The following is a 144,179-nucleotide window of genomic DNA, read 5'->3' as shown; positions in this document are numbered from 1 at the left end:
ATAGCATCGTGCCTGGACGTCCACCTCAATCTTCCAGCCTCGATGAAGGCCTGACTGAGTGGAATGATGAGGAGGATGATTTATAAGCCTACAATCCTGCCAAAAAAAGTGGTGGTCGATAAGTCTAAAGATTTACTGGACCGTGTGCGATATTGCTCGACCCACACATTATCTACAGCTCTGCAGGATTTATCGTTCAGCTCATGAGCAATTTTCCAACTTGATCCGTATCCGAATTCTTAACACTGACTAGGAGGAATGGAACAGTGGTCAGTTCTTACATGAAGACCATTGTTGCAACAACAGGGCGTCTCAGAAACCTACAGTACTTGGGCGGCACACAGCAAGAAGATCCTGGGTTTGATTCCCCTCGTGTCTGCCTGGGTTTCCTCCAGGTTCTCCGGCTTCCTCCCACAGTCCAAAGACACGCAAGTGAGGTGAATTGGAGATACGAAATTACCATGACTGTGTGTGTTTGACATTAAACTTGAACTGATTAATCTTGTGTAACCAGTAACTACCTGTCCTGTCATGAATAGAAACACAATGTGTAAAACATGACGTTAAAATCCTAATAAATAAATAAAGTACACATGAGCCAAAACATTAGGACCACCCGCCTAATAGGCTGTCAAATCAGCTCTGGTCTGTCCTAAACCAACTCCCAACACATCTTATGGAGTCCTGTGGTATCTGGTAGCAGGAATCTTGAAGAACGTGACCTTCACCCTTGGACCTTCACCCAGTTGATCTTGTTGCTTTGACACCTAGATGACCATTGGTTGTGCATTCAGTGGTGGACATAACGTATACTGGACGTTGACTGGAATGTGACTTTGCAGCTCCAAATACAGAAGGGTTTGATCCTTCTCACTCTTGTTGGTCCGTACCAATCAATTTGTTTTATTTTACTGTAATAATTAGGTTAAATAAAAGAAATACGACCTAATAGAGGTTTCAAAATTAAATCCAGACCTACTCATTCAGTTCGGAGACTCCCTATGCCAGCAGATGGCAATATATGCCCACTTTTAGTCACCTACACCTTCTGTTGGTTTCCTCTGAGCTCAAACACCTCAAGGCACCATCTAGTATTTTGGAAAGTTCACATAAATGGAGCAGAAATATAAAACAATTAGGTCTCAGTGTCTCCTGTGAGGACTGAGAATGTCAACTTTTCCTGAAGGATCTCCAGCCGTTTTTAAATCCAGTGGATGTTTTAATCCTCACATGGACCTTTAGTCTATCATGAAGTCTCCTTTCAGTGGGTCATGCTTGAAACTCTTTAGGGACGCCCTCACCTCCTGACACAGTTTCATTCAAAGGAACAGTGGCTCTACTCCAGATGTCCAAATCTCTGCTGGTTTGTCAAGTTTATCCTCTAACAAAGAGGTAAGTCCAGCCACCAGGCAGAGGAATCTAATTCATGATGCTTGCAGTGGAAATGTCAGTATTATTTCAGCCAGGACTCGCAGCTCTTGTCTGTGGGTAAGACTGTGTGTGGGTTGATGATAAATAATCAGTTTCGTCCAAAATTTAAGCTCCTGTGTCACTACAGAACAGTACAGCGACCACAAACGTGTTCCATGAACAACTAAAAACCAAAAAAATTTTTGTACTTCTTTGTACTTTGAGACCTTGTCATGGTATAGGGGCTGGTGCGCTTTGATAAACCTCAAAGCTCATCGCAGGCATAATGCGCCCAATTGGAAAGAGGTCAGACAACAAACGATCCCCCGGGCCCCTTAAGAGGAAGAACGAACAAAGCGCATTCTACACAGATTAGAGTTATCAGGATCCAACCCAGTGCTCCAGGGAACAAATGAACCAAAATGTGTTGCTGTAGGAGTTAAACGTTCATAGGGGTTAAACACACGTCTGAATGTCGTTCTGTCCCTATGCAGCGCTCTGTCATGTAATCTGTTTGGTACATCCTGTACTTTCTACTCCCTGTATCAGTACATACATCTAAATAATGTGATTTTTGCTATCTGTGGTAAATAAAACGTCCAAGAAGGAGCCATTTGACATATTACGGTCTTCCTTTAATGTCTTTAAGTGGTCAAGCCTGTGGAGGTTCAGCTAGATGTTTATGATCAAATTCATTTAATCTTAAGGACCGTTAACAATAAAAGATAAGAGAAAAGTGGGCATCCTTATAGAAAACAAAACTGAAAAAGCTAAATAAGCAAATAGGAAATCATAATCTACAACCTTCAAACCTAGATAACAATGAAATTAATGTTAAAACAAGTTAAATGCTTGTAGCGTGGAGTAGAGATCTCCAACAATGCTCAGGATCGAACCTGGAAATCTGGAGCTGTATGGCATAGACGTCCTACATCCATATATCAATTTGTATCCTGGTCAGGGTCACTGCAGGTCAAGTTCTAATGGAAAACACTGACCAGAGGGCAGAAACACCGTGGCTTCAGACACCCCCTGTTAGACATAGCCAATAGTGTCTGTGTAGATGCCTGGCCGGCCAATAGCACAGCTGGGATTTGAAGCCGGATGTCAGTGGTTAGCTAGCGTTATAGATCCCAAGCACCGTTAATCACATTTTGTACACGTTAATACAAGAAAGATTACAAAAGATGAATAAAAAAATTGGATTATTAGCAAAAACTCTGATGATTTGAGAACTATATACGATAGAAACCCAAATCTGGGTGCCCAGGTGGCGCAGTGGGATATTCTGCTAGCACGGCATTGCCACCGGTCAGCTGGGCGCCATCTCGTGGGCATAATTGGCGGTGCCTGCAGCAGACACAGTTCTGCTAGGGCGGGATGACCGGACTATGTGGGTGGGGTCTTCAAATGCTGTGTAAGGACCCTGAAGGCACCTGTGCAGAATGCATGGGTGGAAAAGCGTTTCGCAAAGGGCTGCACGCGGGTCTGAGGGGGCGTGAGCAGCAATATACCCACCTCGACTGCGATCAGGGATCCCTCAGCAGCGGAAGACAGATTGACTACACTAAATCGGGAGAAAATGCATCAATAAAATATATATATATAAAAAAGAAACCCAAATCTGAACTCCTCCACCAATAAAACTCCATTAGAATAAAACCATAAAATATAAGAACAGTATTTAAATAAATTGGCATATATAATGTAGCAATAGTCATTGTTAGAGTAGCCAGGATTTGTTTACACTTTTCTTTTCTCTATGATTATATTGTCAGGAAATTAAAATGCATCACTGATAGGAAAATCAAACCCTAAAACTCGTGATGAACAGCGACGCATTTTGCATTTCTGCAGGGCTGCACGTTAAATAATGGGACGGTTTGAAAAATCGCTGACTTGTAGTGCAACAAAACGGCGGTTTGTATTAAATGCAGCCACCCCGTCCGCCCGGTGGCATTACGCCGTGATGACGCTTCAATCAAAAACGAGGGCCGAACACCAGGCGAGAGCTTCTCACCAATGGAAGACGGTAATCAGGTCTGGATCGTTGCTCCTGCTGGCTAAGTGCTTATTTTGATGGGTTTTGCATTCGGTGTTTTGGGTCCATTGGTCCCGAGGTTCTGAGTGACTGGGTCTTCTCGCCAAGGCTGATGGGGCATTATGACACGAATCTGCTACAGTAAAAATGTCCCGAATTGGATCCACAGCTTCAGACTGAACAGAAAATACAAAATATATATAAATATAAAAAAGAACATAGCATCACCTCTGTTTCTTTATTTTTATTACATTTACAGAATCTAAAAATGTTTATGATTAATGTATTTGCAGCTAACTGGCTACCTAACTACTTATACATTAAATTAATGACCCTTTATTACAGATACAAACAAATTTGCATCATCATCATCATCATCATATTTATTGTCATTTTTTAGTAACAGCAAAATTTGTGTAGAGCTACATTTATGCTAATTAGCAAATGTGCTGTTATTCAGAGCTAAGTGCAAATACATCCAAACAGCTGCCACTTTTGCCATAGCACTTTACTAAATACTATATTAAATTAGTACTTTTTTAATTATGTCATTATTATTTAGACGCACCAGGTAACACACAGCACGCGGTTGCAAATAAAGTCTTTTGTTGAGACTAGCTTGATCGAATTTCCAGACGTCATATGAATTCAAAAAGTCTGGAAATTCTAAAATACAGTATGTGGCCAGGGCGGCACGGTGGCTCGGTGGGTAGCACTGTCGCCTCACAGCAAGAAGGTCCTGGGTTCGATCCCCAGACGGGGCGGTCTGGGTCCTTTCTGTGCGGAGTTTGCATGTTCTCCCCGTGTCTGTGTGGGTTTCCTCCGGGAGCTCCGGTTTCCTCCCACAGTCCGAAAATATGCAGTCAGGTTAATTGGAGACACTGAATTGCCCTATAGGTGAATGTGTGTGTGTGTCTGCCCTGCGATGGACTGTTACTGTGTGCCTTGCGTCCATTGAAAAACTGGAATAGGCTCCAGGTTAAGCAGTTAAGAAAGTGAGTAAGTGAGTATATGGCCAAAAGTATTTGGACACCTGACCATCAACTTGTTTGACGTCCCATTTCAAAAACAAGTGTGTGATCTTTTTAGCTGTAACAACATCTGCTACAATACTTTGAAGTATGTCTGTGGTCATTTGTACCCATTCAGTTGGTCCAGATGTAGGTCAAGAAAGCCTCAGTTGATGTTCCGATTCATTCCAGAGCTCTTGAATGGGGCTGAGGTCAGGGCTCTGTGCAGACCACTGGAGATTCTTGGTTCTTGTAGGGTCAGTGTAGTGTAGTGGTTAAGGTACTGGACTAGTAATCAAAAGGTTGCTGATTTAAGCCCCACCACTGCCAGGTTGCCACTGTTGGGCCCTCGAGCAAGGCCCTTAATGCTCACTTGTTTAGACTGTATACTGTCACAGTTCTGTAAGTCGCTTTGGATAAAAGTGTCCGCTAAATGCCGAAAATATAAATGTAAATATAAAATGTAAATGGTTTTAAATCGAGCTTTTCTTCATGTGAAGAGGGACACAGTCATTCTGTAACAGGACAGGGCCTTCCCTAAACTCTTACTGCAAAGCTGAACATAAAGAAAAGCTCGGTTTAAAGAACCTCCAGTAGAACTTCCTGCAGGCCGTATATTTACAGACAGCGTGTGTTCACATCCTGTCAGTGATCACAGTTGTTGATGCGCTGTAATGGAATGAGTGTGTTTTCTGTGGTGAAGCCACACAAATAACGTTCCCATGAGCCAATGCTTCATCCTTTAATTATTTAGAATTTCCTGTTTTTTTTAAAGGCAGTTTTACCGCTGCACGCTAATGCACTGGTTCTTATTCAGGGGGCAACTGAGCCTAGAGGGGCTTTCATTGCAATAAATTGGGGAAATCAACAGGCTATCGAAATACGAGAGATTTCTTGAGGTGTTGTATAGATCTATTTTAAACCCCCTATAGCCTACGCTGGGTCTTGGAGAGTGGACGCATATTTGATTTGTCCGCTACAAAAGTCAAAGGTCAACAGACGGTGATTATGAAAGATTCAGTTTTTGATGCAGATCACAACACCTTTTGTCCTTCTCGCTAAAGGACAGTTGTAGCCAAGCGGTTAAGATGCTGGACTAGTAATCAAAAGGTTACTGATTCAAGCCCCACCACTGCCAGGTTGTCACTGTTGGGCCCTTGAGCAAGGCCCTTCACCCTCAATTGCTCAGACAGTATAGTGTCACAGTACTGTTTTTCTGTTAACATAAGGGAGTATAAAGCGCATTTGTGCCGGCTGTGCTGTTGTTTCCTATGAAGTGTGGCGGTGCTGCTTAGCTTGCCGATGCACTTCCCTAAGTGATTTGCGCTTGCTGCGGTGCTCAAAGTTCACCTGATTGAGCTCCTCCAATGAGACGAACTGTTTGATATGACACAATAAAAGTGACTCCGAAAGCCGTACGAACAAAACTTAACGTGACTTATTGTGGTAAAACAGCGAGTGAGGAATGTGATTAGTGGAGGAACTTATGAGCAGTAATAATGAAGAGAAGTTTAGTGCTCCTGTCTCCTTCTTTTACTACATTAAACCACGTTAAGCTTTATTTTCAACCAGAAACTTTTTAGACTCTGTGGAGAAGCTGATTCTGATTCTTACAATTTTTAGAAGCTCGAGCTGTAACACAAGTTTAAATGTGAAACAGTGAGGAGAATCCAGATAAACACAGATACACGTGGAGCTGTAACCCTAGATCTGATGCAAAGCTCTCACGGTTTTGCTGCTTCTCATGTGAATGCACCCTAAGATCAGAAAGGTTGAGGAACCGCTGCACTATTTGGCTTTAAAAACAGAACAAACAGTACAACAGACATGTACATTATTGTTTAATCACTTGCCACATTCATCACTGGACACACAAACACCAGCAGTCGTTAAGAGTGTTGAACAGATTGATGCTTTTCTAATTAAGTTTTTGGCTGTAACTGGTTTAAAAACCCCATTTTTTGTGCTTTTATTTTGGTCATTAGTTTTTAAATCGTGTGCAAATGTGCAAAGAGGAACAGCCAGCTAATAAAAGGAATTACACATTTCCATAATCTAGTTCTCTCATGTTCTGTAAAAATGTGTGTTTTATAATTCCTCCCTGCAGTGTTCATGCCGTTATTTTATTGTTCAATTTTCTTTTACATTATAAGCAGTCCTCCCACCTTTCAACAACACGCAGAAGGTTAATTAGCTCATCTAAATTCCCCCCAGGTTTAAGAAAACCAGTGTAACTGAGTGAGAAACAGGGTGAGAGAGAGGGAGTGAGTGAGTGGGTGAGAATGAGTGAGTGTGTAACTAAGTGTGTATGAGTGAGTGTGTGGGTGAGTAAGAGTCTATGAGTAAGTGTATGAGTGGGACTGAGAATGAGTTGGTGAATATGTGTGTGAGTGAGTGAATAAGTGTGTGAGTGTGTTTGTGTGAGTTTGTTTGAGAGTGTGAGTAAATGAGTGAGTGAATATGTGAGTGAGTGAGGGAGAGAATATATGTGAATATTTGAGTGAGTGAATATGTGAGTGAGGAAATATAGGAGTGAGTGAGTGAATATATGAGTGAGTGAGGGATTGAGTGATTGAGCGAGTGATTGAGTGATTGAATATATGAGTGAGTAAATTAGTGAATATATAAGTGAGTGTTAGTGAGTGATTGAGTGAGTGATTGAATATATGAGTGAGTGAGAGAATATATGAGTGAATATATGAGTGAGAGAGTGAATATATGAGTGAATATATGAGTGAGTGAGTGAATATATGAGTGAATATATGAGTGAGTGAGTGAATATATGAGTGAGTGAATATATGAGTGAATATATGAGTGAGTGAATATATGAGTGAATATATGAGTGAGTGAATATATGAGTGAATATATGAGTGAGTGAATATATGAGTGAATATATGAGTGAGTGAATATATGAGTGAGTGAATATATGAGTGAATATATGAGTGAGTGAATATATGAGTGAGTGAATATATGAGTGAATATATGAGTGAGTGAATATATGAGTGAATATATGAGTGAGTGAATATATGAGTATGTGAGTGAGTAAATAAGTGAATATATAAGTGAGTGAGTGAGTGAGTGATTGAATATATGAGTGAGTGAGAGAGGGAATATATGAGTGAGTGAGTGATTGAATATATGAGTGAGTGAGTGATTGAATATGAGTGAGTGAGTGATTGAATATATGAGTGAGTGAGTGATTGAATATATGAGTGAGTGAGTGAGTGAGTGAATATATGAGTGAGTGAGAGAATATGTGAGTGAGTAAATAAGTGAATATATAAGTGAGTGAGTGAGTGAGTGATTGAATATATGAGTGAGTGAGTGAGTGAATATATGAGTGAGTGAGTGATTGAATATATGAGTGAGTGAGTGATTGAATATATGAGTGAGTGAGTGAGTGAGTGAATATATGAGTGAGTGAGAGAATATGTGAGTGAGTAAATAAGTGAATATATAAGTGAGTGAGTGAGTGAGTGATTGAATATATGAGTGAGTGAGTGAGTGAATATATGAGTGAGTGAGTGATTAAATATATGAGTGAGTGAGTGAATATATCAGTAAGTGATTGAGTAAGTATATGAGTGAGTGAATATTTAAGTGATTGAGAGAATAAATGAGTGTGTGAATGAGTGAACGTGTGATGCCCTGTCAGGATGAATGAATGAGTGAGTGAGTGAATATTTAAGTGATTGAGAAAATATATGAGTGAATGAGTAAATATATGAAATATTTGAGTGAGTGAACATGTGTTGCCCTGTGATGGATCCAACAGGATGAATGAATGAGTGAGTGAGTGAATATTTAAGTGATTGAGAAAATATATGAGTGAATGAGTAAATATATGAAATATTTGAGTGAGTGAACATGTGTTGCCCTGTGATGGATCCAACAGGATGAATGAATGAGTGAGTGAGTGAGTGAATATATTAATATAAGAGTGAGTGAGTAAATATATGAGTGAGTAAATGAGTGAACATGTGTTGCCCTGTGATGGATCCATCAAGATGAATGAATGAATGAATGAATGGAGCTCAGTTCTGTTTGGAGCCTTCTGTAAGACTCTGGGTCGCCGGTCCAGCCGCCACATTAGCTGCATTAGCATGTCAGCGTCAGGACAGCGTGCCAGTGATGCGCTAATTAGCGCAGTGCTAACATAATAACACGACACTGCAGTTCAAATCCCAACTCCTGCAGCAAAATGATGATGATGATGATTATGATTATGATCATTGTCGTCGTCATCAACCTCATCAGCATTTACTGGCACCAGGTAACGTTTAACACACCATCACACACTCGCCTAGATTTTCTCTCCACTTCTTACACTGGAGTGACCCGGAGCGTGAGCCGTCCGCCGGATTACGGTACATCACGGGTGCGTGTTTATGTGGGACGCGCTTACGTTGGTGTCCAGGCCGATATTCAAACATGGCGAGCGAACAGAACATCTCGCTGTTTGCTACAAACCTCTAAACAGGTAGCAAAGAGTCGCGGTCTGTTTCAGACGTGTGAATAAACAGAGCTGTGAGGATAAACACTCACAGGGCGGTGACAAGCGGTTTCGGGAGGACAGGCGGCTATTGTGGACTGTGAGACCGTCTGAGAGGGTCAGATGAGGACACAGCAGATGGACCGTGGTCACTACGGGGTTCAGACGCCAGTGTTGACGGTGGTACTCAGTGGTTGAGGGACTGGACTACCTGCAGACGCCTTATCCAAAGTGACTTACAGTACTGTGACAGTATACAGTCTAAGCAATTGAGGGTTAAGGGCCTTGCTCAATGGCCCAACAGTAGCAACCTGGCAGTGGTGGGGCTTGAACCAACGGGCGTCCGTATGGACATGATTGGTAAGTGTCGAAGGCGTGAGGGGGGGCGGGGTTGGTTCAAGACCCACCACCACCACCACCAAGTGGGCACTATTGGGCTCCTGAGCAAGGCCCTCGACCCTCAGTTGCTTGCACTGTAATCGGTCAGAATTGTTAGTCGCTTTAATTGATAGGGCAGTTGAGGCCTAGTGGTGAAGGTACTGGACCAGAAATCAGAAGGTTGCCGGTTCAAGTCCCACCACTGCCAGGTTGCCACACTGTTGGGCCCTTAACCCTCAATTGCTTAGATTGTACACTGTCACAGTACTGTAAGTCGCTTTGGATAAAAGCGTCTGCTAAATGCTGAAAATGTAAATGAAACGGATGTAATCGCAGTCGTGTATATTTTTGTATGTAATTCCTGGAAGGTCTGCCAGGGGGCAGTAGTGGCTTTCTCACGACCTCTCAACACTCCTCCATCTCAGTGACGGCATCCTCCTGACTTTCTGATTCTAAAGCTGCATCTCAGCAGCTCAAAGCTCCAATTAAGATGGTACCAGATGATAGGAGAATTAGCATCGCGATGCTGGAGCTGGTCGAAATGTTTTAATTCTGTTCTGCTGATTAAACGCTTTGCGATCGAATGATCTTCCGCCGGTTTAGATGCGTAAATAAATGGAGGATAAACAAGAGGCGCAGGATCAGATCACGGTCCTGGTCTGGTCTGTTTTAATCTTGAAGAACGTCCCATCATTTATGGATTGACACAGAAACCCAGGCTGGATTTCTATTAACGTTTTATAATGCGGGTTTGTTTTTAAGCTTCTTGCTAATGAGATCTGTCACATAGAGGCATTATCAGACCGTCAGCACCACACCTACATGGGCTGCTGGACACAACACTGGCTGTAGGGGTGATGGACAATGGTCCAGAAAGATCCATCTCAGCTGCAGTTGTGGACACTTGGCTGGATGAGGCGGCTGCACAAGAAATGGTTGATGGATGGCCTAGCAGAAGCCAAAAGCACACTTACACTGGACTCTGGAGCAGTAAATGAGGATTTTTGGTTGCTTCCCCTTCTGGAAGTCTCCTAATCCAGGGTTTTTCAAACCTGAGCCAAAATAAATGGGACACAGAGAAAAATAATAATCATTAAATCAACATGAAATGAACTCGTACACGAACGCCCTCTTGTGGAGGCTTGACGTTACATCTTGTAAACCACAGTGGAACCAGATTGCCATTTTCATTAATAAAGTATATGGACACATCATGGGACGTGTTCTAACTTATCTGAGTTGACAGAGGGCAAAAAAAGAACATCTTTATTTTGTAGCAGGTCAGAAGGAAAAGTGGTTGTTAGAAGTTTAAAGTATTGGGTTCTTATGGCCAGGCGGCTGCACACAAGCCTAAGATTACCACGAGCACACTGCAGTTGGACTCTGGAGGGGTGGAAACGTGCTTTCTGGAACTTCACACTGTTTGGAAGCATGTTAGACTAAACTGGGAGAACATTACATGAATCTGAAATGCTCTAATGGATGGATCTGGGTTTTCTAGTGATGGGAAATCAGAATTGGGTATCGATGAATCTTGACCATCCAACACCTTTGAACTCCTGACCATGAGCTTGTTGGACATCCCATTCCCAAACTATGGGCAATGGTATAACGTCCAGCACCTGTCCTGGTGGGCAATGGTAAAAAGTCCAGCATCTGTCTTGTAGGGCAATGGTAAAAAGTCCAGCACTTTTCAGGTGGGCAGTGGTATAAATGGAAGTAAATTCCTGCAGTCTGGTCCCAAAATCTTGAGTACAGTACTGTGAGAGCATCAAAGTGAAGTTCAGGTGTCCACATACTTTTGGCCTTCTCCACCTGTGTTCTCAGGTACCTGTAAAATTCCCACAGTGCATCAGAGGTTCTGCCAGCTTGGCCAGATATTAAAAGGCGGCTGATGGAGGAGGGGTTAACGTTGACTCAGCTGTGTTTCCCGTGGGCAGACGTGTGTTTATTCACGCCTCGACTCCACGCTTGTGCCCGTGTCCTCAGATCCTCGGTGTCGTACAGCTCGGCGTGTTTTCGCTAACAGCATGCTGCTACCTCGACAGCAGCGCTGATTAAATTTCACTCCTGAATGAGTAATTAACGGCGTTTTTGCTGGAGGTGAACGCTCTGCAAATATTATCCCGGAGCCGCCGAGGGCCTGGGGACGGAGGCAGGGCCGCTGCACGCCCGTGGCCACCGTATTGACTTGATTAGTTGCTAATTAAGCAGCTGACCGGCCGTGGGAGATGACTTTATTAGCGGGGTTTCGCCGAGCGTAATTTTTCCCTGCTCCTGTACTCATCTGCTTGGCAGCAGGCGAATGTGAGGAGAATGGTTTCTTCTGGAAGGAGCGAGTGACCGAACACGTCCACGGACGATCCGCGTCACGCCACGTCTGCTAATGCAAGATTTGTGTGAACTGTGCATCATTAGTGGAAGATCTGAGACAGCGTAAAGTCCAGCACCATCTCAAGTGTGAGAGTGGGCAATGGTATAAAGTCAGCATCTGTCCTGGAGGGCATTGGTATAAAGTCCAGCGTCTGTCAGATGGTCAATGGTATAAAGTCCAGCACCAGTCAGGTGTGCAATGGTATAAAGTCCAGCACTGGTCAGGTGGGCAATGGTATAAAGTCCAGCATCTGTCAGGTGAGCAGTGGTAAAGTCCAGCACCAGAGATAGTCAAGCTCAGTAGGTATTTGAACTCCTGACCATGAGCTTGTCGGGCATCCCATTTCCAAACTATGGGCAGTGGTATAAAGTCCAGCACCTGTCAGATGGCCAATAGTATAAAGTCCAGCATCTGTCTTGGTGGGCAGTGTTATAAAGTCCAGCACCTTTCAGGTGGGCACTAGATATAGTCAAGCCCCACAGGTATTTGAACTCTTGACCATGAGCTTGTTGGACATCCCATTCCCAAACTGTTGGCAATGGTCTAAAGTCCAGCACCTTTCAGGTGGGCAATGGTATAAAGTCCAGCATTGGTCAGGTGGGCAATGGTATAAAGTCCAGCACCTTTCAGGTGGTCAGTGGTATAAAGTCCAGCATCTGTCAGGTGTGCAGTGGTATAAAGTCCAGCACCTTTCAGGTGGTCAGTGGTATAATGTCCAGCACCTTTCAGGTGGGCAATGATATAAAGTCCAACACCGGTCTGCTGGGCAATGGTATAAAGTCCAGCACCCGACACAGTCAAGCTTAGCAGGTATTTGAGCTTCTGACCATGAGCTCGTCAGTCATCCAATTTCCAAACTATGGGCAGTGGTATAAAGTCCAGCACTGGTCACTGGCTCATGGCTCATTTGCCAAACTGAGTTGATGAGCTCCTTTTTGAACCAAATAAATAATAACAATATTTACTGTGTAGAAAAGCAGAAGAATGGAACCTCGGTCCTCATCCAGTGAGCTCGAACATTTCCTCCCCATCAAACCCAATAATTCTGCGCTGTTCCTCATTCAGACTTATCTCAGCACGTCCTCCACGCTTTCACAGCTCAGAGTTAAACTCCGAGCTCCAGCAGTCGGTCGGTGGGTTTGTTATCAGTTGGCAGCAGGAGGTCGTCGTTCCCGCCGCTGCGCCGGCTGCGGATCTCCGCATCTCCGGGGATCAGCTATTGAACCTGCCAGCTTCCTAGACGTTTGTCACGGAGCCTGCGCGCCGGAGCCCAGTCTGTTGTCGCTAAAGAGTTTTCAGAAATGAAAAGGAGCTTAAACGTTAGCTGCGGGCGCGTGGCGTTCGGGCGCCCGATCTCGGCTGAATTCTGCTGATTGTTGCAGCCGTGCTCGGCGGCTCCGGGGGAAAACGGAAGGGGTTGGGTCTAATCCCCCCCTCACCGAACACGTGGAATTGCGCTCACGCTCGTCTGGTCTGCTGATCACATTTGCCAGCTGTGTAATTCCTGAGTGTGTAAATAAAAAATCTGAGTAAAAACAAACACTGAGGAACAACAAAGCAGAACTTAAAACATGGAAGATTTATGTGGTATATATTTGGATATACCCAATTCCTCTGCGTACTTTGGTGACCTCTGGCACTTGCACCACACCCACGCTGGCAAAGAATCTCCAAATATACTGATGTAAAAATATAAATAAACATATTCCACTCAGTGGGTAGCACTGTCGCCTCACAGCAAGAAGGTCCTGGGTTCGATTCCCAGGTGGAGCGATCAGAATCCTTTCTGTGTGGAGTTTGCATGTTCTCCCCATGTCTGCACCGGTTTCCTCCTTATGTACAAAGACGTACAAGGAACGGGAGTTCAGAAATAAGCAAGAAGGCATCATCGGTCAGTGGCTAGTATTGCTGCCGATTATTATTGCCACTGGTTCAGTGGGTAGCACTGTCACCTCACAGCAAGAAGGTCCTCGGTTTGATTCCCTTTTGGAGCCATCAGGGTCCTTTCTGTGTGGATCTTGCATGTTCTCCCTGTGTCTGCATGGGTTTCCTCTGGGTGCTCCGATTTCCTCCTACTGTACAAAGACATACAAGGAAGGGGGGTTCAGATTTAAACAGGAAGGCATCATTGGTCAGTGGCTAGTAAGAAGCAAGAAGGTCCTGGGTTTGATTCTTAAGTAGAGCGATCCCATGTGGAGTTTGCATGTTCTCCCTGTGTCTGCATGGGTTTCCTCCAGGTGCTCTGGTTTCCTCCCACAGTCAGATACTAAAATTGCCCCAAGTGTGAGAGTGTGTGTGTTTCCCTGTGATGATTTGGCAACCTTTCTCCCGGTGAAATGTACCCACCTCGACCCTGACCAGGATAAAACGGTGGTAAAACAAGCATTGAATGAGTGTTCCCATCAGTTGAAAACGGAGCTCCCGGAGGGAACCCACACGGATACAGGGAGAACATGCAAACTCCGGAAGGACAGAAAGGACTCGGACTGCTTCACCTGGTAATCGAACCCAGGACCTTCTTGCAGGTGACATTGCTACCCACTAAACCAGTGGCAATAATATTCAGCGGGATCAAACCCAGGTTGGTGGAGCTGTGCAGGAAGCACCGATCTGAACTCCCGTTCCTCAAACTGACAGCATGTTCCTCCTCCAGCACTATTTCCTTACTTAAGGACTCCATAAAACATTCATGACGTTCGTGATCCAGCCATAAATCGGACGCGAGTCACAGACGCCAGACGTTCATTTTCATAAACGCGCCCATAAAGGTCGGCACGTGACTGACAAGCGGGTCCGCCGGGTCCTAAATGTTTGATGACGTCCCTAAAGCGGCTCCCACTGTAACCCATTTCTCAGCGCTGTAATGGGAACTAAACGACCCGGGTGGATTCATCTCAATCAGCGGCTCGTCTATTCCTGTACCGCCGGGCCGCGTCGGGGCCGCGCTTTAGAACCGGCGTGCGCCCGGGCGAGGGCGGCCATGCTCATCAAGACCACCTGCTTCCCGCAGCTGCGGCGAGCGCTGGCGAAGCGGCGGGCAATTACAGGCGGCGCAGGTGACGCGCAACAGATTGGACACGCGCTTATTGTGGGATATTAGCTGAACAATATGGCGTTCGCTTCAGGTGGCCGTTACGCTGTGGCGTCGGTGGGCAGAGTTGGAACGTCGTGCCCTCGGATTGGTGAAAATCGACGGTCCTGTTGTCTGACTGCAGTTTATTAAAAAAAGAAAAAGACAAAACAAAAGATAAACCTACACTATGTGGTCAAAAGTATTTGGACACCTGAGCATGAGCTTGTCGGACATCCCAAACAATATTGTAACAGAGCGACCTCTATGTGATCTCTTAGCTAGAACAGCCACCGTTATGAGAAGGCTTCTCGCAAAGACTTTGTACTGTGTCTGTGAGGATTGCCGAGGTGCCCATTCAATTTGTCTTTATAGAGCTTGAAGATCCTGCTCCCTTTTTAGTCCCGTCTTTTCCCACCCAGCAGACTTTAGTGGCTGCACTGTGTGCACTGGCACTCATCCCCTCTAGGGGGCGCCCAGCTGAACGGTAGCTGAACTGATGTTGGCTGATGTGTCAAATATTCAAGGTTGTCTATCTATCTATCTATCTATCTATCTATCTATCTATCTATCTATCTATCTATCTATATGTCTATATGTCTGTCTGTCTGTCTGTCTGTCTGTCTGTCTGTCTGTCTGTCAGTGAGGCAGTCTGTCTATCTATGTATCTATCTATCTGTCTGTTTACCTACCTACCGATCTATCTGTCTGTCTGTCTGTCTGTCTGTCTGTCTGTCTGTCTGTCTGTCTGTCTGTCTGTCAGGCAGGCAGGCACGCAGGGAGGCAGTCTATCTATCTATCTATCTATCTATCTATCTATCTATTTGTTGGTTTGCCTACCTGTCTTTCTGTCTGTGTCTGTCTGTCTGTCTGTCTGTCTGTCTATTTAATCTATTTATCTCTTAGTTAGAAGAGCCACCCTTCTGAGAAGGCTACCCGCAAGACTTTGAACTATGTCTGTGAGGATTTGTGACCATTCAGTTTGTCTTTATAGGGCTTGCTTTGTGCTACAACCGGAAAATGCCTTCCCTAAACTGTTGCTGGACACTTGGAAGCATTTCCTTTATATCGCTTTATATACTTGATTTATTACGTCTGTCAGCAATTGTTGAATTGGGGAGTGGCAGCTCAGCGGTTAAGGTATTTGACTAGCAACCAGAAGGTTGCTGGTTCAAGCCCCACCACCACCTAGTTGCGACTGTTGGGCCCCTGGGCAAGGCTCTCAATCCTTAATTGCTCATATTGTATTTAAGTCGCTTTGGATAAGAGCGGTGGCTAAATGCAGAGTATGTAAATGTTGTGGTTGAAAGACATGAATTAAAATTAGAAGGGTGTCCCAATACTTTTGCCCATTTGTGTTGTCCTGATCGCCCTCTGTTGGATTTCTCAACCGATTCTTGAAGCTGTAATCGGAGTGTGGTAGCATTCTAAACTGCAGGGTTGGGATGGGGAGGGTGGATCCAGATGTTGTGGCCTGTGATGGACGTGTGTGTGTATAACGATCACAGCTGTAATTGCTCTCCGAAACTAAACGAAGTACAGACGAGCCGCCATGCTTACATCACTTTCATTTCACTGCTCTCCACACATCGTTCAGTCCCCCGACTGCCCTTGACGTGGAACGTATCCTCGGGCGTGTGCTGAGAGAAAGGCCGATCGTGTTCGTGTTCGCAGCGTGGGTTTGGTTCTAGACTCCGACTGCTGTGTCACCCGGCTCTGTCGCTGGCACCCATTTTCCAATATATGTTTATATTTTTGCTTTTTTATTTATGCTTTTTCTCCCGATTTTTGCATACTCAGTCTTCCGCTGCTGGGGACCCCGATTGCGTCTGGGGAGGCGTCTGGGGAGGGTATCCTCGCCTAGCACACGCTCCACCGAGCCCTTCCCCAAATAAGCCCATACTGGGCTGGATTCGTGTGTGAGGCCGGTCTTGCACATGGAGAGTCACGCACTGATCTCCACGTTCCTTCACTCCTGTACATGTGCTTCAGGTTACTAACCAGGGTCCTTACACAGCCTCGAAGACCCCACCCACTTTTTAGTCCCATCTTTTCCCACCCAGCAGACTTTAGTGGCCGCAATGTGTGCACTGGCAATTGTGCCCTCTAGGGGGTGCATAGCCGACCGGTAGCACAGCTATCTGTCTGTCTGTCTGTCTGTCTGTCTGTCTGTCTGTCTGTCTATCTATCTATCTATCTATCTATCTATCTATCTATGTTTTTTTTTTCTCCCGTGTCCTTGTAGGTTTCCTCCGGGTGCTCCGGTCTCCCCCCTAAGTCTAAACATGTGAATGTGAGTGTGTGTGTGTGTGTGTGTGTGTGTGTGTGTTTGTGCCCTGTGATGGACTGGTGACAGATGTAATGGTGTAATGAAACAGACCCACCTTGACCCTGACCAGGATAAGACAGTGGTAAAGTAAATGACAGTGAATGAACAGTTGAGGTTTAACGGTGCTGTCTGACAGAACTGGGATTTGAAGCCACATTGGAGGATCATCTTGAAAGACCAGAGCCTCGATCACTAACCCACAGCTGCACTGAGGAACAGTTATGATCTCCTGAAGCTCCTAACCCTGAGCGGTAGGGCTCCCCGGACTGCGTCGTCGTCTCTTTGCCGAGCATCAGTGGGTTTCTGGGTTGTGATGGAGTGGCTCCAGATGCGGTGTCGGCGTGTGAATAATGGCTCCGAGCTCGCCGGGGTGACTGAACGGAATGAGAACATTTGTGAGGACGTGTTTTATAGGACCGGAGCTCATCGGCGCCGTGATGAGGGTTAATTGCGAGCGCGCAGATAAAGTGCCATAAATCCCGACGTGTAACGGGGGATCGGCGGACGAGTCCGACCCCTCATTCATCTCCGGCTGCTCAGAGAGACTCGCCCAGCCGACTCAGTTTTTAGAGAGACGCCGGTCTGTGGCTTCACGTCTGTAATTTAGTTCCACCTGAGAACGTCTGTATGTCCAATAAAGAGGGACTAGATCTAACACACTACGTATATGGACAGTTGCTAACAGGTGTAATAAATCAATTATATAAAGGGAATGACATGCTTCCAGCTTTGCAGCAACAGTTTAGGGAAGGTCCTTGCCTGTTCCAGCACAAAGCATGAAGAAACTCCGACCTCAGCCCTGGAACATCAACTGAGGCTTTTTTGATTGACGTCACCTGTCACCTTTTGACTAAATGGGCACAAATTCCCACAGACATGCTTCAAAGTCAGACTCATTTATCCAACGCGACTTACAGTACTGTGACAATATACTGTCTAAGCAATTGAGGGTTAAGGGCCTTGCTCAAGGGCCCAACAGTAGCAACCTGGCAGTAGTGGGGCTTGAACCAGTGACCTTTTGATTACTAATTTAGTTTTTTAACCACTAGGCTACAACTCTTAGCTCATGGTCAGGTGTCTAAATACTTTTACTTGTGGCCATTTTGTGTATTTAATACCTGAATATACTGTGGAGTCCCCCAAGGCTGTATTCGCGGTCACATAATTTTGATCTACATGCTTCCTCTCTGGCATATTTAACAAACATGCCAGTTTTGCTGAGAGGCGACAGTGCTACCCACCTATGCCGATTGCACCATGCCGATTGCAAACTATTTACTAGCAAACCTCTTGGAGAACATTTGGAGCGGCATGTTTTGGACCCCGTTCCGTCTCCACCCGCATCACCGAAACACTCATTTTAAAAGAAAGACGTGATGGTCCATCGTCCAGGACAGTTCCAGGTCCGTGCTGACCATCAACTAAAAGCTAACATTGGGTTTTCCTTTAATCTGTCACATGTCTGTGTATCGTTCTGGTTCTCTTTGCTTTTTGAAGCGAGATCTTACCACACAAGTACGAACACATCTGTGGCACCTACCCCACCCTGGCAGGCACCTTTCTAACTGCCCCGTGTGCCAACCTCTCCCCCAACGCATCACATTTTCCACTTAACCCACAGCTCACGCTTCACATGGGTAAACTGGCACAGTCTGCGTCCGGCGGGGATTTACGTGAGCCGTTAGAACATGGAAAATGCATTTCCGCGCTCGGTTTTGGGACGTTTCAGCATCGCTTCGTGATTCCAGAGGGAGACGCTCGGACTGACGAGATGCAGCGTGTACGGGAAAAGAGGACGGCGGCTCAGGCTGGCATCGCCAGTGCCCACACCGGGGAATGAATAACTGATGACTGGCAGTAACTGGAAATCGAAATGTGGCTTGGTGAAATGTAACTTAGTGGTTTTATTGAAAAAAATGTAGATTTTTAATCAGTAGGGCGCTTGGGTGGCACAGCGGTACGCTGGCCCACTTCTGCTGAGATCTGCGGGTCTAGGGTTCGAATCCCAGAGGTGCTATGTATTCTTATGTTATGTTTATAAAGTGTAGCTCAGAATACTACAACAAATAAAAACTAATACTGTGCATTTCTCATTAAAATTATTTTTAATTATAGTGTTGATTATAGGGCGGCACGGTGGCTCGGTGGGTAGCACTGTCGCCTCACAGCAAGAAGGTCCTGGGTTTGATCTGTGTGGAGTTTGCATGTTCTCCCCGTGGTAGGTGTGTGTGTGTGTGTGTGTCTGCCCTGCAATGGACTGATGCCCCGTCCAGGGTGTTACTGTGTGCCTTGTGCCCATTGAAAAGCTGTGATAGGCTCCAGGACCCCCTGCAACCCTGATTGGATAAGCGGTTAAGAAAGTGAGTGAGTCTTGATTATGAGGTTTTTTGGACCTGATGGGCACAAATTCCCCCAGACACTATCCAAAATCTTCAAGAAAGACATTGCAGATCAGTGGAGGCTGTTATAGCTACAAAGAGGGTTCGAATCTCAGAGGTGCTATGAGCTAACTGCATGGGCATAAATGGCTAATGCCTAGGAAGAGGGGGCAGCTTTTTGGGGAGGCACCTCGCTCTGGCAGGCACCTTTATAACCGCTCTATGTGCCAACCTCTCCCCTAACACATCACATTTTCCACCTAACCCCTTAGCTCACGCTTCACATGGGTAAAGTGGCACGGTCTGCGCTCGACGGGGCACAAATTCCCCCAGACACTATCCAAAATCTTCAAGAAAGACATCAAGAAAGAGTGCACTGTTAGTGCAGGTCACAAGCCCGGGTAGATATAGGAGGGCTTGCATCAGGAAACGGCTGTAGTGACCTCTAAATAAAACAGTTGTATTTCAATCACTACGGTAGTGTTGGTGTCACACAGCTTCAGAAAGCCAGGTTCAAGCCTAAGCTCCCATCATTATCAGGGGAAAATGTGTGGTCAGGCTCCACGCAGGCTACACTTGTACTGGTGCTGCTCTCAATACGACTGACGTTTCCCATAAGCCCCTGCGCTTCGTTCATGACATCTGCACAAGCCTTTAATCGTCTGCCTCCTTCTTCACTTCTTCAGTAGCGCAGAATATCTGATCCAGCTCAGATCTGAGAGCGTCTCTACACCTTCCGCTTCTCCCTAATTCCGATCTTAACGCTGCCCCTCGGGATCCCGGCACCTTTGAAATCTTTTACCCCATCGCCCCACTCTTCACCACGTCATCCTTTTATGTTCCTTTCACAGGCACCTTTTCGTCTGGGGTGGATTGTTTTTTTTGGTAAGCACGCTTTTAAGAAGCTAACCTGCCTGAAACGAGCTGCTTTTATCCTGATCTCATCTGATTTACTGCGACTGATGCAAGATGGAAGCAAAAGATCCGGCCGTGTGTCCTGCGTGCTGACCGCTACTGTGTCCACGTCATCATGTTTCAGCTCTTTTTACTCTGGATGATGTGGATGAGACGACAAATAAAAATATTTCGACGCCTGACAGTGAGCTGGTTGGACGTTATTTTAGCTAGAATATAGCCGCTCTTTTGAGAAGGCTTCTCACAAGACTTTGAAGCATGTCTGTTGGAATTTGTACCAATTCTGTCAAAATATGACAGCATTTGTATGGCTGGGCACTGATGTTCATTCCAAAACTGATTAGTTTCTGTAAAGTGAGCTTTTCTACATGTCTTAACACACACACACACACACACACACATATATATATATATGTGGACCCCCACAGGACCACCACAGAGCAGGTATTATTTAGGTGGTGGATCATTCTCAGCTGGTATGGTGCTGGTATGACTGGATCAGACACAGCAGCGCTGCTGGAGTTTTTAAACACCTCACTGTCACTGCTGGACTGAGAATAGTCCACCAACCACAAACATCCAGCCAACAGCGCCCCGTGGGCAGCGTCCTGTGACCACTGATGAAGGTCTAGAAGATGACCGACTCAAACAGCAGCAATAGATGAGCGATCGTCTCTGACTTTACATCTACAAGGTGGATCAACTAGGTAGGAGTGTCTAATCGAGTGGACAGTGAGTGGACACGGTATTTAAAAACTCCAGCAGCGCTGCTGTGTCTGATCCACTCATACCAGCACAACACACTCTAACATACCACCACCATGTCAGTGTCACTGCAGTGCTGAGAATGATCCACCACCTAAATAATACCTACTCTGTGGGGGTCCTGACCATTGAAGAACAGAGTAAAAGGAGATTAAAAAAGTATGCAGAGAAACAGATGGACTACAGTCAGTAATTGTAGAACTACAAAGTGCTTCTATATGGTAAGTGGAGCTGATAAAATGGACAGAAGTGTAGAAACAAGGAGGTGGTTTTAATGTTATGGCTGATCGATGTACTGTATATTATATATATATATATATATATATATATACACACACACACACAAATTTTAATATTAATTGTGTTAATTGGTGCATCCTTACTAATTTTATAAAATCAGAGCTGAGACTCTATCTCAGTGTCAGGGCGTTATGATATCAGACCGGGCGATGCCACGTTTGCCATGTTGATAAATGGCTGAATGAGGTGGGCGGTTTCTCGTCTCGTCTCTTGAGGCGTCGCCGTGTTTGTGCCGGACTGCTCAGCCTTATTTGTATTGTCGGTCACGGACTGTGCTGTTGTGGAGTTGTGCCGGGAGCGGTCCTGACCCCGGCCGCTCTTCCTCTCGTCTGTTATTGTTTTATCTCTCTGTACACGCTCTGCCCGCGGAGCCGGTGGCGCGAGGGCGCGGCTGAAGCACCTCCGGCTGTGTGCGGACGCCGCTCGGCTTTGAGGGATTGTGAATTTTATCTTTATTGTGGTGTGAAACAACAGAAACATTCTGTTATCTTTTTTTTGTTTTATTTTATACACAAGCGGTGAATATTGTCCGTCCTCTTGGTGTCTTCAGCAATAAAAGAGCTCTAACAATCTATCAGTGTTAAACGAATAGGCCTGGCTCACAGTAGACATTCCAATTCATCCCAAAGGTGTTTAAACACATTAACTCAAAAGTGGCGGGGGGTCTTTTCAGAACACTGAAGACTGTTATAGCCACAAAGGGGCCAATTTCAAATATTCAAATATTAATGCTCATGATGAGAAGGCCAGGCTCACAGTGCACATTCCAATTCATCCCAAAGGTGTACAATGGTTTTAAGGCCACAAGTGCCTTCACATCAGACTGGTCAAGCTGTGTCTTAATGAGTCTTGCTTTGTATGTTACACTAGCCCAACTGCTTAGATCTGGGTTTAAATCTCAGCATAGCTATCAGCCAGCCAGGCATCTACACAGACATGATCGGGAGGGGGTCTGTGTGGGTTTCCTTCAGGTAGTCTGGTTTCTTCTTACCCAACACATGCAAAAGGTCACCTGGCTTTAAATTTGTTCCTTCTGTATTCAACGTGTGCAGTAGCTGACCGCTTCTTTTTACCAACATGAGTGAGGTTCATATGGAGATCTGTATTGCGCACAGTCAGGCACCGATCTCCATTATCCCCCGTCTCACTGTGCATCACCATCGATCAGCCAGCAGAGGTCAGAATTGCAGCAGTTATGAGGAATCCATACGGCAATCCCACCCGACCCGACTAACCAATCATTGTCTGTATAGGCACCTAGTGTATTTTGCACTAAATCACCTCCGCCTTTGCGGTGGCATCCCGACACACTCCGTACCCCCCTCTCAGACGCCTGTTCAAACTTCCAACCCTCTTATTTAACACCCTCCATCATCAGCGCTTGCAAACCCCCCAGCCGCCCCGCACCCCGCATTTTACTCCAGACACCGAACTTCAAAGAATGATGAGACGTCAGTACTTCAAAGCTGTCATCATTAAAACATCAGATCTCCTGTTTGATTTCGTTAATTTTACATACTGCAGTGGAGTGGCGTGATGGTTTGGGAGCGCCGCGTCTACGTCGTGTCTACGTCGTGTCTACGCCGCGTCTACGCCGCGTCCCGGGTGTAACAGGTCGGATAAATACAGTCGGGACGGTCTGGTGGGCTGCAGACTGAGATGTGAGGAGATGTGAGGTGGATGAAAGCATTTTTTCTTGGTACACACTTCTGGGAGAGGCGGTGCATTAGAGCTGCGTGACATGGCGACAACGCACACACACACACACACACACACACACACACACACACACTTCTGTGCTAACAGGGCCAGAGTACATGAGGAAGCATAATTCATAAATCAAGTATTAAGCATTTGAATCATCAGCAAATGTTTATGTTAATTTTATTCATTTATTTAGTCTGTTTTACTACCTCTTTATCCTGGTCAGGGTCAAGGTGGGTTTGGTTTATTGGGCGAAAGGCAGGAAACCTTCCGGACAGGTCGCCAGTCCATCACAGGGCACACACACACACACACACACACATTCTCACACACTTAGGGATTTTTTAGTAGCTGTTGTTGACCTGAGTGCATGTCTTTGGACTTGTGGGAGGAAACCGGAACACCCGGAGGAAACCCACACTGACACAAGGACCTTCTTGCTGTGAGTCGACAGAGCTACCCACTGTGCCACCGTGCCATCCTCTTGTCATTCATGTCTCAGCTTATCTTCATGCTGATGCTGGTTTACTGTCAGTCTGAATGACCAAAGATTGTTGGGTTTAGTTGTGTGCCATCCTTTATGCCAGTTTATTCCTAGAGCTGAAACACATGGTGGAAAGACGGAGGCATAAATCAGTCCGTGGCACATCTCGACGTGTGTGTTTCTAACTTTACACTGACTAAACATACACGCTGCAGATTACAGGGCAGCAGAGTGAAGGTGAAGGTCGGTGATTTGCGGGCCGCTTTAAAAAAAGCCTGGCGCTCTCTGCCCGCCGGGTATAAAAAGCCTTTTCTGAAGCTCCCGGTGGCACTGAGGAGTCGTGGAGCTTAATTAAGTGGCGTATCGGTGGCTGTTTGGCCTACAGAACGATGTCGGCGCTACGCGGCGTGCACGGTGGGACCAGCTGTGCTTTGTAGCTGCAGGTGATGCAGGTGTGCGCGCCGCTTAACGGCTAATTACGCCGTCGTGCCCCGTCAGTCGCTCGGCTAGAGTCAACGGGCTCAACGAGGCTGTTTGATCCGGGCTTGAAAGATGAAAGGAATAAAGACAGAGGAGGTCTTCAGGGACCACCTACACACAGGTACTGATACGGTCCTGCTCGCTCGCCCTGATTCACACAAACAACCTGGACAAAAGTATTGGGACGCCACTTCTAATTATTAAATTTATCTGGAATTGCAGCAGCAGTTTAGGGAAGGCTCTGTCCTGTTCCAGCATGACTGTGCCCCAGTGCACATGAAGAAAATCTCAGTTTAAAGAAACTCCAGTGTCCTGTACAGATGCCTGACCTCGTTCTTAGCCCAGAAATTTAGATTTATAATTAAATACAGGAATAAATCTTGAATATAAAGTGTATGCACAACAATACATTACTATTTTAATATTCAAAATTAGTATTATTACAATCATTAATTATTATTATATATTATTTTTGGGACAGCCTAGTGAGTAGAGCTTTAGGCTATCAACTAAAACGTTTGAGAGTTCGAATCCAAGCTCTGCTATGCAGCCACTGTTGGGCCCTTGAGCAAGGCCCTTAACTCTGTCTGACCTGCACTCTGACCCCAGGTTCCAAACAAGCTGGGATACACGAAGAAAGAATGTTGTTGTACTGTACACCTGTACATGTATATAAAACAAATAAAGGCGTTCTATTCTATTATTTAATATCTATTTAATTTCTCATTTATACTTTATATTTGAAACTACATCTTCCTGCACATTTATTCATTCATTTAAACATTCATCCATATATTCAACTTCACTTGTGGTGTTGACTTGCTACAGCTATTACAGGTACCCTGAAGGTCCTTATTGTTGTGTATGTTCAGTTTCCGTATCTGTACTGTTATTTTTACTTCGTACACATTTGTACTTATATTTTTAGTACAAATGTGTGTTCTTTCATTGCTGTATAATGTTACTGGGGCTTTCATTTCCTTCGGGATCAATAAAGTATCTGTCTATCTATATTGTTATATATATTTTTGATGTTTTTGCTTCTTTTTTAATAGAATACTGGATAGAAAGACAAGAAGAAATTTATGAGCTGTGATGTCAGTCTTTGTCAGATGTCAGTCAGTTTATTTAGTGATGTTTTTTTAGGTGTTAAATTTAGCAAATAAATAGTGATTTGGTATTACAAATAAGAAAGCGTACCAGTACCAGAGTTTTAGCTTTTAGAGTTATTTTTGTACCTGTTTTCAGTTCTGTTCATTACTTTGATTTGCAGCTGTTTTGTGTTTGTAATTTGCTTGTTTCTCCTTAATTGAACCCTCTTGTGTTTGCAGAGCGGTGTGAGGTATCAGAGCTCTAGACAAGCCTGTATAAGCGTTGTTCCACATTCTTATGCTTTTTTGTGAGCATTTTCTTTGATCCACAGCCTCGTCTACGACGACCTGACCCTGCTTGTTCTCCTTGTTTGCTTGACCACGTCTTTTGGGTTGCGAGTTTGAATTGTTTGCTTGGAAATTTGTCTCAATAAACAAACCTGCTCTTGCATCCTAATTCGCCTCTCATTACAGTCCTCATTACAGGGGCCAAAAATTTACATACGGCTGTGAATACGAAGACAAGATGAAGGTGTACGCATGTAAATAAAGAAGCTTACTTGTTTTTAGTAACGAGCACTTGTCACTGTAGCTTAAGTACAAAAGGACTGTATATGGGTCCTTATGTATTCTGGATTAACGGGTAAACATCACGGCGTTTCACTCAATACAGAACAAATGCCACACCAAATAAAAATGTGAAGACGAATAAATTTCTCACTTTTAATTCCAAAAAATTGAATTAAAAAAAAAAGCAACAACAGAGCAGTAATACAGAAGGCATTTTACACCAGCAGAAAAGGAATTGTATAGTTTTTGGCTTGACGTTGACACACAGAAGGGTCGAGAGATCCTCAAACTGGGGAGAAGCTAAGGCACGTGGGCCGCCTCCTGCCGGAGAGAGCCGGGGATTTTTTCCCGAAAGAACTGTGCAACGTTCCAGCGCCGAGAAAGAAGCGCTTTCTTGAGAACAACCTCCGAGGACGCTGCAGCGTTTTCTCGTTTCGGCGCGGGAGTCTGCGAGCGAACGCTTCTTTAAATTGAACTATATTACAATACTTTAAAAACATCTGATACAAAACTTTACATCATCATTCCTACCAAAATATCTATGGTACATCACACACCGAGTGAGAGTTTTAAACAAGTTCCGTCCCAAACAAAGTGACCGTCGAGTGAAGAGGTAAATCGTGGTCCATCCGTGCGTACGAGCAGAGCCGGACTCTCCGCTCGCTCTTCGTTTAAATATCAAATTCGTCATGAATTCTGTTTTCCAGTCAGGATTCGGGTCATGATGTCCACAATACTGAACGTCACTAGCATACAAAGTGGAAGAATTAAGCCTCACAGCACAAAATCACACACAGTGCTTCACTGTAAATGCAATATCACCGCCCCTTAAATAACACCAGCACACCAACGTCTGCAGGACGACCCACTGCCACTTTCCCACCTGAAAACGGGGTACCATCCGCACCTACATACGGGGTGTCCAAACTTTACTCGTTGGGGGCCAGACCGAGTACAAAAATATGCAACCACGGGGCCACAGAGTCTTCAGCAATAAAACAAATAAAAATATAACAGAGCTCCTGATAACCTTTTAATTCGAGCGACTGATGATCTATCGTCCACAGTGCAGATTTCACTCACCACATAAATTATAATCCTAATGGGAAGATTATTATACTTCTTTAAATTAAATGTACCCACTTCCCTCTGACCTCAGTAAATAAATATTCATTTTTATTCTCAGCGCGCCTGTTTTCTAGTTTTTGTTTCTTTAGATCCGTCACGTTTATATAAAAACCTCAGGAACGTTAATGTAGGTGTGACGTTAATGTTTTGAGTCGGGGGGGAAAAGAAGACGGGAAGAGTTTTAGATTTGCTTTATGTGAGAGCGCCACCCAGAGGTCAAAAATGGTACAGTTTGGACATCCCTGCCCTACATCCAAGTACCTATAACAGTGTAGTACCTGTAAAGGAAGTAATTCAGTGGATGAGTACATGGGATGAAACCTAATCAATCGTCAGGGTTGCACAGGGTCCGGTTTCAATAAGAAACCCTGGCCGCAAGGCAGGAATACCCTGGACGGGGTGCCAATCCAGTGAAGGGCTTGTACCACCCCCTTCTCAGACATTGCCAATCATATCTGTGTAGATTCCTCGCCAGCTGGTAGCACTAGGCTAGCGTAGTGGCACCACGGGGTTCTATTCATTCAAAGTATCCTCCAGGCCACCCGAGGCGGACGGAGGTCCCTGCTGAGTCTGGTTCCTCTCAAGGTTTCGTCCTGGAGTTTTTTTTTGCCACTGTCGCCCTCGGGTCGCTCAACAGGGGGTTTTTGGTCTGTCGGTCCCGGATTCTTTACAGTTGCTTTGAGACGATGTCTACTGCACTATTCGGTCAATGCAGACACATGGGCATTATACAATCTCAGACTAGCCAATACACTCATGTTTATTTCGGACATGTGTGGTGATCTGCAGTATTAATATCAGGTTGCTTGAAGACTGGTTGCAGGTCTAGTTGGACGTGGGGTGATGACGGATTTGGATCTGTACCGACCCCTTCCGCAAACGTGGTGGAAAAGTGGCATTGGCCGGACCTGCTCTTTAGGCGACGCCCATCGACAAGCCCTAATTTCAACGTATATATAGAGACCCATATGTCGGACGCTCCATGTAAAACCATAAAAGAGGTATAAAAAAAGAAAGCTTGGTCCAACGCTAATGTTCAGCAGGGAGTTCGGCCAGCTTGCAATCTTCTCTGCTAAAAATACGCCTCAGACGTAGGCACTGCCCTGTGATTATTATGGTCGTGAATGATCAGTCATCGGAAAATGTTACTCGTGCACCACGTATGAGGGTTTTGGGTTTCATTACAGCTACCGAGTGGTGTGACTCTGGGAACCAATGACGTTATTATGAAACGTTTTTACTCAGGAACATCGGTAACGTCTGGGCCAGCAAATCGGAAATCGAACCGACTGCGTTTTTTCACTGCACAGTTCTGATGATATAAGATGTTCCAAAATCAAGAACAGTACCAAGTTAGAGCATGAAACAGAACACATACAGTTCCAGTATAAGATACTAACCAAAAGTTCCTGTGCCTAAGTTCCTGTACCAGATTCGGTTCCACTGTCACCAGTACCAAGGGTAACAGTTTCAGGTCTAAAGGTTCAGCTTTGATACCAGAGGTCTAAGTGCTGAATATAACTGCTCTGGTACAGCACAAAATACAAAATATACATGTGGCAGTACGACTGGTTCCAGTTCTTGGTCCCAGACAAGGTTCTAGTTCCAGTAAAGAGTTTTTAAAGTTGTTTTTGTACCTACAATTAAAGTACATTTGTCTAAGTTTAAATTTTGTTAATAACATTTTGCCTTTTTGTTGTTGGAAAAGGGTCTGTCTAAAATCCTAGCCATCTCTCTACACAGACGCATTTTACGTCATCCTACACTCCCGAGAAGAGGGCGTGTCTAAATTCTTAGATCCCTTAAAATGCTCCTACTGAGGCTCCTTAATTCTGAGTGATGATCTGACTGAATAACGAGCGTCCGACACCTCCTCAGTGCTGAAGGCATGCCGATTTTGTGACCCATAACATGACTGCAACTTGCATCCCGCCACTAGATGACAGTGTTTCCACATCAGCGTTTAACTGAGGCAGTTTTCCAACAAGTGATGCTGAGAAATATCTACAAATCATCCCAAAATGTACAAGAAGAGTGAAAAGTTTGTGCTTCAAGAAGAGAAACCGGTACGTCTCTTGTGTTATGAGGCCGTGTCTGTGGTACAGGAGTACAATATAAATATAGATATACGTTATAAATATACAGTATAAATTTGTCATTTTGACACCAAACACAGAATTTAGCCTCCAAGAAAAACAACAAATTGTCCAAGACTTAAAAGGCGACTGCAATCACAGCAGGATACGTTACAATCGGCTCTTTGAGGGCCACCATAATGCAGATGTGGCCCTCGGTGAAAATGAGTTTGACACCCCTGGTCTAAATAATCTGCCTTATGAGCTCCATGTCTTATTAGAAACCTCTCTACTGAGGCAGCTGATCAGGTAGGCGCTAAGGTTTCAGACAGACCCACTGTTTATCGTTTTTTGCAGATTGCACTGGTATAAATTGGTAGGAAAATAAAGTACAGCCAGAATCCTGGACTGGGAACCAAGCGGATGTTTAATGTGCAGTGAAAAAACCCTTAAGCAAAGAAATAAACCCAGCTAGGTACCATACAGAAGATCAGACGTTACGCTAAGGTTAATCCCACACCGTGTTTATTTTTAAGGTAGTTCTGTCGGGGCGGTGGCCTTTGTAAATAAAGGCAGCTTGTTTACAAAAGGTATCGATCGAAGCTGCAAAAACAGCATATAGACATTAGTCATTGACTAAAAAAATAGCTATTTCAATTACATTAACATGTGAATAAATAGGTGATTCAGTACCCTCACCTTACACAGTCAATCCTCTGCTCCGGGGGGAAAGAAAGAAGTAAAAATAATAGCATTTTTTATTCTGTTTTTTTTTCTCCCTCTGTGTGCCAGCACAGCTGACACGTTCCATTTCAAGTCAGGCAGCCCGCAGGCAACGGCAAGCTGCAAGGTTCAGAAATCCAGGCAAACCAGACAGACAGACAGACAGACAGATTGACAGACAGACAGACAGACATAGAGACAGCCTGGCAGTTTTACAGAGTCTCACACCCTGCTTTAGGCTCATGGAAAGCGGCCAGTCGGACTTAACCTGCCGATGAACTCGCCACTCGTATAGAAAAGCCCAAGAAAGACTACTGTGGCTGTTGGAAAGTGCCAAAGAGACCGAACGCAAACGGATCAGATCCCAATTCATCCCGTTTCATTTTCCATCCCGTACCATCGCATGAACACATCTGCACCGTGAGACTGATGGAAACCATATTGGCCCAAATATAAACCAGTAACTTCATTTAACGTTTACATTTTCGGCATTTAGGAGACGCTTTTATCCGGAGCAGCTTTCAGCACTGTGGCAGTATATTACCTAAACAATTGAGGGTTAAGGGCCTTGCTCAAGGGCCCAACAGTGGCAACCTGGCAGTGGTGAGGCTTGAACCGGGAACCTTCTGATTACTGGACCAGCACCTTAACCTCTAGGCTACAGCTGCTCTCTTATATTGTCTAACAGGGCTCTTATAATATGGCATCTAGCAGTCGCTGCACAGCAAGAAGGTCCTTGGTTCAATTCCCAGGTGAAGTGGCCCAGTCCATTTGTTGTGGACTAAAATTGCCCTAGATTTGGACTGGTGCCCTGTCCATGGTGTTTCAGTGTGCCCTGCGCCCATTCAGAGCTGGGATAGGCTCCAGCACCTGCTGCGACCCTGATCAGGATAAGCGTCTTTTTCTCAAAGCAACCTTCACTCCTGACTGAATACAAATCGAGCAATTGAGGGGTTAAGTATCCTAATCTGGCAACCTTCTGATTACTAGTCCAGTAACGTAATAGCTCAGCAATTACTGCCCTTAAGACCGGCTCTTTATACAATATCAATGAGAAAAGACCCCAAAAAAGCCTGCTTAAAGGATTACAAGCTTCTCCTACGCCTGGTGCCCACTACACCATCATACAATCCTAATGCCTGGCTCACATTACAGGGTAATCAATTTTACGGCTGCTTCGCCCTTCCCGACAACCTCAAGACGTGCCCCCATATCAGAGCGATCTTGAATGATTTGCTTGTCAAACAGTCCTGGTGTGGTGTCGGTATAATACAATCTCAACCCTCCTGTCTACCAGATTCAAAATCCTATTTCCATCTGTAAAATTCTATTAATATTACAAAATATGTATAGAATTCTATTAATATTGCATAATCGGGGGTGTTATTTTTTCGACTGCACTGTAGAGCATCAAAATTGTATGACTTTTGCTCGGAATACCAGAACAAAACAAAAAAACTGCACAGTGTAGCTCTGTACCACCTCAATATCATCTGGCTTGTGCGTAGAATTTTAACGCGCTACCGAAAAGCCGCAGTGTTGCGACCGCTATCAATATTGCCCTCACTTTTGCAGAACTAAAAAACTGCACCTTGGACCACTGAGCAACTGTATTACTGAGCAACTGGACTACTGGGCAACTGTACTACTGAGCAACTGGACTACTGAGCAACTGTATTACTGTGCAACTGAGCAACTGGACTCCCGAGCAACTGTACTACTGAGCAACTGGACTCCCGAGCAACTGTACTACTGAGCAACTGGACTACTGAGCAACTGTATTACTGTGTAACTGTATTACTCAGCAACTGGACTCCCGAGCAACTGTACTACTGAGCAACTGGACTCCCGAGCAACTGTACTACTGAGCAACTGTACTACTGAGCAACTGGACTCCCGAGCAACTGTACTACTGAGCAACTGGACTACTGAGCAATTGTATTACTGTGTAACTGAACTTCTGAGCAACTGGACTAGTGTCCACGTAGACTACTGTGTAACTGAACTTCTGAGCAACTGGACTACCGAGCAACTGGACTACTGAGCAACTGGACTATTGTGCAACTGGACCACTGTCCAGCTAGACTATTGTGTAACTGAACTTCTGAGAAACTGTATTACTGAGCAACTGGACTGCTGAGCAACTGAACTCCTGAGCAGCTGGACTACCGAGCAACTGGACTACTGAGCAGCTAGACTCTTGAGCAATTATACTACTGAATAACTGGACTTAGGGTCGCAGTCGGTCCTGGTCTAATAGGAAACACTGGGCGAGAGGCAGGAATGCCCTGGAAAGGGCGCCAATACATCGCAGGGCTTCGCCCATCAGATACAGCCGATCATATCTGTGCAGACGCCCGGGTGGCCGATAGCACTGCTGATGTTTTATTAGAATTATCAGGATACGAGCGAACAAACTGACGTAGTTCCTAAACTGGTTTACATTCAGGCCAATATTGTAATAAACTACAGCCTCACTGTGGCTGCGTCCCATTCAGCCCCACTTCCCGTATTCAGGTTCATCTTGTGCTTACAAAGACCCCAAAGCCTGTGCAAAAGGCGTCTTGTTTCAAAGTTCGATCGCGCTTGTTCATTCTCAATCCTAAATAAATAAGAGGAGAAAAGCCGTCCGAGCACAGTCCGAAAATAAAGATCCGATAAAAACGTCTCGGCGCGGCACCCTCTCCGGTCTGCTCGGTAACCTCCGAGCTAAGGTAAAGAAATAAATAAAAATCACGAGAGTAAAACCAGAACGATGCAGCAGGAGACGCAGGGCACGGGCAGCGATCCTGCTACCTGATGGTACCGTTGGCTTTTGTGGAGCCCATCTGAGATTTCGGGTCGGGACTGAGCGAGCTCCAGGACGTCTCCCTGCACGCCTGCAGGACCGGACAGCCGGAGGGCGTCGCCGCGCAAACGTCCGCCGCCGCCCACACCTCCGCCACCAGGCTGTCCACCCAGCGCTCCAGTCGCGCCCCGGTCAGTCCGGCGTTCAGCTTAGCCTCCTCCACTTGACCTAAATGGACCGGGATGTTCAGGATGGGGTTCAGGCCGTGGAAGCTTTGCTCCATGTAGCTGTTTTTGGCTGGTCCGTTGTGCACCTTCAAGGCGTCCTCTGTTTAAAAAAAAGATAGAGTATTTTAATACCAACAGACCAGAAGCTTTTCACTGAATGGGCACAAATTCCCGTTGACTGGCGTCTTACCTTGGCGAATAGGCTGGTGTTTATAGTGCGTGAGCGGCGTGATAAGGAAGCGCGTCTCTGCCATGGGGCTCCAGTGGTGCAGCACTCGTACGGTCCACATGCCCGGCCGCAGCGGCGTGTTCAGCGGGGGTCTGTAGTGGGTGAACTCCGCTCCGGAGTCGATCAGGACGTCGTAGGTGGCGGCGATCACGTTAGTGGGGTCGATCCACACGACAGTCACCGTTACGTTTGCCCCTTTGGCCCACTTCTGCATTCCCACCGGCTCCTCCAGCGGTCCCATCAGGTTTCCGAAGTTCCGGAAGATTCTCTCCTTGGCATCCCAGTCTGTACCGATCTGCAAGATCCAAACCAAACGTAACAATGCACCATTAATGTTGCATAAGCATAAAACAGAGTTCTTCACTGGCCTCCCCAGTAGCCAGATCAAAATCTAACTGAATGCCTATGAGTTGTTTCCAAAACCTTGGGGAATCCATGCTATGGACAGCTGAAGGCAATCCCAGCATTCAGTGCAGCACAACTTATATGGCGAACTAATGCGGAGCAACCAACGGAGTTCTTTTCAAATGTAAATAAATTCTCATAGATTTTTTATCTGTATAAAGGTGCACAAGTGTCGTTTATTTGTAAATTCGGGCTCGTCGGGGACAGTTTAACCGTTTTCGGTACACGGAGGGAGACGTTACAGTTAGCTGGCATGTCCTTAGTAAGCACTGTAATCTCTGACTAAATAGTGCGAATCCTCTCTACTGAGGCAGCTGATCAGGTAGGCAGCAGGCAGCAGGGCAGCTCACTATGTTCACTATTCCATCACCCCGTTCCAAATCCCTAACTTTAATGCGGTCCTACTTCTGCTCTCACGGCAGATAAAGCCGGTGCAGCAAAGCGTGTAGGCATTATTTAATCCCCCTACACTCCTGGCAGACAAATCACTGATTATGCCAAAGGGCAAGATGATAGGTACGGCGCAGACTGACAGCTAAATCAATGAAGGACGTCTGAATTATTGCTCGCTTAACGGAGTATGTCAGGTGCAATGCGCGCCGGACTGAGATTACCAATAATATTCGGAGGTCAATTTCCCATCGCGGTGCACACGCCGTGTGAGCACCCGCTAGAATATATATATATATATATATATATATATATATATATATATATACAGTGTATCACAAAAGTGAGTACACCCCTCACATTTCTGCAGATATTTAAGTATATCTTTTCATGGGACAACACTGACAAAATGACACTTTGACACAATGAACAGTAGTCTGTGTGCAGCTTATATAACAGTGTAAATGTATTCTTCCCTCAAAATAACTCAATATACAGCCATTAATGTCTAAACCACCGGCAACAAAAGTGAGTACACCCCTTAGTGAAAGTTCCTGAAGTGTCAATATTTTGTGTGGCCACCATTATTTCCCAGAACTGCCTTAACTCTCCTGGGCATGGAGTTTACCAGAGCTTCACAGGTTGCCACTGGAATGCTTTTCCACTCCTCCATGACGACATCACGGAGCTGGCGGATATTCGAGACTTTGCGCTCCTCCACCTTCCGCTTGAGGATGCCCCAAAGATGTTCTATTGGGTTTAGGTCTGGAGACATGCTTGGCCAGTCCATCACCTTTACCCTCAGCCTCTTCAATAAAGCAGTGGTCGTCTTAGAGGTGTGTTTGGGGTCATTATCATGCTGGAACACTGCCCTGCGACCCAGTTTCCGGAGGGAGGGGATCATGCTCTGCTTCAGTATTTCACAGTACATATTGGAGTTCATGTGTCCCTCAATGAAATGTAACTCCCCAACACCTGCTGCACTCATGCAGCCCCAGACCATGGCATTCCCACCACCATGCTTGACTGTAGGCATGACACACTTATCTTTGTACTCCTCACCTGATTGCCGCCACACATGCTTGAGACCATCTGAACCAAACAAATTAATCTTGGTCTCATCAGACCATAGGACATGGTTCCAGTAATCCATGTCCTTTGTTGACATGTCTTCAGCAAACTGTTTGCAGGCTTTCTTGTGTAGAGACTTCAGAAGAGGCTTCCTTCTGGGGTGACAGCCATGCAGACCAATTTGATGTAGTGTGCGGCGTATGGTCTGAGCACTGACAGGCTGACCCCCCACCTTTTCAATCTCTGCAGCAATGCTGACAGCACTCCTGCACCTATCTTTCAAAGACAGCAGTTGGATGTGACGCTGAGCACGTGCACTCAGCTTCTTTGGACGACCAACGCGAGGTCTGTTCTGAGTGGACCCTGCTCTTTTAAAACGCTGGATGATCTTGGCCACTGTGCTGCAGCTCAGTTTCAGGGTGTTGGCAATCTTCCTGTAGCCTTGGCCATCTTCATGTAGCGCAACAATTCGTCTTTTAAGATCCTCAGAGAGTTCTTTGCCATGAGGTGCCATGTTGGAACTTTCAGTGACCAGTATGAGAGAGTGTGAGAGCTGTACTACTAAATTGAACACACCTGCTCCCTATGCACACCTGAGACCTAGTAACACTAACAAATCACATGACATTTTGGAGGGAAAATGACAAGCAGTGCTCAATTTATACATTTAGGGGTGTAGTCTCTTAGGGGTGTACTCACTTTTGTTGCCGGTGGTTTAGACATTAATGGCTGTATATTGAGTTATTTTGAGGGAAGAATAAATTTACACTGTTATATAAGCTGCACACAGACTACTTTTCATTGTGTCAAAGTGTCATTTTGTCAGTGTTGTCCCATGAAAAGATATACTTAAATATCTGCAGAAATGTGAGGGGTGTACTCACTTTTGTGATACACTGTATATATATATATATATATATATATATATATACACCCCGCTAGGGCATTTTTACAGCACTGCATGCAAACAAAACCCGCATTTTTTTATTTGTTTTAATCAACTGAAGCGTTTTGTTTACAACAAGCAGAGTTTTATTGTCCAAATGAGCGAACAGCCGCTCAGAAACGTGCGCTTCTGCTGACACTAATGTTGATGTGTGCACACGAACAGCAGCCGCCGATTCAGCACATCAGCGTGCATCACCCAAAATACAATCTGCCGTACGATCTACATTTAATTCTAAATCTCTTATTTACTCTGCAGAACGTGTGTGTTTCGTTTTCTAACCGATGCTCCCGATGAACATTCGGTAGCTCGTCCGCTTACAAAAAATACAGCGATTGCTTCTTCACACCTTCATATGTTCCATCCAACCTTTCAACATTTTTTTTACATACGAAACACTTTAAACGAGATTCGAACATCAGCGCTCTCCTACCTCGGCGTACTGCAGCCGATTGAAGCTGTTCGGTGGGTTGGTGAATTTGAAGAACTTCTTGGGCATCACCCAGGTCTCCAGAGTCTCCAGCTTGCTCGTGGCCAGGTTGGTGGCGTGATGCTTGATCAGGTAGCCCTGGAACTCATCGGACAGGAAGTAGATGTGGACGGATACAGGATGTCCCATAGCGTAGTACCTGCAGAAACACCAGCTCTGATTACATTTCGCTATAGCAATCATGCTGATCCTATAACGAGGGCAGTTGTAACCTAGAGGTTAAGGTACAGGACTAGTAATTAAAAGGTCACTGGTCCAAGCCCCACCACTGCCAGGTTGTCACTGTTGGACTCTTGAGCAAGGCCCTTAATTCTCAATTGCTTAGACTGTATACTGTCACAGTACGACACAGTTAGTCGAACTGGTTGTGTCTAAGGGAGGTAAGGCTGGATGGGGTATCACCGTGTTACCGTGGTCTTCTTGCTAAATGGCATAAACAAGAGTCTGGTGCTAGTCTGAGGTCCGCATCTGCCAGCATGAATGTGTGCATGATGCACAGGTGGACAATGGTCATATGCTGGTCATATTTCGATCCATTTATTCATTCAGCAAGGGTCAACAAGGTCTATTAAGAGTTTTGCTCGTCCTCTTGGTGTCTGGATAGGTTCCTAGCTTTCAAAACATACAGAAGGTGGATTGGCAGCTTTAAATTGCCCCTTTGTTCAGTCAAAAAGTTCATTCCAGTTTTGCACCCAGTTCTCCCTCTTGTGCGTTTTGGAAGGTCTGAGGAACCTGAAGTACCCAGAGGAAACCCGTCCAGACATGGGGAGAAAGGGTTTTTCAGTGGAGGACAGAGTGATGAGACGAAGCAGCAGAGAGACAAACAGAGTGGGATTTTCCAGGATGACCGGTCACCCTGTGCTCATTGTTATTCCAGTCGGTGGACCTCCTGTCCGTCAGGACAAGCGGAACAGCAAACATTTACCGTGGCCGTAAACAGTAACAGAGGCTCTATTCAGCGTCCGGCCTCGCTCTTTCTCCACCGATGTTACAGCAGCATGCCAAAAACAGAGCTGCACCACACTCCACAAACCGCCAACAAGCAGCTCCTTGTAGCCTCCCGCCCCCCTCCGTCCTCCTCCTCCTCCTCCACCCGCCTCTTTGTTTTCCCGCTCTGCACTCCTACCAACGGTGAGTCTGAACGATGAAGGGCTTCGTTTCATTCGTGCAAACTGGACCGGTGTAGTGCGGGATCCTGCGGTCTACACATCACGGATCATCGGGTTGATTTGTCCGTCTGGTCAGTTTGCGTATCGCTGTGTATCGCTGCGTATCGCTGCGTATCGCTTTCATTAGCTCAGGTGTGGATTGGACTGTGGATGCAATATGAATAGGGGGCGCTTTGGTTCGAAGCTCACACAGCTGTATGCTGCAGGCACTGCCAATTGTGCCCGCTAGATGGCGCCCAGCCGACCGGTAGCAGAGCTGAGATTCGAGCCAGGCTGTTGCAATTATGACCTCTGCTGGCTGATCCATGGCACCTGCACAATCAAACCAGGAATAATGGAGTTCGGTGCATGAATGGAGACCTGTGCACGATACGGATCTCCATACAAACCCACCACGTGCAGGTGAAAAGAAGCGGTCGACTACTGCACGCACGTCAGAGGGGGCGTGTGTTGTTTACAGCCCTCAGTCAGGAGTGGAGGTCTGCAGCAGTAGAGGTAAAATACGATCGGGTAACTGGATATGACTAGACAGACTACACAGCAAAATAAATCTGTGGACGCCTGAATATCACGTCCAAAGATTATATCCAGTAATATCGAGTTGTTTTGCTCACATTCCGATCCAGATCATTCCAAGGGCTTTCAGTGGACTTAAGGTCGGCGTTCTGTCCAGGCAAGTCGATTTCTTCCACATCAAACCCGGCCAATCGATTTCTTATTGACCTTGATTTGACAGGTGCCACGAATTTGGAGATACACGATTCTTCAGAATGTCACTGTGTGCTGTAGCATCACCACTTCCCCTGACCGGAACACTTGTGCTTCCTCAGCCCTTGTCAACAAATCAGCACACTCGCCAGCGTGATAACCGGCACTGGCAATCATATAACACCACTAAAGAGCATCGGATGGCGAAACAGGATTCATCACTCCAGAGAATGTGCTCCTAGTGCAGCAGGGGTGTTCTTTACACCAGGGTTTCTCAACTACACCAGTAATTCAGGCTATACCTGCTCCCAAATCTGATTTAGCTTTAAATGCGGTGCCCAGGTGGCGCAGTGGCACCAGCGCTGGGATTCTGAACTCCCCAAGTTCGAATATCACCTCTGTTACCGGTCGGCTGGTCCCCTAGTTGGCACGACTGGCAGTGCAAGCAGCAGACAATATTGGCCTGTAGTCTGCTGGATGGGAAAAGACTGGACTAAAAGGGGGGCAGGGGGGCGAATACACCCTCCTTATATACCCTCCTGATTGGCTATGCTAAATTAAAAGAAAACATTAGCTAAATCAACTGCAGAACTGGACGCTTGATGCTGGACGTGGTCATCTTAAAGCCGTGTGTGGACGCCAGGTCATCAAACCGGGGTTTTAATTTGGTAGCTTCAAGGCGAATCTGTTGTTGCCTTAAAAAGTTTCTACTTTACGACAGCAGAACTTGAAGAGATGAACCGAGAGTCGTTTTATACAGGCGTTATAATCAATATCAGATTACACGACTCTGGTTTTATGGAACCCACTAGTCTAACGGGATGTCCGGATACTTTTGGTTATGTAGTGTATTAATATTAGTCACCCTAACGTTAAATGTGAGTGTAATACAGCAGGACGTGAATAATAGAAGTAATTCGACTACTATTGGACATAATAAATGCATAAAATTAGCGAACAACAAACAAAACATTCTCATAGCAATAAAAAATAGAATTTATTTAGCCAGTAAAATCCGGCTTCCATGACTACAGGATAAAGTTTATTAAGCTAAAGCGTGTAATGGTGTAGGAGAGTAAAAACGACTGAATGTGTGAACGCGAGAGTGTAAACGAGGCCTCGCCGTGTTCCTGCATTAATTTAATTGCCCATGAGGACAAAATGTAATTAATTTTAGACGCGGTTGGGACGACTTCTGTCCCAACGAGGGGTCTGTCTTTGTTTATTTTTCCATTTACACACACACACACACACACACACACACACAAGAGTGCTCTACTGACTACTGCTGGAACTTCCTTTTACCTTATATAGTAAGTTGGCATTGCCCACATGCACTCTTCTCACAGCTTCTAGAACTTTGTTTACATTTTATACAGTGTACTGTCTCCACCCACATGTACTCTTCTAATAGATTCTAGAACTTTCTTTCCTTTTATAGTGTATTAGCAATGCCCACATGCACTCCTCTCACAGCTTCTACAACTTTCCTTACTTTTATAGTGAGTTGGCATTGCCCACATGCATTATTCTTACAGCTTCTAGAACTTTCTCCACTTTTTCCTCATATAGTGCACTGACTCCACCCACATATACTTTTCTAATAGTTTATAGAACTTTCTTTCCTTATATCATGTGTTCGGATTGCCTATATGCACTCTTGCACTCCTCACACAGCTTCTAGAACTTTCTTTCATTATGTGGTGTACTGGCTCCACCCACATACACTTTTCTAATAGTTTCTAGAACTTTCTTTTCTTACATAGTGTATTAACAATTCTTCTTACAGCTTCTAGAACTTTCTCTCCTTCCTTCCTTTGCCCACACGCACTCCTCTCACTGCTTCCAGAACTTATTTAGTGTGTTAACATTGCCCACATGCACTCTACTTACAGCTTCTAGTACTTTCTTTCCTTATATAGTGTGCTAACATTGCCCACATGTAGTGTAGTTTGCTGACTCCACTGAAAAACTGGTCATCATTCCAAACTAACCATAATCACTGTAGCTTCGTACTGACCTGCAGCGGTTGTTGCCGGGATCCCCCTGCAGGGAACTAACCGCCCTTTCCAGGCCCAGGCGGGCGAAGGCGTGGTAGTGGGTCAACAGGGCGTCGCTCAGGCTGTGGACGCCATCAGGTTCATCGTAAACGTTCTCCCAGTAGGCTTTGAGTCCTGGCATACCCTGTGGGTAACCTCCAAACAGGAACGCGTCCAGCTGGTTCACGATCTCCTGGTTCACACTGGCCTCGAACTTCCGGGCGAAGAAAGTGGGACGGGCCGTTTGCTACAGGGGACGGAGGAGGAGAGGAAGAGGACGATTACGATTACGACGATGATGATGATGAAAGACGCGGAAAAAGAACAAAACGTGGAGACAGACAGGAAACATGAGACAACACACTAAAAACAGTAACACGCCATCCAGAGGGATGATAACGGAGGGAAGGAAGAAAGATGAAGCAGAGGAGGAGCGTCGCTCTCCAAGGAGGCTGCTGACCTCACGCCTCACTTCTGCTAACGTCTGTCAACCTCGACTAGCTGGAAAAATCAGATCGGACTCGATAATAAGGATAAAAACAACTTTAAAATCAGAATGAGCGGGTGAGGGCTGAAGCCTTGCTGTCTAGGATACTCCTGCCTCGCGCCCAGTGTTTCCACTGGAACCAGACCTGCAGCAACCCTGACCAGGATAAGAGTATGATAAAATAAAATTAGCTTTTAAATTTTTAGAAATTTGAAGGAGGTAGACCTGTGCTACTTGGTGGAAATTCATTTTATTTGTATTATTTTATTTATCTTTGTACTGTACACCATTTATTTAATTCTACCGCCACCACATTTCATAGCAGGGAAGATTTTTTCTCTATATTTTTTTTCTCCTTGTTTGATTCTGTTTTTATTAACTCTTACTGATCTTTAATGCATTTTTCCCAATTTTACCCCAATTACCCCATCGTATTTCGCCTCTACTGTAGCAGACCTCCACTGTTGACTGAGGAGAGCCATGACTATCACGCCCCCTCTGACACGTGTGTAGTACCGACCTCTTCTTTTAATACAGAAAGTCATGCACTGATCCCCATTATTCCCCGTCTCATTATGCATGATCCATTGATCAGCCAGCAGGGGGCGTAATTGCAGCATGTGAGGATCCCGACATCCCTCCGTTCCTCAGACAAGCCAATCACTGTCCTTAAAGTGCCCGGCCGGCTGATTTTCTTTTTTAATTATTTTGCTTTTTACCTTATTTTCTTGCTCTTATTACACCTCTTGGTTTTTATATTTATATTTCATATTTCTTCTTTTTTCTATTTATGCTTTATAGCATTAATCTTATTGATCTTTAATGCATTTTTCCCAATTTTACCCCAATTACCCCTCATATTTCGCCTCTACTGTAGTGACTATTACACCCCCTCTGACACGTGTGCAGTACTGACCTCTTCTTTTAATACGGGGATCCGTATCACGTACGGAGAGTCACGCACCGATCCCCATTATTCCCCGTCTCATTATGCAGGATCCATCGATCAGCCTGCAGGGGGCGTAACTGCAGCAGTTATGAGTTCCTCCTTCTTAACGTGCCTGGCTGATTTTCTTTTTAATTCTTTTACTTTTTACCTTATTAATACCTTATCTTGGTTTTTACGGTTATATTTGTTTGCTCCTTTGATGCTTTATAGCTTTTTTTGGACGTCTTTCTTCCTTTTTGTTTCTTTGTTTTTGTATTCCTTTAAATATTTTTCATTGTTCCTCATTATTTGCATATTTGCTTTAAATTAAGCCTGAAAGAAACTTGCTTTAGTTGTTTCTTAAACTTACATAATTGCAGAATTCAGTCCTGTTGAACGGCGTATCACGGTTGGCGTGGCAGGATTAATAATTCATCATTTTTCAGGAGTTTTTTTTAGTAGTTTTTTTAATTGAGATTTTACACAAAGCAGCTGCTCAGAACTGGTGTGCCGGGGTGGCGTGGAGGAATAACAGAGGAGACGGAGCGAGGAAGAAACGCTAAAAAGAGAATAATAACGTGATTTAGAGCGTCTGCGTCCAGGAAGCTCTTTGAGCGCCGGCTGAGGACGCCTCGTGAACGGATCGAGCTGCCACGCCACATTTCAGGCTCGCCTCGGCGCTCTTTGTGCCGCTTCTTTCACAGGCTACGGTGAAAGACGTAGCATTGTTGGAGGGTAATTACTCAATCCCGCCACCGCGCTTATGCTCTTAATGGCTTTCAAAAGCACTCGCGCCCTTCCCCCAATTCTCCCAGGATGGAGCGAAATGGTTAACCACAACAAATAATCATCCAGCCTCTTCACACACACACACACGGCTCGGCTACTGATACTGAAGTCTTTCATTTCTAACCACCGTGGAAGAGTGGTCGCTACAGCAGCACCTCAAGTAGTTTTTCAGCCTCCTAAACAATTCTGATATCATCATACTGTCTCTGATTTCTGATGAGACTAAAGTTTAATTCTAAAGGTGTGTGTGTGTGTGTAAAAACTTTACATTTTGAATTCTAAGTGGTGTGTGTGTGTGTGTTGTATAAACTTTACATTTGGATTCTGAGTGGTGTGTCTGTGTGTGTTGTATAAACTTTACATTTGGATTCTGAGTGGTGTGTCTGTGTGTGTTGTATAAACTTTACATTTGGATTCTAAGTGGTGTGTGTGTGTGTGTTGTAAATCTAACAAGACACATTAGAGGGGTAAAATTAGTGCAAGAGTGAAATATGTTGGTGGTAGCATCATTCATTCATCATTTATTCATTCATTTATTTGTTTATTGTTTTACTACCACTTTTATGTCTATTTAGGGTCACAGAGCTCCAATACTAGCTAACTTACATTAAATCAACATTTTTTTATATCCCGACTATAAGAAACCCAGGCGAATAAATACAAATTCCAAGATGCAAAATCAGAGGGAGAAGGGGGGAGAAGGCTGGGGGATGAATGTTATTTGAAGGTACTGCATTCTCCAGTGTGAGATCCTCCTCTTTTCTCAGCTGCTAGGCCAAACGAAACAGCCATTTAGGAAAGGAAACCCTAATTACCCAGAAGCTCCAGCCTAAATATCTCAGCGTGTCATTTTCCCTCAGACTAACGTGAGCGGAACTTTGATTAGCACATACCGGAGCGCTCTCCACGTTTAACTCATTTCGTTTAGACTCCATCGCCCCTCACGTTTCGAGGTAAGGCGATAAGGTTACGGGGTGGGCAGCGTCCCCGCAGGAGGAGGTTTATGATGGAGCGCGTTTCCGAGGTCGCAAGTTAAAATAACGCACATTGAAGGAAACGTGTGGAGCAAAGAAGGTACACCCTCTAGATTAGGGTTCTTGAAACTTTTTTTAAAGCCACCTACAACATGTCCATGATTTTTGCAGCAACCCAGCACACAATTCATCAAAACGAAATATATTTAATTAATAAAAATATTGGCAATCTGGTCCCACTGTGGGCGGCACGACGGCTCGGTGGGTAGCACTGTCGCCTCACAGCAAGAAGGTCCTGGGTTCGATCCCCAGGCAGGGCGAACCGGGTCATTTCTGAGCGGAGTTTGCATGTTCTCCCCGTGTCTGTGTGGGTTTCTTCCGGAAGCTCCGGTTTCCTCCGACAGTCCAAAAACATGCAGTCAGATTAATTGGAGACACTGAATTGCTCTATAGGTGAATGTGTGTGTGTGTGTGTGTGTGTGTGTGTGTGCCCTGCGATGGACTGGCAACCCGTCCAGGGTGTTACTGTATGCCTTGCGCCAGCAAACCCCCCCCCACCCCCCGCGACCCTAATTGGATAAGCGGTTGAGAATGTGACGCATCTACATAGACGCATTTTACGTCATCCTCCATTCCCGAGAAGAAGGCATGTCTAAATTCTTATATACTTTAAAATGCTCCTCCTGAGGCGCCTTAATCCTGAGTGATAATCTGACTGAGCGTCCATAAAATCATTAAAGCAGCAGGTAGAAGCACGATGTTCTCTGATGATCCTCCAGTACAGTCCAGAAACCTAAATGAAAGCTATTTTGGGGGTCACTTTACGTTGTTCTTGGCCAAAATCTGATCTCAAAATCATTTAGTTCTGGTAATAATGCAGACCCAAGCCGCCCGGTTCTCTGAATGACCACAGGCAGTAAAGAAGGACAGCTGTCGAGGTCATTTCACCAGCTCGTTGACCACCACGTCCTGCCATCAGCAGCTGTTTAACGGGAACCCGAGTTATGCATCGATCCGGCCGCGGTTAATTACGCCTCCCCGCGCAGGTTAGCGCGGCTTCTTTTCTCGTTAAGACTCGGGTCCTGCCGGAGGACGCGTCTCGCGCGATTAGCTCTGTGTTGGGGCTAAATTAAAGCGCTGTAAAAAGAGGCTGGTGCGGCGTAACGCTGACTGGTACAGTATTCGGTTCAGGTGAGAGCTGGTGGGATTAGCATTACAATAGGGTCAAGTGAGTGGAGTTAATGAACTGCTCCATCTGCTCCTGTTCATTCTCCTCCTGATCTGAATGTAGAACGCTCAAGATCTCCACTCTTAAGATCTCCACGCTCAACATCTCCACCCTCAAGATCTCCACCCTCAAAATCTTCACCCTCAAAATCTTCACCCTCAAAATGTCCATGCTTTTATCCAAAGCGATTTACAGTACTGTGACTGTACATTGTCTAAGCCATTAAGGGTTAAGGGCCTTGTTTAAGGGCCCAACAGTGGCAACCTGGCACAACTGCCTTTAATAAGCAGATTAAAACCTATATAACATTATATATTACCAGACAAAAACCTATATATCGTATATATTAGCCAATTAAAAACATATATATCCTTTATATTAGCAGATTACAGCAGTTGCTCATTGAGGCAACTGACTAAATTAGTATACTAATACTACGGTATATTAATATATATCTATATAACAATATAATAATAGTTTATATATATATATATATATATATATATATATATATATATATATATATAAGGTCAGCTATTGTTCGGCGCTCCTGGAGCAGAGAGAGTTAGGGGCCTTGCTCTAGGGCCCAACAGTGGCTGCATGGCAGAGCTGGGATTCAAACTCTCAACTTTTCAGTGGACGTGGTAGTCTAGTGGGTAAAGCTTTGGACTCTTAATCAGAGGGTTGTGGGTTTAAATCCTGACTCTGCTATGCAGCCACTGTTGGGCCTCTGAGCAAGGCAGTGTTGCGCTACTCCACTTACATCAGTGCTTTTATTTCTTTATTTTGCTATTTCCTCCCAATTTATTGTACCCAATTAGTCTTCTGCTGCTGGAGACCCCTGGAGGTCGGTCTGTCACGCACTGATGTCCACGTTGCTCCACTTCTGTAAAGGCGTCTTAGGCTACTAACCAGGGTTCATACACAGCGCCGAAGACCCCGCCCACTTTTTAGCTCTGTCCACATAGCAGACTAGTGGCCGGTTGTGCCAGGTAGAAGTGCCTATCACAGCACCTATCACCTGACGTAAACAAATGCCTGACCAAATTAGCAAGACACCAAGCTGCAGGAACAGCCCCGAATTCTGAGAGTAATCAGAGTCCTACCTGGAAGCGCGGCAGGTCGGAAGGTTTGAAGTCGTTGGGCGAACAGCCGCACCAGTCCACGATGTGTTTGTACTGGCACTTGCAGCCCAGCTTCCTGTTCCAGTTGGTGATCCGGAGGTTGTTATCCACCATGCTCTCGCAGTGAGGACTGTTCTCCAGCATCGTGTGAAAGAAGGACTGCGGAGACCGGCAGATAGAGAGAGAGAGAGAGAGAGAGGGAGAACTAATGACATCTGATAAAATAAAGATGGATGGTGAACAAAGCCAACCGACCGGGAGGGCTGATCTCTTAAACGTCTACATCGCTTAAAAGAAAAAAAAAACCCGAATCTGTTGGGTCTTTCTCTGGATACAATCCAATACCTGAGAGGTGAATTACTAGCACCAGACAGGATGAAGAATTACCTCGGTTCTGCTCAGCACTAACATTGTTCTAACTCAAAAACACTCACAGTGAATGTGAAAATGAGGTAGAACTGGGGGCCGTAAATTAACGTGAGGTTATTATTAACCTAAATTGTGGACTATGTGTATCGCGCATGTTCGGACACCCTGCTTATGGTTAAATGATTAGATTATAGGTACGTTTGACGGTTTGGTGAGGAGAACATATGAGTGGAGGCTGTTATGGCTGCAAAAAGGGGGCAAACATTAGTTCTTAAACATGAGAAACAAATCTGATGGGTCAGGGTCGGGCAATCATGTCTGTGTAGGCACCCGGTCAGCCCATAGCACGGCTGACCGGGTGCCCACACGGACATGATTGCCCGACCCTGACCCATCAGAGAGAAATGATAATAAAATAATAATAATAATAATAATGATCCTGCCAGTCTCCTCACCTCCGCCGGCAGAAGCGTGTAGGCGTAGAACCGCTTCATGTTGGTCACCAGGTCGTCCTGCGAGTTGATCACGTACTCCACGAACGCGCGGTTCAGAAGGAACCAATCCGACCCGCCGTCGACGGCGATGCCCTCCGGGATCTTCCTGTCGCCCAGGCGCCACATGTGCGTGTCGCATTCGAAGAAGAGCCGGTCCAGACCCTGTTTCCTGATGAAACTGGACGGGACAAATGCGAAACGTTTACTTACATCCTGCCTGGACGCTGAAGAAAGGTCTGGTGAAAATCTCGTGGAGGAAGATGATCACCACTGAGCGAGTGTACGAGACGGCCAGAACAGAAAGGAGTTACTTAACCATGTTAAGTAACGCAAGGTCCATGACTTTGGGTGTGTGCCACCCACCTAACCACCATGCTGCCCCTACTTTGGACGCTAAAGAAAGGTCTGGTGAAAATCTCGTGGAGGAAGATGATCACCATTGAGCGGATGTACGAGACGGCCAGAACAGAAAGGAGCTACTTAACCATGTTAAGTCCCAAAAGTTATGAGACTTTGGGCATGTGCTACCCACCAAGCCACCATGCTGCCCCCTACTTTGGACGCTGAAGAAAGATCTGCTAAAAATCTCATGGAGGACGTCGATCACCACTGAGCGGATGTACGAGGCGGCCAATACAGAAAAAGAAATACTGAGCCATATTAAGTCCCAAAAGTTACATTACTTTGGGCGTGTGCTACCCACCGAGCCACCGTGCCGCCCCCTACTTTAATAATAATAAACAGAATGCGTATTTTGGCCAGTGGTGCACAAACTTTTGGACATACCGGTCATCACCGAGCTACGAGATGCTGTCTCCTACTTTAATAATAAATACCAGGGGTGCACAAACTTTTGGACATAGCTGTATCCGGTAGATGGATTTGTTATGCTAAGAAGAACATGGTGTGTACGGAGCGTTTACTCACCGAGCGTTATCTCTGCCATGAGACTTGATGAAGTTCATGTTGCGGTACTTGGAGAGGAACGCCACCAGCTGGTCATTGGTCCTGGAAGAGAAAGTGAACCGACGTTAAACAATCGTAGTTTAAAAGTTCGTCCCTTTATTCAGAGCTGAATCGTTCGCTTCGGTGCTGACGCGATCCGTAAAGTCCACGTCGATGCGCCGTTATTGAGCGGCGGGAGACCGAGGCGGATCAATCTGGCTAATGAGAGGCAGTGAAAATGAGTGCAGGGCACAGGGGGATTCTGGGAGATCTCTAGCGGCGTCGCAGTGAACCAGATAAGGCCGGCGTGCCTCGGTGCGGCGCGAGTGCCACAGCGTTCTCATTAAAGCGCTCGCACAGACGGACCGGCGGCCGAGGGCACGGCACCGCGGGGACGCCGGAGCACAGCTCGTTCGGAATGGATGAGGCCTCGAATATACTGATACCTTTATTCAAATCCCACATCTGCCAGGCTGACGTTATTGTGCATTTGAGCAAGACCCTCAACCCTCAATGCTTAGACTGTATTCAGCCACAAATGTAAGCTGATTTCTCTGCTAAAAGCCAAAAATGAACCTAAAATACCACTGTGCACAGTGTTTCTGAACTGGCTCTGGATCCCCTGCAACCCTGATCAGAATAAAGCCCAATAAAGCCTGGTGCAGCACCATCCGCTGTACAAAATCAATTATTCCCACTCTCACTGACACACACATAAACACACACACACACACACACACACACACAGCCATGCTCCTTTAGTCCGCTCAGGTCATTATACACCAGCACGAAGCCACCCCGAATTAGCACAGCGCCCGATTATAGCCTTAAACTAAAGGTTAGTCACCATCCAAACACACACATGAGAAAACCTTTAACGTGTGGTATTCTCCTGCTCACACACACGCCATGCACACACGCACACACACACACACCATGTACACACGCACACAAACACACACGCCATGCACACCAGGCATCGGCTATGAGGACGACTAACCGCTGCACAACCTCAAATCCAGAGACCTGGTCTGTGTGAGCAGAATTTAACCATCATAATTTTGTATATAAATCAATATTTTATTATCACTATTTAATCAAAGTTTTTATGTATTTTTTCTGTTGCATTATTATTTACATAACCTTATTGTGATTGTTTTTATTATATTGTATTTATAATATGTATTTTTTTTCTTGATTATTTTTGTTCATTACCTTTGTAACTGTAAAACACTTATGCAATAAATTCATTTATTTATCTGTTCTTCTTTTTATGTTATAATAAATAAGTTTTTACATTTATTATTATTATTATTAATAATTATTATTATTACCACTATTATTGTAATTTCCATATTTTTATTATAATTATTATTATTACTATTATTATTATTATTATTTCTATATTTATTATTATTATTATTATTAATATTATTGTTAATATTGTTATTTCTATATTTATTATTATTATTATTATTATTATTAATATTATTGTTACTACAGTATTGTTATTTCTATATTTATTATTATTATTTTCATAATTATTATTATTATTATTATTATTAATACTATTATTGTAATTTCTATATTTATTATTATTATTAATATTATTGTTGATATTATTATTATTATTATTACCACCACCACTACTACTACTGCTATTAATAATAATAATAATAATAATAATAATAACAATAATAATAATAATAATAATATACAGTACATGCCAGCTAAATGCCTTGAGAATGCACTGAGAGATGGATGAACAGACAGTACAGACAGTTCACAGTCTGACTCTGTTAGGTCATCACTGACCCTGAGTGACCCCCGGGGGGGAGGAAGAACGTCAGACCCCGCTCTCATCATCCTCCTCCTCCGGCTGAAAAGGCCACCGAAACAGCGGCAGTGACTCCGACAGGGCCAGAAAAACGCCGCCATTCTGCCAGGACAAAGGACTTAAACGAGCATGGGGCTCAGGAACAAAGCGTACCCACAATGCTCTGGGGCTCTCAGAGAGCCCTTTCAGAGGCAACCATGTGCAAGGACATGGGAACGACTAGCAGCGAGAGACGGCGAGCGGCCGTGACCGGGTCAGAGGTCTGCATGGGTGCAGGGCGACGGGGTCCAGCAGGGGGGGCACTGAAGCCTAAATCTACGGACAAAAAGTGTCTGTAATTAAGTTATTATAAACAAATATAAATGTTATATCGATTTTATAATTATGTAAGTGAAAGCTTTACACGCTAGGGCAGACACACATACACACACACACACACACACACACACAGTGCCTCCAATTAACCTGACTGCATGTTTTTGGACTGTGGAAGGAAACCGGAGCTCCTGGAGGAAACCCACACAGACACGAGGAGAACATGCAAACTCCACACAGAAAGGACCCGGACCACCCCGCCTGGGGATCGAACCCAGGACCTTCTTGCTGTGAGGCGACAGTGCTACCCAACGAGCCACCGTGCCGCCTCGTCGCTCGTTCATAGCTTTAAAAAATAAAATACAAATAAGTCTGTCAGGCCGGTTCTAAACCGCGCCCGGGTCCGCTCAAGTCACCGTCTTCAGCTCGAATCCTCCATCGTTTTCTCTCCATCCTCCCTCTGACCGATCGAGCACCGGGATTAACCTTGGAGCGCTACGTTACGGGATGGAAATTTATCGCCCGCCCGTATCGATCCTCCCCCCCCCCTCCGAATTCTGAAGGCCGAGAGAAATGACAGAGCCGCAGGATCAATATTAACTGAGCTGAGAGGCCGACTGAGCCGGCAGCTCGACGTCGCGTCTATTATGAATCACACGTTTTCAACACGCTCGAAAATGAAGCGTGGCTGAGCCGGCCGGATCAGTGCTGCTGGCTTTTACCTAAATTAAGCATAAAGACGCACTGGAACTGGAACAAAACTACTTTCTTTCTGTTCTGCTGTAAACAGGTTTGAGATTTGTGGAAAAAACAGGATTTAGGGGGAAATAATAAATAAATAAATAAATAAATAAATAAACACTTCTGACTAACAAATTGGCCGTATTACAGAAATCTAATGTTGTGCTTTTAAAACAGACAGTCAAACATTAACGCTTACTGTGATATCATTAAACGACACTAAACGCTAGACAACTGGGCAATTTATCCTGATCAGGGTCGGTCATTATTATAATAAGCTCATGGTCAGGTGTCCAAATACTTTCGACTGTACAGTGTATTTTAAATACGTCCAGCACAAGCACAAGATGGTTCGATCCTTCAGCGGCTCTACGAAGCATCACACCTTCTGACACGAGATCACAGAGCGGTGCTCGTAACCTCACTTGATTACCCATAATCCCCCTGAATAGCCCCCGGCGAACTGGTGCCGGTCGGCTGTGAACCCGATGCTTTCTTCAGGTGATCGATAAGCAAAAGAAGCACAACAAACCGCAGCGAGGTTTTGATTAAAGTGCAGCGGAGACGTCGGCCGCTCGACTGCTTCAGTAGCGCTGAAGTTAATAAAGCGAATTACGTGAGGTGGGCGCGGCACGCCCCGGCATTACACCGCCACAAGACCGAGAGGCTGCACCAGCCTTAACAAACGTCCTAACCCAGTTTCGAATCTTGCCTGTGCTATCGACCAACCGGGTTCCCCACACAGGCAGAACTGACTTTCCCTGAAGGAAGTAATTGCCGCTGCAATTGCACCCTCTGCTGGCTGATCAAGTCAGTTGCACAAGATAGTTGGTTGGCATGGCTCTCTGAGCCTAATGCGCTAACCCATTTTCGAATCTCGCCTGTGCTATCAGTGTGCCAGAAGCCCACACAGGCACAATTGGCTATGTCTGACGGAGGTGAAGGGGTTGAATGGGTTCATTGCTGCTGCAAATGCGCCCTCTTATGGCGATGGATGGTTTATTGACACGCCTCTCTGAGCCTAATGTGCTAACCCAGTTTTAAATCTGGCCTGTGCTATCAACCGGCCGGGTGCCCACACAGACACAACTGGCTGTGCCTGATGGGGTAAAGGGTCAAACGGGCTCCTCACTGTCGCTGCAATTGTGCCCTCTACTGGCTGATCAACACGCCTGCACAAGAGATGCTCTGTACGCCATACGGCTCTGTGTGGAACAATGTCTCTGTAGGTAAAAAGAAGTGGTCAGTGACTATGGGGGTGACTCCTAGGTCAGGGTGAAAATTAAAGGATGTTTTTGATATTTACTCTTTTGTTAGGTTAGAGGTATTTATCCACCCTCAAGTGCTCCTGAAGTTGAAGTCCTCGCAATTCCCATGATGGCAGCAGGTGGAGCATCATTTTTTAACACTGTGTTTAATAAATAAATAATTAAATAAATACCTGATGGGGTAGTCGGCGGCACTCAGGTTGATGAAGAAGTCCCACGGCCAGTGGCTCATGGACAGCAGGTCCGTCATGCTCTGTAGATACATGCTGAGCAGACTGGCACCTCCCCAGATGGTCGACATGCGCCAGGGCGTGACGCGAACATTCGGGTAGCGTTTAGCCAGCGCCAACATCTGTCTGTGAAGGTAGTTGGATCGCTGTGGAGAAACAAACAGAAATCAGCGGAGCGGGAACCCAGACCTGGACCAGGATCGATTCTCTGATGGATCATTTGTGTTGTGCGGAGTCAATTCCAGCCAATCAGAGCCTTTGTTTACACACATGGTTCAGTGTACAGGACTAATGATGGAAAACTGTCACCACTGGGCCCCTGAGCAAGGCCCTCGACCCTCACCTATACCTTTAGAACTAAAATACCCCCCCTGTCTTTTTGTCTTTGTTTCTCTCGCCCCCCCCTGTTTGTCCCTCAGGTAGCTTCTGATAGAGGAGAATCACTGCAGGAGACAAACGCCAGCTAAACAGGATCTGTCTCTCATTTCCTCTGTCTCAGCCTAAACACACACACACACACACACACACACACACACACACACACACACACACACACACACACACACACACACACACACACAGAGCAAACCCAAGCATGGACAAAAGCATTCAACACACTGCAAACACAAACACACACATATTCAGACACAACACACACAAGCAATCAAAGACACAACACACACACATGCACACACACAATCATTTAATCATGTACACACAAACATCATTCACAAGTACACACACAAACACACACACACACAGACAGACATTCATTCACTCAAACACACATGCACACACATGCACACAAATAAGCACATACAAGTACACACATTATCACACACATGCACACAAATAAGCACATACAAGTACACACATTATCACACACATGCAAACACATGTACACACATGCATACACACACGAGCAATCACACACACACACACACACACACACACAAAACAAACACAAGCACATGCACATACATAAGCACACACAAGTACACACTTTAACACACACATTATCACACACATATGCATGCACACAAGCACACACACAAAACAAACACAAGCACACACACGCATGTAAACACAAACACACACACTTCAAACAGATGCACATGAATGCATACACACATACACACACAAACACGAGCACACACAGGCGCACACATTATCACACACACAAGCACACACACACACACAGACAGACACACAGGCAAACACAAGTACACACACACAGACACACAATCATTCAAACACATACACACGGACACAACAGATGCACACACATGAATGCATACACAGGCACACACACTATCATTCAAACACACACACACACAAGCATTTAAACACACATGTACAAGCAAACATAAGTACACACACACACAAGCATTTAAACACACATGTACAAGCAAACATAAGTACACACACACACACACACACACACAACATTTACAAATACATAAGCACACACCCAAATAAGGTTGTGCTTTAAACCTTTTGTGTTAAAGAGTCATAAAATCTAATAAAATAACATAAATATAAAATAATATAAAGTGTCTGAAGTGACGGTGGCTAAATTCCCATCCCAATTTTTTAAACATTGATGAGATTTTACAGGTGGAAGCAGCTTCTGAATGATTGATTTGATTTATGACGTTTCATATCAAAACTCTGGAATAAATAAATATGTAAATAATTACAGTGTGCGTGTGTGTGTGTGTGTGTGTGTGTGTGCACGCCTGCTACCTGATCCACGTGGATGTAGTAGAAGTGTGACGTGTGGTAAATGGCCTTGAAGAGCCGCTGCACTTGGCGCGAGGCTCGACCGTGGACCACCAGCACGAAGGCGATCCTCACGGGCACGGCGGGCACCGTCTCCATGGAGTCCTCCTCCCAGTGCACGTTCATACTCGCCTTACCTACACACACACACACACACAAACACATGTTTCCTTAGGAAAGTCCCATGAGAATAAAAGCTCCTTCAGAGGATCATGTTTACCAAACACACGTACACGTGGTGTCTGAAGGGCCCTTTATAGTCCGACCTAGACCTCAGTCGGCATCAGGCATGTGCCAACCGTGTTATTATCCAACCGGTTATTAATATCAACACCCTAAGTTTCTAAGTTTACGCCCTGATGAGGCATGGCACCAGTGTCTGGGAGTCCAAGAGAGCAAAACGGGTGGAGTGTTTCCAGAGGAAAATCTGAAGCATTGAGAGTTCAATGGTTAAAGTACTGGACTAGTGATTAAAAGGCTGCTGGTACCAAGATGCCACTGTTGGGCCCCTGAGCAAGGCCCTCAATTGCTTAGACTGTAAGTCGCTTTGGATAAAAGTGTCTGCTAAATGCTGAAAATGTAAATGCTGGTCCAGGAAGACTCAGTTGATGTTCCGGTTCATTCCAAAGCTGTATATTGGGGCCACTATATTCACAGGGGCACAGTCATGCTGGGACAGGAAAGATCCTTCCCTAAAGTGTTGCTGCAAAGCTGGAAGCATTAAATTTCCTTTATATATAATTTCTCACACCTGAAACAATAATTACTAGTGGTTTTAGGCATGTAAAAGGCATGTAAACACAGTAAAACAATCGTGGTCCAATACTATAGGACTAAAACTAAGACTACGGAAGTGTCCTGGTGTTTGATCCTGCGGAAAATCATATAATCGATCATGATCAAACACCGAGAGCCGAAACATCCGAGGAGCCGTTACGGGGCTGTAATCCCGGCAGGATCTCACGCCGTGTGTGTAAACCCTCCTCGTAGATGAACAGCCGACTGTAGAGCGGCGCAATCGAATTAAGATCGAAACATTAGAGCGTTACTGGGCTGGCCCCTGTGGCCGAGCGCCCTGACCGCAGAGCCGTCGTTCGGACTGGAAGTGTTTCACTGCTACCGATAGATACCATCGCGTCTCTTCATCTGACACTCGCAAATAGCTGAGCCGACCGCAGAGGGCCCGAGCAAGCGCTCATGACCACTTTCTAAAAATGCAGCAGCGTGTAAACACACACACACACACACTCACACACACACACACGGCTGTGACGTTGGAGCTATCATGTACCGCTTCTAAACCCGGCCACGCCGGGTTACTGGGTGGGTGCGTTTCAGACTGGTATAGAGTTACGCTGGAGCAATGCCATGTGGAGCAGTAATGACTATAATCCGAATCTCCAGGGCTGGTCCGTACCCTCCCGCACCTTATAACCCAAACCCCGAGGGGCTACTATTGGCCAGTCCCAGCCCTTTGGCCCCTCTAATCAGGGGCCAGATGTTTCAACCCCTGTGTGTTCTGTATTTAGGGCCCTGGTTCGAATGCAGCACCGACGCCCACTCCATCTACTCAGCCCTTTCATTACTGTGAACACAGTGCTGTCCTCAGTCCATAAAAAACACTGACCGGCTCATACGAGTCCAAAAGTATGTGGACACCTGACCTTAAGCTTTCCTCGTTTGCTTGCTTGGCTGTCGACAGCCTTCACTCCTTTGAAAAGGTCGTCCTTCAAGATTGTAGGAATCAAAGAGCATTTAAAAGGTCAGGTACTGATGTTAGACAACAAGGCCTGGCTCACAGTAAACACCCCAATTCACCCCGGAGGTGTTCAGTGAGCTCTGTACAGGCCACTGCTGTTCCTTCATGACAATCCTGTAGAGTTACGTTTTGATGGACATCGATTTGAGCACAGGGCACAATCATGCTGTAAAAAGATGGATGGCAAGGCCTGGGTAACATTCTGCATTCCAGTTCATCCCAAATTGGACATCCCCATGAACAGTGCAGTTGTAGCCTAGTGGTTAAGGTACTGGACTAGTAATCGAAAGGCCACCGATTCAAGCCCCACCACTGCCAGGTTGCCACTGTTGGGCCCCTAAGCAAGGCCCTTAACCCTCAATTGCTTAGTTAATATGCTGTCACAGTACTGTAAGTCGCTTTGGATAAAAGCATCTGCTAGGTACTGATGTAAATGTGAATATACACAGAAGCGCCAGAGCAGCGGCACCTATGCGTGCCTCCTGTGTGACGTCCCGCATTCATTCTGATGGGTTTGGTCTTTTCCAACAGACGTCTAGAGACGCCAAATTACAGTTAGAGGAACGCTCGTCAGAGTTTAGTCTGAGTCCATGCCCTGTTGTATTTCTGCAGTCCTGCGCTTCAGTGTGGAACCTACCAAGTATCAGACTGGTGTAGCAGTAATGTATTTGGACATCCCCATGAACAGGGCAGTTGTAGCCTAGTGGTTAAGGAACTGGACCCCTGGTACGTCTAGAAACGTCTCTGGTGAAGCTGTGTGCCTCCTTTGTGACGTCCTGCATTCATTCATACGCCAAATTACGGTTAGAGTTCATGCCCTGTCATATTTCTGCAGTCCTACACTCCAGTGGGGAACCTACTGTTGTTGTGGTGCTGGAGCCTATCCCAGCTTTTCAATGGGCGCAAGGCACACAGTAACACCCTGGACGGGGTGCAAGTCCATCGCAGGTCAGACACACATACACACTCATACACACACCCATTCACCTATTGGGCAATTCAGTGTCTACAATTAACCTGACTGCATGTTTTTTGACTGTGGGAGGTAACCGGAGCTCTTGGAGGAAACCCACACAGACACGGGGAGAACATGCAAACCCCACCTGGGGATCGAACCCAGGACCGTCTTGCTGTGAGGCGACAGTGCTACCCATTTAGCCACCGTGCCTCCCTTCAGTGTACACTATATGGTCAAATGTATTTGGATACCTGACAATGAGCTTGGACATATCCTGGAATTATTTTTTAATACATAGAGCTTGCTTTGTACACTGGAGTGAGCCTTCCCTAAACTGTTACTGCAAAGCTGGATGCATATTGTTTCCTTAATACAGTATATAAATGATTTATTACACCTGTTAGCTACTGTTGTGGCTAAAAAATAGAAGAAGTGTTATGGGATCCCAGTAAGAAATCCAGTGGAGCTTCATGGTTGATTCTGCACGGCTTCCTGGAAGACGTTTCTGGCTGCCCCACCCTGGAGTTTTTAGAAAACCTGCTCGTTTTAGAAATTCTTTTTCTGGGCCTTTTCATGGTCTGACTTTCATGTAGGTTGAAGCACGATGGGAGAAAACCGCCGCCTTCAAAGCCTCCATCATCCACATGATCCGATAATTACACGTGGTGTTATTTTTTGTACACACTATACGTCACGTACATGCGGTCCGGTTAGCAAGGATCGGAATCTTCTCGCCCCGTCCGTCCAAGAATCCCAGACAAGCCTGGAAATCGGGGTATTAAATGTGCTGGTGTTTTGTCGATTTGTCCTGCCTTACAGAAATGTCCTACCGTAGCGCAGATTTATAGATATAGTAAATATTTGTACAGGTAGCACATCTGGATAGATCTGTATCTTTTAATAAACTATAGGTAGCACTTCTGGATAGATGTGTATCTTATAAAAGCTACAGGTAGAACATCTGGATAGATGTGTATCTTATAAAAACTACAGGTAGAACATCTGGATAGATCTACTGTATATCTTATAACAAACTATAGGTAGCACATCTGGATAGATGTGTATCTTATAAAAACTACAGGTAGCACATCTGGATAGATCTATATCTTATAACAAACTATAGGTAGCACATCTGGATGGATGTGTATCTTATAAAAGCTACAGGTAGAACATCTGGATAGATGTGTATCTTATAAAAACTACAGGTAGAACATCTGGATAGATGTGTATCTTATAAAAACTACAGGTAGAACATCTGGATAGATGTGTATCTTATAAAAACTACAGGTAGCACATCTGGATAGCTCTATATCTTATAACAAACTATAGGTAGCACATCTGGATAGATGTGTATCTTATAAAAACTACAGGTAGCACATCTGGAAAGATCTATATCTTATAACAAACTACAGGTAGCACATCTGGATAGATCTATATCTTATAACAAACTATAGGTAGCACATCTGGATAGATGTGTATCTTATAAAAACTACAGGTAGCACATCTGGATAGATTTATATCTTATTATAAACTATAGGTAGCACATCTGGATAGCTCTATATCTTATAATAAACTATAGGTAGCACATCTGGATAGATTTATATCTTATTATAAACTATAGGTAGCACATCTGGATAGCTCTATATCTTATAATAAACTATAGGTAGCACATCTGGATAGCTCTATATCTTATAATAAACTATAGGTAGCACATCTGGATAGATGTGTATCTTATAAAAACTATAGGCAGCACATCTGGATAGCTCTATATCTTATAATAAACTATAGGTAGCACATCTGGATAGATGTGTATCTTATAAAAACTATAGGTAGCACATCTGGATAGCTCTATATCTTATAACAAACTATAGGTAGCACATCTGGATAGATGTGTATCTTATAAAAACTATAGGTAGCACATCTGGATAGATCTATATCTTATAACAAACTATAGGCAGCACATCTGGATAGATGTGTATCTTATAAAAACTACAGGTAGCACATCTGGATAGATTTATATCTTATTATAAACTATAGGTAGCACATCTGGATAAATCTATATCTTATTATAAACTATAGGTAGCACATCTGGATAGATCTATTTTTTATTATAAACTATAGGTAGCACATCTGGATAGATGTGCATCTTATAAAAACTATAGGTAGCACATCTGGATAGCTCTATATCTTATAACAAACTATAGGTAGCACATCTGGATAGATGTGTATCTTATAAAAACTATAGGTAGCACATCTGGATAGATGTGTATCTTATAACAAACTATAGGTAGAACATCTGGATAGATCTACATCTTATTATAAACTATAGGTAGCACATCTGGATAGATTTATATCTTATTATAAACTATAGGTAGCACATCTGGATAAATCTATATCTTATTATAAACTATAGGTAGCACATCTGGATAGATCTGTATCTTATAAAAACTAAAGGTAGCACATCTGGATAGATGTGTATCCTGTAATAAACTATAGGTAGAACATTTGGATAAATCTATATCTTATTATAAATGTGATGTGCGCATGCTCTGTAGGACATCTCGATGGGTAGGATAAATGGAGAACACTGAGGCTGCTGGAAACGTCTCGGTTCCGAGGCGCGGATCTGTCACCGCTCTATTTAAACTCCTCCGCCGCCCTGATTTGCATGCCGAGCACAAAAAGCTGCATAATTACAAGAATATGTTTCTCTTGTCAGCTTTAGGAACCAGAGAGAGTTTTTTTTTTTTTTTTTTTAAAGCACGACGCAGAGCGTTGCAATTACAAGCGTCTAAGCCGGCACGGAAATCCAGAATCTCATTTCCAGCCTGTCTGATTGTAATTACAAGCACGCTGACTGTCTGTTGCCCGTCCTGCGACGCTTAATGAAGCCCCTCCATAAACCACCGCTGACAGCACTGCAATTAATTCTGGGGGAAAACTGCCATTATCTTTGCTATTATTTATCCAGCGTTCTAACCGCGCTCCCATAATATTTTTTCCCGTTGGTTGAAAATAGCTTCCTATAATCAGTCATTAGAGGGAGGTTTGGTTTTAGGGAAAAAACAAAATAAGTATTGATCTGCATTACCAGGAACGAACGCCGCAGAATTACAGACACACAGACAGAGAGGGTTCGTTTAGGGACGGTCGGGGAGACAGGCGGACTGACTGGCAGACGCACTCATTGTTAGCGTGAGTATAAAGCCGTACCAACCATGGTATTCTCCCCGGGCTAAAGCTGGCACCGGATTTGCTCGTATCAAGCCGAGCTCAGTGATGTTCAATGGTTCATTACATTAATGGCATTTATCCACAGTACACAATTCAAGCAAAGAATAAGGGCCTTGCTCAGGGGCCCAACAGTGGTTGTCCAAGGAGCTTCTGCTCTACAACAGGATGCTGTCAGTTGTCACATATACATATTCCCAGTGCAATGTACAACCCCTGGAGCCAATAGGGTTAAGAGCCTTGCTTAGGGGCCCCACAGTGGCACCCTGGTCATGATGGGACTTGAACCAGGGAGCTTCTGATTACTAGTCCAGTACTTTAACCACTGATGCTTTTAGATGTCACATATACGTACATATTCACAGTGCAAAATGAAGCAATGAACCCCTGGAGCAGAGAGGGATAAGGGCCTTGCTCAGGGGCCCAACAGTAGTGCCCTGGTTGTCTTAAGGCTTGAACCAGGGAGCTTCTGCCTTTTAACAGGATGCTTAAAGCAATGTGAATCATGAATTCAATTTAAACGTGCAATGTGAACCGTACACGATTCAAGCAAGGAATAAGGGCCTTGCTCAGGGGCCCAACAGTGGTGCCCTGGGAGCTGTGGAGCTTCTGCCCTACAACAGGATGCTTTAAGTTGTCACATATACATATTCACGGTGCAATGTGAACCAACGTACGGCACCCCTGGAGCAGAGAGGGTTAAGGGCCTTGTTCAGGGGCCCAACAGTAGTTTCCTGGTTGTCCGGGGAGCTTCTGCCCTACAACAAGATGCTTTAAAATGTCACATATCAGGGCCGGCGCTAGGGGCCCCCCCAAATTGTGTCTTTGCCCCCCCAGCAGGGGCGTAGCTCCAAATTCTGGGCCTTATGCACAACAAGTGACCGTCGCGTTTGCCACGCCCCCCTCCCCTTGCTGGACCTGCACTCGGTCCCGTATTCCTCCGACACGCCCCCCCTCCCCTTGGTGAACATGCGCTCAGTTGCATGTACCAGGCCGGACTGCCGATCCACATCAGGTGCTCTGTTTCTACGTTTCTTTTCTCATTGCCCTCTGGGGCCCTCCCCCAATTTGGGGCCCTGGTGACTCTATCCCACTTTGACCCCCCACTACGTCGCGCCTGGGTTTTACTGCCCCACCAACGTACGGCACCCCTAAAGCAGAGAGGCTTAGGGGCCTTGTTCAGGGGCCCAACAGTGCCACCTTGGTCATGGTGGGGCTTAAACCAGGGACCTTCCATTTACTAGTCCAGCACCTTAACCACTAAACTAGCTCACTAAGCTACCACTGCAATGTGAACCAACCCCTGGAGCAGAGAGGGTTAAGGGCCTTGTACAGTGGCACCCTGGTCATGATGGGACTTGAACCAGGGAGCTTCCGATTACCGGTCCAATTCTGTAACCAGTGAGCTTTTATTTGTCACTTACATATACATGTCCACAGTACAAACTTAGAGGTTGAAATTAAGGGCCTTGCTCAAGGGCCCAACAGTGGCTGTTTAGCAGAGCCAGGATTCAAACCCACAACCTTTCTTGATTGATAGCCCTGAGCTCCACCCACTGAGCTACCACTGTCAGAGCTACCACTGTTACAAAAGGTTTACAAACCTCAAATCCTTGTCAGTTTTTTTCATTCGATTTTGGAATATGACTGTGGGGATTCACTTTTATTCAACTACAGGCCAATTTGCCCGTTTTGGCACTGATCCCACAGTCAAATTATACCTGAACTCATTAATTAGATGGCATGGTTACATACTTTTGGCCATATAGATAGTGCAGAAGGTCAAAGCGGACTGTACCTACCATCTATGGGGCAGTAGCGGGTGACCTTCTCGGGCATGAGCTGCTTTTCTTTGTGCCGGCAGTAAATCTCGGCGATCTGCTGCCGACACTCCTTGGTTTTGGCTCGGGACAGAGCGCTGATGGCCTCCTTGCCTGTGATCTCACACTTCGGCGGCTGGTCGTATTTAATCTCGGGGACGTGCCCGACCGTCCTCCTGACCTGCGGTTCGTGGTGTTTCGGCGGGTGGGACGTGAGGGCGAGGTCGGGTCTGACCCCCGTCCCCGTTCGGTTCAGGCCGTAGTGGACCAGCTCGTTGGAGCTCTTGGTTTTCTCTTGCTGGCGTTTGTTGGTGGCGTGGCGCTGAGTCTGCAGCCGTCCCGCGAAGTTGCTGTTGTCGACGCTCTCGAAGTCCTTGGGTACAGAGTTCTCATTGTTGCTGTCCACACGAACCTTCTCCTTGGGACGCTGCGAGTAGTAGACGTCCTGCAGACGGAGACAAAACAAAGACAGGATGAGAGATCAGAGGAATGTCAGTGTCACGGCAGAACGACGGCGAGAACAATTCACCCTGATCTAATTATACAACACTGAGTTCCACACCAATACCATCATCATCATCATCATCGTCATCATCATTATTATTATTAATAAAATAAAATAAAAATAAGTCATTTAGACAAAGAATATTCGTCTGTGTCTCAAATGCACTACTATTATATTACTTTACTAATTCCATTCTAAATCAATGTTATTTTTCATGTGTCCAAATACTTTTGGCCACATAGCACAAAAGCGCAGTTCCAGTTTTTCTTGCGAAGCGTCTTTTCATTCTGGTCACAGTGGTGGGCGTGTCGGTCGAACGCTTCACCTGTCCGGTTCTCATCAGCAGCAGACAATAGCGGTACACGGCGGGTACAGACGGATGAATAGAAGCTCAGAGCTCCTCTGAAACCTGAACCTGCTCGACGGTAAAACACTGTTTGTTCTGCTGCTTTAATAATTGAGCAGCTGCATTAGCGCTGAACACCAGAAACAAAACGTCGTGTCTCTTTTTAATGATATATCTGTACCTTCACTGTACTGTACGGACAAAAGTATCGGGACACGCCGTCTAATTATTTAATTTACGTGTTTCAGCCACAGCAAACGCTAACAAGTAAAATAAATCAATCAAATATAAAGGAAATGATATGCTTCCAATGGTGCAGCCACAGTTTAGGGAAGGACCTTCCCTGTTTCAGCATGACTGTGCCCCTGCGTATGAAGAAAAGCTTGATATAAAAAAAAAACTCTTGACCAGGTTGCTGCATGGACATTAGCTAATAAGGTCCATTCAGACCCCGCTGGGTCAAAAGCACCACTGAGATTCGAACCCTGAGTCCCCAGATCTCAGCAATAGGGGGCTAATGAACTTTACCGCTACACCACCCGAAAATCAAGGTTTTAAATCTGTAAAAAGTGAAAATAATGAAAATAATGACCGCTGAAATGTATAAAAAGTAACGAACTGGCATAAAAATTAAACAAAAATTAATTTAAAATAATAGTTTAAATAAAATAAATAAATTATTAATTACAAATAAATCAATAATACATTACAATAAATAAATAAAAAATGCTAAAATGTAAATAAAAATACCTAAATAAAAATTTATAAAAACAAAACAAAAAAAGATTTTAATTAAAATGACTAAATACGAAACTAAAAACCTTTTATTTAAAAAAAATAATTTAAATCTACCAAGAACAAAAAAACAAAACTTTTAATAAATTACTAAAATAAAGCTAATGTCCGAGCATCGAGGTTTTAAATCTGTAAAATTTAAAATAAAAAATAATAAAAATGATGAAAAGTAACAAACTGGCATAAAAATTAAACTAAAATAAATTTTTAAAAATAGTTTGAATAAAATAATAAATAAATAATAATAAATGATTGATTACAAATAAATTAATAATAAATTAAAATAAAAAAAAAATGCTAAAATGTACATAAAAACACAAATAAAAATAAAAACATTTTAATTATGACAATTAACATTGTTAAATATTTAAGTTTAAAAACTTTAATTTAAAAATACTTTTTAAATCTACCAAGAACAAAAAAACTAAACTTTTAATAAATTCCTAAAATAAAGCTTATGTCCAAACATCGACGTTTTAAATCTATAAAATGTATAAAAAAATTTTAATAAAAATGATGAAATCTGAAACTGGCATAAAATTAAACTAAAATAAATTTTTTTTAAATAGTTTGAATAAAATAATAAATGCAAATAAAATATGCTAAAATGTAAAAATAAATACATACATAAAAATGTAAAAAGTGTAAAAAATAAATACATATATAAAAATGATAAAAAAAACAAAAATAAAGACATTTTAATTGACAGCTTTTAGTTTACAATTAAAAAGACTAAATATGAAACTAAAAGTATCTATTTAAAATACTATTTAAATCTACCAAGAACAAAAAAACTAAACTTTTAATAAATTACTAAAATAAAAACATGAAAACTAAAACAAATCTTTAGCACCCAGCCATACAAATGCTGTAATGCTTTGACTGAATGGGCACAAATTCCCACACAGACTTACTTCAAAGTCTTGTGAGAAGCCTACAGGTGTCCAAATACTTTTGGTCACACAGTGTACCACAATATGTTTAGAGAAGTTTTACATTTATGATTCATGAAGAAACCTAAAGAAACCTGGCAGCTCTGTTAGAGTCGTGTAAATAATATAATAAAGTAATAAAATACTTTATAATAAAATAAAGAGTAAATATTATAATTGTGTGGATCTCGGCGCTGAGTGAGTTCGGCGAGAGGATCCATAACGTGAACGCGTCAGGCTGAAAGAGGATCGTAAATCCTACAGCGCTGAGACTTAATGGAAACCCTGTTAGTTGACGATTAGGGGAGTCGTAAATAGTTCAGGGCGGCGGCAACAGCAGTCAATGCATTTTACTTTAGCTGCACCGAGCGTTTTAACTCCCCGCTGTGAGTAACGTGTGTGTGCGCCGGTTACACACACACACACACACACTCATGTACAGTACAGACGCATACGCACGAGGAGCGCGTCCCGCTGCTGCTAGCATATGGATATAGAGGTTAAAGACGCTGCACTGGTGACCTTTCCCAGTAAAACACACACACACACACACACACACACACACACACACACACACACACACACAAACACACACACAGACGGTGTGTAAATGGACAGGATGTTATGATAATACGAGTAAATAAAGCCCCTCCTGAACGACTAAAATTGGAATGAAGTGCAGCTGTTACTGCGATCACTACCAACAAGAGGGAACAGATTCGACCCGCCAAGACGTACGATCGTCTACAAATAAAAGTAAATGCTTCTTTACAGCGTACACTGTAAAATTGTACATATATAAACTACATCTCCCATGATGCATGGCGATTTTGTGACCCGCAAAGTAACGGCATCCTGCATCCCACTAGCTAATTAGGTCCAATCTCGCCACTGAGATTCGAACCCATGGCATATGGCATAAAAACATAGAAACATGACACCAATTTACTTTGATTGCAAGCTAGCCCTTCTTGCCCACATGTTTTCCTAACTCAGTGAGCACAAATTCCCACAGACACAATCCAAATTCTCATGAAAAAACCTTCGGAAAAGAGTAGAGGCTGTTATAGCAGCATAAGAGTGTGAGAAAATAATAATATGCTATATAATAATGATGCTGATATTTTTCTAATGAGATGTTCGACAAGCTCATGGTCAGTTTGGGGCAGTCACGGAGTTATGACGTCACACTGCAAAGGTCTGCAGCGACGTTTGCATGACCCAATGACCCCATGACGCAGGGTCACACCAACCCTATTCCAGGATGACTGTGCGACCCCTGACCCCTCAGCATGGGAGAGAGAGACGGAGGGCAGACGTAGCAGTCTGGCACGATGACTCCGCGCTCCACTCATGCATGGAATGCCAGTCACACGTATACAGCGAAGCATTCTGGGAATGACACGAAGGGCGAACGCTGCCGGGCCTCGCTGACTTTTCCGGCATTCACCACATACACACACACACACACTTCACTAACAGAGCCATGCGCATCGCATACACAACACACACACACACTTTACTGACACTGCTATGTGCATCGCATACACACCACATACACACACACTTCACTAACAGAGCCATGCGCATCGCATACACAACACACACAACACACACACACACACCACTGACAGAGACATGTGCATTGCATATACAACACACACACACACACACTTCACTAACAGAGCCAAGTGCATCACATACACAACACACCACACACACACACACTTCACTAACAGAGCCAAGTGCATCACATACACAACACACACCACACACACACACTTCACTAACAGAGCCATGTGCATGGCATACACACCACACACACACACACACTTCACTTACAGAGCCAAGTGCATCACATACACAACACACACCTCACACACACACACACACACACACACACACTTCACTAACAGAGCCATGTGCATTGCATACAAAACACACACAAACACACTGACACAGCTATGTGCATCGCATACACAACACACACACAGCGCGCCGAGTCCTAAAACCAACAGATATACAAGCACTTGAGTAGAATAAACACGTACGTGCAGTGTCCATTAGTGCGTGCGTTTAGATTTTTCACTCACAGACAGGAGGCGAAGAGGTATACAATGACTAAATGTGAAAGTAAACAGTTGTTATTAGCTGGTTGCTTCATCAGCATGGATGATCTAATCTGTGGAATCATACAAAACCCTCAATACGGTTCAACTCTTAAACGTATTTATAATACAGGATTTAATAGAGTGTATAAGAGGAGCCATGATGGTAACAGTAGTAACAGAGCTTCAGGGGTTCGAATCCCAGATAATATGTGAACCTAGCTATTGGGTTATGTATAACATATGTATGTACATGTATAACATACAGGGGTTGGACAAAATAACTGAAACACCTGGTTTTAGACCACAATAATTTATTAGTATGGTGTAGGGCCTCCTTTTGCGGCCAATACAGCGTCAATTCGTCTTGGAAATGACATATACAAGTCCTGCACAGTGGTCAGAGGGATTTTAAGCCATTCTTCTTGCAGGATAGTGGCCAGGTCACTACGTGATGCTGGTGGAGGAAAACGTTTCCTGACTCGCTTCTCCAAAACACCTCAAAGTGGCTCAATAATATTTAGATCTGGTGACTGTGCAGGCCATGGGAGATGTTCAACTTCACTTTCATGTTCATCAAACCAATCTTTCACCAGTCTTGCTGTGTGTATTGGTGCATTGTCATCCTGATACACGGCACCGCCATTGGATGCACATGGTCCTCCAGAATGGTTCGGTAGTCCTTGGCAGTGACGCGCCCATCTAGCACAAGTATTGGGCCAAGGGAATGCCATGATATGGCAGCCCAAACCATCACTGATCCACCCCCATGCTTCACTCTGGGCATGCAACAGTCTGGGTGGTACGCTTCTTTGGGGCGTCTCCACACCGTAACTCTCCCGGATGTGGGGAAAAGAGTAAAGGTGGACTCATCAGAGAACAATACATGTTTCACATTGTCCACAGCCCAAGATTTGCGCTCCTTGCACCATTGAAACCGACGTTTGGCATTGGCACGAGTGACCAAAGGTGTGGCTATAGCAGCCCGGCCGTGTATATTGACCCTGTGGAGCTCCCGACGGACAGTTCTGGTGGAAACAGGAGAGTTGAGGTGCACATTTAATTCTGCCGTGATTTGGGCAGCCGTGGTTTTATGTTTTTTGGATACAATCCGGGTTAGCACCCGAACATCCCTTTCAGACAGCTTCCTCTTGCGTCCACAGTTAATCCTGTTGGATGTGGTTTGTCCTTCTTGGTGGTATGCTGACATTACCCTGGATACCGTGGCTCTTGATACATCACAAAGACTTGCTGTCTTGGTCACAGATGCGCCAGCAAGACGTGCACCAACAATTTGTCCTCTTTTGAACTCTGGTATGTCACCCATAATGTTGTGTGCATTGCAATATTTTGAGCAAAACTGTGCTCTTACCCTGCTAATTGAACCTTCACACTCTGCTCTTACTGGTGCAATGTGCAATTAATGAAGATTGGCCACCAGACTGGTCCAATTTAGCCATTAAACCTACCACACTAAAATGACAGGTGTTTCAGTTATTTTGTCCAACCCCTGTAGATGTATATGTATAACATAGATGTATATGTATACCATAGATACTGTATATACATGTATGTATTCCATAGATGTATATGTACACCATATATATATGTATAATATAGATGTTTATGTATAACATAGATGCCATGTATGTATATGTATAACATAGATGTATATGTTTAACATAGACGCCATGTATGTATATGTACAACATAGACATCATGTATGTATATGTATAACATGGGCACCATGTATGCACATGTATAACATAGACACCATGTATGTATATGTATGAAACAGACGCCATGTATGTATAACATAGACGCCATGTATGTATATGTATAACATAGACACCATTTATGTATATGTATGAAACAGACGCCATGTATGTATAACATAGACGTCTTGTATGTATATGTATAACATAGATGTATATGTTTAACATAGACACCATGTATGTATATGTATGTATATGTATATGTATGTATATGTACATTTGCGCCATGCACTCAAATAAACGTTATTTTATAAATAATTTCAGCTCTGTAAGGATTGCGTAAGATTTAAAAATCCGGTCCACTGCTTTCCAAGCTTTGATACATCCGGTACAACAAAAGCCGTTCTGTGGAGGCGCATTCCTCACCCCACTGTTACTGCGCAAGAGACTTCAAGGTAGAATGTGTTTGTGTGTGTGTGTGTGTGTGTGTGTAGGAGAGAGAGAAGAAATGATTTCTGCTGTAATACAGATCGTAGTGCTACCTCACTTCCCCTCACACTCTTCACCACTTAAAAAAAACACGTAAACAGATATTTTAATACCAGCTTCAGTTTCCTGTGCGTGTTTCTACCCATCGGCCACCTCATGCACACCACGACTCACAAAACCACCACTTCCCGCCGCCATCGGTTTCTTTCCTCGTCCTGTTTTTTAGCTGTTATTTGTGATATCTGCTCGGCTGCTCTGCTCACACAAAACAACAACAAAAAGTTAAACACGACGATGCATCAATAAAAGAGGAACAGGTTCATCTGGTGGTTTAATGTGAGCAGCACTTGTGTGTGCACCTTTTGTGCACCTAAAGAATTAAAAGCTGTATCCAATACAGAGGCGGAACAGTCCTGTAGCATTTATTACAGAATTATTACACAAAAATAACCCACCATACCAGAGCTGCAAGTTATTACACTTACACTGTGTGCCCATTTAAGGTGGACAGATTTATTATATTTTATGCAAGTAAGAGATGCCAGTAAAAATACTGTAGCGATGGCGAGGAAGAACGAGACATTTCTGCTCTTGTCAAACTGCAGGAGGCAGAAATCTTTATTTAGTCGCTTCTAAATAAATACAGAGCACGAAGCAGAGGCTAGATCTGACCACACAGACCACTCCCGCTACATCTAAACAAGCACAGGACGGGTTCACACCATTAAACGCAACAACTTAACTCGCAAATCTAACACAAAACACACTACTAAGCACATCAACACAAAAAACTGTGTACATACAAGCAAAACGGCATTCTAACCACAAAAGCCACTTTTTATCCCCTAAATATGCTTCGGCCCTGGACGCAGGGCATCACTGGATGCCAGACGCCTACGACCGATGACGCATGCTGGCGCCTATTATAACGGCGAACCGGCCGATCGCCACAATACGATAAAAATCAGTATCAAAAGCAACAATAAAAGCAACAACAGAAATAACATCAATAATAAAGTTAATAAAAGCAATATTGATATTAATAACAAAAATAACTACCGACATTTCTCACTTAACGACCTAATGAAAGGTTTCATTGTTTAATTATTTATGAGCGCTCAGACAGTGGTTGTTCACAACAGTTACAGCAAATGTGCATCAATCCAACGTAAATTAAAAAGTTTGTTTTAATATTCAATCTTTCCCAACGTGCCCCAGTGTGAAGATCAAACTCTGTCCCCAGCTAACCCCCCCACATCTCTCCTCCCGGCAAGGTTGCACTGCAATTTTTATCCTTTTTCTGCTAGGTATATCATTGGTACATACCTCATACCTCATTTGTACATAAATTTCATATATACCGTATACATCTGTTTACCATGTTTTACATATACATTTCTCTATCATGTCCATAGCACCTTAATCTGTATCACTTTAACCTGAATAGCACCTTAATCTTAATCTGCACCTTAATCGGTATATTGTTTTTAGCTGTATATGTTGTTTATAGTACATTCAATAATATATTCAACTTCATAGATCTTGTTCATACCACTGCTATTTACCCACTGTAAATAATGTATATCATAGATACCGTATATCCTGCACGTTCTAGTTATTGCACTTCTGGTTAGATACTAAACTGCATTTCGTTGCCTTGTACTTGTACATGTGTAATGACAATAAAGTTGAATCTAATCTAATCTAAAACCTGGTCTGGATTTGGATCTGTGGACTGATCCGGCTCTTCCAGCTTACAGATGAAGTTTAGGTGTTTTAGCCGAACCACGGTTGAGAACAGCTCTGATCTCGGCGTACCTGTTGTGATGATACCTGATTAGCAGCTTCTTCTTTCTTTCTCTCATCTTTGGGTTTAAAGAGTTTAGGCTAGGGGTTTAAGATCAAGTGGTCAATAGTAATCCGTCAGCATGGACGGTGGTCATTGTTTTAGAAAGCACAGTCTCAGTAGGACTGGACGCACTGTTAAAGAGATGATAATAAACTGTTGTGTTGCTTTAATATGAATTAAAGCTGCATATTAAAGCTGTACATTAATGACTATATAAAACATTCAAGAAAAAATCCGTAATTTCACGTTATATTGCATCAAACACAGAGTTTATTATAACGGATTATATTAAAATAAAAGTTTTTATATAGTAACAGTTTAAACACCCCCTTAATCAGACGTACAACAAAGTCCTACACCTGTGTCTGTGTAGGCGCCCGGCCGGCTGATAGCAGAGCTGAGATTCCAGCTCGACAGCTCGAGATCTCAGCACTGGTGGGCTAGCATGTTTTACTGATGTCCAGCCAAGCAATACTTAATTTTACACACATTTGAAGGTAAAATGACTGTTTATTTGCTTATTTTACCACATTATTTGTCACGTTTAATATTATTTTTCACCTAAAAATCAACAAAACAAAAAACTTTTTTAGACAAGATCCTTAAACTAGAGTATTTTTTTACTTTTAGGTGTCGTGTTTAACAGGTATTGTTGCGTCTTTTAACCAGTGCAGGGCAAATTTTATTATCATTAGGTTTGCTGTGGGTTTGCCACCCTGTTGAGTAAACATTTCCCCGCAGGGCTCAGAATGATGATCTATTAATTCTGCATATTGATGCCTCATTCTGAAATGGTATGTGGTACGAGGTTGTAATCTCATTACGAGATAAGACGCCGGATCTCGTTTCCTCTTTCTCTCTCCGTAGTCCATGTCCGACAACCGAAGGGGGCGGGCTGACAGCGGGCGGGCGTCGGTCGGAGTGTATTAAAATGGAAGGTGCTGCTTTTCCCTGATGTAGTATTAGCAGTGCTGCAGCATGTTCCTTATTTAAACTCCTGTTAGATCAAAACAAACAAGAACCTCCGGTGAGAGAGAGAGAGATGTGAGAGAGATGTGAGAGATGTGAGAGAGATGTGAGAGAGATGCTTGCAGGCAGAGTGTTTAAACTGGCATACAGATGAGCCTGTGCAGCAATTAGCGAGCATTCACCACGGCCCAGCGCTTCTTAATAAAGAAAACTCAGAAACATGGAGCTTAAGGTGGAGTTTAGGGTTCAATCCAGAAATCAAGATCCATGCAGCACCAACACGACCTGGTGCACCACTGATACCGGAACCAAAATACCAGTTCGGGAGTCACCAGGACGGGACGCCACCCCACCCATCTGCTGCACCCCAGCAGTCATTACCACAGTAGATTTTCCCTCCTGCTGATGGTTCCGGCTGAGAGAACATTAAGTTCTAATCTCTAACCCTGGCAGCTGAAACCTGGTCCAGGACCAATCCAGCCACGTAAGCTACAGCTGCAGGTATTTAAAAGGACGTGGAGGGAGCACGGGATGCTAAGTCAGCCTGTAATTTGCGAGCTGCTAAGAACGGAGCAGAAGTGAAGCTCTCGTGGTCCGTGTGGATGGATGGAAACATCACGCCGGCTTCACGGAGATGCCAGGCACTATAAATGAGTCACACATCTAAAAGTGCTAATGCTAGGAAAGTAAGGAGCAGTCGCTGAGATGTGGTGTTTGATATTTTGACACCAACCACAGTCCACCGTCCTGTGACAACTCATGAAGGTCTAGAAGATGACCGACTCAAACAGCAGCAATAGATGAGCGATCGTCTCTGACTTTACATTTACAAGGTGGACCAACTAGGTAGGAGTGTCTAACAGAGTGAACAGTGAGTGGAGACGGTGTTTAAAAACTGCAGCAGCGCTGCTGTGTCTGATCCACTCATACCAGCACAACACACACTAACACACCACCACCATGTCAGTGTCACTGCAGTGCTGACAATGATCCACCACCTAAATAATACCTGTGCCCTGTGGTGGTCCTGTGGGGGTCCTGACCATTGAAGAACAGGGTGAAAGCAGGCTAAAAAAAGTATGCAGAGAAACAGATGGACTACAGTCAGTAATTGTAGAACTACAAAAAGCTTCTATGTGATAAGTGGAGCTGATAAAATGGACAGTGAGTGTAGAAACTGCCATGCAAGGAAACACTTTTTTTAGACGCCGCTTGCTGTGTTTTTTGTGTTCCTGGTGGAATCCAGCGCTCCCGTAATGCGACCACCTTCCTTTTTCATTCCTTTCTCTGGGTGTCACTTGGCGTCAAGGGTTTTAGCCTTTTCTTCCATGTCAGACGTCGGCTGGCTCGTATTTTTGTGCTTTACCACCACTGTTCCAGTCTGGCTTCAGGCTGCTGTTGTATTTATTTCTCTGGTCACTTGTTTTATTTATTTCTTGAGCTTTTCTGATGCTTTTCTTGAGTTATTACGTTTATCTGGTTATTGATTTGATTCTACTTTGTTTCCCTTTCGGCACTTTTTTATTTAGATTTTATATTTATTTAAGCTACGGCATTACAACTTAAGTCTCAGTTTGAGACGACTACCTCATTTATTTGGTCAAATAGTCCAAATAAAACTACACCCATTATCATATAGCACAGACTCCAGCGTCCCCGGGGTCAAGGTGGGTCAGACGGCACCAGAAAACACCGCCCACTGTGTGTCCACCTACCCCGAAGGTGTAACGGTTTACACAGATTACAATCCTGTGGCCTCTTTGTCCAGGTTTCAGACCTCAGATTAGAGGCTGTTAGATGGAGCTCGGTCGGGCAGACATGTCATTTACTGCTGAAGTTTGAGACTGGAACAGATAACATGATGGTTTAGAATCTGTCCCACGGCTTTAAATTCTAGTTTCTCTTCAGTTCAGACTGTTTGGGTGCTTTGTAGACGGCAAGGTGGACCGGTGAAAAGAGGGAAATTAAGTCAAGATGGATATACACTATATAGCCAAAAGTAGTTGGACAACTGAACATAAGCTTGTTAGATAAAATGACCTAAAATGACCTCTGTGTGAGAGTAAGGCTGAGGTCAGGACTCTGTGCTGGACACTGGAGTTTCTTTAATTTAAACCAAGCTGTATAAAAATCTAACTAAATTAGCATTATTGATCAGTATTATCCCAAAATGACTGTTTGCGTTTGTAGCTCCATTTATTTTGCTCCTTGATAAGTATATTAGTGTTCATTTGTATGAAATAGCAGCACAACGTGTACAAAAACCAATAATTTTACACATTTAGAGCCCTTATCTTCACATACTTCATTCCACATACATTAAATGAACACATTTTTCTCAGTACATGTTAAAATTATTGTCCTTGGTAACGCTGGAAGTTTCTCTCGGCCATCACCAGCCCGACTCACGTCGTTCTTGGCGATATCAGGTTATACACACCTGGCATTGAGTACAGGCAACGCTGCCAACACACACACACACACGTGCACACACACGTGCACACACACGTGCGTCAATAAAGCCTCTGTGTTGCAAACTCAGGAAGTACGACACACTTAATTGGCCCAGCGTTCCTTTTTGGCTTCTCAGTTTCAAAGGCGCCGGCCAAGAACTCAACAGGTCCTAATTTTATTTTGGATAGTAGGTTAGCTCGAGATGCTGCGATCAAAACGCTCTTTGTGTGTGCAGGCATTTACAATTCATAGCGGGAGAGAAAAGATAATAAGATTTGGTTACGACTGGGATATTACTGGGAATCTGTAGAGGAGCGTAAACAACCGTTTCTGTGAATAAGTGCAACACTGATGCTCTTTAACAGCTCTGATTCTCTGCTCCTACACACCCAGGCCAACTCAGGACGACTGGGATGATTAATGTTTAAAAATCATAGACCTGGCAACCCTAAGAACAATCTCTACTAAGAAGATATACAAGAACTAGCTTTACATCTGTGGCATTTAGCGGACGCTTTAATCCAAAGCGACTTACAGTTGTGACTGAATACAATTCAAGTCATTGAGGGTTAAGGGTTGCTCAGGGGTCCAGCAGTGCCAACTTGCTACCACTTTTCTTCTATCTCTAGAAAAATACAGGGATACAAGGCTGAACACCCTAAGGTCTTTTTGACAAACATGGCAACCCTGGCAACCTGTGAGACCAACATATGAACACACGTTCATGCTGATTTCACTGATTTAGGTACCCCAGCGTCCTCTAACCTCTCAAAAACATGGCAGTACCTTAACAGGCTACTTCTGTTACCCCTAAAAGTAAGCGAGTGATTTAGTTAATGAGTGCGTGATGCCCTGTAATGAATTGGTGCCCTGTTTGGGGTGTGTTCCCACCCACAGTCCATCGGCGTGACATGTGATCCTAATCATGATAGCGTTATAATAATAATAATTATTAAAATGCATCCCTCAGGTGCCCAGGTGGCACAGCGGGACGTTCCACTAGCGCACCAGCGCCGAGATTCTGGACTCCTCGGTTCGAAACTCGGCTGAGCACCATGTAGCGGGTATAATTGCCAGTGCCTGCAGGGAGCAATGGCCGGAATATGGGCGGGGTCTTCAAACGCTGTGTAAGGACCCTGACTGGCGGATAGAGGCGCCTGTGCAGAGTGCATGGGTGGAAAAGTGTTCCGTTAAGGGCTGCGTGTGGGTCGGAGGAGGCGTGAGCAGCAATATACCCACCCCAAGTGCAAAAAATCAGGAATCCCCCAGCAGCGGAAGACAAATTGACTATATTAAATAATATATATATATAACATGCATCCTTAAGGGGGCGTAATCAGATCCTCGTAGCGCTTATATAAAAAAATGTCCAGGCTAGTTATCAGTTAGATAGCATAGCAGGAGAATCTGTATGTACCCGTTTATGTATCACTTGGTCTGTTTTTATTTTCCTTCCCCGTCGTCTCGCCACAGTATTTTTTTTTCCCGAAGACTCGTTTGCACGGCAGATTTTGATGAATCATCTAAAATAAGTGTAACACCCAGTGTTCCGTGCGCCGCGGCACCATCGTTTTACAGCTGAAAGACACTAATATATAGAACCTGAGCCGCGCTGTCATGACTCAATATATTAGCCGCGATCCGGGCCACGCTTACCGCGGCGCAACAGCTGTGAAGCAACCTGTCAAAAAAAAGAAAGATTAAAGCTCCTGTCTCTGCGGGAGAAGCATTACCTGCGCGAAAAGCCGAGAGAAGTTTCTTCAGGTTCTGCTTTTTATCACCGACTCTAAAAATCACGATCGTAGGCGCGTCTCAATCTGCTCACGATTCACTCGTTCATTCGTTGTCTGTTTCACCACCAATTCCACCTGTTCAGGGTCACGGTGGGTCTGATTCATCGGATGAAAGAAAGGAAACACCCCCGACAACCTCACACATTCACACACACATCAGTTCTGAAACAAACCTCGGTCTGCGAAGCTGTGCGGCACCAGCACTGCCTGCTGGGTCGCCACGATGCCACGATGCATCGAGCTAAAGAATAAACAAAAAGGTGTCAGACTGGCAAAGAAATGCAGATCGCAGTACGGAAAAATAATCACAGCTCATTAAATATTTACAGCCCTGCTAGGATGCAAGCCACATCAGCCTAGCCTAGCCTAGCCTAGCCTTGCATGCTTACTCTGCATTATAGCTTCGGCTGAGTAGCATTTGGCAAAAAACAGGAACACCGGAGGTCAGTTCAGATAGATCTTCAGAACGAGCACAGAGAAACGCTTCTGTACTTTCTTCCCACGACCGTCTTACACAAACCGGACGAGAGCGACAGAAAAGCACGAGGGCAGCAGCGCTAGCAGCAGGCTAACTGGAAAAAACGTGCTGATGTGGGGAAAAGGATGCCATCTTTACGGTCTCATTTCAAACACTGATGAGACTCACAATGGAAAGCAAGGCTTCAAAGGCGAGGCGACTATTAAGACTTGGAACGCTCCTCGTAAAGCACTTTTAAAACGGGAGGGGAGATTTTTAAAGCACCAGCGTGCTGAGGGGGAGCGAGAGGCGACCGCTTGTGAACCAGTGGGGAGACTCAAAAACTTCCTGTACAAATACTTTCGGCAGGGGAAGCACAAGATTATATAACTGATATACACTGATCAGCCATAACATTAAAACCACCTCCTTGTTTCTACACTCACTGTCCATTTTATCAGCTTCACTTACCATATAGGAGCACTTTGTAGTTCTACAATTACTGACTGTAGTCCATCTATTTCTCTGCATGCTTTGTTACCCGCCTTTCATGCTGTTCTTCAATGGTCAGGACCCCCACAGGACCACCACAGAGCAGGTATTATTTAGGTAATGGATGATTCTCAGCACTGCAGTGACACTGACATGATGGTGGTGTGTTAGTGTGTGTTGTGCTGGTATGAGTGGATCAGACACAGCAGCGCTGCTGGAGTTTTTAAATACCGTGTCCACTCACTGTCCACTCTATTAGACACTCCTACCTAGTTGGTCCACCTTGTAGATGTAAAGTCAGAGACGATCGCTCATCTATTGCTGCTGTTTGAGTCGGTCATCTTCTAGACCTTTATCAGTGGTCACAGGATGCTGCCCACGGGGCGCTGTTGGTTGGTGGACTATTCTCAGTCCAGCAGTGACAGTGAGGTGTTTAAAAACTCCATCAGTGCTGCTGTGTCTGATCCACTAATACCAGCACAACACACACTAACACACCACCACCATGTCAGTGTCACTGCAGTGCTGAGAATGATCCACCACCTAAATAATACCTGCTCTGTGGGGGTCCTGACCATTGAAGAACAGGGTGAAAGGGGGCTAACAAAGCATGTAGAAAAACAGATGGACTACAGTCAGTAATTGTAGAACTACAAAGTGCTTCTATATGGTGTAGTAACAAGGAGGTGGTTTTAATGTATTTTCATACTGGGAGGTAAGTGTAGATCCTGCATAACGTTGCGTTTTTCGGAAACCACGATTGACCCTAACGCGTCCGGTGCTACCTGAAACTTTAAAAGCCTTCAGATCCGAGACGTGATCCAGACACGAGAAGCTCGACGCTAATTTAGCCCTGAAGATCCCTCGATTATTCCAGCGTCCTCCTCGGCTCACGGGAAGTCGTCTCTCTCAGTGTCTCTCACCACGCATGTGACTTTAGTTAAGGCTGAAAGGAGAAAGCATGCTATTATCCCTGGGTGCACAGCACAGGGTGCCCAAAATACTCCTAAAGTCCTGGCGTGGCATGCTCTACCGCGGTTACTCGTGGGCAAGTAATCACATGGTGGATGCCAAAAATGTCCCGGCGCTGAACCGCACCTGGTCATTGGCGTCCATAAGATTGAACTCCTTTAATGACTTTATTATATATTACTATATACGTAGCACTTTTCCACAGGACTCCAGTGCAAAGGTTGATGGGTGATTCCATAGAGAAAAAGCTCAGAAAAGAGTTAGGCAGAGGCACACAAGTTCCTGTTTATTCTTCACTGACTAATGGTTGTCGGTTCAAGCCCCACCACCACCAAGTTGACACTGTTGTGCTGAGCAAGGCCCTTAACCCTCGGATTGTATTCAGTAATAATTGTAATTATCTTTGTATAACAGCATCTACAAACAATCGGAAGTAATCAAATAATGCAAGTAATCGAAAGGTCGCAGGTTCAAGCCTCACCACTGCCAGGCTGCCACTGTTGGGCCCTTAAGCAAGGCCCTTAACCCTCAATTGCTTAGACAATACACTGTCACAATACTGTAAGTCGCTTTGGACAAAAGCGTCCACTAAGCATAAACTTAGATTCTACATAAACTAGAATTTATAGATGGATTCCCGCCCCTTCTAGGGTATTCCGTGGACCCAGTGGAGACGGACCCACTGCGACCCTGACCAGGATGAAGCGGATATTGAAACTGAAATAAAATCAACCCGAAATCGTTGGTAAGAGAAGCAGCTTAGGCTCGAAGCGGTGCAGCTGTGTGTGTGTGTGTGTGTGTGTGTGCGCGCTAACACTCAGGAGCTGTGGCCTTTCTCTGAGCCGCATCAGCGCCATCCGGCCCCCTCGGGACCATTTAGCCAGTGCTGGACCATCCATCAGGCAAGCAAATCATCCACCCGCCCTCCAGACTAGAGAGAGCGAGTGAGTGAGAGAGAGAGAGAGAGAGAGGAGGCCGGAGACTGAGAGAGAGACTCTCGCAGGGGGTCCGCCAGAAAACCAGGGGGGGGTGAAAATACTAGCACACTAGCGACTGGAATGACCCTAAAGATACAGATTTCAGTTTGTGGGAATAGAGTTCAGTGGACGACGTCAAGACGACTCCTGATTCCCTGTGCCAGTCAAACACCAGGATTCTCAAATACCCCAATATTCATTTGTGTCTTTGAACATTTTAAATAAAGGTGCATAAATGTGCTGTTTGTTCCAGTAAATAAACTATAAACAATGTTTAATGTGTAGATTAAAAAGATAAACAGCCATCTAGCATTCACTAAACTGCCAAAAGTATTTGGACACCTGAGACTGACCAAGTGCTTGTTGGTATAAAAACAGAGTGACCTCTGTGTGATTCCCAGTGCCAGTCAAAAATCAGGATTCTCATATACCAGAAAGCCAGGGGGTGAAAACTAGCACACTAGTGACTGGAATGACCCTAAAGACACAGATTCAGTTTGAGAATAGAGTTCAGGTGGGCGAGTTAAGACGACTCCTGATTCCCAGTGCCAGTCAGATTCCTAATGCCAGTCAAACACCAGGATTCTCATATACCAGACTTATATTCTTTCAGTAAATAAACTATTAACAGCTTTTATTATGTAGATTAAAAAAGATAAACAGCCGTCAAACATACACTATACTGCCAAAAGTATTTGGACACCTGACCATGAGCTTGTTTGTATAAAAACTGAGTGACCTCCAGAGTGATTTCCAGTGCCAGTTAGATTCCCAGTGCCAGTCAAAAACCAGAATTCTCATATACCAGACTTACATGAAACCCCCATATTCATTAATATCTTTAAACATTTTAAATAAAAGTGTGTAACGTGTTTTTTGTTTTCAGTAAATAAACAATAAACATTGAAAAAGATTAAAAAAGATAAACAGCCGTCAAACATTCACTAAACTGCCAAAAGTATTTGGACACCTGACCACATGACTGTTGCATTCTTGGTGCCAGTCAGATTCCCAGTGCCAGTCAAAAACCAGGATTCTCATATACCAGACTTTAAAAAATATATTAAACCCCCATATTCATTCATGTCTTTGTACTTTTCTAATAAAGGTGCATAATGTTGTTTTTCCTTCAGTAAACAAACTATAAATACATTTTTATTACATTACATTATTATCGATAAACAATTTTATTAAAATAATGAGCTTTATAAAGTATTAATAGTGAAGACTTGCTTAAGAAATTTCACGTGGACAAACAGGCATCAAACATACACTATACTGCAAAAAGTATGTGGACACCTGACCAAGAGCTTGTTGGTATTAAACCAGAGTGACCTCTGTGTGATCTATTCAGCTAGAACATGTCTGTGTATGGGAATTTGTGCCCGTTTAGTGAAAAGATTACAGCATTTGTGAGGCTGGGAGCTGATGTTGGTCAGGAAAGCCTCGAATGATGCTCCAGTTCCATAATTCCAGAGCTGTTTGGTGGTTCGGTGCTGAGGTCAGGGAGTTTCTCTCAACCGAGCCTCTCTTTGTGCTGGAAGAGGACAGGATCTTCCCTAAAGTGATTTATAAGTGATTTATTACACCTGTTAGCACATGCTTTGGCTGAAACAGGTGAAATCAATAATTAGTTAGGGTCAGGGGCGTAACTACCGGGGGGTAGGTGCACTGGGGTCCATGGCGAGGGGGGAATGGGGGGCCTTCACAACATGAACTCAACCCCCCACTGCACTGCCCCCCCCCTTGCACTCGCCAGGTCGTTATTATTATATATATAGGGTGTCCCAATTCTTTTGACCATTCAGTGCATGCTAGAACAGGCCCGAGGGTTTTTAGTACATCCTTAGCGAGGACTTAAACAGAGCGGGAATTTTTTACAAGCTCCTGAAGAGTAAGCAACGCTCCAGACATCAGGGAAACAGACGAACGCACTCAAAGAACACACAGTTAGGACCGATCTGCGAAAAATAACATCATCTCGCCTAATTACAGTCATTTGTTTGCCTCGTTCTATTAACTCTGCGATAAATAAGGGGGGGAGGGGTGCGCCCGTCGCTGATTTGGCAGCGTTTCAGTCGCCATTACTCCACGCCGCGTCTCAATGGAGTCTTTTCAGCACGCTGGAGATCATCAGGGAGGCTCACTCAAAGGTCTCTGAGTGTGTTGATGAGTATGAGTGTGTGTGAGTGTGTGTGAGTGTGTGTGTGTGTTTGTAAGCATGTGTGTGTGTGTGTGTGTTTAGGACACAAAACGCTTTTGAAATCGATTGGTTAACATGGACGCGGTGCAGTCAGAAGTGTAACTCAGACCGAGTTTCTGTCAATATTCGGCTTTTAGCGCTCGCTGAAGTGAAGGAGCAAAACAGCGCGAGTTAATTGATCTGTTCAGCGTCCGTCGGGGTCCGATGTGAACAGCGACGGAAAAAAATACGACCCGCATCTTTCCTAAAGTGTGTGGACACCTGGACGCACGCTCGTTCCCTTCCTCCGCCCAAACGGGAAGGATTTTGGAGTGTGTCTGTGTGAATTTGTGCCTGTTCAGTCACGAGACGCAGATGTTGAACGACGAGGCTTGGCTCACAATCGACGTCCCAATTTATCCCAGAGGTGCTTATTGGGCCGCTTGTGTCGTGACAGGGCATGCATTTTATACAGGGGTGCAGTCATACAGAACAGAAAGGGCCTTCCCCAAACTGATGCCACCTGTTAGCAATACATGTGACTAAAACAGCTGAAATGATTAATGAGTAGAGGTGGCTAAATATTTGTGTTGTAGCACTGATACACAACATGTAGGCATCACTAATTAGCAAATCTGGTGTCACTACTCACTACCCACTTCCAAACTGCCCTAAAAACTCCAGCAGCGCTGCTGTGTCTGATCCACTCATACCAGCACAACACACACTAACACACCACCACCATGTCAGTGTCACTGCAGTGCTGAGAATGATCCACCACCCAAATAATACCTGCTCTGTGGTGGTCCTGTGGGGGTCCTGACCATTGAAGAACAGGGTAAAAGCAGGCTAAAAAAGCATGTAGAGAAACAGATGGACTACAGTCAGTAATTGTAGAACTACAAAGTGCTTCTATACGGTAAGTGGAGCTGATAAAATGGACAGTGAGTGTAGAAACAAGGAGGTGGTTTTAATGTTATGGCTGATCGGTGTATATTTACTTATTGTGTGTATAAGCGCTGTTGGATTGCTGCATCTTGTCTTATACTGTACAGCTGGTCTAATTAGTCACATTTATTTCATCTCATCCAAACATAAAGGATCATAAAGAATCGCTTCATATTGAGATGTGAACTGAAGTCCTGGCTCAAATGGAACAAAAGCTGATCCTGCGAAAAACAAAGTGTTTCAGATCCAATCACAAGGAAAAAAGTGTCACTCGGTCTAACGGCCATTAGCTGAGGCGTAAAACCCATCCATGGGGGGTCGACAGGGGGATCTGTTAGCAAAAGCCGTCATGAAGGGCCCCGTCTGGAATTCTCACCACAGTGCCAACTATTCATAGCGTTTCCCCGCGCTGACGTTTGAGCCAGTCCGCTGATCGCTGCTGAGAAACCAGCTCCCGTTTCAACACTCTCCAGGTCACATGCAGCTGCCATGACTTCCAAATCCCAGCAGGTACTGCCTAGAACCGCCCGGCCTCCGCTGAGCGATAAACGGCTCTTTATAGCACGGTCTGCTGGCCTGAGTGACACCGTTTTGGTCATAATAACGGCCCTATTCTTCTTTCTTTAATAGGTGGCACACTGGAAATGGTAAAAGCCGATAATGTGATCTGTATATGTGCAAAAAACACTTCTTATGTTGAGGGCTAATGTGTGCTTCATCACAGGAGAACAAACACACACCCCTGTGCTGGCTAATGTCACGTTATTGACAAAAGGAAACCAGGCTACCCTTTCCGCCCGGAAAACACCAATCACGCTCCTTTAAAGCCTCTGCCGTCGTTATCTGGTAAAAACAAAAACAGATCACCACCCACTGTCGACTGGTACGACTAAAACTACGCCTCTAATTCTGATTGGGCATTTCTGCACACAAACCAGGGTCAGACCTCAAAAAGGAGAACATCAGACCCTAAAAAAAAGGATATAAGGACCCAAAAATGAGGACTTCAGACCCCAAACAGAAGGATATAAGACCCCCCAAAAAGGAGGATATCAAGCCCCAAAAAGGAGGATATCAAGCCCCAAAAAGGAGGATATCAAACCCCAAAAAGGAGGATATCAAAGCCCTAAAAGCAGAGGGCATCAGAGCCAAAACAAAGAGAACATCAGACCCCCAAAAAAGGCCATCAGAACCAAAAAAGGAGGATATCAGGCCTCCAAAAAGAGGGAATCGGACCCTAAAAAGGAGGACATCAGACCCCCAAAAAGGAAGAGCTCATACCCCAAAAAGGAAAAAAATCAGACCACGAAAAAGGAAGACATCAGACCTCAAAAAGGAGCCCAAGGCCCTTATCATTTCATTTTCCATCACACAATACGACACAACACAAAAGCCGACGCCCGAATTCCCAGATTACCCGTCTGTAATGAAATCAGCAGCAGAAAGCAGAGGTGCTCAGCGCTGGGATTACGGGCAGCATGTGGGATTAAGGATTTGTGTTATTTGTTCCAGTATCTGCTCAAATCTCCTGCTGTTACAAGTGTGTGAGTAATGAGGCTGGAAGTGAGAGCTGAGATTAAACTGCACCCATCTCAGTGGTGTGAAACACACACACACACACACACACACACACACACACACACACACACACACACACACGGCTGCGTTTAGCCTGGACAGACGGAGAGGAATCCAGACGCATGAACACCAGACATTCTGACACCGTGCTTCTTAGCCTTTACCGTAGACTGTAACTGGTCTAATCGGTAGCACCAGCGCATTAATATAGTGTATAATACTGAGGTTGCGCCTTCTGTACAAGTGGTTAAAGCTGCAGTACATCATTTTTAACGATTTTGGAATTAAACGACTTATTTGGCAGAAATTTGTTATTACAAACAACTCGCTCACTCTGCTTTACAGTTTTCTTTATTCCTTGATGGAAGGGCTGCGTAGCGTAAATCAATTCACAGTCAAAAAAGCTATTTCAGGGTCTGATGTCCTCCTGTTTGTGGTCTGATATCCACCTGTTTGGGGCCTGATATCCACCTGTTTGGGGTCTGATATCCTCCTTTTTGGGGTCTGATGTTCTCCATTTCAGGGTCTGGATGTCCTACTTTTGGGGGTCTGATATCCTGCTTTTTGGGGTCCGATGTCCTACTTTTGTGGGTCTGATATCCTCCTTTTTGGGGTATGATGTCCTCCTTTTGGGGTCTGATGTCCTCCTTTTTGGGGTCTTATATCCTCCTCTTTGGGGTATGATGTCTCCTTTTCAGGGTCTGGATGACCTACTTTTGGGGGTCTGATGTCCTCCTTTTTGGGTCTGATGTCCTCCTTTTGGGGGTCTGATGTCCTTTTTGGGGTCTGGCGTTCTCCTTTTTGGGGTCTGATATCCACCTGTTTGGGGTCTGATGTCCTCCTTTTTGGGGTCTTATATCCTCCTCTTTGGGGTATGATGTCCTCCTTTTTGGGGTCTAATGTCCTCCTTTTTGGGGTCTGATGTCCTCCTTTTGGGGGTCTGATGTCCTCCTTTATGGGGTCTGATGTCCTCCTTTTTGGGGTCTTATATCCTCCTCTTTGGGGTATGATGTCTCCTTTTCAGGGTCTGGATAACCTACTTTTGGGGGTCTGATGTCCTCCTTTTTGGGGTCTGATGTCCCCCTTTTTGGGGTCTGATGTCTCCTTTTTGGGGTCTTATATCCTCCTCTTTGGGGTATGATGTCTCCTTTTCAGGGTCTGGATAACCTACTTTTGGGGGTCTGATGTCCTCCTTTTCAGGGTCTGGATGACCTACTTTTGGGGGTCTGATGTCCTCCTTTTTGGGTCTGATGTCCTCCTTTTGGGGGTCTGATGTCCTTTTTGGGGTCTGGCGTTCTCCTTTTTGGGGTCTGATATCCACCTGTTTGGGGTCTGATGTCCTCCTTTTTGGGGTCTTATATCCTCCTCTTTGGGGTATGATGTCCTCCTTTTTGGGGTCTAATGTCCTCCTTTTTGGGGTCTGATGTCCTCCTTTTGGGGGTCTGATGTCCTCCTTTATGGGGTCTGATGTCCTCCTTTTTGGGGTCTTATATCCTCCTCTTTGGGGTATGATGTCTCCTTTTCAGGGTCTGGATAACCTACTTTTGGGGGTCTGATGTCCTCCTTTTTGGGGTCTGATGTCCCCCTTTTTGGGGTCTGATGTCTCCTTTTTGGGGTCTTATATCCTCCTCTTTGGGGTATGATGTCTCCTTTTCAGGGTCTGGATAACCTACTTTTGGGGGTCTGATGTCCTCCTTTTTGGGGTCTGATGTCCCCCTTTTTGGGGTCTGATGTCTCCTTTTTGGGGTCTTATATCCTCCTCTTTGGGGTATGATGTCTCCTTTTCAGGGTCTGGATAACCTACTTTTGGGGGTCTGATGTCCTCCTTTTTGGGGTCTGATGTCCCCCTTTTTGGGGTCTGATGTCTCCTTTTTGGGGTCTTATATCCTCCTCTTTGGGGTATGATGTCTCCTTTTCAGGGTCTGGATAACCTACTTTTGGGGGTCTGATGTCCTCCTTTTTGGGGTCTGATGTCCTCCTTTTTGGGGTCTTATATCCTCCTCTTTGGGGTATGATGTTCTCCTTTTCAGGGTCTGGATGTCCTACTTTTGGGGGTCTGATGCCCTCCTCTTTGGGGTCTGATGTCTCCTTTTCAGGGTCTGGATGTCCTCCTTTTTGGGGTCTTATATCCTCCTTTTTGGGGTTTTATATCCTACTTTTGGGGGTCTGATGTCCTCCTTTTTGGGGTCTGATGTCCTCCTTTTTGGGGTCTTATATCCTCCTCTTTGGGGTCTGATGTCTCCTTTTCAGGGTCTAACTGCCGGTCGGGCGTCTGCATGGGCATGATTGGCTTATGCCGAGGGGGGGGGGGGGGGGGGGGCACACTTGTCATTGCACTCTCAGTGCCGATCCCAGACCATAAGTAGTAAGCAGCGTGTGTGTGCGTGTGTGTGTGTGTGTGCTACCTGACTGTATGGTGGTTGTAAAGGGCAGGTCGGTTAGCAGCAGTTTATTTTCTTTAGCCATCTCAGCCTGAGCAGCAACACAACCTCTATTCATTCCACATGTTAACCACACACACACACACACACACACACACACACACACACACACACACACACACATATTCCACAGCTCACACTGGTGGTATTCAGCTTCATCATACTGCCTCTTTATACCCACGTCGACGCTCCGCTCATGAGTGATTAGCTTTTCCAGCGGCTCAGAACTGCACACTAGCTGATTTATACTCACATACTGATGGAAAAACACCCGAACCGCTGATGGGATTAGAGATACACACACACTCAGGTGATACACACTTCTGGGGAAAAGTATTTGCCCCCTCTGATTGACACAACAGATTATTTCAATTCAATAAACACAACATTCATTTATTATCTATTCTATCACCTTTTTATCCTGGTCAGGGTCACAGAGGGTCTGATTCGTTAAGTGAAAGGTAGGAAACACACACACACACACACACATTTATGGCACTTTTTCCAAAGCAACTTACAATTGACTGAATACAGTTTAAGCAATTGAGGGTTAAGGGCCTTGCTCAGGGGCCCAACAGTGGCAACTTGGCAGTAGTGGGAGTTGAACCAGTGACCTTTTGATTACTAGTCTAGTACCTTAACCACTAGGCTACAACAGCCCTGAAGCTGGGCCCTTAAACCCTCGATCGTTTGCATTTATGACATTTCCAGTAACAATTGTAAGTCGTTGTGGATTAAATGGTCCGCTAAACACTGTAACAGGTAATAATGTTTGTTTTATGACAATAAGCATCATGTTTATTATCCACTATAACAAAATGAATCAAATCTAGGTGAGGATAAAAAAAATTCAATTAAATTATAAACACAGAAATGCTCGAGTGATTTAGACATAAAGGATTCAGCTGCTGATGGAAACCACACAGATTCCATCCCTTCACCAGGCGATGCCAAGCTTACACGGTAATTACCCAGGCTTTTTATAGAGGTGTTTACAAAAAAATGAAACCCAAAAAAATTTAAAAAAAACAGCACAAACAAAATCACCCACGACTGTGTAATTGACAACGAGGCAAATTGAAGCCGTTTCCATGATGCTGTGGGAGCCGAGGGAAAATCTGCTGGCACGCCGTGTCCTCCATTACACAATAAAACCTGCACATGTGCACAAGCAGATGCAATCACTGTGAGCAAAAAAACACACATAAAAAGCAAAACAAACAGCCGAGCGAGCCCGGCTCGTTAGCAGAGCGCATCGCGGAACCGGCGGAGATGAGTGCGCGTTCGACGGAGGAACAAATCCATAACCGCCGGCTCGAGGTGTTATGCAACAGCTGGGCAGGGACGTGAAAGCGCCCGCTTGTGTTTTAGAGCCCTCAGAAGCGGGAGATGTTTCTTTTACAAATAAAAACCCGGTGCTGCTTGTTTACCGACGGGGCCCCGGGGTCCTGAAACGGCTTTAGGAAGGCATTTTTACAGGCGCGTGCGGCCTTCACGTCCCTCCCGATATGCTGTCGAACGGAGGGCGCGTTATCGAGGCGGTTACCCCGCCGAGCACCGTGTAGTCGAACTCGATACGGGAGCATTACAGGATATTCTAGCTCAATCTAGAACTGAACCAAACTGTTGCACAAGTATCCTAATAAACACGTGTTGGCCGCACACGTGCTTTTATAATGACTGTATCAGCGAGGAGGCCGTATAAACAAAACCAGGTAAAAAACACACACATTAATGTTGAGTCCGTTTGATTTTCTCAACACAAAGCACTCTGCATATGGACAATATGGACGAAAGTATTGCGACACCCCTTCAAATGTTTGAATTCATGCGTTTCATATGGGGGCGGCACGGTGGCTAAGTGGGTACCGCTGTCGCCTCACAGCAAGACGGTCCTGAGTTCGATCCCAGGCGGGGCGGTCCGGGTCCTTTATGTGTGGAGTTTGCATGTTCTCCCCGTGTCTGCGTGGGTTTCCTCCAGGAGCTCCGGTTTCCTCCCACAGTCCAAAAACATGCAGTCAGGTTAATTGGAGACACTGACTTGCCCTATAGGTGAATGTGTGTGTGTGTGTGACCTGCGATGGACTGGCGCCCTGTACAGGGTGTTACTGTGTGCCTTGCACCCAATGAAAAGCTGGGATAAGCTCCAGCACCCCCCCCTAACAATATTTGGATACACGGTTAAGACAGTGAGTGAGTGAGAGTTTCATATGCATCCAACAGTTTAGGGAAGGTCCTTTCCTGTTCCAGCACAAAGCCCTGACCTCAGCCACATTACCAGCCTTATACAAGGGTTTTCGCACTATATTTTGGTTATAAGCGGTGAGGGTGTAGTAGTAGGAGTAATCGGTCGTGTCTGAGAGACTGAGAGACGCTTATAGTCTGGATTTAGCTCCATCTGATTTCCACCTATTTGGACGCTCAAGAAAGCTTTAAGGGGAAGAAGATTTTCATGTGATGATGATGTGAACGCAGCGGCGCATCAGTGGCTACTCGCTCAACCAAAAACGTTTACTGCTGACGGCATTAAAATGTTGGTACCCTTGTGAGTGCTGTCATCTTTTGAATGAATGGGCACAAATTATCATACACAGAAGCCTTCTCCAAAGAGCGGCTGTTGTTCTACCTGAAAAGATCACATACAGGTCAGCCTGTTTTAACAGCATTTGTTTCTAACAAACTCATGGTCGGGTGTCTAAATACTTTTGGTCATACAGTGCACCCAGTGAAGAGACTCCAGTATAGAGTAAAGAGTTTATCACATGAGTAAACTCACCTACAAAGCATCAAAGCAAAGCCCTGCTAACAAACAAAGAGCCAGACAGGAAGGAGGTGTGTGTGTGTGTGTGTGTGTGTGTGTGTGTGTGATCACTCTTGTTATGTCATCTCTCCAGAGTGTTCCTGTCTCTCAGCCACCAGCTAGCTGCAACTAAACGAGCAAATTTCCCGCCACGCTACACAAACGAGACCAGGTACGAACTGGTGTGTGTAAATAAACACTGATGGGTAACACTTCACCATGTCAAAGCAAGTATGATGCCATATCACACGTGTGTCAATATGGCCTGCGAGAGCTTAAAAGACGTATGATTGTCCTAAAATACCCTGTAAAATCCTACATAAACTGCATCTCCCACAATGCATGCCGATTTTGTGACCCGCAAAGCGACCGCAACTCACATCCCGCCACTAGATGACAGTGTTTCCACATCGGCGTTTAACTGAGGCAGTTTTCCAACAAATGATGCTGAGAAATATCTACAAATCATCCCAAAATGTAGAAGAAGAGAAAATCGAAGCAGACGGAGGAAATTTAATGAAAGATGAGAAAGTGAAAACAAGTTTGTGCTTCAAGAAGAGAAGCCGGTTCATCTCTTGTGTTATGAGGGCGTGTTTGTGGTAAAGGAGAACAATATAAATGTAGATATACATTATAAATAAATATACAGTATAAATTTGGCTTTTTAAAACCAAACACAGAATTTTGCCTCCAAGAAAAACAACAAATTGTCCAAGACTTAAACGGTGACTGCAATCACAGCAGGATACGTTACAATCGGCTCTTTGAGAGGCACCATAATGCAGATGTGGCCCTCGGTGAAAATGAGTTTGACACCCCTGCTATATATGATGTCATGTTAATAACGTTCCGTGCTATATTTTCGCCTATTTGTGAGTACAGGCCACACCGTCAAGCATAGTTGAGGCCCTACCTAACTCACGGCCGTGAAACATCACGTCATGGCCCATGTAATATGCAATTTGTTTTTACTGGTTAATCTGCACTATGAGGCATCCTAGCAATCCTACGGCAATTCAGTTAGCAATCGCTTAATCAAAATGTCCAAGATGTCGACTCGGGTAACTGAGTTTGGAAAACTAACAACCAATTCTGTGCATGCAGGGGGGTGAATTTTCGTAATTGAGATGGAACATGAAGCCTCGCATTGTCGCTGGATGTTCTAGGGTTACATTCAGCTATTAAGGTAGCTGTGCTGTGTGTTGTAGCTTCTATTTCACTGATGTGAAATGTGGCTCTTTTCTTTGAACATCTGTGACTTTTTATTCAATTTAATTATAATTGAATAATAATTATAAGACAGTAAGGGAAGCAAAGGGAGCGGAACTCTGGGCTGAGAACGTTGGGCTGAGGTTCACGGCTAGCATGCACATCCCTTAGAGAGCGCTCATTCTGACTTACAAGACTCAAATGCAACAGAAAGCTGGCACCACAGGTTTTAAAGGTTGGGCTTTCCTATCCATTCTGGCAGCCTGACAGGTGACATCTGCTGCGTTGGCACTTTTAAACCCGTATTAAGGAAATGCCAGCCACAGCAGCACCGCCGCGTGAGGATGAGCCCTGCAAACACGCCGACCGTACGTGTCACTAAGAACAATGGCTGCACGTTCGCCTCAGCAGCAATTTGGGGATTGTGTATCGGTTAAATTGGAGCGTTAGCCCTGCCACCCTTAAGCCGGCGCGCCGGCGGCAATCTGTTGCACCGCATAACGAGAAAGGTCAGACAAAATGAGGTACATGAGCTTTCTGCTGCTAAAACCTGTAAAACATATGTACCAACACCTGGATCCCAAATGCTTCGTCCTACATCCTTCCAACAGGATGTTTGCCACACAAAACACACAAACCTGGCAGGATTCTCACTTCTGTAAACACAACATGAAATCAAATACAGTTACATCACTTCTGCACATAGAGGAATCTATTATTTTTACATGTACAGAGGAACCTCGATTTAACGGACCTCCATTTAAGGGACAAACTCTGGAAAGCCGAATGTCCGGTCCGATTGTTTAACATTCCCGCGAGAAGCTCACAGAGACCAGTAGTTCAGTAAATGTCCTCTAGCTGGCGCACGTCTCTCTGTTTACATGGGTGATGGGCATTATTTTGACGGGAGGCTCACTCTGTTCTCACCTTCACTATGTTTTATGCTTCATTTTTAGGTTCTAGTGCTTAGTTCTGCACCAGTGCTACTCCAGTAGCCACCAGCAGAGCTTCAGACTCCCCAATATACAATCAGGCAAAAATACATCAAATTTTTCTCCAGTAGTTCAGTAAATGTCCTCTAGCTGGCACACGTCTCTCTGTTTACATGAGCGAGAGGCTTTGTTTTGTTAGGAGGCTCGCTTCGTTCTTGCCTTTTCACTTTGTTTTATGCTTAATTTTTAGGTTCTAGTGCTTAGTTCTGCACCAGCGCTGCTCCAGTAGCCACCAGCAGAGCTTCAGACGCCCCACTATACCATCACAGCAAAAAAAAAACATCAAATTTCTCCCCAGTAGGGAAGTACACCAATTTTAACATGTATTTACAGTTTTTACATTTTACTGTTGATCATATGTGCATGTTTAGCACTTTTGTGGACCTTAGTGCTGCATTTTCATATATTTTCGCACCCCCGAAAAAGAACACCTCGCAATTTCGGACAATCATCTATTTGCGAGTGCAGGCCACACCCTCAAGCATAGTTAAGGCCTGTCACGGACCATGTGATACACAATATGCTGTGAAATTCAAACGTTAAGATTTGTGTTTAGCGATTTACCATTTGTGTACCAATCAAGTGCCTCACGTTTACTGGTTAATTTGAGCTACGAGGCGTCCTAGCAATCCTATGGCAATTCAATCGCTTAGTCAAAATATCCAAGATGTCGAAGTCTAAAGCAGCTAAACACACGACTCTTCTGTGTGAAAATTCTGTGGACACACAGGTGGGGTAACAAAACATGGGTGAGAATTGTATTGTAGCTTCATTGATTCTATCATTGAATTTATGAGTGTTATTTAATGACTGATGTGAAATGTGGCTCTTTTGTTTACAAATCTGAGACTTTTGATTTCATTTAATTATAATTGAATAATAATTATAACTGTATAATAAAAGTGCACATTCAGGGAACTTCCAGTGGAGAATACCGTTCAGAGGCTGGCCTTAACTCTACAGCAAAAAAAAGTAGAACTGATGACAAACCACAACCACAGAGTTTCACTTTCAAATCAGAGGCAAAAATTATCGCCGGCTCGGCATTTCCGAAGCTGCCCGTCATCCGACAGACACAATTTAATCTGTCCAGCTGTAAAGTTCCAACCAGCTCGCAAAGTCTCTGATTTCAAACACGTCAAAGTGAACGTGATCCGCCACCTGCCTTCGACCGTCAGGCCGACGAAAGAAAACAAACAGAGGACGGGTCACAACCACAACACCAGCCACAACAAAGTGAGAACGATGATTTAATGGAAGCATGAAAAGAACAAACACAGGTCGCCTATTGTCTTCAGTCGGCTATTGTCTTCGGTGCAGCTTTAGATGGGACATGATTACTGCAACTGCTTTTTGTGACTAAAGAAGGAAAGGAAGTATAAAAATATATGCTTCCAACTTTGTTTAGGGAAGGACCTTTACTGTTCCAGCATGACTTTACCCCTGCGCACAAAACAAGATCTATAAAGACAGAGCCCTGACCTCAGCCTCACTAAGCAGCTCTGGAATGAACTGCAACATCATCTGAGGCTTCCTTGACTAATCAGTATCCAGCCATACAAATGCTGCAATTTTTTTGACTAAATGGTCACAAATTCCCATACACATAGAGCAAAGAGCAGCTGATGTTATAGCTGAAAAGATCACACAATATTATTTGTTTTAGAAATAGGACGTCCAACAAGATCACAATCAGGTGTCCAAATACTTTTGGCCATACAGTGCATATAAAAAGAAGCAATGTCATTTTGCATATGGAAATTCCTGACATGGGTTCTGCAAAGTTCTTCTCAGAAGTTACCCCATCAATCAACCTAATAAATCTATAAATGCGATAATGACCACACGGCGTGAATAAAAGCAGAACAAGAGACAAACCAGAAAGTTTTTATTCAAATTGTAGCCAAATAAGTTGGTTTACTCAGCAAATAAACTAAAATGCTTAAGTCTGGATTTTTAGTAGTTAAAACGTTAGATTTCTGACCAGATACCCAATTTGTCCCATACATTTTGGAAGTATTTATCCTCAGTAAACACTGTTTGATTGGTGAATCAGGTTTTTGGTAGCCTGTCCTTAAGCAACATGTTGTCGGACGTTTAAACAATCATCCCGTTCCAGAAGGTCAGAACCGGAGAGGATTTTCCCAACAACAGCCGCCGCGTTTCTGAATCTCATTGTTTAGTGATATTTGGACCGAGCCGTGATGAAGGGGCTTATGGGAGCTGTGATGGATCTACACTAATCCTCCTACTTTATTCTCCTTCAAATAAAAATGGAAACAAGGACAAGCATCCAGGCAAAGCTCTTACGCAAACCTGTTTACAAGAAACCCTACAAAATTAACAAACAGAAGAGAGAAAGAAAGAAAGAAAGAAAGAAAGAAAGAAAGAAAGAAAGAAAGAAAGAAAGAAAGACAGTAAGAGAGAAAGACAGTAAGAGAGAAAGACAGAATCTCATTAAGATTAAATCTCAGTGGTGCTATCAGCCGGTCAGGTGTGTACACAGACATGATTGGCTAATGTCCGAGGAGGGTGGGTTGGCTAAACAGCCTTGCCGTTGAGAGGTGCGCTTGTCAGTGCTGGTCCCAAACCCAGACAGAAATAGGTCCAGTACAAGGTGTGTTACTGCATTGTGCCCAGTAATTGCAGGGAAGCCAGATCCACCACGACCCCGACCAGGATGAGGCAGTGGTAAAACATGAAACTTAAATTAAATAAAACCACCTACTGTCATGATTTTGCATGAGAGATATTTTTGCACCGGAGAACCCAAAGGAAATACAAGAATATGTCAAGAAAGTCCTCAAAAATACAGTGTAACAAACCAAGGACCATGGAGTTGTGGTGCACCCACACTACCTGCTGTGCCACGCAAAGCTCTTATGGTCACCTTTGTATAATATTCAGAGCTACATATAAAATATATAATGTATTTTATTGTGTGAATGTGCTGCCTGGCTTTCTGGAAGGTGACATTAAACAGTATTAAATAATTAATTGTATTTTTATTATCGACCTCTTTGCATTTCATTTAATTGCCATCAAAACATTTTACAGTTTTATTTATTTATTTCTTTATTTTTAACACTGGAGAGCTCAAGTTTATTCCGTTTATAACTATAATCATCACTCATGATCGTCCAGTCTTCAGTCGAGTCGGGGATATGAAACTGTGCATCATCAGACATCCTGTTCATACGATACGTCACGATAACGACCTTCTAATTACAGAACGTGAGACGTTACGATGCATGAAAGTCACCTCCGTCTGATCTGACGTCCACGACGAGCACGGGCTTTTACAGAAACCAATTCAATTCAATTCAACTCCTTAATCCAGCCGATTAAACAGACGCACCATCCACCGTCTGCTTCCAGCCAGACTGAACAATGCAAACAGTTAATGTGCTGCGATGAAGAGTTTCTAATTCACAGAGAAATCAAACGTGGTCTGCAGCGAGACGCCTGAGATCAGTATTTACTCAGTGACTGGAGTGAGTTATTAGTATAAGGGCGACTGAAGCGGATCGACCCGGAGCTGAATGAACTCTCTCAGAGCTGAATTCTAAAGTCACAACGATTCTACTGTAGAAACGTGAATGAATGAATGACATGCTAACAGCTGTTAACATCCAATCTGTTACTTGCTCACGAGAATCAGAAATATAAATAATAGTAGTTATTTACAGTTTTATATAGTCCATATTCCACCCAGATCAAATGCTGGTGCTGGAGCATATCCCAGCTTTTCAATGGGCGCAAGGCACACATTAACACCCTGGACGGGGCCAGTCCATTGCAGGGCAGACACACACATACACACACATTCACCTATAGGGCAATTTAGTGTCTCCAATTAACCTGACTGCATGTTTTTGGACTGTGGGAGGTAACTGGAGCTCCCAGAGGAAACCCACGCAGACACGGGGAGAACATGCAAACTCCACACAGAAAGGGCCCGGACCGCCCCACCTGGGGATTTACTTCATAAATAAATATATATATTCCCGAATATCCCGCTGCGCCACCTTGGTGCCTGAAATCACTTATATTATATTCAAAAATGTAAATGTAATGTAAATAAAACACCCGGGACAGGTCGTCTGTCCATCACAGGGCACCCAAACACACACAGAGCATTCAAAAGAAAGCCACACAGATGGGGGAGAACATGCAAACTCAACACAGAAAGGAATTGAACACAGGCCTTTCTTGCTACGCACTGCTCCACCATGCCACTCCACTGTTACTTTAATTCATTTAAAATACTGAGGGGGAAATCCTTTTTCTTTTTTTTGGTGAACTATTCCATAGATTTATTTGAATGTATAAGGTATAAACAGTATAAAACCTTAAGGGAAAGAGGTGGAACCTTTATTTTAAGACTTTAGGTGTTTATTAATACATGATTATTACGGGTTAGTCATTTTTTTGTGACACCACTTTTAGGAACACTTGAGGAACGCATTAATGATAATAAACTTCTCTGTTCTCACAGTGGTCCGTCCGTGACCGAGTGTTTGCAGTAACACCTGATGAAATACTGTCACACTGTTGCATCACCTGATCCTATTGGCTAACACCATCCGTCAGTTTTGGTAAAGCTCTACCCAACAGTGTAGTAACTTCTTAACTGTGTGATCCCGGCATTTATTGGTTATTTCCACTGCCAGGTGATCTGTATTGTACCTAAGTACTATGCTAAATTTGTTTCTGCCATTCTGACCAGGGACCAAGTGTACTAAAGTGGGTGTGGGTGAAGCGAGAACCTCAACAGACTCAAATTCATGGTCAATCATCACAGAATGACCACTAGAGTGACTTGATAGAAGCACCATGTTTAAAACCAGCCACATGGATATGAAAAAATACAATCACAACAGCCGCAGTGAGGCAAACTAAATACCATCCTGCAGTTTCTACCGCTATTGTGTACAGTTACTGAACCAAGTCGAAGACTTGAAGGTAAAAAGGAAGAGGACGGGCAGCAACAAGATGGACTGGTTCAATCAGAGCAGCAATGAACGAACCATTAGGAACTATAAAGACACATACAGAAACCTGGATTCAACATGACAGCACTTACAAATAATACTAATAATAATTTGCTCTCAATGTCGAGTGTACAAAGCCATCCGAGACTCACCTTTACCCTCACCTATAAGTCCTACTTTCATGAGTACTCTTGTGCAATGAAAACAGGCGACAGAATATTAGGTACGGCACTGATAGTTCTGGATCGGATGTGTACCCTATCATACTGCACAGTACCATGTGATGGAAAAGGAGCATTAGGGTACTGAATAAAAACCTTTAGCAGGTATAATGTGACAGTTTTAAGGGGTTGGAAAGTTTTTAGGACTACAACCATTTCATTTTTAACGATGTATGTGATGGAATGATTTATTATTATTATTATTATTATTACTATTATTAAGACTGAGGGTGTAAGGTTATAGAAACCTGGATTGCAATAATGTTGTTCATGTGAGTTTATCAATAGAGTTCATGCCAAGTTCTGTTTTTTTCCTGAAGCTTTAAGGGACAAACTGTACATCCATCTGAGTTATTTTAATAATGGCTTGTTTTTTGTCAGTAGACATTCTTGGAATGACACCTGATGATGCCCACCATGCTCAGATGTGAACAAACGTAGCCTGTATTTAGTCAAACAGTTCAGTATTGTATTGTCTAGTTGACTAGTCAGAATTTATGGTTTTTATTAGGGTTTGTTTGGAAAACAGCTCTTCAAATGACTATATTTCATATTTTGGACAGACGCTGTTAAGACGCGAATCTTAGGTGATTGGTGTTGTGCGCCAAATCATGGAACGTGTAATTATATCACAATTATGATGGTCTGCTTTTGTCAACAGACGTTTTGGGGTGTGTATTAAACCCCGATGATGTGTTTCTGATAAGACTGCGTGGATAATGTGGACGATCCTGGCACATTATGTCTTGGCGCCTTGACGACGCGTTGTGAAGATGACGCGTTATGAGCATCCATGCGGATTTTAAAACGCCGCAAAAACGCACCGCATAAATAACGTTCCAATAATTGCGTAACGCTGCTGATAACACAGGCCCGTTATGATGGACAGGAGGGGCGTAATGATGTGCACCCCGTTCCCCGCATGCAGATGATAGAAATAAGGCTCGTCCTTACCGGTTGGCGTTTCTGACGGAGCGCCGCTTTTCCGTGCTGCCTCCGGTGCGCACCGCCGCTCCTCGAGTACTCTCCATAGGCTTTGTTCACACCGAGCCGGTCCCGCTTCTCCCTGCCGCCGCCGACGCCGCCAGTCTCCCCGGTTTCCCCCGTGTCCCCCGAGTCCAGACTGCTGAAGTTCCACACGATGAGCGTCTGGACGAGCAGCACGGTGAGAGCCGCGATCAGAGCTGACCGGGAGCGCCGAGCCGACTTGCGCGCACACGGACCGCCGACCATCATCTTCCAGCACCAGCAGCAGCGCAGCACCGTGAGCCCACTGACCTACAGCGGGCTATGTGCTGGCGGACTGGACTGAGCTGAGACACAGACACAATCAGAAGGGGGCGGTTAGACTCTGGAGCAGGGTTGCCAGATCCTAAAAATGTGTGCAACCCAGAGATCCACCTACCTAAGCCATCAGCTTCGGTTTTTTCGAATAACCATAAAATTATAGCCTGAATTTGTTAATAACATTGACACAGTTGTGGCCAAAAATAAGTAAACTAAAAGCAGAACATATTTTTAAAATTTGGAAATTGTGTACCAATTTAAATTAAGTACATTGCAGTGGGCAATTTATCTAAAACCCATTAGATCATTTACAGCTATATTAATTAACGTACCCACTCACCCATCCATCCATCCATTCATCCAACCTATCAGCTCACAATCATTCTTTCATCTAATCCATGGGCCTGCACCCATCTTTTCACCCATCCATCCACCCATCAACACTGTCTTATCCAACCCATCTGCTTACCATCATCCCTTTATCTAATCCACTGGCATTTACCCATCCATCCATCCATCTATTCATCCATCCATCCATCCATACATCCATCTATTCATCCATCCATACATCCATCCATCCATCCATCAACACTGTCTCATCAAACCCATCTGCTCACCATCATCCCCTCATCTATTCGTGGGGCTGCACACATCTATACACACTTCTATCTATCCGTTCCACTTATTCCTGCCACATATCTTTCCATTCGTCCAACCATCCATGGTCAAGGTACTGGACTAGTAACCAGAAGGTTGCTGCCTCAAGTACCACCCATGCCAAGTTGTCACTGTTGTGCCCCTGGGCAAGGCCAATTGATTACCCTTCAATTGATCTCAGTGTTTTTAGTCACAATTGTAAGTCCATCTATCCATCATCTACCTATCACCAACCTATCAGCTCACATTCACCCTTTCATCTAATTTATGGACATGCACCCATCTTTTCACCCATCCCACCTATTCATGCCAAATATCTCTTCATTCTTCCAACCATCTATAGTGCGATGGGTGAGTGCATGGTCAAAGTACTGGACTAGTGACCAGAAGGTTGCTGGCTCAAGCACCACCCATGCCAAGTTGCCACTGTTGTGCCCCTGTGCAGGGTCAATTGATTACCCTTTAATTGATCTCAAAGTATTCAGTCACAATTGTTAGTTGCTTAATATAAAACAGAATTAGAAAAATCAAATGCAGTAAACGAACATGTTTAGCTCAAGTGGTCCATCCATCCATCCGTCCATCCATCCGTCCATGATTGGTTAAGCAGAACTGGGCAGGTGAAATCATTTGCATCCATTTAATTTTTGCTAACACTTAATAAACACAATATAATATTAAATTATAATATTATAATAACAAATAAAACATACGAATATGATCAAATATCCATCAAAATTCTAGCCATAGCAAATATAAAGTAAATTATGTAAAATATGAAGGATTTTGACCAATCTGGCAGAAAGAGCCGAGCACAACGTGAGTGATTAGGACATGAAAATAAGCATGAGGAGCCCCCCCGTGGTGAGAGAGAGACTCGAAATAATGTGTTACTGTCAAACAAATCAAATTAAATATCATTAATTTCACCAGATATTACCCACAACACTTCTCACCCCGAAAAGGAAAGAGTTTAATAATAAAAAATCATGTTTTTCTAGCTGATCTCCATTAACTACATGTGCAATTTAATTAAAATCACCTAAACCTGTTGAGGGCTCAGCGAAGGTCCTGGGTTTGAGTTGCATGCCATGTTTAAATGCTTTGTGCACAGGGACAGTCATGCTGGGGCAGGAAAGGACCTTCCCTAAACTGTTGCTGCAAAATTATATAATTTCCTTTATATAATTTATCTGTTGTGGCTGAAATACATGAATTCGCTGCTTTGCTACACCAGGATCGGGAGCAGGGCAGAGCAGTTGTAGCCTAGTGGTTAAGGTACTGAACTAGTTAGTAGAAAGTTGCTGGTTCAAACCCCACCACTGCCAGATTGCCACTGTTTGGATAAAGGCATCTGCTAAATGCCAAAAATGTAAATTAATTGAATAACTAGAAAGGGTGTCCCGTAACCTTTGAAAAACATAAATATATAATGAAAACTCTAAACTACAACTATGAAACTGATAATAAATATAGTAATAAATAATTAAATTAATATTATTGCATTAAATAATACATCATTAAAGGTCAAGTGATGGTTTTATTTAGTTTTCCATCACTGGTGAAATGCAGTTAATACATGCAGAAATGCAGCCACACATAGGGAGAACATGTCAAACTCTACACAGGCCATAACTGAGGACAAAGACTAGTGGGTCACCGGACTATACAAAACTACTGGCCAAGTGGTGGCCAACAGGTAAGGTACTTAATTATCAGTCAGAGGGTGGAAGGTTCAAACCCCATCAAGGTTCAGCTGCCACAGTTGATGCCCTGAAGCGAGTCCTCAGTTCCCTGGACTTCATCATGTCTCAGTTTTTTTTACTGCTGGGAATAAAATCGTTACCCAGTCTCAAAAATTCATCCTGAACAGTCTTGAGGAACCATCGTGGGATGGCATTTATCTCTGTGTCATTAAGCACAGTTCACCGCCGGACAGAACAGGGCGACGGCTTTCAGCTCCATCCTGTGAGTTCCCCCCGGCGAGCGGCCACCCGATCGATTTCTGCTAATTGTCGGTATAAAAGCATCAGACTTCTGGAGAAGAGTGACGACCCCATCAAAGCACTGGTGGCCGCTTCGTCCCCGAATGGACCGCAGCGAGGCGCGGCCTACAGGTTTTTTTAATCAACAGAGAGGACATCTCTCATCCCGCACCGAGGAGACTCGGTTTCCATGGGAATGGACCCCGTGTCCTTTTCTGCCCTCTGGCATTTCAGGCAGAAAGACCGAGAGTGGGAGCGCTGGAGAGCGTACGTGGAATCAGAAGTGAGCGTCGGCGCTCGGGGTTTGCCCTCGTAACGTGAACCCATGTTGAATGATTCAGGAGATGGAGTTGACGAGGCTTCCATGAATAAAGAAAAGCGTCGCTGCTGAAGATCTGATTTCCAAAAATCCAACTCAGTTGTCCTGCATCTGCATCAGAGCTGAATATCTATCCATCCATCCATCTGTCTATCTATCCATCCATCCATCCGCCTATCTATCCATCTATCCATCCACCCATCCATTTATCCATGCATCCATCCAACTATTCATCCATCCAGCTACTTATCCATCCATCTATCCACCTATCCATCCACCCATTCATCCATCCATCCGTCCATCCATCCGTCCATCCATCCATCCAACTATCCATCCATCCATCCAACTATCCATCCATCCATCCATCCATCCAACTATCCATCCATCCATCTATCCATCTATCCATCCATCCATCCATCCATCCAACTATCCATCCATCCAACTATCCATCCATCCATCCATCTATCCATCTATCCATCTATCCATCCATCCATCCAGCTACTTATCCATCCATCCATCCACCTATCCATCCACCCATCCATCCGTCCATCCATCCAGCCATCTATCCATCCATCCATCCACCCATTCATCCATCCATCCATCCATCCATCCACCCATCCATCCATTTATCCTCATTTATCCATCCACCCTCATCCATCCACCCATCCATCCATCCATCCATTCATTCATCCATCCAATCTGGTGGTGCTATCAACCTGGCCAGGCACTCATACAGGCAGAACTGGCTTTACCTAAAGGAGGAAATAGGTAGAATCCAGTGTCACTGTACATTTGCGCCCTCTGCTGTCTGGTCCAGGTGCCTGCAAGTTGGCTATATTAGTGATGGATGATCTGGAGTGCTTAGCGTATCTGTCCGAACGCCATGCAGCTCTCTATGAGATTCCATCACAGGCCAGGGAAAAGACAGGGCTGCCGACTGCGCTCACGTCAGAGGGGGTGCATGATAGTCTTATAACAGCCTATTTTAATATTAATAAATAGATTCTAGCTTTAGTTTGTTTATCTGGCCTTCAAATGAGAGGTCAGACTAGCTCTTGCTAATTTCTTGCTACCAATTTGTCATTAAGAGACATAATTAAGATTTTGTTTGCATATTTCCTTCTTAAAATCAAACTTTATCACATGAAAGTTTAATATGCATGCCAGATAATGTTGGACTGGTGTTCCAATAGCATTAGCACATTAGCAGTGCTGGTATCTGACACACTCTGTCCATCACCGTCCATCCTGAGCATTAGAACCCGCTGTGTGTTGAATCACACGATGCCGTCAGTTTGGATGTGACACATTCACCGCTAAGTCTCCACAGCGGAAACAACGGGCTCAGCGTGACAGAGAGGCAGCGTGGGGTTGGTGTATGAGTCAGTGTAGCAGGCAGCCATTACCCCGAGACAAGAGAACCCTGGGAGACACATTTAACCGTGAGACACATGTAAATCCTCCGCTGGATTCCTCCTCGGGGAGCTTTCACCCTCGGCTATAGGAAGCATCGATAGATCCGCTCAGACGCTTCGATGATGGAATCTCGTAGCAATGTGGCCAATGACTCATTTTAAACTGTGTGTGTGTGTGTGTGTTTAGTCATTGGTCCATGCTTAAAATCCCCCAAAAAAGTAGGCGCCCAGGTGGCGCAGCGGGATATTCCGCTAATGCACCAGCGCAGAGTTTCTGAACTCCCGTGTTCGAGGCTCGGTGTTGCCACCGGTCGGCTGGGCGCCATCTAGAGGGCATAATTGGCAGTGCCTGCAGCAGATACTAATTGGCCACCGTATCTGCAGGGTGGGGACCGGACTGTATGTGGGTGGGTGGGTGGGTCTACATACGCTGTGTAAGGACTCCTGTCTGTACACTCGAGGGCTGTACACGTGTAAAGAAGGCGTGGGCAGTGGCGTGCTCTCCTTGGATGCAAATCTGGTGTCTGTCAGCAGAGGAAGACAAATGGGATGCGCTAAATCGGGTGGAAAAATGGGGAGAAAAATGCATTAAACAAAAAGATCCCCGAAAAATGTTAACGGTCATTCGGTAATCGCTTTCTAATTAGCTTCATGTTGGTCTAGTTAATAAACGGATGCACGTATTTAACCAGAAATCACTACTATGTGGGCTGACCAATCACAACACAGATGCTTCCGTCCATACATTAAATATATATATATATTCTTCATGTATTTTCTCCCCTTTTTTTCCTGAGCGGCAACCTGTCATTCTTTTAATATATGAAGTCACACTGAGCGTTTTTGACTCTCTCAGAAAAGCTGCTTCTGATTCTCACCATTTCTCAGAACCTCGAGCTGTAACACAAGTTTAAAAGTGAAACAGGAGAAAAAATACAGATGAACGTCGATGACATTTTACCGCACTGCCCAAGCCAAACGGACACAAATCGAGGGTACCAGATACTTGACGAAGGGTGTCGAGTTTAGGGGACGTTGAGTTACAGGGTACCGGTACCTGAACTGTACAATGCTTAGGATGAGGCTGTGCTAATGCTGAACAAACAAACTATACACAGATCAGAAATACAGGATAAAGAAGTAAAGAAGTAAAAACAATGAGTGAGCAGGTCAAGGAGCAAACATGGAACAGGAGTGAAGTGGACTGTAAAGGGAAGGAACCTCGGACCACACCCACCCTATCCGCCTCCCCCATTTCATCCTCTCTATTCTCACCTTACCTTTTATGCCTCTCAACACACATTTCACTTCACAACTGCTGCTCATATTTGTACTAATGACAGATAAACTTAAAACGTACGAAGATAAAATCGCATCTGGGATGAACTTCAGATGAAGATGATCAGGTGACACGGTGTCCTGATGGGGCTTGTATATTGAAATAGATCCACAGTGGGTTTGAATCCACGGTGTGTTTATTTAAAAACTCTCTGCGTCTGTGCAGATTTCACTGAATGACGCGTTTTGACAGTCCTGGCTCGACACAACGTCAGAGAAAGAAAGAAGAGACTGCATGATAAGTCATTTTAATGTCACAGGTAAGATGAGCAAGAGAGGAAACAATTTATAGAGGTAAATTAACAGCTCATAAATTATTCAGACAGTCAATATGAGGCTAAAAATGACCGAGCGAGAGAGTGCGGCTGTGGAAACTGAGTATCTGCGCCCTGGACCGGCGCTGCCATGATCTATGTGCGCTGATGGATGTGTGCAGACCCGGGAGCGTAACTGATGACTACGTGAGGTGAAGGTCAGCGGCAGGGCCATGAAGGGGGCGGGAGGAACAGCTTCAATCACCTGCCCTCACTCAGTGATTTCATAAATTAAGGTGGCCCAAAGGGAAGGGACTGAGTTATGACGTAATTTAGATCCACCAAACCGATCTATCGTACGATCTCCTTCATCACACACCAGTAACGTCACGCTGAAGATTATTCGAGTCTCAGTCGTAGCAGAACGTGGACAAACTGGTTCCACGTTGGAAGAGGAGTTTGACTAGGGTGCATCCTGTCTCCGTTCCTCCTAAACCTGCACGCTGTTGTTGCTGTTAATTTTTAACTGTTTTTAATTGTATTTCAGTGTTTTTATATTATATTCATGTTATTTTCAGTGTATAAGTGTCAAAAACAACCTCATTATGTAAGGTTCTGTGGCGTCAGTGGTACTTACCACTCTTCCCTGATGTCACAGAGCCTTACAGAGCTCAGTAGAGGAAGGCCTTAAATAATAGGCCTTCCAATTAGGGCGAATTGCCTGCAGCTGTGGGCTGGCTTACTTAAGCCAGCTCTGCACAGCAGCGGGTGTCGCACCTTTTGTCTGCTTTTGTTTCTTTTGTTTGTTTTTTCAGTTCGCTGGTGGCAGCGCATCCACGCTTTTATAGGCCAGACGGTATCCCCTGGTGGCATGTGCCATTAGGGTGTGTAGACTGCAAGGTCGAGGTAACATCTTTATTTAGCCTATTGCTTTAGCGTGGTGCGACGCCGTGCAGCCCTCGTGCTGCCTTTTCTTTGTTCGGTTAGCGTTAGCGGTGCGGCTAAACAGCAAGCGATATCGCTTGCAGCCGTATCCGCATTATCCTCTCAGCTTAAGTGGTCATTTTGTTTCGTAACCGCTGGGTGGCGAGGCCGTTAAGTGTTCGGCTCTCGCGTCAACATCCCCGGTTCGAATCCGCACTTCTGAGGCTGTCTAACTGATTTGTTCTATTCTTCTCTTTTCAGATCGGCGAACTTCATTAGCTGTAACCTTCAGCGAAGCCACGCCGATCGCGTTCTTCCCGTAGCCCACCGCTGTGCGGGGGGCTATTGATGTCCGGGAGTCCTTAACTCCCGTGTCATATTGCTGTAGTGCCTTAGCGCTTTCAGCTTGGTGGGTTAGTAACTGCCTGATGGTGATGCCGTCAAGCGCTCGGCTATAACGCCATTACCCGGTTTACACCCACCGCTTTATTCTCAGCGATAGTGGGATTAGTAACTGCCTGATGGTGATGCCGTCAAGCGCTCGGCTATAACGCCATTACCCGGTTTACACCCACCGCTTTATTCTCAGTGATAGTGGGATTAGTAACTGCCTGGTGGTGATGCCGTCAAGCGCTCGGCTATAACGCCATTACCCGGTTCATACCCACCGCTTTATGTTTCAGCGCCTGTAGGTTCAGTAACTGCCTGATGGTGATGCCGTCAAGCGCTCGGCTATAACGCCATTACCCGGTTCATACCTAGCGCTTTATCTTCAGCGTCTACACACACCCCCTCACCCGCGCTACGTTAGCGCGGTGGCAACACAACCGCCATGCACCGGCGCGACCCGGGTTCGCGCCTTGCATTAATGTTTGTTTTCCTTTTTCAGTTTTCGTTGCCTGCATCGCCCAGCGGTCTCCAGCGGGGTTCATTATTGGTTTTGTTTTTGTTTTGTGTTTTGTGTTTAATTTTTCATTTAAAAAATAAAATTATTGTTTAAGTTAATCTCCGCACTTGAGTCCTTTCTCTCCCACGTGACACATTATTTTACATTAGACTAAATATATGCAGTTTCACAGGACCATGGACGCATTAACAGGGAAAAAATACCTTGAAACTCAACATCTTCTAAAGTCGACGCCACTCTCAGAACCAGATGATGTTTAGTTTCTAGTGCTTCCTTGTTTTTATGTCAATAGTTTAGTTATTTGTTATCGTGGCTAGCAGTTAGCTCAGCATTAAGTTAATGTAGCTGTTAGCATAGATCTTCTATCCAGTCCTTGCATCTTAGACCAATCGAGACCCCGACCTGACTGAAGGAATGAATGTTATTAAGTTTCAGACTATTGACTTACTAACCTTTTACTTGGGTGTTTATCATTTTGGAATAGTAGTTTATTAACCCCTCACATGCAGAGATGGGGACTCACAGCACACACAACGACTTCAGACTCCACTCTGACTCGTTTCAAATGACTCGGACTAGAGTGCACTTCACAGTAACAGATAATGTGAATGGAACGCTCCTACAGAATTGGCAGTAATGATTGTTAGAACCGCTTTCTGAACCAATCAGACCTTCTGATTGTAACTGTTAGTAAGAAATGCTGTTATTTGCATTTATTCAGTTTGCGCCACACAGTTGACGTGTTAATGAAACGCTTGATCGGCTTTCTAACAAAAAGTTTGGAGGTTTTTAATTATAAGCACATATACAAAATAACGGATTCTATTCCTAATGGGAATCGTGACTCGTGACTCGACTCGGACTCGTATTTTGCGACTTGTGACATCACCTCCTTACTACCTGAAGAGCATCTACAGTTCATTTCCACATCCATCAGTCAAAGCACCGTCCCATTTCCTCCTAGTACTTTGCCGCCGGTCTCCTTCTCCTCATTCCAACATGACCCGACCCAGCTGGCAAAACATAAACTCTCCTCACAGCCTCCTCAGGGACTCTAAAATTCATCTATTTCCCAGACTGCACCTGCACGGCTATCACGACCGGCTCCTGCCCGGCTCCTGCCCGGCTCCTGCCCTCCCGGAACCTTGTTAGAGAAGTAAAAATAGGAGCGTGAAGGAGAACGCTTGGTGTTGAAAGCACATCAGCGGGCGAGATGTTTTCCCTGAGGTGCCACGGTTCACCAGAGCAGGTTCGAGTGATTAAACAAGCATCAGCTGTCCTGGCTTATTAACATTCACACCTCACAGGGAGCGAGAGAACGAGGGCTGGAGGGAACCTGAGAGGTGAAGGACCGTTCATTTCTGAGAGAGCAGAGGAGGTTCGAGCGATTCCAAAACATCTCAGAGCAGAGATCATCTCACTGAGCGGTTTATTAGGTACACTTATCCTATATGTACATTCAGTGATTGTTTTATAAGCTATAAACAGATTAGCTTTTTTAGCTTTTATCCAATTATGATGGAATACAATTTGAGCAACTGAGGGTTAAGGGCCTTGCTCAGGGGTCCAACAGTGACAGCTTGGTGTTGATGGGTTGATGTCGGAACCGGAAACCTTCAGATTACTAGTTCAGAACGCTTACCACTGAGCTACATCCGTCCCTAATTACGTAAATATTATGTATGTTATATACAGTGTATCACAAAAGTGAGTACACCCCTCACATTTCTGCAGATATTTAAGTATATCTTTTCATGGGACAACACTGACAAAATGACACTTTGACACAATGAAAAGTAGTCTGTGTGCAGCTTATATAACAGTGTAAATTTATTCTTCCCTCAAAATAACTCAATATACAGCCATTAATGTCTAAACCACCAGCAACAAAAGTGAGTACACCCCTTAGTGAAAGTTCCTGAAGTGTCAATATTTTGTGTGGCCACCATTATTTCCCAGAACTGCCTTAACTCTCCTGGGCATGGAGTTTACCAGAGCTTCACAGGTTGCCACTGGAATGCTTTTCCACTCCTCCATGACGACATCACGGAGCTGGCGGATATTCGAGACTTTGCGCTCCTCCACCTTCCGCTTGAGGATGCCCCAAAGATGTTCTATTGGGTTTAGGTCTGGAGACATGCTTGGCCAGTCCATCACCTTTACCCTCAGCCTCTTCAATAAAGCAGTGGTCGTCTTAGAGGTGTGTTTGGGGTCATTATCATGCTGGAACACTGCCCTGCGACCCAGTTTCCGGAGGGAGGGGATCATGCTCTGCTTCAGTATTTCACAGTACATATTGGAGTTCATGTGTCCCTCAATGAAATGTAACTCCCCAACACCTGCTGCACTCATGCAGCCCCAGACCATGGCATTCCCACCACCATGCTTGACTGTAGGCATGACACACTTATCTTTGTACTCCTCACCTGATTGCCGCCACACATGCTTGAGACCATCTGAACCAAACAAATTAATCTTGGTCTCATCAGATCATAGGACATGGTTCCAGTAATCCATGTCCTTTGTTGACATGTCTTCAGCAAACTGTTTGCGGGCTTTCTTGTGTAGAGACTTCAGAAGAGCCTTCCTTCTGGGGTGACGGCCATGCAGACCAATTTGATGTAGTGTGCGGCGTATGGTCTGAGCACTGACAGGCTGACCCCCCACCTTTTCAATCTCTGCAGCAATGCTGACAGCACTCCTGCGCCTATCTTTCAAAGACAGCAGTTGGATGTGACGCTGAGCACGTGCACTCAGCTTCTTTGGACGACCAACGCGAGGTCTTTTTTGAGTGGACCCTGCTCTTTTAAAACGCTGGATGATCTTGGCCACTGTGCTGCAGCTCAGTTTCAGGGTGTTGGCAATCTTCTTGTAGCCTTGGCCATCTTCATGTAGCGCAACAATTCGTCTTTTAAGAGCCTCAGAGAGTTCTTTGCCATGAGGTGCCATGTTGGAACTTTCAGTGACCAGTATGAGAGAGTGTGAGAGCTGTACTACTAAATTGAACACACCTGCTCCCTATGCACACCTGAGACCAAGTAACACTAACAAATCACATGACATTTTGGAGGGAAAATGACAAGCAGTGCTCAATTTGGACATTTAGGGGTGTAGTCTCTTAGGGGTGTACTCACTTTTGTTGCCAGTGGTTTAGACATTAATGGCTGTATATTGAGTTATTTTGAGGGAAGAATAAATTTACACTGTTATATATGCTGCACACAGACTACTTTTCATTGTGTCAAAGTGTCATTTTGTCAGTGTTGTCCCATGAAAAGATATACTTAAATATCTGCAGAAATGTGAGGGGTGTACTCACTTTTGTGATACACTGTATAACTATTTATTTGATAGGGAGGCTCGGTGGGTAGCACTGTCGCCTCACAGCAAGAAGGTCTTGGGTTCGAGACAATTCCCAGATGGAGCAGTCCGGGTCCTTTTTGTATGGAGTTTGCATGTTTTCCTCATGTGGGTTTCCTCCGGGTGCTCCAGTTTGCTCCCACCTTGGGTGTGTGTGTGTTTGCTCTGTGATGGACTGGCGACCTCTTTAGCGTGAGTCCCGTGAATCGAACGCATATATTGAATGAATATATTTTATATATATATTTTTAGTCACCTCAAAGCAAGACTTTGGGGTGCTCAAAATCCCAACAACACTCCTGCACCTGATACACTTACTGTACACAAGAACCACCATATCATTACAACATAAGAGTCCCTTATGCTGAAAATAGTCCACAACCCAAAGGTCAGGGCGGTGAGGGCCCCTTTCAGTAGATAAAGGGGGTACAATGAAGCGACAAAGTGTGCACGGCAACAGATCAACAGTCAGTAATCGTATACCCACAACGTTCATCTGTATGGTTGATCTGGTATAGCTTATACAATAATGAATGCAAGTGAAAAATCAGGTCTGTCATCAATTAGAAGCTGCTGAAAGTGGCATTGTTTACAGTCCAGCAAGCTTTATATCACCCCGCTTCTGTTCTTTATTCACCAATGAGTTTAGCAACTCACTTCAAACCAGCTCTGTTTTATGGGCACGACTGTCATAAAATGTATTTTATTAATTGATTGGGTAAATAATTACACTCCACGCATAATTTAGTTACAAAACACAATTCAGAGCATCAGACATACACATCCCTTACAGGTAAATGTACCTCTTTTGTGTGTTTTTAAGGTCGCTAACCACCAAACACCATCTTCCACACGATTATTTATTAAGCCAGTTAAAAAAAGCATCCAGGAGTTTAAGGCTGTTGCTTTAAATGTAATCACACCACCGTTTATCCTCCCAGTTCTATAATAAATAAGGGATTCCACATTAGCTGTGTACTCGGATTAATCCCGCTTGTTCCTCTATTTGCTGACGTTTCTAAAGTCGCCGGGATGTCTAGCATCTCCCTGCGCGTTTGAGAGGTGGATTTTCGTGTGTATTTGGGAACTGGGCAGATCGATGAGCCTGGCAAACGCCACCCGGGTGTCTTTAAGGACGAGTCAATAGCGAAGAGTGTCGGAGTTAAGAGGCCAGATCCACCGTACACTGGGGACGCTGGGCGACGAGAGTAACGGGTCGATGCCTTTCATAGCGCCATTTGTCATTAATGGTACAGTCGTGGAAAGCCGGTACGGAGCTGATACTGCTGTGGTGCCGTCGAGACTGGAAGGTTCTGCTTTTTAAAGATGGTATAAGGGTTAATGCAGAAATATACACCGATCAGCCATAACATTAAAACCACCTCCTTGTTTCTACACTCACTGTCCATTTTATCAGCTCCACTTACCATATAGAAGCACTTTGTAGTTCTACAATTACTGACAGTAGTCCATCTGTTTCTCTGCATGCTTTGTTAGCGTCCTTTCACCCTGTTCTTCAATGGTCAGGACCCCCAGAGGACCACCACAGAGCAGGTATTATTTAGGTGGTGGATCATTCTCTGTTAGTGTGTGTTGTGCTGGTATGAGTGGATCAGACACAGCAGCGCTGCTGGAGTTTTTAAACACCTCGTTGTCCCTGCTGGACTGAGAATAGTCCACCAACCAAAAATATCCAGCCAACAGCGCCCCGTGGGCAGCGTCCTGTGACCACTGATGAAGGTCTAGAAGATGACCGACTCAAACAGCAGCAATAGATGAGCGATCGTCTCTGACTTTACATCTACAAGGTGGACCGACTAGGTAGGAGTGTCTAATAGAGTGGACAGTGAGTGGACACGGTATTTAAAAACTCCAGCAGCGCTGCTGTGTCTGATCCACTCATACCAGCACAACACACACTAACACACACCACCATGTCAGTGTCACTGCAGTGCTGAGAATGATCCACCACCTAAATAATACCTGCTCTGTGGTGGTCCTGTGGGGGTCCTGACCATTGAAGAACATGGTGAAAGCAGGTTAAAAAGGCATGTAGAGAAACAGATGGACTACAGTCAGTAATTGTAGAACTACAAAGTGCTTCTATGTGGTAAGTGGAGCTGATAAAATGGACAGTGAGTGTAGAAACAAGGAGGTGGTTTTAATGTTATGGCTGATCAGTGTACATGCCCTGACCTAACCGTGGGCTCCACAATCCTTATCGATGGATTTATCCTCTGGCCGGCGTAACCAGCCACTGCCCGCTTTCTAAACCTCTGTCCTTCATGTCATTACACATGTAGCTGATACTCCATCGGTCTCTGTGGATATAAACGCGATCGTTCCTGCCCCGGGCGGCGGTCCTGCCTCGTGTAGAACGAGCCCTGATGCACTTCAGTCAGACATTATTGTTATTCAGTGAGAAGGTGAGATGCTGAGTGAAATGATGAGAGGGAAGCAGGAATTGTGGGAGATGAGTGGATCATCCTGAGCTAAAATCACTCCATCCACAGGGTTCCTGCTCCCTCCGGCTCCTGTAATCCTCAGTCCTCAGACTTCTGCACAAATCACAAATCACAAATCACATCCACATTTCTACAGACTGGTATTCTGGTCTTGTGTTATATACAGACGCTCCTCCAGTTACACTGGGGTTTCGTTCCATTTTCCCTAATCGTCAGCTGTACATAACATAACTCGAAGACAGTACTATGGTAGCCTAACCTAAGCCAATCATAAAAGTATTGGAATGGTGATCAGTAATTTGTCAAATTTTAAAATATTTTAACATTAAGCATTTATTATAGCTCTATAAATATTGGGAAAGCTTTATAATAATGATAGCAGTTTATAATAACATGCTCCATCATGTGTGTCACTACTGTACTCACCAGTAACTGCTTGGGATCCCGTGTACAGGGTATATTCACCTGCTCCACGCACAGTCCCTGGACACCTTCTTTTTCACCCATGCATTGGTAGATTTGCACATAAGGCTCATCCACTTCTGCACAGGCGCCTCGGTCTGCTAACCAGGGTCCTTGCACAGCGTTTAAAGTCCCACATTATTAGTTCGGCATTTTCCCACCCAGCAGACTCGGTGGCCAATTCTGTCTGCTGCAGGCACTGTCGATTGTGCACACTAGATGGCGCCCAGCCGACCGGTAGCAGAGCCGAGATTCAGATCAGACAGGTCACAGGGCAGCAGCTTCAACTGACCGGAGTGCATGCTTCTGGACTTGTTGGAAGAAACTGGAGCACCTGGAGGAAACCCACATAGACATGGAGAGAACATGCAAATTATACACAGACTCTGAATTCAGGACTGCTAACCAGGGTTCTTACACAGCGTTTGACACCAGCGCCCAGCGTTTATTTAGTCTGGTCTTTACCCACCCAGCAGACTCGGTGGCCAATTCTATCTGCTGCAGACACCGCCGATTGTGCCCGCTAGATGGCGCCCAGGTGACCGGTAGCAGAGCCGAGATTCAGATCAGACAGGTCACAGGGCAGCAGCTTTAACTGACCGGAGTGCATGCTTTTGGACTAAACCGGAGCACTCGGAGGAAACCCACATGGACACAGAGAGTCACTGAACCCAGGACCTTCTTGCTGCACATATGAAGCAAAAATACATTTAAATTACATTTATAATTGTGCATTTTGCTTCACATCAGTGTAACTGGTTCATTTCTTCTCTATTTCATATCTCTTACTATAGGAGATTCTTTTCTCGTTTCTATTTCAAGCTCCTCTAATAGCTGGCGCGGTATCTCCTCATCTTCCCTTGGTTTTAATCCCTAATCCTCATGAATCAGACAAATATTGGAATGTGGGATGGAAAATGGACGACGTCTGTGAGCCACGTTTGCAACTGATATCCAAAAGAACTGTAAGAAACAAAGAGAAAAGCCTTTTATCGTACTGAATCACAGCGCGAGTGCCAGAAGGTCGGGTACACGTTCAGACGGAGCCGTTCCACGGTCCCGAGATCTATTCGGATCACAGATGTGTGACAGGTACTCGGTGTGCTTTCCGCAGATAAAATGTTTTTTTTTATTTTTTTAAATAAGGATATATTTTTAGTTATAGCAGGCAAGGTCTCGCCGTCCTTACTCTTTCGCCACGAGATATCCCTGCGCTCCTGCTGTCGGACCAGATTAATATTGTTATCTGCACAGGCTTCCCTTAGCTGGTGCCCAAATGGAGACCATTTATAGTAAAATAGGCCTGAACCGCCAGGCAAATTCGAGTCATTCAGGCCTGATGGGATCCTGAATTCTAGAAGGTTCGTTTCCCATAAGCAGTTGGCAGAGGCTGGATGAGGGTATACAACATTTGTCCTGCTCAGGGTAATTGTATTTAAAAAAAATAAGAGTTTACAAAGTGTGATTCCAAGCCTGCAGCCTAGTGGTAGCCGGGTAGGATAATTTATCACCGCGCCACCCAAAGGGCATAAAAATTTTTATTTATAAAATGTGTTGTGTTTGCACTCACGTTTTTAGTGTGTTATGATCATTTCAGTTATTGATTATTTAGTGTTAGATGCAATTAAATAGGGGACAGTTGCTTTTTATGCTAATGTGTGTGTGTGTGTGTGTGTGTGTGTGTGTGTGTGTGTGTGTGTGTTTGCTTAAGAGATCATGCCGTGCTGAGCCCCAAGAGGGAATGAGTGTCACTGTTGGTTATTTTCAGTTAAAGAGAAGCATCGAGTTTCACACACAAACAGAAGCTCCATTATAACAACTTACACCTGAGAGAGAGAGAGAGAGAGAGAGAGAGAGGGCGAGTGAGAGAGAGAGGGCGAATAAGAGAAAGAGGGCGAGAGAGAGCAAATGAGAAAGAGAGAGGACGAGTGGGAGAGAGAGACGACAAAAGAGAGTGAGAGAGGGCAAGTGGACGAGAGAGAGAGGGCAAGAGAGCAAGAGAGAAAGCACGAGAGTGAGAGGGCAAGTGAGAGGGAGAAAGGACAAGAGGGCGAGTGAGAGAGAGAGGGCAAGAGAAAGGATGAGAGAAAGCAAGAGAGGGTGAGTCAGTGAGAGACAGAGAGTGCGCGAGAGAGGGCGAGTGAGAGAGAGAGGATGAGAGGACGAGAGAGGGCGAGTGAGAGAGAGGACAAGAGAGGGCGAGTGAGAGAGAGAGGATGAGAGGGCGAGTGAGGGCAAGAAAGAGAGAGGACAAGAGAGGGCGAATGAGAGAGAGAGAGGATGAGAGGGCGAGTGGAAGCGAGAGAGAGAGGGCAAGAGAGAGAGAGGACGTAAGGGCGAGTGAGAGAGAGAGGACGAGAGCAGGGGAGGGAGAGAGATGGCAAGTAAGAGAGAGTAAAAGAGAAAGGGGCGAGAGAGAATGAGTTAGGGAGAGAGAGAGAGTGCGTGAGAGGGCGAGTGAGAAAAGAAGAAAGAGAGAAAAGGAGCACACACATCCTGCCAACAATCAACTACAGAGGACAAACCTACCAGCACAGAGGACGACTGGACCCACACACAGACACACACACACACACACACACACACACACACACATGCATGCACACAGACACACATGTATATACAGATATACAGTGTATCACAAAAGTGAGTACACCCCTCACATTTCTGCAGATATTTAAGTATATCTTTTCATGGGACAACACTGACAAAATGACACTTTGACACAATGAAAAGTAGTCTGTGTGCAGCTTATATAACAGTGTAAATTTATTCTTCCCTCAAAATAACTCAATATACAGCCATTAATGTCTAAACCACAGGCAACAAAAGTGAGTACACCCTTAAGAGACTACACCCCTAAATGTCCAAATTGAGCACTGCTTGTCATTTTCCCTCCAAAATGTCATGTCACCCGTTAGTGTTACTAGGTCTCAGGTGTGCATAGGGAGCAGGTGTGTTCAATTTAGTAGTACAGCTCTCACACTCTCTCATACTGGTCACTGAAAGTTCCAACATGGCACCTCATGGCAAAGAAATCTCTGAGGATCTTAAAAGACGAATTGTTGCGCTACATGAAGATGGCCAAGGCTACAAGAAGATTGCCAACACCCTGAAACTGAGCTGCAGCACAGTGGCCAAGATCATCCAGCGTTTTAAAAGAGCAGGGTCCACTCAGAACAGACCTCGCGTTGGTCGTCCAAAGAAGCTGAGTGCACGTGCTCAGCGTCACATCCAACTGCTGTGTTTGAAAGATAGGCGCAGGAGTGCTGTCAGCATTGCTGCAGAGATTGAAAAGGTGGGGGGTCAGCCTGTCAGTGCTCAGACCATACGCCGCACACTACATCAAATTGGTCTGCATGGCTGTCACCCCAGAAGGAAGCCTCTTCTGAAGTCTCTACACAAGAAAGCCCGCAAACAGTTTGCTGAAGACATGTCAACAAAGGACATGGATTACTGGAACCATGTCCTATGGTCTGATGAGACCAAGATTAATTTGTTTGGTTCAGATGGTCTCAAGCATGTGTGGCGGCAATCAGGTGAGGAGTACAAAGATAAGTGTGTCATGCCTACAGTCAAGCATGGTGGTGGGAATGCCATGGTCTGGGGCTGCATGAGTGCAGCAGGTGTTGGGGAGTTACATTTCATTGAGGGACACATGAACTCCAATATGTACTGTGAAATACTGAAGCAGAGCATGATCCCCTCCCTCCGGAAACTGGGTCGCAGGGCAGTGTTCCAGCATGATAATGACCCCAAACACACCTCTAAGACAACCACTGCTTTATTGAAGAGGCTGAGGGTAAAGGTGATGGACTGGCCAAGCATGTCTCCAGACCTAAACCCAATAGAACATTTTTGGGGCATCCTCAAGCGGAAGGTGGAGGAGCGCAAAGTCTCGAATATCCGCCAGCTCCGTGATGTCGTCATGGAGGAGTGGAAAAGCATTCCAGTGGCAACCTGTGAAGCTCTGGTAAACTCCATGCCCAGGAGAGTTAAGGCAGTTATGGGAAATAATGGTGGCCACACAAAATATTGACACTTCAGGAACTTTCACTAAGGGGTGTACTCACTTTTGTTGCCGGTGGTTTAGACATTAATGGCTGTATATTGAGTTATTTTGAGGGAAGAATAAATTTACACTGTTATATAAGCTGCACACAGACTACTTTTCATTGTGTCAAAGTGTCATTTTGTCAGTGTTGTCCCATGAAAAGATATACTTAAATATCTGCAGAAATGTGAGGGGTGTACTCACTTTTGTGATACACTGTACATGCACACGTGCAGATGACAACATATGCACATACACACACACAAACAGACACACATGTATACACACACACAGACATGCATGCACGTACACACACAGACACAGACAAACACACAGACACAGACACGCATACACATACACACACAGACATGCATGCACATGCACAGACACAGATATGCATACACACACATGCACATACACACACAGACATGCATGCATATGCACATACATGCTCACATAACGATGCACACATGTGCAGACAACAACACACATACACATGCACATGCACATGCACACATACACACATGCATACATGCATGCACACACATGGACACATGTATATGCACACACAGACATGCATGCACATACACACACAGACATAAACACACATGCACACACTCATGCACACACACACACCCACACACAAACACATGCATACATGCATGCACATACACACACACATGCATGTATATGCACATACATGCACACATAACAATGCATGCATGCAGATGACAACACAAACACTCATGCACATACACACATGCATACATGCATGCACACACATGGACACACGTACTGTATATGCACACACACATACATGCACATACACACACAGACATGCATGCATACATGCATGCACATACACACACAGACATGCATGCACATACACACACAGACATGCATGCATATACACATATGCACATACACACACAGACATGCATGCATAAACACATACATGTGCACATAACAATGCACACGTTCAGACGACAACACACACACATTCACATGCACATTCACACATGCATACATGCATGGACACACACCGACACGCATGTATATGCACAAACAGACATGCATGCACATACACACACAGACGTACACACACATGCACACATGCACACACTCATGCACACACTCACACACACACACACACACACACACACACACACACACACTAAATATGCACCAGGCTCTCTGCTAGTGAGGACTGGTGATGAAACTCTGATCGTGTCCTCTTCTCATCCCCTCTTGGTTTTGTTTGATCGCTTCTTTAAACGCCGCCGCTGATTAACCAAACACCAGAGAAAACAGCACAAACACCGATGACATGACGTGCCGAGGGAGAGAACATCTGGATGTGTGGAGGCGTGTGTTTGTGCAGGAGTGTGTCTGTGCATATCTTCTTCACCTGATGCTACAGCTGAATGTGGCACGGTCAGCAGCACGGCAGTGGGGTGGTCAATCTGGACGAGGTGATTTTACCAAGGTTCCAGGATACTGGGGGTAAAAGGTAAATGATAGTGATAATCTAGGGCAAATCTAGATGGAACATGTTAATTTGTCATATATTCATCCACACATACAGTACAATGGAATTCTTTTCTTAATACCAGCTTGTTTGGAAGCTGGGGTCAGAGCTCCGGGGCAGCTGTTGTACGGCACCCCTGGAGCCAGTGGCTGCATGGCAAAGACAGGATTCAAACCCACAGCCTTCTAGCTGGAAACACACAGCTCTACCCACTAGGTTAATACAAGTTAACTAGCTATTTACAGGTATGGGCAGCAAGGTTGGCAGGTATGGTGTGGGTTTTTTGGTATGGTATTTTGGCCCGGCCATCATGATAGGTGGGATGATGACCTGTGTTAGCTTAGTAAGCGCCGTAATCGATGTCTAATTTGTGCGTCTAAATAATCTGCCTCATGAGTTCGATGTCTTATTAGAATCCTCTCTGCTGAGGCAGTTGATCAGGTAGGCAGCAGGCAGCAGGGCAGCTCACTGGGTTTTCAGACAGACCCCTGGTGCAGCAGGTAATGTGGGGGCTCTACAGTACCCAGGTCCTGGAGTTCTGGTGTCCTGGGATGAATTCTTGACCCGGTCACTATCTCTAAGGTTTGCCATGTCTACTGGTTTCCTCCCACCTCTCAAACAATGCAAAAGGTGGATTGGCTGCTCTAACCATGTTCTAATGTATGAGTAAGTGAACGGGTGCCCCCAGACACCAGGTAAGGAAGGACGGGCACCATGACCGAGGTGTATTTCATGATGGGCTCGAACCCCATCATGCAGTGATTGTATCGTAGGCGTGTTGAGCGACTCAGGTGGGCATTTCCTCACCAGTGTATCTGAACGATTGAGAACTGGCCTTTAATAGCAACCTGCGATGTGAAAGCGGAGGCAGAGCTGCAGTTTCCCCGAAGGGCCCATCGTATCAAATATTAATCAGCCCGCGCTGGTTCTTTACTCCTCTGTAATTTGATTAAACACTCCTGAGGTGGCGATCTATTACTACGGTTAGAAAAGTCACTCTGGATATCGTTCCTCACTCTCTCCCTCTCTGGTTTCTTCGGTTTCTTCGTCGTCTCCTCCTCTCGCCCGTTCGTTCTCGTGAGAAATGCACACGGCGCTTCGTCTGATTACGGTTTGTGATTAACTCCGCGAGCTCGCTAACGAGCCGACTCATCATCGACAGCTCTAGCGGCGTAATGAAGAACGTATAAACATATCAAGTGGAGTGAAAAGGATTTACCCTCCGCCCTTCTGATTATTACTATTATTTTCATTATTAGCTGCCTCACTAAATCATTCCAGATGAACGTAACATAACACAGCCACTGCAGTTCAATCAGCACTAGATCACAAGACTAGATTTAGCATCACGTCCAGACCGGCCAGTGTGGTGGGCTGCAAGCAGCAAGGTCTTAAACTATATGGACAAAAGTATTGGGACACCCCTTCTAATGACCGAATTTATGTGTTTCAAGCTAAACCGTTGATTACAGATGTGATAAATCAACAATATAATAAGGAAATCATATGCTTCCAAACTTTGCAGCAACAGTTAAGGGAAGGTCCTTTCCTGTTCCAGCACAAAGCAGCTCTATAAAGACATGAAGAACATGAAGACCCTGACCTCAGCACCACTCAACAGCTCTGGAATGAACTGGAACATCAACTGAGGCTTTCTTGACCAACACTGGAGTTTGCATGTTCTCCCTGTGACTGCGTGGGTTTCCTCCGGGAGCTCCGGTTTCCTCCCACAGTCCAAAGACATGCAAGTGAGGTGAATCAGAGATGTCATGAATGTAACCAAAGTGTTAAACATGACGTTAAAATCCTAATAAATAAATTACTGACCAACATCAGCACCCAGCCATACAAATACTGTCATCATTTGACTGAATGGGCACAAATTCCCAGAGACATACTCCAAAGTCTGGTGAGAAGCCTTCTCAGAGGAGCGGGTGCTGTTATAGCTGATAAGATCACATAGAGGTCACTCTATTTTAATACCATTAGTTTTTGAAATGGGACGTCCAGCAAGCTCGGAGGTGTCCAAATAGTTTTGAACATGAAGTGTATAAACCTTGCAAGATCCAGAACAGTTGGGACAGTATGCAAAATGCTTATGAAACAGTAAGTGGTGATTTATAAATTGTTTATGTAGAAAAATGTAAATAATATATAAATATAATGTATGTGCACACGGGAGAACATACTACGCTTGCCGATTTGCTGCGACGCCCGGATGTTAAACCAGTCAGACTTTCTAATCTCTGGAGGAATGAACGTTCATGCGTGGTACCTCGGTCTCGGCTTATTAGCAAACAGATCCGGCGCTGGAACCGTCACATGCGCATCACGTATCGCGCCGAGGAATCAGAGCCGATGCCATCGTGCTGACTGGCACTCTGTATTCAGCGTGGGGATGCTTCATTAAATTCTCCCTGCCAACTATACAGCTAACAGAATCAGAGAGCAGAGAGGCACAAGGTGAGTACTACAGCGCACACACACTCACACACACACACACACACTCGCCTTTTTGTTAATGGTAACTGTATGGCAGGGAAAACCTTTCAGCTGAATGCTGTTAAAAGCTGGGTGTATTTTTAGCACAGAAAAGGTGACTTTTCACCCACTTTATTGAACGAATCTTTCGAAAGGGCTGCAAACTGGAAGCTAATGTAGAGGAGGAACCAGCATTAGCGCTGATGATAAACAAATATGGGGACGTTTCAGTTCATCTTCTCTCACAAGTGAGACCACCAAGCATCAGGAGTGTTTCATCATGGTGGTAGTGAAAGTGAATGAAAGAGAGTACAGCAGTACCTTGTAACTCAACGTCCCCTGAATTCGAAATCTTTAAAACTCGACGTTTCTGCGACTGCCGCTTTGTTCATCTGCATTTGTGTGGAATAAGCGTCAGATCCAGTGTTACAGCTCCACATGTATCTGTGTCTATCTGGATTTTAAACTTGTGTTACAGCTCGAGCGTCTGAGAAATTGTGAGAATCAGAATCGGCTTCTCCCAGAGTCTAAAACTCAAAATAAAGCTTAACGTGGTTTAATGTGGTAAAAGAAGGAGACAGGAGCACTAAACTTCTCTTCATTATTACTGCTTTCCTTTATTAAGTTCTCTCCACTAAGGAAATTTCTCACTCACTGTTTTAGTACAATAAGTCACGCTAAGCTTTGTGCACAGCCGTCACACTTTGTAGGAAATAAGAGTTTTGCTGCTTCTCATGTGAATGCGCCGGTACTGAACGGAATACGGTTTCCAAGAACAAGCGTCTGCACGATTAAGAAGTGTAAGGAAACAATAAAGAAGTAAAGCTAAAGTGCAGCTTTTATTGTATTTCAGTGTTTTTATATTATATTCGTGTTATTTTCAGTGTCAAAAACCTCATTATTTTACATTAGACTAAAATATCTGCAGCTCCACAGGACCATGGACGCATTAACAGGTTTCCCATACATCCTTATGGGAAAAAATACCTTGAAACTCAACGTCTTTTATACTCGACGCCACTCCGAGAACCAACTGACGTTAAGTTTCAAGGCACCAATATATATATAAAATAATATATTATTTTTAGAATATCATAGGCCCTCTAATGCTATCATAAGCAAAACCCACAAAATTAATGTTTTATTTTGCTTATTTGATGCTTGACAAAATCATTCACATTTTTCATGTTTTGCACAAGCCAAACCCTTAATAAATCAAAACCTCTAAAGTGGCTAAAAATAAAAAGAAGCTTCATTTCTTTTCACACCTTTACATCGACGGGGCGTATCGCCCCGGTGCCAATACAGAAACGCCTCATTGGCTATAAATGGAAAACAGGAAGACGAAGGCACTCTCACGCCTCTCTCACTCTCACGCATCTTCTCTCCTGTCGTTCTGCAACGCTGCCTGTGCCTCCGCATCCTCCCTCTCGTCCTTGGGTCTGGAAAGGAAAGCTCGTGCTATTCGGGAGGACGGGTGTTTATGTTCCACAGGTTGGAAATAACGGGGATGCTCAGCAGGGGAGCGCATTAGAGCAGAAAAACAAGCTGGTGTTTACCTCACTGTCTGAGCTCCTGACTCTTTTGTGTTCCGGCTCTGAAATAAAGAAAAGAAATGAAAGCGATACAGAATCCTACACACACACACACACACACACAGCGAGAACACAGCCAGAGGCCTGAAGGTGAGTTACTGGAGGGAGGAGAAAATATCTTTAGTGCCACCTCTTCATATTTCTATCAGTCTGGACATCTTGAAGGTCAGCGGGAGGAGGACACTGGATGCCTCAAATTGCAATCGCACAGTGCCAAATTTCAGGGCGATTGAACAGCCCTCGCTATAAAACGAATGCTGGCAATAAGAGCCGGAGCAATCGTCCAAATGTCTCTCTTTGTCCTTGCAAAACTCATTCTGTCTTAATCTCTCTCATCTCGTCTCCTCCTGAACTCTATTGTCCCGCTCTCGTACTTAGACTTCACCCATCACTGCACTCAAACACATGATGTATCTCAGATAAGCGCCCCACACTCTCCTGGAAAGAATTATAACTCTAAAATGAACGTATCGGTATTATAATTCTATTGGATGACCTGAGAAACACCACGGCCTGAGAGATTAAGGAACAGTGGTACTTCAGGCCTTGGTATACTTGATATTATTGGAGAAGTACGACTTTTATACTAGTCTTTGACTCAGTGAATTTCCTCTTAGCATTAAGTGAGAGTTTTTAATGACCCTGTCAAGACGGCTGTTCCATGTAAGTCTATATAATCATTACTAATTAGAATTGGAGGGCCATAAAATAAAATTAGAACCAAACACAATAATACTATATATATACAGTGTATCACAAAAGTGAGTACACCCCTCACATTTCTGCAAATATTTCATTATATCTTTTCATGGGACAACACTATAGACATGAAACTTGGATATAACTTAGAGTAGTCAGTGTACAGCTTGTATAGCAGTGTAGATTTACTGTCTTCTGAAAATAACTCAACACACAGCCATTAATGTCTAAATAGCTGGCAACATAAGTGAGTACACCCCACAGTGAACATGTCCAAATTGTGCCCAAATGTGTCGTTGTCCCTCCCTGGTGTCATGTGTCAAGGTCCCAGGTGTAAATGGGGAGCAGGGCTGTTAAATTTGGTGTTTTGGGTACAATTCTCTCATACTGGCCACTGGATATTCAGCATGGCACCTCATGGCAAAGAACTCTCTGAGGATGTGAGAAATATAATTGTTGCTCTCCACAAAGATGGCCTGGGCTATAAGAAGATTGCTAACACCCTGAAACTGAGCCACAGCATGGTGGCCAAGGTCATACAGCGGTTTTCCAGGACAGGTTCCACTCGGAACAGGCTTCGCCAGGGTCGACCAAAGAAGTTGAGTCCACGTGTTCGGCGTCATATCCAGAGGTTGGCTTTAAAAAATAGACACATGAGTGCTGCCAGCATTGCTGCAGAGCTTGAAGACGTGGGAGGTCAGCCTGTCAGTGCTCAGACCATACGCCGCACACTGCATCAACTCGGTCTGCATGGTCGTCATCCCAGAAGGAAGCTGACGCACAAGAAAGCCAGCAAACAGTTTGCTGAAAACAAGCAGTCCAAGAACATGGATTACTGGAATGCCCTGTGGTCTGACGAGACCAAGATAAACTTGTTTGGCTCAGATGGTGTCCAGCATGTGTGGCGGCGCCCTGGTGAGAAGTACCAAGACAACTGTATCTTGCCTACAGTCAAGCATGGTGGTGGTAGCATCATGGTCTTGGGCTGCATGAGTGTTGCTGGCACTGGGGAGCTGCAGTTCATTGAGGGAAACATGAATTCCAACATGTACTGTGACATTCTGAAACAGAGCATGATCCCCTCCCTTCGAAAACTGGGCCTCACGGCAGTTTTCCAACAGGATAACGACCCCAAACACAACCTCCAAGATGACAACTGCCTTGCTGAGGAAGCTGAAGGTAAAGGTGATGGACTAAACCCAATTGAGCACCTGTGGCGCATCCTCAAGTGGAAGGTGGAGGAGTTCAAGGTGTCTAACATCCACCAGCTCCGTGATGTCATCATGGAGGAGTGGAAGAGGATTCCAGTAGCAACCTGTGCAGCTCTGGTGAATTCCATGCCCAGGAGGGTTAAGGCAGTGCTGGATAATAATGGTGGTCACACAAAATATTGACATTTTGGGCACAATTTGGACATGTTCACTGTGGGGTGTACTCACTTATGTTGCCAGCCATTTAGACATTAATGGCTGTGTGTTGAGTTATTTTCAGAAGACAGTAAATCTACACTGCTATACAAGTTGTACACTGACTACTCTAAGTTATATCCAAGTTTCATGTCTATAGTGTTGTCCCATGAAAAGATATAATGAAATATTTGCAGAAATGTGAGGGGTGTACTCACTTTTGTGATACACTGTATATATATATATATATATACTCTCTCTCTCTCTCTCTCTCTCTCTCTCTCTCTCTATATATATATATATATATATATATATATATATATATATATATATATACAGTATATATGCGTTTCATGGTCCCGTGGAACTGCATATATGAAACAGTTAAAATTCAATCAATAAAAGCTGCACATTCGCTTTAGTTCTGTATTGTTTCTTTATGCTTTTTAATCATGGAGATGCTAGATGTTGGAATACTGTATTCCGTTCAGCACCAGTGCATTCACATGAGAAGCTTAACGGGACTTATTGTACTAAAACAGCAAGTGAGAAATTTCATTAGTGGAGGAACTTATGAGCAGTAATAATAAAGAGAAGTTTAATGTTCATATGTCATACTTTTACTACATTAAACCACGTTAAGCTTTTTTTTTTTTTTTACCAGAAGCGTTTTAGACTTTGATTCTGATTCTCACAATTTCTCACAAGCTCGAGCTGTAACACAAGTTTAAAAGTGAAACAGTGAGGAGAATCCAGATAAACACAGATACATGTGAAGCTTTCTGACAAATCTCCTGATGAAGGGCGACGAGTTTCAAAGATTTTGAGTTTAGGGGACGTTGACTTACAAGGTACCGCTGTACTTTCCACACTGGTTTAGTTCACACCATGTTCAGCAGCATTTCTTGATCATACATATGAAAAGATGCATTGGTCGTCTTTATTTCTACATATTTATCCGTCCCAAAGGAAGCTCTGAAAGGTCGCCCGTGCACCAGGGTAAAAATTGCATTTGCAAAACGGCGCTGTAGCTTAGCAGCATGAGTGATCTTGCTCCTTTTCATCAGCCGTCACCATTACATGGACCAGAAGAAACTGGACAAGGTACAAGACGTAAGGTGAAGAATAGCCTCCATCAATCAGAAGCTGCGGTGACAATTTGGTGATTAGCGAGGCTCTACAGGAGCGAAAGCATATAAAAGCTTTAAATCACTGACATTTATAGTCGTCCGTGTTCGTTCATTAAAGCAGTGCCCTTTATTGAATAAAGAACCTTTAATCGCTGTTAGATAGACTGAGCCAGGCAGGAATTTGGCTCGCACCAGAGCGAATAAGCCCTGGTGCTACTGTAGCATTAAATTTCACCGCTTTATCAGCGTTCTCTCCCGGACGCTTCGTCCAAGTTTCCAGACGGAGACAGAAGTAAAAGTCTAAAACCGAATTCCACTTTATCAGCTCCTTTTGTTATATAAGAAGCATTAACCTTTAAAGTCGGACGTGTCGGGCAATCAGACGCTTGTGAAACGTTGAAAGGAAGATCGATCATATTTCTTAATGCTAGACGGTAATTAGTGTAAGTTCACACAAATAGTTGGATTTCAGACGAGGTGCTTCTTCATCTTGATCGTCTCAATACATTTTCCTCACAGAAAAGATACCAAACCAGTTCTATTCTCGTCTGCCCGGCCTTTACTTTCAGTTCTGGGTCGTGGCATCATTAAGGTTTGGAGTTGTGTAAGCCAGAGAGGGCACTGTTTCACTGTTTAATACACTTTATTACTTTTTGAGTGTCTGAATTAGATTGTGTCACCTGCGTAATGATGAATTATTATTATTATTATTATTATTATTATTATTATTATTATATTGTTATGATTACTGTTATGATTATGATTATTATTATTATTATTATTATTATTATTATATAATTACTACTATTATTATTATTATTTTATTATTATTATTTTATTATTATTATTATTATTATTATATTGTTATGATTACTGTTATTATTATTATTTCATTATTATTGTTTAATTATTATTATTATTATTATTATTATTATTATTATTATTATATGGTTATGATTACTGTTATGATTATGATTATTATTATTATTATTATTATTATATAATTACTACTATTATTATTATTATTTTATTATTATTATTTTATGATTATTATTATTATTATTATATTGTTATGATTACTGTTATTATTATTATTTCATTATTATTGTTTAATTATTATTATTATTATTATTATTATTATATGGTTATGATTACTGTTATTATTATTATTTTATTATTATTATTTTATTATTTTATTATTATTATATTGTTATGATTACTGTTATTATTATTTTATTATTATTTTATTATTATTATTATTACTATTATTATTATTATTATTACTATTATTATTATTATATTATTATTATATTATTTCATGTTTAAGCTGGTTTCCAAGTTTTGCCTGAAGTTACAGTTTAGCTAGCTAACAACCCCCCTCCTTCCCCATCGAACTGTTATTTTTACCTCTTTTTGGGGGTCTGAGTGTTAATTAGGAAGTTAATACTTGGCCCCCCATCCTTCACATAGATGTTTTTGAAGTGGGATGTCCAACAAGCTCATGGCCCAGTGTCCAAATACTTTTGGCCACCTTGCGTCTGTATTTATTTATAGATAGTTGGACATTTATATTTAATATTCTGTAATATTTTGTGTAGATTCGTAACATTTTATTCACAATAATTTGCAGTTTTTACAAAATAAATAGAAAATAAGAAAAGTGCATGGATGCCGAATGCCAGGAGCTTTAAGTGCCGGTAACAGATGAAGGCGACATGCCACAGTGCAGCTGCCAGGGCACCAACGTGGCACAAATCACTTCAGGGCAAAGTTAAACAGATACGGTCCCTGCACGGCACCCAGCAGAGCAAATAGCAAGGCTGGGCAAGGTGGGCACTTTGTCTCTGCTGGTGCCAAGGTTTGAAACACAGCTATTTTGAATTCAGGGTGGTGATTTACTGTAATGCTGGCCAACATAACACATTGGTACGTTCTCTACTGCGCTACATAACATCAACAGAATGTCGGCCTAGCACATCTGCACTGTAATTACTAACATTGACCACATTGACCAAGGAGGTCAGCCAGTATAACCAACTTGACCAGTGTGGCCAGCCAGCATGATCAGCTTGAACAAGCTATAGTATAGAAACCTAATTGTACAAGCTGACCAAACATGGTCACACATGGACCTGGGCAGCTCCACCTGGGAATCGAACCCAGGACCTTCTAGCTGTGAGGCGACAGTGCTACCCACCGAGCCACTGTGCCGCCCTGGATGATCCATAAACTTTGCCTTCAGACACAATCAGTGTCTTCTGCAACGGACAGTTGGTGTTGCCATAGCCATTCATGTGTCCTCTTTGTTTTTCAGGGGTGGCCTGATGCAGGCAGTGTGGTTGTAGCTTCACAACCTCATTTGGTTTCTTTAATTGCTCTGAATCCTTGATGAGATCTGTGCTTCACTATGATTAGATCCCGGGCTTGTTTTTAATGCATTTTACACCTCTTTATATGATGTGTGGACGGACCTTACTGTACAGATAGACCTCACAACGAGACGGAATATTTGTTTCTGTGAGTAGAGTGAATATCGGCTCCCTTCAGCTAAAAAAACAGAGCTAAATACATCTTAGGGCATGTAAATCCGATGTGGGCTGCCATCCACCATCCTACACGTTGGTGGGCAGGAGGCTGCGGGAGTAAAGGATGCTGGGAAGGCTCAGATACGGAAGAGCGCGTTCAGGAAAATGAGATGTTACTATATAAAGCACAACGGGGGTCTGGGCGCTACCGCGGAGGCTACGTTTAAAATTTGTTTTCAAAAAATAAGCTGGTGGTTTTCTTATCATGTCCAGCGGTGCTCCGATAGCGAACGGGCATGAATTCTGTGTTCGGGGAACTCGGGTACAATATAAATGCAAAGCAGCTGCAGTACAGATTGTAAATATGTTTTACTCCCGATGGAGGCCGGAGCAAATTAGGTTAAAAAAAGGAAGGTCTATAGGTGTGACCTCAAGGCGGGCGAGATTTATCCGGGGACGATCCGAACCCCTGAAGATCCTGAGATGATGCTGTTCCACTTAAAGACTTTCTTCTTGTCTAGAAAAAAGTGAAGCTCTATCCTTTCATCTAAAATGATGAACCGGCAGACCTGCACTGGGACTCCGTCCATAAGAAGCGAAATTATATTCCGGTTTCCCGTTGAATGCCCAGGACGCCTATCTTTAAAAAGACTGGCGCGAGTATCTGAAGGAGGCCATTCGATTGCATTAAGTCACTGCCAAAAGCCTCGGAGGAGAGAGGAAAGGGCGTCGAGTGAGAAAGAAAGATATGAAATACGTGCTGATAGCAGATGAAAGCGGCACGCTACGGTGCAGCCCATCACTTCAGGGCAGAGTCAGATGGATGGAGTCCCTGTGCGGCACCCAGCGGGGCGAAATGCAGACCAGGGCGATGTGAGAACTTCCAGTGTTTGTGTTCCGAACCGTGCCATCAGCTGAGACAGTGGAGTGACTCCTACTCGCGCTACGTGTACTGGTGGCCTTCAGCTAAAATGTAAGGTATATCACATTCATTTTTTTATTAATTATGTTAATAAACCCGGTTAACTTTAAATCTATGAATGTACGTTTTACTTTTCATTATTCATCCTCACATTTGCTCTGCAAGATTTAAACAAACAAGCTGCACCTGCAGTGTCAAAGCAGAAAACAGACACATTGTGGTACAGATGTTCAATTTGAATAATGATGCACTTGTCCACTTACTTACCTGTACTCGCTGAAAAGTGCATAATAATAATAATAATAATAATAATAATAATACAAATTCAATAAACAACAAAAATAGTAAACATAATATAAATAATAAGAATATTGTAATAATATAATAATAAAAAAAAACAATGATAAAAATAAATAATAATAGTGTAGATAATATAAATAATAATAATAATTCAATACAAATTAAATAATAATCATACTGTAATAATATAATAATAATTGCTATAATAATGATCATATAAATTAAATAAATAACAATTATAGTAAACATAATATAAATAATAACAATAACAATATTGTAATTATATAATAATTCATTAATAAATTAATTAACAATAATAGCTGAATAATAATAATAATAATAATGATAATAATAATACTGTAATTATAATAATATGAATGCTGTAATAATAATAATAATAATAATCACTTTATATAGCGAGTTTCTTATATATATATATATATATATATATATATATATATATATATATATATATATATATATATATATACGTATATATACTGTATATATACTGTATATATAAGGATAAAAGCAGCATTTTAAGGTCCAAAATGTCAAACACTTACATTAAAATTTATCTTAAACAGTGTAATCTGTGACCCCAGTGCTCTATATTTACATTTTCAGCAGGTAATGTACTCTTCAGATCGATGAGAGATTTTGCAGCATTTCAGTAAATAACCCAACCAGAACGTTCAGCGCTTCAGTCCGAGGCTGCTGAGACGCCGGGGCGCTTCAGTGTGGATGATTAAGAGGTTCAGGCCACCTACAGGAAGGTCATTTTAAACAGCAGGAACAGATAAGAGGCCAAGAGCCGCCCGGGCGCGGACACCCTATTGATTTCGGTTATGATTCTGTCCAGGACGCCAATACGATCAGTTTAATTTCAGCCGGTCGGTCATGCGCTGGGTACACGACACAGTCCGAGAGGCTCGGAGTCAGACGGCTGAATTTTACAGCTCCGACAAGCTGGACATTATACCAGGATGTATGATGTGTGTGTGTGTGTGTGTGTGTGTGTGGTGCTGATAGCAGACAGCATGCCTGGCAGGGTTCCACCACCAGTCTAAGCCTCCATCAGCGCTCTGACTCAGCCTGAGTGGGAGCCAAACGAAAAACCCAAGCCCCGGTGCCCACAGGCCCATCAGTATCTGGCAAAAAAATGGGTATGCTGAAGTGTTAGCAACAAACCGCGCTGATCAGTCATGTAACACGACTGGGGGTCAGTTTAAATGCCGCCTGTGTGCTCTTATTTATACAGTTGATTGGATATGGAGGATTTTAGTCGTTTATGTAGAGCGCATAACACGTAACACAGGTACAATAATCCTAATTTATAATCTGAGCCTGGTTTATTAACATAAACTTATTAGTGGGTCGTTCACATCAGACACACCCCTATTTACACTGATTTTCACTACATTTGCACTTATTCATACAGGTACTGTAGTATTTAGCAGGTTATGCTCACTACAAATGAAAGAATAATAATAAATAGTTTAAAGTGAGGGACATTGTGGTTGGCATCACTTAATTTTATAATAAATAACAGTCTTATGAGCAGGTATTTGCAGTACCCAGCATATTACACATGTAAATCTTTCAGAAGTGCAAATCTGACATGATATCAGCCTTATTATTTAGTGTTTATTTTAATTTACTTTTAATTCAAAGGACTAAACAAGCTTAAAGTTTTTGAGCTAGAAGTTCCTGATTTGTAAATTGTAATTCATTTTTTAATAATAATAATGTATTATTATTTTTATTATTATAATTACAATTATTATTATTATTACACTAATAATAAATTTTATTAGCATTGTAGTAATAATAATAATAGTTATTATTAATTATTTGTTATATTGTTTTTATTATTATAACATTAATAACAAATATCATTATTATTGTAGTAGTAATAATAATAATAATAAAAATAATAAGAGTTGTTATTAATTAGTTTTTATATTATTTTTATTTTTATATTATTTATAATAAATATTATTATTTTTGTAGTAACAATAATAATGATAATGATAATAATAATAATAATAATAATAATAATAATAATAATAATAATAATAATAAAAATAATAATGGTTGTTATTAATTATTTATAAATACTATTATTATTATTGTAATAATAATAACAATAATAATAATGGTTATTATTAATTATTTTTTTATATCATGTTTATTGTTATTAAATTAATAATAAATATTTTTATTATAATTATTATTGTAGTGATAATAATAATAATGATTATGCTTATTATTTTTATTATTATTATTATTATTATTATTGTTATTATTATTATTATACCCTTAATAAAAATAATTACAATAATAATAATCATTAATAATGAGAGTAATTATAAATACTGTATAACATTAATATCCATAATTATAATAATAATAACAATAATAATAAGAGTAAATAGTTGCATTAATATTAGTAGTAAATAATGATTTACGAGAGAATAAAGCATTTCTAATGTTGTTAAACTATAACACTTGTGTGCACACACTCAGACCAGAGACAGAAATACCACAAATAAAATAAATAAACCACATGAATAAAGAAAATAAAATACCGTATTTATCAGTATGGAACTTTTGTCAGATCAGCACGATCGTGTGATAGGCGTGTGTGTTAGCATCTGAATCGTTTTACGGTTGGCTCAAGGCTAACGCCGGCTGTTGCCCGACTTCCTATAATGGCATATTGATTTTATCTACCATCCATCACAGGCTCCGAGGTGACCCGCAGAATAACGACGTTCACTTTATGACGGTGCTATCGGATTTGGGTTTAAGCTGGGTTTAGTGCAGTCGTTCACGTGGAGGACGATGTAAATGAAGTGATGATGGAGTTCTGAGGGGGAATAATGTCAGAGTTTCAGTTTAAGAGTCTGATGATCATAATTATAATATTATTACACAGCAGCTTTGTAGTGAGCATTAAATTACTGCATTATTTATCATCATTATTATACATCATTATTATATATCATTATTATACATCTTTATTATTATACATCATTATTATACATCTGTAGTAACAGTTTCATCACTATCAGGAAGTCAGTAAGTGTTGTGAGATAAGAAAGATGCGACTAACAGGAGAAAACTGGCAAACTGGCTCTTTTACATATCTCGAACAATCCTTCTTCAGTAACACTGTCTGTGTGTTTGTCTGTCTATCTATCTATCTATCTATCTATCTATCTATCTATCTATCTATCTATCTATCTATCTATCTATCTATCATCTATCTATCTATCTATCTATCTATCTATCTATCTATCTATCTATCTATCTATCTATCTATCTATCTATCATCTATCTATCTATCTATCTATCTATCTATCATCTATCTATCTATCTATCTATCTATCTATCTATCTATCTATCTATCTATCTATCTATCTATCTATCTATCTATCTATCTATCCTGTCCGTCCGTCCGTCCGTCCGTCCGTCCATCCATCCATCCATCCATCCATCCATCCATCTATCTATTCTATCTGTCCGTCCGTCCGTCCGTCCGTCCGTCCGTCCGTCCGTCTGTCTGTCTATCTATCTATCTATCTGTCTGTCTGTCTGTCTGTCTCTGTTTATCTGTCTGTTTATCTATCTGTCTATCTACATCTATCCAACTGTCTGTCTGTCTGTCTATCTATCTGTCTGTCTGTCTGTCTATCCATCTATCTATACAGCTTCACAAAGCTGACCCCTGGTGTGAGTGAGTAAATGTGCCACTGTGCCACCCTACAGTGGGTTGGCATTCTGTATGAGCTGTGTTGTGTAGTTGTACAATTACTGTTGATCGTGTTTTTAATTTAAAAACAAATCTAGAAGGATGCTGGGGAAAAAACGAAGGTAAATCTGATGTAAATGTCATTACCGGGTGTGTATATATCGCTGACACACACTGACCTCACATCACAGCTACAGGAAGCATTACAGTCACGTAACTGTACTACAGCACAATAAATAAATAAATAAATAAATGTATTAGAGTGAAGCTATTAAGAGAACAAAAGCCTGGAGCGATGGTATTAAACATGGTGTCGTACCCTCAATCTGTGTATCAGCTACTGAACACCACAGCACCTCGTGATCTGGTCGCCGTCTCTCCATCCCCTCCATTCCTCTCTTCAATTAAACACACACTCAGTTCTTACACAGAACCGCATTTATCCAGCTTTACCGACCCGCACCTTATTCATCAGATCACACGGAACGTCCCGTTGCTCAGTGATAAAGGTAACACGCGGCGCAGACGAGAGGAAGGAACCAATTAGCGTCAAGTCAAAAAAACCACAATCGTTTCTAAATTCAAAATCAAAACGTCATCGCGCTCGGAGAAAAACAAAAGCCCTTTGTTATCCGACGTGTCGTTCTGAAAGCTTCACGTGGCGTTCCTGTGATGTGATTATTTAATTCATCCCAGAGGATTCAAACACGTTGTCAGATCGATTTTAGCGCAGCTAGCTGGATGGTTGGAGGGGATCTGAGCCGCACCATTGCTAACAGACCCACAAGATCAGGCATCATTATAACTGGACTTGTTATGGACAGGATCATTAAATGGACTTTACCAAGAGCTCAGTGATTTATCCGAAAAAACTTGCACAGACAAAAAAATCCTCCATTATTTATTTAATTTAGACAGTAATAGATGTATTATTATTATATTATAGTATTATTAGCATTGTCGTGCTCTTAAAAAGTGAACATTCTATTAGGTGTGTTGGTGTTACTTAGGTGCTGCATTGCTGTGGTTACTGCTGTACACTGTAAATAAGAGCGCAGGGTGAGATCTATCTGTCTGTCTGTCTGTCTCTCTATCTATCTGTCTGTCTGTCTGTCTCTGTCTGTCTGTTTGTCTATCTATCTATCTATCTGTCTGTTTACCTATCTGTCTGTCGGTCGATCTATCTGTATCTATCTATCTGTCTGTCTGTCTATCTATCTGTCAATCTATCTTTCTGTCTGTCTGTCTATCTATCTATCTATTCTGTCTATCTATCTATATATCTGTCTGTCTGTCTGTCTGACTGACTATATAGCTATCTGTCTGTTTGTCTGTCTGTCTCTAGCTGTCTGTCTGTATATCTATCTGTCTATATATTTATCTACATATCTGTCTGTCTGTCTGTCTGTCTGTCTGTCTGTCTGTCTGTCTGCCTGCCTGTCTGTCTATTTGTCTGTCTGTCTGTCTGTCTGTCTGTCTGTCTGTCTGTCTATAAACGCTGTAAATGAGACAGCATGCTGAGATTATAAGGATTAAACACAAAAAGGGCCATAAAGGACAACGTTAGCAATCAAATATAATAAGGGAACCATAAATTCAGTGTTTGGCAACCTTGTAGTGGTTGGGCTTGTACCAGCAACCTTTTGATTACTAGTCTAGTACCTTCACCACTAAGCTACAACTGCCCACCGTCCCCAATTGCCCTTTGCCCTCTAACCACTGTTGCATAATTTTTTTGGATCTTTTAACAGTGTCCAGCAAATGACGTGTTCCACAAAGAAAACATTATTAGTATTAAGTAAAAAATTATACGCACCTACATATCAGATCTAAACTGCACACGTAATAATTCTACACTAAAATAAAACGCAGGCTGGGTGTAGAGGTCACAGCCGGTGCACTACAGTCTAAAAATCGTGGTTATTTTGCAGCGCGCCCGTCAGCCTGACTGCCTGTCAAGCAGCGTGGCAGATCCGGGGCTGATGTTACCGCAGTCGGGAATCCTGATACACAGCCGACAGCTTTCTCGCTCAGTGAGGGCCATCAGCGGCGCCGCGAGTTAAAATCCGTCCGCGAGCCTCCCGCCCTCTTCATTTCTCCCTGTGAGCTCGAAGCATCTGCTTTTCACACCCACATCCTACTGCAGGCGTTTAAAAATGGAACGCTGCAGAAGACCGGAGCTCTGATGCAGAGGCAGAAACTCTAACGCTGGAAAGAAAGAGAGACCTTTGTGAGGTCTGTTATTATGGTAGAGCCTGTTCACAGTACGATTTACCAGTTAAGTAAAAAAGGCACAGATTTGGAGAAATGTCAACTGGAAGAACCTAAAAACCAGGAATGGGCTGAAAGACTCAGAAAGACAAATAATGTGCAAAATCATTAAGACCACCCGTTCTAATCAAGAAACACTTGCCTCTAACTAATAATTAGCTAATTGCTGTCTTATTTGCCATCTTTTTGGCGTGTCTTCTGCTGCTGGGGATCCGGATGGCGTTCGAGGAGGGTATATTGCTATTCTGCTTACCAGGGTCCTTGCACAGCCACCCACTTAGCCCGGTCTTTTCCCTCCCAGCAGACACGGTGGCCAATTTGTGTCTGTTGCAGGCACTGCCAATTGTGCCCACTAGATGGCGCCCAGCTGACCGGTAGCAGAGCTGAGATTCAAAATGGGGTGAAACACTTATAAACCACAGTTTACCCTCTGAGCAAGCGAGACATCAAGTGATAGGGAAACTCTTTCGGTAAGTCAGAATGGGAAATGGCTATGTTGAAAGAAAACACGCTGCGATGGTTATGACAGATGGTTATGTGGGAGTCAGAAACTCAATAATAAAGCATTCTCGCTCAGTGAGGGCCATTTTGTCTTCTCCTTGGCGCAGCTCAAGCACTTATGACTCAGTGCTACCCCCCCACACCCATCCTGCCCTCCACATCCCCCCCAAAAGCAGGGCACAGGGGGTCTGGCATCTGCCGTCACTTATTCAGTGAGGGGATCACAGTGTGAAATCACATCCGTAGTTTTTAATAAATGAATTAATTAATTTAAAAATGACGTCTATAGAGAAAAAAAAGATCATTAAAAAGTGACAAAAATAAAGAAATTTAAAGGAAAAAAGGAGACGAGGAGAGGGTTTCAAAAAGGGAAATGGAAGAGAGTGATAACACAGTAAACAGAGTATACTTTTACTGCTTTGGATCTGGGTTTGAATCTCAGCAGGTGCTATTGACCGACCGGTTGTTTACACAGACACGATCAGAGGTGGACAAAGCCCCGTCCAGGATATTCCTGCCTTCTGTTTTCCCGTTGTGAACAATGTATATAGAATTTCATTACAACCCCAAATCAGAAAAAGTTGGGACAGTATGGGAAATTGCAAATAAAAAAACACATAGTTCTCTACATTTACTTTGACTTTTATTTGATGTCAGGCAGGATGAACCTGAGATATTTCATGATTTATCTGCTCAACTTCATTTCATTTATTAATAAACATCCATTGCTGCATTTCAGGCCTGCAGCACAGGGTGGCACGGGGGTGATTTCAGGCTAGTAATGAGGTGAAAAAACTAAATAATAATGTGATTCCAAACAGGTGATTGTGATCATGGTTTGGTACAAAAGCAGCATCCAGGAAAGGCTGAGAGTCTCTGATGAGCAAAGATGATCAAAGGATCCAGTTTGTCCACAAATGTGTGAGAAAATGATTGAAATGTTTACAAACAATGAACCTCAAAGAAAGATTGGAAGGGATTTGCATATTTCTCCCTCTACAGTGCAGAATATCATAAACCATTCAAGGCATCGGAAGGAATTTCAGTTCGTAAAGGCCGAGGGCGCGAGCTTAACCTGATCTTCCCGTGATCTTCCATCCCTCAGACGGCGCCGCATCAAGAACCGCTACAACACTAGCTGATATAACCACATGGGTGAGGGATTAGTTTATCAAACCTTTATCAAGCTCTACAATACAGAGTTACTGCACAAATGATACTTAAAACTTTATTGTGCAAAAAAGAAACCTTATGTTAACCATGTCCAGAAGCGGCGTCGACTTCTCTGGGCTCGGAGGCATCCAGGATGGACCATCACACAGTGGAAACGTGTATTGTGGTCAGACTGTTATCAGTAAATTTGATGACCATGCTTATAAAGATAGTATAGTATAATAAGTATAGTTATTTAGTATGTTATGTAGATGATACATGAGCTGTACGTGATAATACGAGCTGCTGTATGTATTTAGCTCGTCGGTACAGGTTATAAATGTAGCGTTACAGGATTAATGAGTCTCATCTAAGCTTTGTCGATAAAACTCTGGTCGGAGAGCAGCGCTAACAATATTAATACTCAAACAATTACAAAACACGCAGCTCATACAGAACCGGAGCTCAACAGGGAGCGGAACGGCTCACGCTGTCATATATCAACGTAATGAATTTAGGGACGTATTAAACCTACACATGGATAAATAAAGACTAAAACTGGTCAGGGATTGGCTGCAGATGAACCTAATCAGAACATGGATGCACATTTTTCTATTTTAGCTGAAGGCTGAGAATTACAGATACAGTTTAGACCGGAGCTCAGGTCCTCGGGGCTGCGCTCACATGCTAAATTCACAGCCTGAGATCTCATTAAAAACGACACACACAGACACACACACACACACACACACTCCAGACTCGCCGAGCGAATAGAAAGGAGAAGAAACGGGGGGCGGCGGTGGTCAGGGATTGGGCAGCTACGGGCTCTAGATGACAACCTTGTATTATCTAACCGAGTTTGACGTGTGTCTTACACATGGTTTATCACTGACGGCTACCGGGACTGAAATTACCGGCCTCCATCTGAGACCCTGGCAGGAGAAAACACACTGGAACTGGAAGAAAGAGATAAATAACCCTCTTCATCTAGCAATCATCAGATAGAAAAGCATAAAGAACTGAATGTACGATCCAAATCCATGAGGATTTATTTATGTACATAGTATGTAAACAAAATAAAACAACACCACACATACAATAGAATAGAATTCCTTTACTTGTCATATATATATATATATATATATATATATATATATATATATATATATATATATACAGTATATACACATAACATTCTTTTTCTGCACATTCCAGCTGGAGCTGAGATGGTTAAGGGCCTTGCTCAAGGGCCCAACAATGCTGCCTGGCCAAGCTGGGATTCAAAACCTCAACCTTTCAATTAATAGACCAAAGCTCTACCCACAAGGCTACTACTGTCCCTACATCATTTTGCTGGAGCTGAGAGGGTTAAGGGCCTTGCTCAAGGGCCCAACAGTGGCTGCATGGCAGAGCTGGGTGGGATTCGAACTCTCAATCATTCAATTGATAGCCCAAAGGTCTACCCACTAGGCTACCACTGTCCTGACATCCTTCGGGCTTAGTGGACGTTTTCAGGGCCTTGCTCAGTGGCCCAACAATGACTGCATGGCAGAGCTGGGTGGGATTCGAACTTTCAACCTTTTAATTGATAGCCCAAACCTCTAACCTCTAGGCTACCAATGTCCTGACATCATTTGGGCTTAGCGGACGTTTTCAGGGCTTGCTCAAGGGCCCCACAGTGGCAACCTGGCAGCGGTGGGGTTTAAAACCAGCAACCTTATGCTTACTAGTTCAGTTATTTAACCGCTAGGCTACGCACAACAAAACCTGAGCGAGTAATAACACAGTAACCGCAGCGGTGAGGAAACACGCATTAGGTTTCACCACTCCGGCGTCTGGGTGTGCAGCGCCAATAGTCCACTTATCTACAGACATGGGCGCTGATGCTAGTTTAATTAGCAGCGTCGGGCCCCTAGGTGGCTAATGAAGGGCGATTAAGGAAAACAGCAAAACTAAATAAACAGAAATAATCTCAAACAATCGTTTAGAGTTCGGAGTTTTAAACGTGATGTTTGTGGCAGCTTGGTGGCATCTGGCAGGATGAGTACTGCACAATAACATAGATCCTGGGGGCATGGGTTCAATACCCACATCTGGAAATTTCAGCTGTGTGTTTTGCCCAACCTAGTCTCCCACCTGGCATGGAGTAGGCAAGTTGGGTATAATACTGTATAAGTGTAATGCAGACTGAAGCAGACCTGAAGCTACCTTAACCCTATTTTTATCCACAGAGGCATACACTACTGTGACAGTATATCGTCTGAGCAATTGAGGGTTAAGGGCCTTGCCTAAGGGCCCAACAGTGGCAATCTGGCAGTGATGGGGCTAGAACCAGCAACCTTTTAGTTACTAGCCACAACTGCCCTACATAGCCACTTGATGGCAAATTAATAAATGAATATGCTTCTTATAACATGCACGGAGATCCGTATCGCGCACCGAGTCACAGATCGTTCTCATTATCCCACGTCTCATTGTGTAGACGCCATCGATCAGCCAGCAGGGGTCGGTGTAGTGATATTAGACTTGTAGTGAGTTCTGGGGGTTCGAATCCCAGACTGGGCTCACGAATACGGAAGGCGCATGGTGTTATGTGAGCCATTATGGGGACAAACATCAGTGCACCCTTAGTGCTGGACTTGAGCCTAAATAAATCAGAGGATTAGGTCAGGAAGGGCGTCCGGTGTAAAAACTGTGCCAGATCAAATATGCAGACAAACGATCCGCTCTGGCCACGCCGAACAGGAGCAGCCGAAACGATTCACAATCAGAACTCAAAGACAAGAAGATCTAAGTGACTTTAAAAGAGAGCGAGACGGGCAGGGGGGGTTATAATTGGGACGCGAAGCTTTAGTCACAAACACTGCTCAACCGGCTCGTGCTTCAGAATAAACAGTGATTAAAGCTACATCCACTTTTTGATCTATATTAAAAAAAATCCATATATATTTATATTTATACATACTGTATATACCCATATAGGACTGAGTACTGGGGTTGAAAGTGCACATTTGATGTGGAGATGCTTGTGTATTAGTGCAATATGTGAGGGAAAAACACAGGAGCAATTATTCTTTAGGGGAAGGAGAATGTCAGAGCGGGACGTGATCAGACTGTCAGCAGGAACAGACCGTTAAAAACTACACAGGAGGAAGAGCAGCGGGGCCGCAGCGCATAAAAACGCTCAGTCTAACACACGTACACGCGCCGTGTGGTGCACATCGAGTCAATAGAACAGGCCTGTATGCCTGACCCCTACAGTGGTGTGGCTTATATTAGGGATTAAGGATGACGTCCAGAAACTAAACACATCTGGTGAGGACAACAGGGACATAATTTAAAGCCAATATCATATACCATTCTGTTTCTTGTTGTTGCTGCTGTGGTTTCTGCAGTTATGCAAGGTTCTCCCCTGCCGAGCCGTCATGCTTATTAACATCTGTGTGTTGTTCTTAAATTAAAGTAAAAAGCTCATACAGCTCAAACTTTCACAAACACTTCAATCTATAGCTGAAAAGATCCAACAGTCCATTGTCCATTTGGACAATCTCCTTTTAGAGACTCATGCTCATTTCATCATGACACATGAGAGAGTGTGGGGGATAAACTGACCTGTCAGCAATCCAGACCTGACCAGAAAGTGCAAAATATGGTTTTAGTGGTATGGCATATATTGTGGATTAAGAACAACGTCCAAAAACTAAACACTTTTGGTGAGGACAACAGGGACACAATTGAAAGGCGAGGGCAGTTGTAGCCTAGTGGTTAAGGTACTGGACTAGTAATCGAAAGGTCGCTGGTTCAAGCCCCACCCCTGCCAGGTTGCCACTGTCGTGCCCTTGAGCAAGATCCTTAACCCCAAATTGCTCGGACTATGAACTGTCACATTACTGTAAGTCGCTTTGGATATAAGCGTCTGCTAAATGCCGAAAATGTAAATACAGTCAAACTTCGTTTTTCGTATGCCCTTATTTTCGTATGATTCGGTTTTTGTCGACTTTCGTCTGGTTTTTTCTACCTCGAGTTTCGAACGCTCGGTACGGGCCAACGTGAACACAGACTCGCGCGGCCATATCGGGTATCCCTCTGCCTTCCTCGCCGCCTTCCATACGCCAACAGGACTCCTCAGTAAAGGTAAATGTGATGTTAAATGTTCATTTATCCATTTCATTACTTATTTATAATAATTTCTCATTGTTTTCTGTATTGAAAACTACATTTATTCTCTATAAAATGTATTTTTTGTTAATATTTTTGCCTTTCAGGAACGCATTAATTGTATTTAGTTTATTCCTTATGGGAATTATTGTTTCGGTTTTCGTATGTTTCGACTTTCGAACGGCCTTCTCGAACGGATTATCGACGAAAACCGAGGTACCACTGTATAAATGTAAATAGGACAATGCAGCCCAGTGTGTATACACGTCTGATGATTTGCACAACTGTTGTGTTAATAATCAATGATATGAGAAAAGGTGACGACATAATGAAAGGTGATGACATAAGGCTTCTGTCCCAAAGTTTATGGAACTTTTTATCAAGTGTCAACAAGGGCTTTGCAACATAGTACCAGTGTCTTTTATTTAACCAATTATTATTACTATTATTATTATTTTTAACCCTTTTAAATACAAACTACAAATAAAAACATTATATGTGCAAATCTGATATGGAACACTGCAGTATATTAAACACAACATGTTAACAAGTCTTGATGTGGGATTTCTCTTTTTAACCAGCTGAGCAGCAGATCTGTTACCTCCATCCCTCTTCATTCTCTCACACACTTATTCTTTCTAGTCCAGCACCCACAATCGCATCCTAATTGGCTTTCACAAACTTAATTAGGCTGTAGTCTTGTTTACTCTGTAGCTCGACTGCTGATGTTTGCTGTGGATTTAAAGGACGGTGGTGAGTGTTACAGCATCGGTCTGCCAACAGCGTCTAAGCGCAAGATAAATTGTTTGTTTGTGTGTACGGGGGTCGGAAAGTGTTGGGGGGGGGGAGTGTGTGTATTTCACTAAATGTTGGAATGTGTGTGAGCATGTGTGTGTGTGTGTTAGTGTGGGAGGGTGTGGGATGTTTAATTTGTATAAAATTATTTATTAGTAAATTCAGGCTCGTCAGGGACAATTTAACCGCTTCCGGTACACGGAGGGAGACGTTAGCAGGCGTGCTAGCGGGTTGTGCAGCCTCAGCTCATCGGTTTGAATAGCCTGAGGCTAACTGTGTTAGCTTAATAAGCTAAAACTGTGGTGCATCTAAATAATCTGCCTTATGAGTTTGATGTCTTATTAGAATCGTCTCTACTGAGGCAACTGATCAGGTAGTAGTAGGCAGCAACGCAGCTCACTAGGATTGTTATGTGGTTCTGTATCCTAGGTGATGCATCATGTAGTCAATTTGCCAAGCCATGTAGGAATTACCATGCTGGTAATCCCTTATAATACTATTTACACTTTTTTGAGGTTTTACAGTTAATTTTTTTCAGTGCAGTGTGTAAAATAAACATAAAGTGTAAGAATATCTAAAAGGTCTGACGTTTTCAGCTTTAATGTGGCCGTTTTATTCAGAGATTCCACATAATTTACCAATTTTTACCATTTTTAAACCAGCGATGCACTATGCACTGTGACCGTTTATACAAATGCGGTCATCTTTTGACTGAATGGGCACAAATTCCCACAGACATGCTTCAAAGTGTTGTGAGAAGCCTTCAAAGAAGAGTGGCTGTTTTCATAGTGCTCATTTAATCACGACATCTGCGAGTCGAACCAACAGCCTGGATGCGTAATCGGAGAGTGTGGGTGATAGACTGACCTGCCAGAAGTCAAAGTAGTGCAAAACAGGACAATGAAGCCCTGTATGGATACCCATCTGATGATTTGTGAAACTGTTGTTGCACACAGGCTCACAGGCTCATCGCATATGTCAACCAAGCCTTTGCAACATAGTACCAGTTTCTTTATTTACCCCATTATTAGCTTATTTAAACCTTTTAATACAATATCTAAACCAGCGATGCACTTTGCACTGTAACCGTGCTTCATTTCAGCTAACGGAATGATATTTATTGCTCGAGGTAACCGGAACGTCACGTTTAAACGCCGGCCTTTATAAGAGACTTCAGGCTCCCCTTCAAATCAAAACCCCTCAACCCTCAGCTTGGTTCCAGGATTGGATTCTTACTTGTAATTCATTTCAGATAACAGCATCTGTCAAATGAATAAATATAAATGTAAATTCGAAGCTGAATACAGCACGCAGTCCATTTTCACCGTGGTATTATCTACGGCGGATGCTCGGGTTTTTTTTTTCCCGTTCGGAAGCACCTGCTCATATTCGCCGTAAGCCATCACAAAATGCTGAAGCAGGGCAATACGCTGGCATGGATTTTCTTTGACTTACAGCTTCTGAATGGCTTTCTCATATCATAAATCACGCCTACAGTCCACGACTCCCTCACTGAAGTGAAAAACACACACAACACCGGTATGAGGGGTTTGTTGTTGTTGTTGTTTTGTCTGGTTTTTATTTAACAGGATTAGACTGAACAATCTGACTGGATCATATCAAGATAGTCACATCAATTTATTTTCTGTATTCAGTTTTAAATTCATCAGTGATTATTAGATTAGATTAGACTGTTTTGTTCTGTCGGTGACAGCAGGTTCAACACTGTAAAACAAACTCCATGACGGGCAAAACATGAAATGAATTAGTAGCATAAAATAGTAGTATGAAAGTGATTGAATGAAATAATGGCACGGTGGCTCAGTGGGTAGCACTGTCGTGTGCATGTTCTCCCTGTGTCTGTGTGGGTTTCCTCCGGGAGCTCCGGTTTCCTCCCACAGTACAAAGTGTAAGTGAGCTGAACTGAAGATACAAAATTGTCAGTGACTGTGTTTGACATTAAACTTGAACTGATGAATGTTGTGTAAGCAGTAACTACCATTTCTGTCATGAATGGAACCAGTGTGTAAAACATGAAGTTAAATCCTAATAAATGATAATAATAATAGAATCAGAAATATGATACAGTTAGTAAAGCACTCTGTACAAGTTTGTATTTTCAGCAGTCGTTAGGTAGCTGGCTAACAGATTCATTAAAAATGCTGCAAGAAGGGCCTGTGGTCGATTCCCCAGCCAGGCAGCCAGAGTCCTTACTATGTGGAGTTTGCATGTTCTCCCTGCGTCTGTGTGGGTTTCCTTCGGGTGCTCCGGTTTCCTCCCACAAATCCAAAGACCTAGAGTCAAACTAACTGGTGTGTGTGTATGTGTGTGTGTGTGTGTGTGCCCTGTTATGGACTGGCGACCTGTCCGAGTTACCTTCTGCCCTTTTGTCCAGTGAATAAGGCACAAGGCACACCGCAGCCCTGACCAGGATGAAGCAGTGGTAAAACATGCAGGGAATGAATTCATAAATGTACAGGGTGTCCCTAAAGTCTGGACACATAGGAAGTATCACTAACTATAACTAACTATATCTTTATATTGCATCACAAATAGTGGGAAACACATTGAAGATGTTATTGATTAACATTCTAATAAATATGTAGTTGAAAACTGTAGTGAATAATGTATTGAAAATATGCATTTTGCCTTGTGTCCAGACTTTAGGGACACCCTGTATACAAAAGGTGCCATTACTTTTGCACATGCCAGACTTTATTTTCCTTATTATTTCCCAGTAAGAAATAAGATTCAGTAAATAAATAGTACTTCTTAATAAAATATGCAAAAGTTTTGTTGCTTGCAAGGTTCAGATGTGTTAACTAAGTTTTCTTATTTAGAATCTCACATCGGGTCAAAGGTGAAACAAATGAATAATGAATAATTAACAGTGCTGGTAAATAAAGGCTGTGTGTGTGTGTGTGTGTGTGTGTGTGTGTGTGTGTGCTTGTAAATACTTGCTTATGTGATACCTGATCTAAATCTAGACGTTGTGATGAAGTGCAGCTCAGTCTCATACACATAAAATAGAGTTTTTATTATGGAGAAATTGATCTGTGTCGATATCTCAGTAAATATCTTCATGTCTGCGGAAGGATTTGGGGGCAGCGCTGCTAGTTTTAATTACAGACTGTGTGTGTGTGTGTGTGTGTGTGTGTGTGTGTGTGTGTGTGTGGGTTTACTGCATCTTGTGCTTAATGCCGCAAAAGCACTCACGCCAGCCGTCATGCGGAAATGAAAACCTGTGTTTATAGGTTGTGTTGATAAGGGCGTCATAAACAAACTGCCACGCGATATTAAACATGTCGACTACATGGTGAGCGCGATACGAACCGACAGTAAACGTGTTCACGTGTTCACAACATGCCACGGTCCACGCCGTCCCTGCAGAACCAGCACCGTATATCTCTTACTTCTATAAAACCCTCCATCACTGTCTGTATTTTATTATTCTCACTATTAAAATGACTGATGGACATAAATTTGTCAGACGGATGTAATCAAACCTCATTATTGCATGTGCATTTTGTGAAGGAATGACAGCATTACCCAACATTTTAGCATCGTCATCGCTGAGCATATGATGCAGAAAAAATGTCCCACTGGTGGTAGAATAAAGTCGTAGTAATACACGGTGCGACTCAAAAGAAAGTGATGAGTCAAAAATAACACCAGTGACATGATACAACACTGAAATTATTTAATTAATTATCATTTTAAACACAGATGTGTTTACAGTCAGAGCTGTATCAGGCTTGAGGTTTAGTTTTACATTATTGATTATACACCCATCAGCCATAACATTAAAACCACCTCCTTGTTTCTACACTCACTGTCCATTTTATCAGATTAAAAA

The 144,179-nt window shown here is 43.7% G+C and overlaps 1 protein-coding gene across 1 annotated transcript; it reads right to left on the bottom strand.

The window, feature by feature from the left end:
- Positions 1 to 32,509: 32,509 nt before the first annotated feature.
- xylt1 (xylosyltransferase I) lies at positions 32,510 to 96,944 on the bottom strand. Its single transcript, XM_063018952.1, has 11 exons — positions 96,631 to 96,944; positions 61,441 to 61,903; positions 53,655 to 53,827; positions 51,852 to 52,054; positions 47,500 to 47,580; positions 46,534 to 46,750; positions 45,692 to 45,868; positions 40,161 to 40,426; positions 36,207 to 36,402; positions 32,923 to 33,256; positions 32,510 to 32,832 (listed from the first exon to the last, which is right to left on the bottom strand). Exons 1-11 carry the CDS (start codon positions 96,910 to 96,912, stop codon positions 32,510 to 32,512), a joined length of 2,715 nt encoding a protein of 904 aa, XP_062875022.1. The 5' UTR covers positions 96,913 to 96,944.
- Positions 96,945 to 144,179: the final 47,235 nt, after the last annotated feature.

This window comes from Trichomycterus rosablanca, chromosome 22, assembly GCF_030014385.1.
Source record: "Trichomycterus rosablanca isolate fTriRos1 chromosome 22, fTriRos1.hap1, whole genome shotgun sequence".
Lineage (NCBI taxonomy): Eukaryota > Metazoa > Chordata > Actinopteri > Siluriformes > Trichomycteridae > Trichomycterus > Trichomycterus rosablanca.
Note: the sequence above shows the minus strand (reverse complement) of the source record. Positions and strands in the feature narration are given on the sequence as shown.

Bases quoted from the DNA above. Each gene is read 5' to 3' on its own strand.
- xylt1 (XM_063018952.1), bottom strand. From the start codon at position 96,912: ATGATGGTCGGCGGTCCGTGTGCGCGCAAGTCGGCTCGGCGCTCCCGG. The intron at 53,828-61,440 runs GTAGGTACAGTC...GTGTGTGTGTAG, and splicing joins CCGCTACTGCCCCATAGATG to GTAAGGCGAGTATGAACGTG. The intron at 32,833-32,922 runs GTAAGACGCCAG...TTTTTTAAACAG, and splicing joins ACACCAGCCTATTCGCCAAG to AGGACGCCTTGAAGGTGCAC.